General features: G+C 39.8%; 5 protein-coding genes, 3 long non-coding RNA genes and 1 pseudogene across 10 annotated transcripts; 2 read left to right on the forward strand and 7 right to left on the reverse strand.

Moving 5' to 3' along the window:
• Window positions 1-29,219: 29,219 nt before the first annotated feature.
• On the reverse strand, window positions 29,220-32,286 carry LOC120734921. Its single transcript, XR_005696135.1, has 3 exons — window positions 31,056-32,286; window positions 30,447-30,637; window positions 29,220-30,337 (listed from the first exon to the last, which is right to left on the reverse strand). It is a non-coding gene; the product is annotated as an uncharacterized LOC120734921 (long non-coding RNA).
• A 3,224-nt stretch (window positions 32,287-35,510) lies between these two features.
• On the reverse strand, window positions 35,511-36,565 carry LOC120734816 (annotated as a pseudogene).
• A 9,885-nt stretch (window positions 36,566-46,450) lies between these two features.
• On the reverse strand, window positions 46,451-48,692 carry LOC120734920 (mas-related G-protein coupled receptor member B5-like). The gene is made up of 3 exons (XM_040034045.1): window positions 48,483-48,692; window positions 47,873-48,069; window positions 46,451-47,763 (listed from the first exon to the last, which is right to left on the reverse strand). Exons 1-3 carry the CDS (start codon window positions 48,567-48,569, stop codon window positions 47,199-47,201), a joined length of 849 nt encoding a protein of 282 aa, XP_039889979.1. The 5' UTR covers window positions 48,570-48,692; the 3' UTR covers window positions 46,451-47,198.
• Window positions 48,693-57,463: 8,771 nt separating this feature from the next.
• On the forward strand, window positions 57,464-62,387 carry LOC120734764. The gene is made up of 4 exons (XR_005696107.1): window positions 57,464-57,989; window positions 58,813-59,010; window positions 60,231-60,421; window positions 60,541-62,387. It is a non-coding gene; the product is annotated as an uncharacterized LOC120734764 (long non-coding RNA).
• Window positions 62,388-67,395: 5,008 nt separating this feature from the next.
• LOC120734942 lies at window positions 67,396-71,988 on the reverse strand. Of its 2 annotated transcripts, none has more exons than XM_040034067.1 (4): window positions 71,756-71,988; window positions 70,888-71,043; window positions 68,152-68,339; window positions 67,396-68,018 (listed from the first exon to the last, which is right to left on the reverse strand). In XM_040034067.1, the coding sequence occupies exons 2-4, from the start codon at window positions 70,972-70,974 to the stop codon at window positions 67,538-67,540; spliced, it is 756 nt and encodes a 251-aa protein (XP_039890001.1). In that variant the 5' UTR covers window positions 70,975-71,043; window positions 71,756-71,988; the 3' UTR covers window positions 67,396-67,537. The 2 variants fall into 2 exon arrangements, with proteins under 2 accessions (XP_039890001.1, XP_039890002.1); XM_040034068.1 differs by having other exon boundaries at window positions 71,752-71,988.
• A 2,016-nt stretch (window positions 71,989-74,004) lies between these two features.
• Window positions 74,005-78,345, reverse strand: LOC120734776. Of its 2 annotated transcripts, none has more exons than XM_040033727.1 (3): window positions 78,178-78,345; window positions 75,136-75,311; window positions 74,005-75,000 (listed from the first exon to the last, which is right to left on the reverse strand). In XM_040033727.1, the coding sequence occupies exons 1-3, from the start codon at window positions 78,262-78,264 to the stop codon at window positions 74,493-74,495; spliced, it is 771 nt and encodes a 256-aa protein (XP_039889661.1). In that variant the 5' UTR covers window positions 78,265-78,345; the 3' UTR covers window positions 74,005-74,492. The 2 variants fall into 2 exon arrangements, with proteins under 2 accessions (XP_039889661.1, XP_039889663.1); XM_040033729.1 differs by having other exon boundaries at window positions 74,661-74,818.
• Window positions 78,346-82,114: 3,769 nt separating this feature from the next.
• Window positions 82,115-85,375, reverse strand: LOC120734904 (G-protein coupled receptor 35-like). Its single transcript, XM_040034011.1, has 3 exons — window positions 84,663-85,375; window positions 82,984-83,171; window positions 82,115-82,881 (listed from the first exon to the last, which is right to left on the reverse strand). The coding sequence occupies exons 1-3, from the start codon at window positions 84,747-84,749 to the stop codon at window positions 82,368-82,370; spliced, it is 789 nt and encodes a 262-aa protein (XP_039889945.1). The 5' UTR covers window positions 84,750-85,375; the 3' UTR covers window positions 82,115-82,367.
• A 21,245-nt stretch (window positions 85,376-106,620) lies between these two features.
• Window positions 106,621-111,701, reverse strand: LOC120734923 (piggyBac transposable element-derived protein 4-like). Its single transcript, XM_040034046.1, has 3 exons — window positions 110,723-111,701; window positions 108,951-110,257; window positions 106,621-108,827 (listed from the first exon to the last, which is right to left on the reverse strand). Exons 1-2 carry the CDS (start codon window positions 110,788-110,790, stop codon window positions 109,132-109,134), a joined length of 1,194 nt encoding a protein of 397 aa, XP_039889980.1. The 5' UTR covers window positions 110,791-111,701; the 3' UTR covers window positions 106,621-108,827; window positions 108,951-109,131.
• On the forward strand, window positions 107,396-112,778 carry LOC120734924. Its single transcript, XR_005696136.1, has 3 exons — window positions 107,396-107,510; window positions 111,823-111,997; window positions 112,180-112,778. It is a non-coding gene; the product is annotated as an uncharacterized LOC120734924 (long non-coding RNA).
• The last annotated feature ends 13,861 nt before the right edge of the window (window positions 112,779-126,639 follow it).

The raw sequence follows: 126,639 nt of genomic DNA on the forward strand, positions 1-126,639 counted from the left end.
AGTTCAACTGTAATACCTTAATTGTTGGTAAGTTTGCACAAAACAAGCTTGTTCTGCTTCTAAAGACTTTCTACATATGTACAATTCTCCAGGTCTTTATACATCTTATTGACAAGAATGATTACATTTTAACATTTTAACTATTAACATGACATAATGACATCAAATTAAAGATGAAGTCTTAATCTGACCTGTTTAATATGGACTATTATTAATATTAATATTGATTCCCATTCATTTCCCACGGCAGTCTGACCAGGAACACCACATAAGGTTGATAAAAACACTCAAAATTCAGTGAAAGGTGGTGCTCATCACTTTTATATGTGTGCATAGTGTGGAGGATGTCATAAGGTGTTGAAGCAATCAGATGTAAAACTCAATATTTATGACTCTTTTAAGTTGTAAATCTGTCAGATTTGTACGGGGTGCCATTTGTAAACTGAATCATGCTGAAATTAACGGCAACATTTTTCCATTTTTTAACTCAAAACCTTACAAAAACATGTTTTTTTGAGTCATTCTTTACAACATTTAGTAAAATATTTGTAACTTTTTATATTTAAAACACAATTTTAAATGTTAAATGTAAATGTTATATTTAAATGTAAATGTTAAATGTTAAATCTAAATGTTACAGGAAAATAAAAATGTAACATGCAAATGTATTTTTTATTGTACAGGTCAACAGAAATACCAAAATAAAAGGTTTACGAAACCCTCCGGTGCTGATGTGTGCCGATAGTGGTCAGATTGTGTCTGCTCTTCCCTGATGGTCACTTCCGCCGCCATGAGCTGCTTCACTTCTTGCCTGCCAGCTGTGCTGCAGGAATTGCGACGTGGAGACTGCAGCTGCTGAGGGTGCTCTACTGCTGAACATTTGATTAGCCGACAAAACGGCTCTTCTCATGTTTTTAGCTAAATGGATTTAACATTTAGATTTAAATATAATATTTAGATTTAACATTTAACGTTTAGTTTTAATATTTAACATTGTGTTTTAAATATAAAAAGTTATAAATATTTTACTAAATGTTGTAAAAAATGACTCAAAAAAACATGTTTTTGTAAGGTTTTAAGTTAAATGTGGAAAAATGTTGCCGTTAATTTCAGCATGATTCAGTTTACAAATGGTGCCCCACTGATTTGACCCGAACATGACAGGAAGGTTGAGGGTCATCATGTGAATGAAGAACGAACCACAGTTATTACTTATTTTTCCGTTTTCTATATTAGCCTCAAAATGTGTGTGTGTTTAAATTATACATTAATTTTAAACCCTGGACAGGGTCACCCGTCTACTGCAGTGTGTGGAAACTGAATTTATAAATCCAAAATGGAGACAAAGAAAAACTGTTCAACCATTTCCTGTATGAGGAGAAATGAGCAACAGCAACATCACAGGAAAACATTTGTGGCTGAAATATGAGTCACCGTGGTTACTGTGACACCTTTCAGCTTGTGGGTAAAAGCACACTTTTGTCAAGCAAAGACACACTTTACTGGGAAACAATGGTAAAGGTTTAAATGGAAGTATTTTACATAAGCATAATGAATTATGTTTAAAAACATGAATAAATTATATCCCAGACTGTTTTTTCTCCAGACCAGAAGATATTATTGTATTGTTGCAGTGCGATAATCAATCCTAATTTAATAACCCCAAAAATCACACCTGTCTTCACTTATCCTGGACTTTATTCTGATAGATGGTATTACGAGGTCAGAGGACAAAGATGTAGCAGACGGCTATGACAGCTGATGCTGCTGACATGAGTCTGCAGCGTCACTATCCTGAAGATGGGCAACAAGCAGTTGATCTCAGACACTTTGCATTGTTTCTTCTTATTCTGTTGTTTTTTGGCATTTATGCAAATGTGGACAGCTTGGTGAAGTAAAAAAGTAATAACCCATTGTGGATTACCCCCCCCCCCCCAAAAAAAAACAAAACAAAACAAAAACAAACCAACAACAAAAAAAACCCTCTATCTTACCTACACTCAGATGTCAATGTTGGGGATGTACATGATGGTAAAGATGTCTTCTTACCATGTGCAACCTGAAAGTCACCACAGTTAATATACTGATTCTTGTTTCAGCCACAGATGTTTCCCCGTGTGGTTACTGCTGCTTGTTTCTCAGCATGCAGGACCTGTTAGAGTAAACTACTTACATTTAAACCTTCACCATCACAGTCTACTGTGTGTGTGCTAAACAAATATGAACATTACACAAGAATTCAGGGGTCAGTAATTATTTTCATGGAGACTTCAACTATGGGTTTATGGAATATGTTAACTGACAAACTGACTTATTTTCACTTATATTACTGTGATGATCTATGTCAGTGAGGACATTCTAAGGAAATGTGACTATTTGAACTTAACTCTTGTCATCAACTTGTCCAGACACGTGTCACACTATTTTTCCTTGAGAGACACAATCATTAAATGCTCATGCAACATGTTGATTACATATCATATGTACATTACATTGCAGCTATAGTCTGTACTGACTATGAGAATTTGCATCTAATTTTTCACAGGGTAAATAAACCTAACATGAGAGATCTTTGTTCACACACTAAACCAACTTCCTGTCTGAAACACCTGCACTACAGGGACAAGTTCTGAAAAGGGTAAAGGAAATTATTCAAGGTCTGTGTGTAATTATCAAGTTTTTACACAGAACTGAATTGAATAAAATAAAATAAATAAAATAAAAATGGCAATTACGCAGGGTCATTGTTTCCTGTTGTGCTGGAAGACATGGCACTGCTAAGGACTGGCTGCAGGAATCCCTAAAATAAAAGTGCCACTTATCAGAGATATGAAGTGAAATTAATACATTAATAACTAGCATTGAGTAGAATTTTAAAATAGGCACTGGCTAACAGATCAACCAAAGTATTTACCATAGTCTGCACAAATCTGAAGGGACTTTTGCAGCTCAAAATGCAGATTTAGGTTTAAAGTTAGTTACGTTAAGGAGCTCGTGGAAAAAATGTGTCAATCAGATGTCCTCACTATGATGTAAAAACGTGTGTATGTGTGTGTGTGTGTAAATAGGGTGGAGCATGTAGTGTACCACAGACAAGTTCCTTGTTTTCACTCTGAAAAATCAATTCATTAATCAATCAGTAAGGCTAAAATACAGTTTTTTTTATTTTTATGGGTAAATGGACTGGTTCTTGTACAGCACTTTTCTACTCCTCTGAGCACTCAAAGCACTTTACACAACTTGTGCATTCACCCATGCACATTTTTCTAGGTGTTTTCTAAGTAACATTCACACACATACTCTGATGGATGCACCAGAGAGCAACTTGGTGGTTAGTATCTTGCCCAAGAATATTTGGCATGCAGACTAGAAGAAGCCAGGAATCGAACCACCAACCTTCCCATCAGTAGATGACCTGCTCTACCACCTGAGCTACAGCCACCCCCTCAGCAGACTCCGTTTTTCTCTGTTTCCACACAGATACAGACAGAGTTTGGTAAATTGGTGCTTTTCCTTGGCCCTACTGATCATCTGTTGGGTGTGTAAAATGTTACTTTATTACTTCTAATGTTCAATCCTATTGAACTCACTTTAAGTAACCTCAGAGGAACCTCAAGTCCAGAATCAGTATGTATGGGTTTAGCACTGTGTGGATTTCTCCTTAAAAATTTTTCATATCAATAGTATTAGTAATATGAAAATATACATGGATCACATGACCCAGAACCAGTCCTTAACTATGCTGCTATAGACCCAGTCTGCTGAGGAACATCCCAGCATGAGCACATTGCCTGGACTCTCCTTCTTTCCATGCTAGTACAGCATGTCATTAACCAGCTGCACCAATGGCTGTCCCTCATTCACTCTCATTCTGTGTGAAAGTGTGAAATAACTCAAACGTGTTTATATTTCAGACTCTTCCAAAGAGCCACCCATTGCTTTCATTACTGCTTTGCTCACTCTTGGCATTCTCTCCACGAGCTTCATGAGGTCATTACCTGAAATGGTTTCCAACAGTCTTGCAGAAGTTCCCAGAGATGCTGAGCTCTTGTTGGCTCTTTTGCCTTCACTCTGTGGTCCATTTCATCCCAAACCATCTCCATTGGGTTTAGGTCAGGTGACTGTGGAGGCCAGGCCACCTTGGTCTTCTTTAGCCCTTTCACAGCCTGGAGGTGTGTTTGGGGTCATTGTCCTGTTGAAAAGTAAATGATGGTCCAACTAAATGCAATCTGGTTGGGATGGCATGTCGCTGTAGGATGCTTTGGTGGTCATGCTGATTCAGTGTGCCTTCAGTTTTGAGTAAATCCCCAGCAGTGTCACCTGCAAAGCACCCCCACACCATCACACCTCCACTTTTATGCTTCACTGTGGGAACCATGCATGTAGAGAAAATCAAGACACGGCCACAAGAAGTGGAACCATAAGTGGATGCTGTGTCAAGCGCTACGAAGACAACACATGGTATCAGGAGTAAAAGTGAAAGAGTGGAAGTGATAGCCGTTCAAAATTCTGTTTGAGATGGAAAGTTTGAAGCCACCGGAAGGACTGAAACTGATGGGGAATGTGGCCAGCAACTGGCGGTGTTTTAAGCAGCAGTTTATATGTATATATGGCTGCCATGGGACTGGACTCTAAACATGATGCCAGGAAAATTGCATTGCTGCTCACGGTAGCTGTTCCTCAAGCCATTGAAGTCTTCAACACGTTTGAGTTTGAGGAAATTGGTGACAGGAATAAGTACGACAAAGTGGTTAAAAAGTTTGATGCACACTGTTCACCACAGAAGAACACAGTATATGAAAGTTTTTCTGATCTCGGATGCAGCAACCAGAAGAGACTTTTGATTGCTTTGTGACTGATTTGAAGCTAAAGTCACAGTCATGTGAGTTTGGAGAGCTGAAAGAGTCTATGGTTCGTGATCAAACGTGTATGGGATCCATAATAAAGGTACTAGAGAACGGCTGCTCAGAGATTCCCAACTAACTCTGGATGAAGCAGAAAGACTGTGTCATGCAAGTGAGTTAGCCCTGCAGCATGCAAAGACATTTAATGAGACAAGTGTCACTGCAGTACATGATAGTGCAAAAATAGCCGTGGTTAAAAGAAATTAAGGAAGAATATGTCACAAAAGTCCAGCAAAGAGGATACAGTGTACTCCTGTAAGCGATGTGGTGCCAGACATGAACCTAGACAGTGTCCTGCTTATGGCAAAAGATGTTTAAAATGCAATGGAAAAAATCATTTTGCCATACAATGTCTGTCTGAAACCAAACCCAAATCGGTGCATTTAGTGACTGACTTAAGTGAGACTTTCTTTGTGGGCATAGTGTCACTTGGGGATGTAAAAACTGAGCATAATGAAGCAGAAGACAGCGAGAGACGCTCAGATTATGAAGACATGTGGATTATTTCACTCCCAATACAAGAAACTTTGGTGACACTAAGGATTGATACATGTAAACCTAATCAGCATGACAGAGATCAATGCTATGAAACCAAAGCCCAAAATAATAAAGAAAAGTGTAGCTCTAAAAGACTACAATGGGAAGAATATTGAAAGCAGTGGTCAATGCAGACTTAAAGTGTCAATAAAACACAAAGATTATGATGTATTGTTTAATGTTGTTCCAGAGGGTCGTGAATCGCTGCTGGGTGGCGTGACATCCAAAAGATTAAATCTAGTAGAAAGAGTGTACCACATCAGCTGTGCAGAAGCAGCAAGTGGACAGCGAGGAGCAGGTGACTCCATTGTACAGCATTATGAGGATGTCTTCAAAGGTTTGATGTCTACCATGCACTTATAGCATCCAGCTGAAAGATGATGGAAAGCAAGAGATTGCAAGACAAATGGCAGGCGCCAAATACTTCTCAAAGCTAGATGCAGCACAGGGTTTTTGGCAAGTAAAGCTGGATGAGAAAAGTTCAAAATACTGTACTTTCAATACACCTTTTGGTAGGTACAGATTCCTCAGAATGCCATTTGGCATAATCTCAGCATCTGAGATTTTTCGTTAGAGGGATTACAAGGTGTTCGCTGTGATGTTGATGATGTGGTTATTTGGGGCTCCACCCTACAAGAACATAATGAAACACCGTTAAAGGTGCTGCAACGGGTGAGGGAGAATGGATTAAAGCTCAGTCGTGACAAGTGTCACTTTGGTGTGAAGGAAATAACATTTTTGGGAGACACATTCTCTGCTGGAGGTATTGAGCCAGATGAAAGAAAAATAAAAGCAATTGCAACCATGCCACGGCTGACAGATAAGAGAGGTGTGCTCAGAGTGATGGGAATGATCAACTTTGTTGGAAAATTCATACCTAACTTGTCAGTGAGAACATCAGCACTACGGGAGTTACTTCATGATTCCATGGAATTTAAATGGACAGCGAAGCATGAATAAGAACGGAATGATTTAAAGACCACACTGACAACGCGCCCAGTGCTTGCATATTATGATCCAACTAAGAGTCTGAAAATCTCAACAGATGCCTCAAAGGATGGGCTTGGAGCTGTTTTACTTCAAGCTGAAGAGGGGAGCTGGAAACCAGTTGCTTATGCTTCTAGATCCATGACTTAAGGCTGAAACCAAATAAGCTCAGATTGAGAAAGAATGTCTTGGGCTGGCATATGGACTTGATATTTTTCACTGTTATGTACAGTATTAAATTGTGTGACTCAAGATCTGGTCGAAGGGAAAAAAGATTGATATAGAAATCTACATTATCCCAATTGGGACCATAAACATTAGCAAGAATGACTGGCTTGTGTAATGATATAGCGGCCATTCTTATCCCTAAGAGTTTTAGACTCCCCATACTGCACATCTTTATGTATTAGAATAACCACTCCTCTGCTTTTACTATTGAAATCTGAGTGAAAATATTGTCTAGACTCTAAGAAGTCTAGACTGATCCTTATTCATCAGGATGGTTTCCTGTAAATAAGCAATGCGACTTTTCAATGTATTGAGATGAGAGACTATTTTGTTGCGTTTAACTGGATGGTTTAGTCCCCGGAGATTTAGCTAACCAAAGTGGTGCTGGTCAGTGGTCCGTTTACTGAGGGCATAGTAAGAATTTAGCAAAGAATGCGGAGAAAATGTAGCCCATAAAGGAAGAAAATGGGAAGAGGGGAGATGTGTTGGGGTGGGGGGGGTTATGAACCTAGAAAAGCAAGGCACCGATAACTATAACAGCAATAGCAGTAGCTGTTTTGGCCATTCATAGTTACTCCAAACTATGTGTTGTCAGTGCAGAGAAAAAAAGGGCGAGCGAACAGTCCTGGCCCTGGACATGTATATCAAGCACTCGTGAACTTCTTCAGAACAAACTTCATTGCACGTTTTGGGTCTTTAAAAGTCATTTAAAAGTAATAAAAGAAAACCTGAGATGAGCTGCTGTCCCTTCTCATTCATTATTTATGATTATGATTATCCACAAACTGGTTTTCAGTTTGTCACATTTATTTTACATGAAGAAGAAGAACATAAAGTTAATTTGCTATGGTAACTGGAGGACTCAAACGCAGGACTCTTTCGCTCAAAGAAAGAACAGGAGTTTATTCACAAACAACAAGTGAAATGTGTGACAGTGGAAAAGTGCTATAAACAAGGGTGCAGGGATCAGGTCTCCAGGGAATCCACAGGGAAAAGGAGGGTGAACACTCTCTTTTCTTCTGTCTCATTAGTGTCTCATGCCTCTCTCACACTGGACTTTCCGTAAGGAACAAAAGCAGGTCCAGGGTGTCTGTACACAGAAAAACAACGTGTTAGCACAAGAAGCAAAAACCAAGGAAATTAAATTAGTAGTGTCCTAGCCAGGATTTCACTGACACGACTAAAGCAACAATCCAGCAAAGAGCGGTCTCGCTTCTTCCCTTAAGCAGAAGCTGGTTAATGAGACGCAGGTGTTCACCATCTCTCAGGTGTGTTTGGCAAAGGCGGGAACCCACAATGAACTCCGCCCAGGTGACAGAGGGAGGGAAAAACAATACTAAAGCCCACTTGGAGCAGAATAATTCTCAGGCAGATCTGCTGGACCGAGATGAGTTACTGTTAGTTCTCACTCATTATCTATGATTCATTGTCCACAAACTGGTTTTCAGTTTGTCACATTTATTTTACATGAAGAAGAAAAACATCAACTTAATTCAACAGAGTTTTGTTTCATCCTCCTAATAAGTTGATGCACCATGATGTCATAATAATGTCAAACATGTTTCAATAAACCATCAAATGCATTATTGTGTTTGTTCATAATGTATTTTGAATATGTTACAATCATCTGGTACCATCTGGAGGTGCAGAGACAATGAACAGCACAGCTTGAGCTACAACTCATGCTTGAAATGCCTGATTAATGAGAGCATGAGAACACACACAGAGCTCCTCACTTCCTACAAACAGTAAAACGGCAACTTTAAGGGGAGTAAATTGATTTGAAATCAGCACCAACAAAAATATATCAAAATGTACCAAATTACATATGACTGGATATACAGTATTTATATTCAAGTCCTATTGTTTTCACACTAACTGTCTGATTTCTGTATTTTTTAATTAAAGTTGGGATAAACATTGAATAACATTCTCAATAAACTTCTTCAGATTTTAGATTGATAAACTTCATTCATTCAGTTATTTATTTATATATTTTGTTACCAGCTCTGTTTGCCTCTCTGACTGGTTTTCAGGCTTGTTATTGATTTGAATGGTGGATTTCTGCCTGCTTCTGGTTTCTTTGACATTTGCGACTGCGCCCCTGTGAACTGTTAACCTGCTTATTGTCAGCATGACTATTGATCACAGTCCTGAAAGATCATGTGTGAACAGCAGATGATGTGAAATGTTGAGCTGTACTTATTGAGCTGTGCTAATACTTTGAAATTCTTCAGCTCACAATCTCAACATGTTAACCAGACCAGGCTTCACATGATAGATTTTCTATCTGCCTCTCACCACATAAAGCTCCTCAGCTGCACAGGGAAGTTCTTCAGAGGGCAAAGAAAGTCATTTATGTATTTGCATCTCCTGAAGTGTTGGAAAAATGTTAGTGTCTTATGCAAAAACACTGAGTTATGATATTATTTGACAGATTTTTAGCAGCAGGACAGCAGTTTGTGTTGTCCAGCAGACAGAGGCCCACTCAACACTTCACAATTCTCTAAAATAAAAAGACAATTTTCCAGAGAAGTGAACTGTTCATTCATACACTGACTATTCTGTTTATAGTGTGCCCATGCGTGAGGGGTGGGGTATATAAAGTACCACAATTTCCCCGTTCAGATTCTGTCGAAACGTTAGACTGCTGATTTTACAAACTATCTCAACAGGAAGCCGTCCTGAGGTGAGTCACATTCACATTATCTTTAGGAGGAGAACAGTTTTAAGGAAACTGCATGTTCATGTGCACAAATCAGAATTATGAGACAGGAAGTTACACAAAGAAGGTTTATTAATTTATTAATTTATTAATTTATTTTCTAAATGTTTTTTAAATGTTTAATGCTTTTATATGAATGACATGGATGTTGTATAAATGAAAACCCAATGGAAATGTCTGCATTAACTTTAATTAACTGATAGACCCTGATGATGATGATAGATTCCAGTGTTGAATCTCATATATGTAACAGTGTATATGGACATACAGTTACCTTTTTATCAGGTAAACATCAGTAATTAAATTAATCCCTCTTTCCTCTTGTGCTGCTGTTCAAACTTTTGTTGACTTGAATGAAAGTTTTGAATTGAAAGTTAATACAATTTACATCAATGACAAATTGTAAATAAAGTACTGCAGTCCTTCGTTCTCCAACCATCATTTGAATGTTTTCAATTTTAAGGTAGTCAAAATACAAGATATTTGCTGAACTATTATATGCAGAAATTAGTGTTTATTTACATCATTTATTTACACCAAAAACAATTTGTGTATTGGCGATACGCAGTGAGAGGTTTTCGTAGCAGCAATGCTGATTGGTTTTAAGTACCAAATTCTACATTCAAAAATAATTTTATATTGTCTGGGAGATGGAAATGAACATGTGCATTTCAATAAAATCATCCTTTTTCTGCAAAAATGTATTTGAGTTCTACCAAGCTGGCTTTGAAATGCGCTGTGATGCATTTTTAGGTTACATTTCTGATGCCACAATATTGTTAAATAATTCAGTTCAGCAAACGTTTTACCTTCAGCCTTGTTTTCATCTTTAATTTCAAACTGATATGAGAGCAATGTTAACATGCTGCATATTCAACAACTGTTTTTCTTTACTGCAGAAAAGAGTGAACGAATTTATTTCAGCAGCTCCGTCACACAGAGAGAAACCAGAGATGGAGTTTTTCACTTTTGTGATTTTAAGTAACATCTTTGTCTTCCCGCTTTTGACCATAATTGTCATCTGTTGTGTGGTATGTACTTTTTGACTATCATTAATCACTTTTATATCAGTCTGACTGTGAATGATATGAACAGTCATCTGAACACATTTGTAGTGCTGCAGAGATGAAAACATTTAATCATTATTATTGACTATTTTGATGATTTTGATCACTATTTTGATTTTAGTTATGACATTCCTGTTGCTCTATAACTTACAATAAATAAAGAGGTGAACAAACACAGTATGTAGCCGTGTAGCAGGCAGGTTAAGACCCAAAATGCAGGACTAGTAAACTCAGAAACAGCTTAATAGCTGGTTTAATGCGAATCAAGGTGCAGAACAAGGAAAGTAGGCTGGACATAAACTAAGAACTCTTTCACTAGTAAATAACACAGAACTCACTGGATGCACAGCTCGAAGGAATGAGGGGGGATGAGACAAAGAGAGACTGAGACAGGAAACTAACACTGAGACAAACCTGATAAGGACACAAGGGAAAATAAAACATGGAGACATGACTGACCTGAGGAACCACAAAGGGGAACAAAGAGAGACCAAATACAGATGAGACTAAAGGACAGACAGAGAAACACAAGGGATGTTAGAATAATAAAGGGTCAAAACAACAACAAAATGAAACCAGGAAAACACTAAAATAAGATACCAGACCTGGAAAAATAAAGAAAAATAGAGTAAAAAGACTTGAAACTTAAAAACACTGAGTCAACGACCTGGGATAAACGATTTGGGGTTCATAGATAATTGGCAAACTTTCTGTGGGAAACCTGGTCTTGTTAAGGGGAGAAGGCATCCATCCCACTTTGGATGGAGCAGCTCTCGTTTCTAGAAAATTTATTAAACCCCTCAAAATATGACTATCCAGAGTTGGGACCAGGAAGCAGAGTTGCAGTCTTACACGCCTCTCTGCGGCTTCTCTCCTCCTGTTACCCCCCCAAAAACCCATCTCCATAGAGACTCTCTCAGCTCCCAAACAGACAAAAATCAAACTAAAAACCAGCAATAAACAACTTAAACATAAAAAATCACAAAGAAAGAACAATTAAAGCGCTTTGGGTGCCTTGAAAAGTGCTATATAAATCCAATCCATTATTATTATTATTATTATTATTATTATTATTATTATTATTATTATTATTATTATTATCTGAACCAAAGAGTAAAACAGTAAATGGGATTATTAAACATTAGGTCAATCTCCTCCAAGTCTCTGTTAGGTAAATGACCTAATAATTGATCAACAAATCGATTTACTCTGCTTTACAGAAACCTGATTGCAGCAGGATGATTATGTTAGTTTAAATGAATCAACGAATGTGTGTGCCCACTCTGGGCACTCCACCCTTTTCTGGCTGAGGACCATGGCCTCAGAATTGCAAGTCCTGATTCTCATTCCCACCACGTCACACTCGGCTGAAAACCATTCCAAGGCAAACTGGAGGCCATCATCTGATGAAGCCAACAGGACCACATCATCTGCAAAAAGCAGAGATTAGATCCTGAGACCACCGAAGTCAAAGCCTTGCGCCACTTGTCTACGCCTAGAAATTCTGTCCATAAAAATTACAAACAGAATCGGTGGCAAAGGGCAGCCCTGGCGGAGCCCATCACCCACCAGAAAGAAGTTCGACTTATTGTCGGCTATGCGGACCAAGCTCTTGCAATGGTCATAGAAGGACTGAATGGCCCGTAGCAATGGGCCAGACACCCCATACTCCCGGAGCAACCCCCACAGGAGGGACACAGTCGAATGCCTTCTCCAAGTCCACAATGCACATGTAGCCTGGTTGGGCAAACTCCCATGCACCCCCGAGTATCCTCAAGAGGATAAAGAGCTGGTCCAATGTTCCACGACCAGGACAAAAACTGCATCGTCCCGCCTGTATCCAAGGTTTGACTAACTTGACTCCTCTCCAGCACCCTGGCATAGACTTTCCCAGGGTGGCTGGGGAGTGTGATTCCCCTGTAGTTGGAACACACCCTCCGGTCCCCTTTCTTAAAAATGGGAACCTCCACCCCGGTCTGCCAGTCCAGGGGTACTGCCGCTGGTCTCCAGGCAACAACAACAACAAGATGTGCCAGTGGGATTGAGGAGATCCTCGAAGTATTCCTTCCACCGCCTGACAATTTTCTCAGTCAAAGTCAGCAGCACTCCACCCACACTATACACAGTTCAGGTAGAACACCGCTTTCCCCTCCTGAGTTGCCTGACAGTCTCTTCGAGGCAGTCCAAAAGTCTTTTTCCATGGCCTCTCCGAACTCCTCCCACACCCGAGTTTTTGCTTCCGCCACCGCCCGTGCTGCATTCCGCTTGGCCTGTTGGTACCTATCAGATCCGGGTGGCCGTTCCTCCCAATCACTCCCTTCCAGATCTCACTGTCGTTGCCCATGTGAGCATTGAAGTCTCCTAGTAGGACAACAGAGTCCCCAGGAGGGGCACCCTCCAGTCCCCCATCCAGGGACTCCAAGAAGGCTGGGTACTCTGAACTGCCACTCGGTGTATAAGTACAGATGACAGTCAGGACCCGTTCCCTGACCCGAAGGCAAAGAGAACAAACTCTCTCGTCCACTGGGAAACCTCAGCATACCAGCAACAAGCCGAGGCGATACCAAGATACCTACCCCAGCCCAATGCCTCTCACTAGGGGCAACTCCAGACTGAGACAGAGTCCAGCCCCTCTCAAGGAGACTGGTTCCAGAGCCCAGGCCATGCGTTGAGGTGAGCCCGACTATATCTAGCCGGTACCTCTCGACCTCACGCACTAGCTCAGGGTCCTTCCCCACCAGAGAGGTGACATTCCATGTCCCAATTGCCAGTCTTGGTAGCTGGGAATTGGTCCGCCAGGCCCTACTCACACTGTACCTGACCCCTACGGTGCCTCCTGCGGGTGGTGGGCCTGCAGGAAGATGGGCTCATATCCCCTTTTTGGGCTGTGCCCAGCCGGGCCCCATGGACTAAGGCCCAGCCACCAGACGCTTGCCCTCGGGCACCCTCCCTTGGCCTGGCTCCAGGGCAGGGCCCCGGTAACCCTATCCAGGGCAGGGTGACCTGTCCTCTTGATGGTCTTTTCATGAGGGTCATGGGAATAGCTCTTTGTCTGGTCCCTCACCCAGGACCAATTTGCTATGGGAGACCCTACCAGGGGGCAAAAGCCCCCAGACAACATAGCCCCTGGGATCCCTGGGACACACAAACCCCTCCACCACAATAACGTAGCGATTCATGGGGGGGGGGGGGCAACGAAAGACCAAGACAGACATTCATTTGAAAGCCTGATGCTTAGCCTTGTCGAATGTACAGCGTTCGATACTGTCGTCCATAATATCCTATTAGAGCGATTAGAACATGCTGCAGGTATTACAGGTACTGCAGTGCAGTGGTTTGTATCATATCTATTTAATAGACTCCAATTTGTTCATGTAAATGGAGAGTCCTCTTCACACACTGAGGTTAATTATGGAGTTCCACAGGGTTCAGTGCTAGGACCAATTCTGTTTACATTATACATGCTCCCCTTAGGCAGCATCATTAGAAGACATAGCATACATTTACACTGCTATGCAGATGACACCCAGCTCTATCTATCCATGAAGCCTGATAACACACACCAATTAGTTAAACTGCAGGAATGTCTTAAAGACATAAAGACCCGGATGGCCGCTAACTTTCTGCTTCTTAATTCAGATAAAACTGAGGTTATTGTACTCAGCTAGGTATGGGTACCGGTGTCCGGTGCGTTCTGACATAAACGGTAGTAACCAGACCGAAAAGCAGCACACATTTCGGTGCTTTATTTCGGTGCTTTTTTTTTCCTGAGCTGTGATACACTTCTAGCCAATCATTTTACGTTTCCCAGGATAGTAGGCGGGGCCAGGTACGTACGTTCAGTTAGAGCAGAGCTACAGATTAAAAATGTCCAAGGCGAAGCGGTCAAAAGTCTGGTTGTACTTCACAGCAAAATATGCAAACTCAGCAGCCTGCAACAAGTGCTTTAAGCTGATACTGTGATACTGTCAAAGGAGGTAACACCTCGAAACTGATGAAACAATAGCGGGTTTTTTTAAAAGCCGAGAAATGCGCCGTATTTGATAGCTTGCTGCGAGACCTCACACTGTGCACGTTGGGTGGGTTGCCAGTTATCGGACCCGGAGCAACATCCCCCAAAAACCCGAAGAATAGAGTCCTGGCCCCTAGCCCTGCCAGTGTAGCAGAAATGATGAGGATATTGATGGCAGCAGCCGTTCTTCTCTGCGTGAGTAGCTAAATGTTGTTCGTGTGTAATTTACGTTGAGTAGGCTAACCACGTTATTACATTAATGCATGTAAGGTGAACTAGCAAACATCATCATAGCTACATGCGGCTGTCCTCTTGTTTGATGGCAGATACTCCCTTCACCCTGGACTTCTTCTTCTTCCTCCTAGCGTTTTTCCCGCTCGGTTGCAGGGTCCGCTTTTCTGCAAAGTCGTCTCCACTTGGGTCGGTCAAGGGCGTCGGTCAGATCGGCTTCGATCTTCTTCACGTCGTCCTTGATTCGGTCCATCCATCTCCGCTTTGGTCTGCCTCTAGGTCGACGTCCTTGGGGGCTGAGCCGCAGTGCTGTTCTCACCACTGAGTTCTCATCGCTCCGTACCACATGTCCGTACCACCGCAAAAAGGTCCCTTCACCCTGGACAAAAAGGCTAAAATGACCAAAGAAAAAGTGGAAAACAGTTAAACATGAGAGGTTTTTGGACAAAGTTTGTGTTTTTTTTCCATTGTTTAAGCACTGCTTCCAGCCAAGAGTGATACCATATATGCCCCATAGCTGCAGAAAAGGCTAACATTGTTATCTTTTTACAAAAACAAAACAAAACAGCTGAACATGGGAGGTTTTTGGACAAAGTTTGTGTTCTCCATTCTTTAAGCACCGGTTTGAGCACCGGCACCGTTTCAAAAGTACCGATTTGGCACCGGTATCGGATAAAACCTAAACGATACCCATCCCTATACTCAGCCCTGAAAAGCTTAAAAATATGGAGTAATTTTTGACCAGGACATGTCCTTCAATGCACATATTAAACAACTATGTAAGACTGCTTTCTTCTATTTGTTCAACATCTCTAAAGTTACAAATATCCTGTCTCTTAGTGATGCTGAAAAACTAGTTCATGCATTTATTACTTCCAGGCTGGACGATTGTAATTCATTATTATCAGGATGTCCTAAAAACTCCCTGAAGCCTTCAGCTAATCCAAAATGCTGCAGCAAGAGTACTGACAGGGACTAGAAAGAGAGAGCAGATTTCTCCTGTATTGGCTTCCCTTCATTGGCTTCCTGTTAAATCCGGAATTGAACTCAAAATCCTGCTCCTCACATGCAAGGTCTTAAATAATCAGGCCCCATCTTATCTTAATGACCTTGTAGTACCATATCACCCTATTAGAGCACTTCGCTCTCGCTCTGCAGGCCTACTTGTTGTTTCTAGAGTATTTAAAAGTAGAATGGGAGGCAGAGCCTTCAGTTTTCAGGCCCCTCTTCTGTGGAACCAGCTTCAAGTTTGGATTCAGGAGACAGACACTATCTCTACTTTCAAGATTAGGCTTAAAACTTTCCTTTTTGCTAAAGCATATAGTTAGTGCTGGACCAGGTGACCCTGAATCCTCCCTTAGTTATGCTGCGATAGACATAGGCTGCCGGGGATTCCCATGATGCATTGGTCCATACCTGTTAATAACCTCTGGCTCTCTTCCACAGCATGTCTTTATCCTGTCTTCCTTCTCTCACCCCAACCACTCGCAGCAGATGGCCGCCCCTCCCTGAGCCTGAGCCTTTTCTGCTAAAAGGGAGTTTTTCCTTCCCACTGTCGCCAAAGTGCTTGCTCATAGGGGGTCATATGATTGTTGGGTTTTTCTCTGTATCTTTTATTGTACAATCTACTGTACAATATAAAGCGCGTTGAGGCGACTGCTGTTGTGATTTGGCGCTATATCAATAAAATTGAATTGAATTGAAAATAAACAGCAAGTCAAATGTACTTAATCACTAAAACCTCTGATATTACCATCCCTGTTTTTTTTTTTGTTCAAAACTTGTTTGGGATAATGTGAGATGCTTCTCTTGTATTTTCTGACTTTTATAAATATTTCTGCAGGTGCGAAGAGATCGGGCCCAGATCATTTATTACACAAACCTCCTCATCTCCAACGTAATCCAGTTCTGTGCAAGAGTCTATTTGATTCCCATACCAGGAAGATGGCATCATGACATCACCGTTCCTTTTTACTTCATCAGTGTGATGGCCAATGTTTACTTCCAAATGTGCCTTGCTGCTGAAAGGTAACAGTGTTTATTACTGTGTTTTTGTGTACTTGCATATATTTGGATACATATTCTGTGATATTTAGAGAAATCGTCTGTTTTCTGTTGCAGATATTCCCTCATCGGCTGCCCACTGCTGGCCTGCATCAGACAAATAAAGCGTTCTCTGCTGGTCTCTGCTCTGGTCTGGGCCTTTTGTATTATCACTGTAGTTCCTGCCACAGTCTTTGAGCAGTTTATAATCCCCCCTATTTTTGCTCTGCTCCCTGCTCCTCTGTTCATCGTCTGCTTAGCTGGAACCATCAAAGCCCTGCGTGCTGCCACCTCAGTGCCCACAGAGGAAAAACGGAGAACTGTAGGAACTCTTGTTCTGTTGCTGTTTAACTACTGTCTGATTGTGATTCAAATATGGATTGTTTGGTGTTCCCTTCCTCACACCTGTAGGACACCTCCCTTTTACTGCTGTTTCATAGAAACTGTGGTGTTTAGTTTGTTTCTGCTACATCCTTTTCTGGACTTGATTCTGTCTGTTTTCATGCAGAGAGGTTGCATTGACAAGCTGCTGGCATGTCTGTGCTGCTGCAGGATGGACAGCACTGCAGCAGCTGTCAGCACCACATCAGTGTGACTGATGGTAGCACAGAGAGGTGGGCTGATGTAGTCAGAGTTCATTGGAGAGAGGAAAATAGAGAAAATGGTTTGTGAGATTGCTGATAAATTAAAAAGAGAAAATTGTTCTAAGTGTCAGCTGACAGTAGATTTAGTTTCTGGTTTTTTAAAAAAAAAATTGTTTATAATATTAATTTCTTTATATCAATATTACTTCGCTTTTATATTCAGATAATATTGTCAGTGATATTCAGGTTTTATTTCTGGACATGTTTGTGTGCCCTCACAATATTTTCTTTTCTGCTAATCTGCTGAGGAAGGGTGAATAAAGTTTTAATTGTTATGCATAAATAGTAATATTGTACTGTGTAAAAGTCTACCAGTATGTGAATTTCATTTAGCTTTCTTGTGTTCTCACAGCAAGAGAAATTATTGCTTTGGTTTTGTTTTGTTATGATTATTTGATATAGTTTGTGTTGACTCGTTTGTCATTCTTACAAAAGTAATAAATCAATAAAAGGTTTATTGTAACTGTTCCAGTTTACATCATTAAGATCATGTGGAGTGAATTGTCATGTCATCAGTTAATGCCATAGTGTTTCATTTATAGAACGTATACTTTTATGGTGGTGTGTTCACATTTTTGCTTTTGTAACCCACATAAAAGCTTTAAGAAGTCATAGAAATGAGGAAAGATGGACGGCCAGCCCAACCAATCAGAAAACAAAGGTTCCAGTATGTTTTGATTAATGGGAATGCAGCCTGCTGCTGTATGTCCCACCTACCTGCTCTGTGTTCCTGCTACCTGTGTGTGTAGTTGTGTGCTGGCAGGAGAAAAAGAGTGATGTGCTGCTACATTTACTTCACGAGAGGCTGCTGCACATAAGTTTGCTGGTTATAAGCTATCTTCCAGAAGTAAGGTTACACTTGAAGCACAACTTATGTTTATTTTTGTTCATGTTGATACATCATATTACTCTCATTAAAGAGGGGGAAAAAAAGCCCCGTTACGTTATTTAGAGCCCCGCATGTTCCGACCGAGAGACACCATACCACTGTCTTCGGCCGTGATGCACTAAGATTGGTGAGCTCATGTTGTATGTCTCAGTTAGTTTTAGTCTGTTTTGCACTTTATAGTTGAAAAACTGAATTCACGTGAATTAATGATTAATAATTGTTGTATGTGCAATAACTTTACTTACTTTGATTAGTAGGTTTCATATTGTATTTGGAAAAGTGTTTTGAAAATTATTGAAGTTATGCATAGTTTGTATCAGAGAGATGTTTTAGTTTTATACATTTGAGTATTTCAATTACAAATTGATGTCAAATATGATGTCACAAAATCCTAAATTGTGGATTGTAGCTAGAACAGCATAATTAATATTTTACCATACTGATCATGAGGGCTGCTTTCTGCCTCTGCATGTTTTCTTGGAGATGAAACTGAGAAAGATCTAGAGTCAGACGCTCGACTTGAAGCTTGTAATACACTGTCCTCGGAGGAAACCTCTGTTTCCTGAGATTCAACAGTCTTACTCACCAGAGTCAACAACAGTGTTACTCCAGAGGGTGCAGGACATGTTTTCTGCATACCAAAAGTACAGTTTTCTTTAGCTTTATTTACAGCTTAGTATACGTCTCTAATTATCATCTGTGGCTAAGCCAATCAAATGAAGTTATTTTAAAATGATCTTGAACAATATGCCATCTTCTGAAATGGGACTAGATCATAACAGCAATGTGTGAAGGAATGCGGAGTGATCAGCGGACATCACCAAGATGGCGCGGGCTCTTGAGCTAAAACAAAGTGAGCAGCTGCTCGGTGGAGCAGAAATGTGCCCGAACTTCTCACAGGCAGTTTGCTCATCAACAAAGACTGTAGAGCAGATAGTTAAGTTCAAACATACACAAAAACTGCTTACAGTCTGGCTACTGATCACAATCACATTCACTTCTCTTCACAATAAAACAGGATACCTGTAAAAATGAACCATATATAATGCAAGTGCCCTTTCAGACTTATTAAACACATTGTGCTGCTTTTAAAAGGAATGCCTTTTGTTTTCTAAATACTTTAAGGATTATTGTTTTTTACATTTTAGCATGGATTTCAACACATTTTAATATTTCAGCACATTTTAATAAATAACAGTTTTAACTTGGTTACAAACAAATAAGTTGATTAGTCAAAATAAATGAACCAGTTAAAGAAAAACAGAACATGTAAAATCCCCCAAAACCCACATGTACTGAATAAATCAATAGGCACAGAATAAATTGTGTTTGATTATAAACAATCTGTATTCGTATGTGTCATGTTAATAACAAAAATGTTGATATTTGTTATGGTGTAAATCTCCTGCACCTGTCCTACACGAGCCCATAGAGCCCTAGACTGGAGGCTATGAGGTCAAAGACACTGAAACCATCTTATACATAATCATCTTTGGCTCCTACAACATTGCTGCTGCTCATCAGAATGTGGAGCAGACTCTGGTGTCATGGTTACGTGAACAATGGCAGTGGTACACTCTACTGTCCTGTTACAGAGTCCCTGTAGATATCTAAAAGTAGATGGTTATCTATCATCAGTCAGCATCAGTAGTTCGTGCTTCTATGAGGGAAAATCACGCGTCCTGTATGACAGGGAGGAGTCAGGAGCATCAGACAAAACTGCAAAATTTGATGACCCAGAAAAGGTGTGTGTGTATGTGTGTGTGTGTGTGTGTGTGTGTGTGTGTGTGTGTGTGTGTGTGTGTGTGTGTGTGTGTGTGTGTGTGTCAAGTGAAACGGTTTTGTTTTAGTATCATAAGCTCTGACAGAAACCACAAAGACGAAGTTATTTGCTACTTCAATGCAAATTTCTTTTTTACCAAGTTAAAAAAAAAAAAGCTACAGCAAACGCTGCAGATTATGATTCAGACTTGTTAACAGCTCCCTGATCAGATTTTCTTTCTAATAACGTTTGACCTCCATTGTAGGTGGGCAGCCAGCTAACAATAGAGAATTATTGGGTTGTCATTTCAGCCGAAGCACATTTTAAAAGAAGAATGCATAGCATTAGGACAGAGTTTTGTTGAACCTGAGCAAAAAAGACAACTTGAGATAAGCTGCTGTGACTTCTCACTCATTATCTATGACTCATTGTCCACAAACTGGTTTTCAGTTTGTCACATTTATTTTACATGAAGAAGAAGAACATCAAGTTAATTCAACAGAGTTTTGTTTCATCCTCCTAATAAGTTTATGCGCCATGATGTCATAATAATGTCAAACATGTTTCAATAAACCATCAAATGCATTATTGTGTTTGTTCATAACGTATTTTGAATATGTTACAATCACCTGGTACCATCTGGAGGTGCAGAGACAATGAACAGCACAGCTTGAGCTACAAATCATGTTTGAAATGCCTGATTAATGAGAGCATGAGAACACACACAGAGCTCCTCACTTCCTACAAACAGTAAAACGGCAACTTTAAGGGAGTAAAACGATTTGAAATCAACACCAACAAAAATATATCAAAATGTACCAAATTATATATGACTGGATATACAGTATTTATATTCAAGTCCTAGTTATTGTTTTCACACTAAGACCTACCATAGAACCAAGGCCGCCAGAGCTTACTTTATATTTTTACATGCCGTAGTGCCATTTTAGGGAGCATTTCAAGTTGCTATACTTCAACACAACCGTTATAGCCCACATTTTAATAATATGTATGCATTAAGTCCATAGTAACGACATAAATTGCAAAAAAGTGCAATAAACTACAAAAAATTGAAAATCGTTTTTTTTTTCTTTACATATATTTCTACTTGGAGAAATTTAAAAGGTTTATCCCTCAAAACTTTAGATACAAAAAAGTTACAAAAAATAGTTTACAATAACAGGAAATTTATTTTGAGCGTCTTCATAGTTTTATTTTTTAGATACACCAATTTTTATATACTGCAGGAAAAACGAAAAACAATCTTATGATGCAAATTTGCAAAGAAACAACCTTGTGGTGAGCCAGTAGAAGAGTTCAGCTGTTTGGAGAAACAGCCGTTCACTCTCACACACTGAGATCTGTCAGTTAAAAAGTCTAAAATCCAACCAACGAGATTAAAATCAAGTTTAAACTGGTTAAGAAGTTTATCAGCTAAAATATGTGGCTGGATAGTATTAAAAGCTGAAGAAAAATCAATAAATAAGAGCCGAGAATGAGCTTTGCTGTGCTAATACTTTGAAATTCTTCAGCTCACAATCTCAACATGTTAACCAGACCAGGCTTCACATGATAGATTTTCTATCTGCCTCTCACCACATAAAGCTCCTCAGCTGCACAGGGAAGTTCTTCAGAGGGCAAAGAAAGTCATTTATGCATTAGCATCTCCTGAAGTGTTGGAAAAATGTTAGTGTCTTATGCAAAAACACTGAGTTATGATATTATTTGACAGATTTTAGCAGCAGGACAGCAGTTTGTGTTGTCCAGCAGACAGAGGTCCACTCAACACTTCACAATTCTCTAAAATAAAAAGACAATTTTCCAGAGAAGTGTTGATTTTTAAAACTACAACTAAATAGAGCTCCACTGAAATCTACTGACTATTCTGTTTATAGTGTGTTTGTGTGCCCATGCGTGAGGGGTGGGGTATATAAAGTACCACAATTTCCCCGTTCAGATTCTGTCGAAACGTTAGACTGCTGATTTTACAAACTATCTCAACAGGAAGCCGTCCTGAGGTGAGTCACATTCACATTATCTTTAGGAGGAGAACAGTTTTAAGGAAACTGCATGCTCATGTGCACAAATCAGAATTATGAGACAGGAAGTTACACAAAGAAGTTTTACTGATTTCTTTGTTTTTTTTTTTTAAAAAAATTTTTTTTTTAATGTTCGAGGTGCTTTTATATGAATGACATGGATGTTGTATAAATGAAAACCCAATGGAAATGTCTGCATTAACTTTAATTAACTGATAGACCCTGATGATGATGATAGATTCCAGTGTTGAATCTAATATATGTAACAGTGTATATGGACATACAGTTAGCTTTTTATCAGGTAAACATCAGTAATTAAATTAATCCCTCTTTCACTAAAATCATATTATTGCTAAAATTACAGAAATGCTTTTCTGTTATCGTTTCAAAACTACCAAAGATCTGTGCGCATGTGTGTGTGTGTGTGTGTGTGTGTGTGTAGAGCATGACACCAACTTCTAACTCTTCCTTACCTCCCAAACATATTGAAATATACTCATATGTCATTCGAAAGTTGCATAAAATGTTTAGTCCAGTTTAAACTGTGTAGTGTGGTGAAGTTTGCAGGTACGGCTGGCACAGAGCAGACTGTGGTGATAATGGCCCACACAAGGCTGTGTTTAGATGCTGATCAGTTTTACTCACCACATTTTACATTTGATACAAATTTTAGATTATCTGGCAGATTAAAATCAGCCTTGATTTCTGGTTTAACATTTGCTAATATCTTGTTGAATTCAGCTGTCGAGCTGATCACGGCCTGTACACAAAGAAAAATCTTAAACTCATAAAATTATTATGTGACTTATTTCATAATAATTCTGTTCCCCACACTTCACTCTTACACCCAACCTTCTCTTGATGAATCCCATTTTTATCTGCTGGTTTTGAGTTCAGATAAAACTAAGTTGAAGTTTGTGAGTCAGAAGTTTTTTTTTTTTTTACTACTTTTGAGAAAAGAACGAAGATTTCAATAAAATCATCTTTTTCTGAAAAACCAAGCTGGCTTTGAAATGCGCTGTGATGCATTTTTAGGTTACATTTCTGATGCCAGATTATTGTTAAATAATTCAGTTCAGCAGAAGTTTCATCTTCAGCCTTGTTTTCATCTTTAATTTCAAACTGATATGAGAGCAATGTTAACATGCTGCATATTCAACAACTGTTTTTCTTTACTGCAGAAAAGAGTGAACGAATTTATTTCAACAGCTCCGTCACACAGAGAGAAACCAGAGATGGAGTTTTTCATTTTGGTGTTTCTGAGTACCCTCTTAGTCTGCCTGCCTTTGACCATAGTCTTCGCCTGTTGTCTGGTATGTAAATGTTGAATTTTATTAATCACTTTTATATCAGTCTGACTGTGAATGATATGAAGAATCATCCAAAAACATTTGTAGTGCTGCAGAGATGAAAACATTTCATCATTATTTTGACTTTGATTCATTTATATATGACATTTGTTTTGCTCTATAAGTCACAATAAATACAGACACAGACAAACAGAGTATGTAGCTGTGCAGCAGGCAGGTTGAGACCCGAAATGCAGGACGAGTAAACTCAGAAACAGCTTCATAGCTGGTTAACTGAGAATCAAGCAACAATGAAAGTAGGCTAAGAACTCACTTTCACTCACTGGATGCACAGCTTGAAGTAATGAGGGGGGATGAGACAAAGAAAGACTGAGACAGGAAACTAACATTGAGACGAACCTGATAAGGATAAAAGGGAAACAAACATGGAGACACGACGGACTGAGGAACCCACGAAGGGGAACAAAGAGAGACCAAATACAGATGAAACTAAAGGACAGACATGGAAACTCAAGGGACGTTAGAATAATAAAGGCCCTCAAGCAACAAAATGAAACCAGGAAAAGATTAAACTAAGATACCAGACCTGGAAAAATAAAGAAAAATAGACTAAAAAGCTAAAAGCACTGAGTCAGCGACGTGGGAACCATGAGATCAACAGCAAGTCAAATGTACTTAATCACTAAAACCTCTGATATTACCATCCCTGTTTTTTTTTGTTCAGAACTTGTTTTTTTTAGATAATATGAGATGCTTCTCTTGCATTTTGTGACTTTTATAAATATTTCTGCAGGTGCAAAGAGATCAGGCCCAGACCATCTATTACACAAACCTCCTCATCTCCAACGTAATCCAGTTCTGTGCAAAGATTGTTTGGATTGTAACAACAGGAAGATGGCATCATGACATCACCGTTGCTTTTTACTTCATCAGTGTGATGGCCAATGTTTACTTCCAAATGTGCCTTGCTGCTGAAAGGTAACAGTGTTTATTACTGTGTTTCCGTGTACTTGCATATATCTGGCTGCATATTCTGTGATATTTAGAGAAATCGTCTGTTTTCTGTTGCAGATATTCCCTCATCGGCTGCCCACTGTTGGCCTGCATCAGACAAATAAAGCGTTCTCTGCTGGTCTCTGCTCTGGTCTGGGCCTTTTGTATTATCACTGTAGTTCCTGCCACAGTCTTTGAGCAGTTTATAATCCCCCCTATTTTTGCTCTGCTCCCTGCTCCTCTGTTCATCGTCTGCTTAGCTGGAACCATCAAAGCCCTGCGTGCTGCCACCTCAGTGCCCACAGAGGAAAAACGGAGAACTGTAGGAACTCTTGTTCTGTTGCTGTTTAACTACTGTCTGATTGTGATTCAAATATGGATTGTTTGGTGGTTATTCCCTTGGGCCTGTGGGCCATCTCCCTTTCACTGCTGTTTCATAGAAATTGTGGTGTTTAGTTTGTTTCTGCTACATCCTTTTCTGGACTTGATTCTGTTTGTTTTCATGTAGAGAGGTTGCATTGACAAGCTGCTGGCATGTCTGTGCTGCTGCAGGATGGACAGCACTGCAGCAGCTGTCAGCACCACATCAGTGTGACTGATGGCAGCACAGAGAGGTGGACTGATGTAGTCAGAGTTCATTGGAAAGAGGAAAATAGAGAAAATGGTTTGTGAGATTGCTGATGAATTAAAAAGAGAAAATTGTTTTTAAATATTGTTATAAGTGTCAGCTGACAATAGATTTAGCTTCTGGTTTTTTAAATTGTTTATAATATTAATTTCTTTAAATCAATATTACTTCGCTTTTATATTCAGATAATATTGTCAGTGATATTCAGTTTTTATTTCTGGACATATTTGTGTGCCTTCACAATATTCTCTTTTCTGCTAATCTGCTGAGGAAAGATGAATAAAGTTTTAATTGTTATGCATAAATAGTAATATTGTACTGTGTAAAAGTCTACCAGTATGTGAATTATTGTTCACCTAGCTTTGTTTTGTGCACACGGAAAGATAATTATTTTTATTGTTTTTTTTTTGGATTGTATGATGGAGTTTGTATTGACTTATTTTTCATTTTTATAAAAATATTACATTCATAAACGGTAAAAAATGATTTCCTGCTCCAGTTTACATCATTGAGATCGTGTAGAGTGAATTGCCATTGTGTCTGATTTATAGAATGTGTCCTTTTGCATATAAAACATCTCACAGTATGGTTACTGACAACAACCACATTCACTTCTCTTCACAATAAAACACAATACTTACACAAAGGAATCATATATAATGCAAATTCATTTTTTTTCTAAATACTTTTTTTAAATTTACACTTTAACATTTATTTCATCATTTTAACATTTCACCACATTTTAATAAATGGCAGTTTTAACTTGGTTACAAACAAATAAGTAGATTAATTGAAACGAACCAGTAAAAGAAAAACAGGAAATATAAAATCCCCCAAAACCCACACGTACTGAATAAATCAACAGGCCAACACAGAATAAATTATCTTTGTTTATAAACAATCTGTATTCATATGCATCATGTTAATAACAATAATGCTGATATTTATAAATAAAAAAGCATAAGATCTATTAATGATGTAAATCTCCTGCACGTGTCGTAGACGAGCCCATAGAGGCCTAGATTGGAGGCTCTGAGGTCAAAGACTGTCTTCTTGCTCCAGTCACATCTTCCAGGTAGCATCACCGGCATTTATGAAGCAGACTCAAACAAAGAAATATTAGACACTGAAACCATTTATACATAATCACCTTTGGCTTCTACAACGTTGCTGCTGCTCATCAGAATGTGGAGCAGACTGTGGTGTCATGGTTAAGATATCTATGAACAATGGCAGTGGTACACTCTACTGTCATGGTCGCTGTAGATATCTAAAAGTAGATGGTTATCTATCATCAGTCAGCATCAGTAGTTCGTGCTTCTATGAACCAATGAGATTAGAGCTTTGTAAAACAGTGAGAAGCTGGCAGCATCAGACAAAACTGCAAAATATGATGACCCAGAAAATGTCTGTGTGCGTGTGTGTGTGTGCGTGAGTGTGTGCATGAGTGTGTGCATCAATTGAAACTGTTTTGTTTTAGTATCATCAGCTCTTGACAGAAACCACAAAGACAAAATGAAGTTGAAGCTGAACATAAAAGCAAACCTGAGATGAGCTGCTGTGACTTCTCACTGACGATCTATGATTCATGGTCCACAAACTGGTTTTCAGTTTGTCAGGTTGATTTTACATGAAGAAGAAGAACATAAAGAGGGATTTGCCTTCACTCTCCTTCATTCATGCCTTTTAGTTTTGTATACTACTACTGCATGTCGTTAACTTTTGTCTGCTTTCTGCTGTTGCTTGTGGTTAATTTTAAAATGTTCTCTCCTCATTTTCCCCTGACACTTAAAACTAGCTGCAGAAGACGGCTGTCCTTTGCAATAAGCTGCAATCATAAAAATACTTTGAAATTTCCAAGCTGAAAATCTCCACATGTTAAACAACCATCTGCCCCTCACCTCACCACATAGTGCTCCTTACCTGCATGGAGAAGTTTTCCTCTGCCGTGCAAATTAATAAATCTATTAGCATCTCCTGAAGTGTTGCAAAATTTACAGTGTGTCTTCAGAAGTCCCCAAAACTATAACAAAATAGACATTTTCATATCGGTATATTGTTGCTGGTCCTGTCCTCTAGCTTCAACACTGCTGACTAACACATCGTGCAGGATTAGCTGAGATACTGGGGGAGTGCTGCTTGTTCAGATTTGGAGATTTTCTCTTCATATCTGTCTGAATGATTTGCCCCATCTCCAAAACATCCAGACATCACTTTTAAAAGTGCAAATTAAATTCTTCTCAGTATTTAGACACCTCCCTGTCATATTCACCCCCAGACTGTTGAGGTGAGCGCTGCACTGCATGCTGTGGACAGTCATGGGAAATTGTGGCGCTCATGGCATGATGACAGGATTTAGCAGGTGGGAAAGGTCAAAACAGGCTATCTTGAATTGTTTTAGTGTTAGAATATTTTTAATAATATTACAATATTTTAATTTTAATATTTTGATTTTATGATATTACATGACTGGAAGTCATGAGTGGAGTTTTAGATCAACTGTTTCATATAATATTTTATATATTCTATGTAAGATTAAAATGCACACATACATTTTCAGGCTTTTATCAAAAACATATAGATTTTCATTTTGTTGACATTGAAGAATGTCCCTAGTTTTCAAATTGCAGTGAACATACAAAACTTCTTTCTCTGGAACCTCTGCACGCTCATAGTCACAGTTTTAGGTTCCCTGACACATTTAAATTTGACTGAGCATCAAAGCAAAATGACTGTAAATATAAGTGAAGCATCCATACTCATTTCCACCACCAACGTATCCCTATCACTCGCTGAGGCGAGTCTTACCGCCACCCTTATACCTCTAAATTCTGCACATCAATAAGTCATGTTCATTTGTTTCTAATGATCTCACATTTTTGAACTGTTTTACTCTCCAGTAGATTGATGTCCCCATCAGTCTTTCTCTCTTCCCCCCTCTCGCTCTCAACCAAACACCACAATGGAAAACAGGAAGTGGTTATATTAAGATCGTTTAATTCCCAAAGCAACATAACGGTTTGTGTTGGAACACAATGCAACAGAGGCTCTTAGATCTAGTGATATTGTGACAAAAATACAAAATACAAAAATAAAAGGTGTTTATTAGGAATTTTAATTAAAATCTGCCTACAAAAACACATAAAACAGTTACAGGTTGTCAACACAAACCAGGTGTTTTTCAAGACTGACCCTGTCACAGTAATGCATAGCCTTTTAACTTTTGCTAACAGGAAATGGAAATATCCACACATAAGTCCAGAAGACTGCTCACCACTAGGCGACTAGTCACGATTACGTCGACTATCAAAATTGTCAACGACAAACTTAATAGTCGACAGTCGTTTAAGGCTTTGTAAGATCCTGAAAGAAGCAGGATTAAGTAGTAGGATTTAAGAGTGTAATAACGGACTGAAACAGAAGATGGCAGCACTGCATGTACAAGGATGGCAGCTGCCGTTAAACCCCCGAAGAAGAAGAAGCAACTCTGGTATCATAGCTATGTCCAAACTCAGGGGCCACATCCTTCGGAGGCCGCATTTGAAGGCCGATTACGTTACAGCAACGCGACAAAGGCTGTCCAAATTCGGAGACTTCTGCAAATGCAGCCGACAAATGCGTCCTACTTTTCCCCAGATTGGAAGGATGGGTCAGGCGTATCCTTTGTGGCCCAACCTACCCCAGAATTCACAGCATGGCTCAGCCAATTCCAGTTTCCAACAATAGTGGCAGCTACTTAGTTTTAATATTACTCTTATTAATATTTTCTGCATCACAAAATAAACTTTTAACATATTTTCAGGAGAGAATGTAGTAAACTTGAAATATCTGCTCGGTTCAAGACATCACATATTTGTAAAAGTACTCCGACATTTTCGGAGACATCTGTTACCCACCAGCTCAAAAGCTAGCTGGGGGTTCAAAGCTCACTAGAGCCGGCGAGGACAGCGAACTCCTGGCATGTCATTTTCAGACCCACCGCGGTCTTTAGCTACTCAGGTTAAACATATATAAGTCACTTAGATAACTTAAAGATGTTATTGTTTGGCTTTTTTCAGCGTTTTATTTGTTCCTGAGTAAATCATTTTGGCTGAGATTAAAGTTATAGTTTTACCACAGCTGAATAAACGTAAAAAAAAAAAAAAGATTAAACAGAAGTGTGAGATGCTCAAGAATTTACTCCAGTGTCCTGTTATATTTTAGATAGCAAGGAGCAGACGGCTGAGTTTATTAAACTCCACGAGACAATCTGCAAATTTCATTAAAAGATTAACAAACTATGTTCTTGTCTTTATTTTTAGTTAGCACAGACCTTAAACACTTTAAGCTGTAAGCTAATCATAGTCATATAAGAGCAGATGCTGCTGGTGCAATAAGCTGTACGTTTTACGTCCAATGGATGCATGATCTGATTAGCCGACTAGTTGCAAAAATAATTGGTGACTAGTCGACTATCAAAATAATCGTTTGTGGCAACCCTACTCACCACTGCACAAAGCAAGGTCCATAAAGGTCCATAAAGACATGGAAGAGAAATATGGGTGTAAAAGAGCTAGACAGGCCTGCACACAGTCCTGACAACCTAAAAGAACCTTTGGGATGAACTTGAACAGAGACTGTGAGCCAGGCTTTCATGTACCATACTCTTTCTTAGTATCTGTGAAGAAATACAAATTACAGAGGGGCAGAATAGTAGTTCGCTTAATTTTCCCCTTTTGTCTCTCTCTCTATGCTACAATCAACCACCTGTCTGATTATGTGCAGCTACATCTGCTGCAGTGCTGTGTACAGCACTGTGCTGTTACAGTCACTGCAATATTGTAGCTGTAGCTTTTTATCTGCTGCTACTTCTCCAGCAGTGTAGCAGCACAGAGACAACAGCTGATTGTCGATGGGGTCTTTCCGCATCAGAAAAACCAAAATCACATCCATGAAAGGATTGAACAGAAATAAATTCATGTGGATTAGAAGGACAGGAAAATAAGAAAAATAAGCGAGAAAATAAAGTGAAATTGATAAAATATAAAGAATGATCACAGGAAGGAACATCAGACAATGATTAACGAACAACAGAACTAAGATTCCTACAATTCTCTGTTTTTCTTCAGTGGGCACTGAGGTGGCAGCAGGCAGAGTTTTGAGGGTCCAAACCAAAGTGAAGATGAACAGGAAAAAAGGGACGAGGTTAAAAAAAATTAACACAGGGACTAAAATCATATCGAAGAATGCAACAAGAAATCCAGAGATAATAGACAGGATCCAGACCAGAACAGAGAGCAGCACAGAACCTTTAGTTTGTCTGATGCAGTTCCACTGTGGACGGGTGATGACCAAACACCTGCAACACAAGACAGACATACGGGTCAGTACAGGAGGACATTTATCTTTAGAGGGACGCTTGAGAATTTGATTGAATGCAATACAGACAGAGAAAGACAGACAGGTACCTTTCAGTAGCAATGCACATCTTGAAGTCAAGATTAGCAAACACGGCACAGCAAAAAATGCCAAAAGAAATATGATGATAGAGAGCAGGGTTTAAGTGGAAAATCAAGAAGAAGATCAACGCACTGAACTGGATCAGATTGGAGATAAGGAGGTTTGTGTAGTAGGTGATGGAGACCTGCTCCCTTCGTACCTGCAGAAAATATTAATGCAGTAATAAATATGATATTCAGAACTAAACATTTAAATATTAACTGCAAATAATGTTGAGTGTCCAGAAAATATTTTTATTGTGATATAGAATAACGGACAACTGAAAAATGTGTAAAAGCTGCAAAATGGTCTGATGGAATTAAAAAGAGTGACAGACTGGTGACCAGTGCAGGTTTCACTCCACCTCTCACACTGTGACAAGGATAAGCTTCCACTTCAGAAGCAGAAAAAAAATGGACGGATGAATTCAGAACTAAACTTTATGAACTATTAACTCAGAAAATGAACATTTAAAGTGACAAAAGTGGAAAAATCTTATAAACTTGACTGTTTGTAAAAGTGAATTAGTTCAGCAGGAGTGAGACATAGAAAGTAATTAAAGTCTCTCATTTACGTACCACAAAAAACACCCAACAGCTGACTGCCATAGTTAAAGGAAGGCAGAAACAGACGCTTATCAGGAACATTATATCCACGCTATCCGTCTCCAGCTGACTTTCTGTATGATGGATCCGCTATAAAAGCTCTACCCACTCTCTTCTCTTTACCAAAGGATCTGCCTGAGTGCAACAGGAGGTGTTAAAATAGTGAGCAGATCAACATTGTTGTTATTTTGATATGAAATTATAGCTAAAGATATTAGAAAGAAAATTGTGCCAAAATAAAACAAAAGGGGAAAAAACAAAATACTCGTTGAATTAAACTGAATCTAATAAAGTTCTTTAAATTCTATTCAGTTTTCTTTACATAATGCCAAATCACAATAACAGTTGCCTCAAGGCTCTTTATATTGTAACATAAAGATCCTACAATAACAATAACAGAGAAAACAAAGAATCCCCAACAATCATCTGACCCTCGTCGAGCAAGCGCTTTGGCAACAGTGGGAAAGAAAAACACCCTTTGTTTTGTTATTGAACATTTAAACAAAATTTAACCAAATCTGGTATTAAAACATCTAAAAATGTGTCCAATATTGAGTCAAAGCCATCTGGACTAATGAATCAGTTTTCCCTTGATTTTGTTTTCTACAGATGAAAAAAGGCTAAACTTTTGAACCTAACTGAATTAACTTCATTAGCAAGCTGTACTTAATAAACTTGTACCCAACTACCTATAAGGAAGCTTGATCTGTCCACAAGCCAGTTAACCGGAGTACGAAATTAAGCAGAAATAAAGCATAATCAATAAATATGTTTTCATTTGGTTTTCATGTAAGCAGCTTTCATGCTGTTTACAGGGAAGCACAAAAGAATAAAGTAACCGCCTCCTGTAACTTCAAATTCTGACTTTTTCTCATTCACTACTCTAAGATAATACAAGTGAATACAAGTAAACGTCAGCCTTACTTTCTTCAGCACAGCTTCCAACTCAATAGTTAGTTCAGCATTCTGACTTTTAAGATATTTTTATCAGAGCGAATCAGAAAAAGGAAATTGTGGTGGGTTATAAACTCCACCCCACAGCCCCTGTGGCAGCACATTCACACGCTCTGATGAGAATAGTCAAACCATTTTTATTTTCGTGTTCAGCTTTGTTTAGGATTAAGTATTAATTCCACTTCATGTCTCTGATAAATTAAACTTAAGCTTGAGCGAGTACAGCAGGCTGAGCAGACCTCTGTCTTTCAGCACAACACAAAACAGTGACTTGATGACAATTAACTTTGCTCACTGGCTGACTACTAAATCTGTAAAATAATTGAAACACCCTCCTGACACCCTGTACATAAATATAAAGACATGATCTTCTTTCATTATAAAGAAAGGGAAAATGTTGAAATTAAGTCAGTGTCTCTGTTTAGAACATTTCATGATGTGATGTATATATTACTTTAGAAACCTGTTTGTTGTTTTTACTACAGATAATATCAGTAAGGAAACTGACTAAATATTGACTGATAGCTTATGGCAGAGGGGTGGGATTAAAGAAGTCTGTATTTCTTCCCACTCCTTTTCGATATGTAACTGAAACACAACAGAAGCAATATTGAAATGTAGCTTTATGTTGTATAGTGCTTTTTCTCTTCTTTTCTTTGCAAAATGTACCTGTATATTGTTTACATGATCGAAATAAATGAACAAACAAACAATAAGATAATAGCATTGCAAACACTGGCACATGTATAAAAATAAATACACTCCGTTTTTTTTTATATTAAACTCCAGTAACCAAATTTTGAAAACAGTAGTTGGCAACTCTTTCATGAAACATAATTCTAATAAATTTAATTTTCCTGTTCTCACCACATTAAATCCACACACATAAAATGAAAAGTAAGAGTAGCTTGAGGTTATTACATCTGCTGAAAATCACTAGTGTAGACCTCAGCTTGACTATTAAAAACATGTGGCCTCAGAAAAATATCATAAACTATTACAGAGTTATTGCCAAGAGGCTCACACTGTGGATTATTTTCTCTGATTCTTCAAATCTACACGAAGTGGAGAGCACCATGGCTCCATCTAGTGGTCAATTGTATATTTAAAAAGTCTGGAGCACTGAGAGATTTAAATAGTATTCTCAAAATTAAAACAATTATCATTATGAATTTTAAAATGTTTAAATATTTATTTTCATTGTGGACTTTAGTGAAATACAGCCACGGTGATGTGATTCATGAGTCCTCCTGGAAAAAGCACAACAGCATTACAAACAGCATTTCAAACCATAAAGTTCATAACATCATAAAGAAAAAACAAAGAAACAAAACTGTTTTTAATGGAAAACATAGTCACTGTTTTATATTAAATTATTTTAGAGAAAAAGATTTAATAAATAATATGCAACTAACACTGTAAAATGGGAGAGAAATTATCAAATAAAATTGTGAAATGAATTGAGTCCATAAAAGGACTGAGTCACTGCTTCGAGTGCTCCGATTACCACTGGGACCACTGTTACCTTCACCCTCCACATCTTCTCGAGCTCTTCTCTGAGCCCTTGGTACTTCTCCAGCTTCTTGTGTTCCTTCTTCTTCATGTTGCTGTCACTCAGTATCGCTATGTCTATCACTACAGCCTTCTTCTTCTGCTTGTTCACCACCACCATTGCTGGACTGGGACAAAAAATCAGCCTGGGCATTTTGACAGTGACCAGCCCACCAGGTATTATAGGAAAAGCCATAAAGCCTTTATAATAAACTTAAACCTACACCACCCTCCCTATTCTGGTATTCTAAACAGTACTTAGAAAAAAAATATAAAACAACCTAATTTATAATTACATATAGCTCACTAATAGGGTTGCCAACTCCCAGCAAAAAAAGAAAAGAAAAAAAACAGGGAACCACTCCCCCACCCTCTGCCTCAAGATGCTTAACTGACAAAACCGATTTTCATTTAGTGCACGTATAAAACAAATGCACAGAAATCTGTTATTTTTCTCCAGTAATTAAATATATTCAACATCTTTCTTCAACAGAATTGCAGACTGCACAGATGGTTCCTTCCCAAAGGAAAGAATACTATAACTTACTAGGGTATATACTAGACTTAAAATTACTGAATACAATAATGGATTTCTATACATTTTACATCAGATGAAAACTTTGATTGTAAGATTCAGATAATTATTTATTAAAAGTGAGACATTTTAAATAAGAATAAGAAAGAAAAGTATTTCTTTGTGCCCTCCTTTCCCTGTTAATGCCCTACCTGTCCCCCTGGCAACACTTTGCTAGACCCGCCCCTGCACAGTTACCAGCTGTCAGCTACCTAAAAAAGGATCCTGGTGTTATTTGTCTCTCATTATTGTTTTCTGCTTATGTTATATTCTTTATATTCTTAGTTCTAGTCCTCAGGTTTCTGTTATCTAGTCTTCCCTGTGTTCCATGTTTCATGTTAAGTTACTCTTGTCTCTGTGCTCGCTGTCTCTCTGTTTGTGTGATTCCTGTTTTCCTTTGATACTCTCGTGTCCTTTGTTAATGTTTTCTGCTTCACTCCTTTTGGTCTCGTTTTGTCTGATTAATTACAGCTGTGTTCCCCTCCTGTTGGCCATTTCCTCATTACACTAGTGTGTGTTCTCCTTTGCTCCCTGTCAGATCGTCTGTTCATCCTCCCTTGTGTATCTCCCCCTGTATTTCCAGGTTTCAGGTTTTTTAGTTCTACTTTTCCAGTTTCAGGTTTAGCTGTTTCCAGTTTAGGTATTGTTAGTTCCCTTCCTGCTTTTCCTTTTGTAGTGTTTGTGTAGCCAACAATAAAGGCTCGCCTTTTGTTAAACATTCACCTCCGCTTAATGTGTCTGCATTCTTTCTCCTCTCCGCACGGTTTGCTAGCTCAGACCGTGACACTGTTATTTAACCCCCCTTTAACCCATCATTATTTAACCCGAGGGTCAAGGGTTTAATTTTACCTACTTCTGATTTTACATGTCTTTTTAAAAAATAGTTTCCTTGCCTTCTTTGTCTGCCTTCCCGTGTTTATAGTTATATACAACTATTAACATTGTCTGTGAAGGTTCTCAGTCATCCAGGTCATCGTAGTCTAGGATCTTGGAAAGAAAAGCGTCTGGACTTCTTTAAGTTGCTTGAAGACGTTTCACCTCTCATCCAAGAAGCTTCTTCAGTTCTAAGGGTAAAATGGTGGAGAGTCCCAGATTTAAACCCTGTGGGAGTTTCCCCCCAAAGAGGGACATAAGGACCCCCTGATGATCCTCTTGTGGAGGTAAGCATCAACAACACAGAGCTCTCAGTTCTCACTCCTTCTTTATTCGTCTCCAACATCAACTGCGCATATCGCGCCACAAAACACAGGAACACACTTCCTATACACTGGGTGTGAGTGGAGCCCTCTAGTGGTCCACCACACATTTCCCCCCCGAACACCCAGCAGAAGTAGTCCAGGACCCGGGGCTTAAGCAAACGGCCGGAACGGCTGAACTGGGGGGGGTGGGGAACTGACAGAGGGCAACCCAGCCCGGGAGCGAGGCTGGCACTGGCGGTCAGAAAAAGCTGCAGACGACTCGGACTCTGTTGATTTCGGGTCGCTCCTGGGGGAAAAAACACAATCCATCAGCCCGGTGGCAGGTGGGCGGCCGCGGCAAGGGGCCTGGACCACCTGATCCTCTTGCGTAACATGTGCAGGCTTAAGTCTGTCAACAGAGACAACCTCCTGCCGACCGCCAAAGTCCAAAATGAAATGTTTGTTGCCTGGTTTAAGAACCCTGTATGGCCCGTCATATGGTGGACGCAGCGGAGTCCTATGGGCATCGTGCCTGACGAAAACGAAACGAGCAGAGTCCAACGAACTCGGAATAAAAGTGTCAGGCAGGCAGTGGTGCACAGGACCAGGAACAGGAAATGAGTCTCTTGGGGGGCGAAAAGGCAACAAAGAGGTATCGAAACATGGGGGAGGGCTCTCAGGTAAGAATTCCCCGGGGACCCGGAGAGGCTGGCCGAGGACCAGTTCAGCCGGGGAAACCCCGAGGTCTTCTTTAACTGCGCTACGCAATCCCAGCAAAACCCACAGAAGACGGTCGACCCAGTCGCCACTTGTTAAGGAAGCCCGGAGCGCGGCCTTAAGTGACCGGTGAAACCGTTCGCACATCCCATTAGCTTGTGGGTGGTATGCTGTGGTGCGGTGGACCTTGACCCCCAGGCCGTCAGCCATAGCAGACCAAAGCTCAGAAACAAACTGGGGGCCCCTGTCCGAGGTAATGTCAGCAGGGGGCCGAAACGTGAAACCCACGTTGACAAAAATGCCCTGGCCACCGTCACGGCTGTCGTGGACGCCAGGGGTACCGCCTCCGGCCACCTGGTCGTGCGGTCCACCACAGTCAAAAGGTGCGTGAAACCCTGTGACTGCGGCAAGGGACCAACCAGGTCCACATGAACGTGATCGAAACGCCTACCCGGGACACGGAAAGGTTCGAGGGGTGCCTGTGTGTGCCAGTCAGAGACCTTGGACATCGCAAACGTCAACAGCTGCGTCACTGTGTGGTATGGCTCCTGCACTGAGTCCTGCTGGAAAAAGTTACAATGGGTAGTGAGAGCAGAGGAGAGGATTGGGGGTACCTCTCTTCCCTCCCTGCAGGACATGTACTGCACCCCCCTCACCCTAAAAGCCCTCTGCAGTTCAGGTGACCCCACTCATCCGTCCAAAGGCTTCTTCAGTTTGCTGCCATCAGGAAGAAGACTGAAGAGCCTCCTGGCTAGAACCAACAGACAGAGAGACAGCTTCATCCATTCGGCTATCAGGATGCTGAATTCAGTCCCTCTCACGCATGAACTCCAGACCTGCACTCACCTCTTCCCTCTGAACCCCCCAAACATAAAAAAAAACTCTGAACCGCCACCACTGCCTTTTCACTGACTGCCCCACCCCCACTTGCACACGAACTTTCCCACAATAACTATGATTGTGTTGGACACTGCTGTTTATATAAGATTGTATAGCATTGTATTGTGTTGTACATATGACTCCTATTTTATTTTTATCTTTTTATTTTTATATTGTTTTAGTGTACACTGAGGGCCTCTGGAGCATTGCAATTTCAAATTCCTGTATAAGGCAGCTTTATGGTGTTTGACAATAAAGCTGACTTTGACTTTCACACAAAGCATGTTTAGTTTAAAAGCAGTACAAAAGAACAGCTGTATAATGCGGTGTCTTCTGTGTGAGCCAAAACAAAATGACATTTCAGCGAACAAAAACTCAGCACCTAACCTGAGGAAACATGTTGCGGTCACTTTGCTCTAAATTTAGTATTTGCTGTGGTTAGGTGGATGTCAGGCTTAAGTTCCAACAGCTGTGTTGCGCTCCATTCCTTGAGGGTCGGTGTACTGCAACTTTTTGATGTGTCCCTAGTCAACCACAAACTCATCTCTGACACCTCACCCCACACTTCACACCTCCACACACCATGGTCACTACTCCCCACCCCCAACCACAGCATTCAGTATAGGGCTTTGGAGTTGACGTCACGCCGCAATGCATTGTGGGAGCGCGGCACCATTTTAGCATGCCACGAATAAAAAACAAACACACTGTGTTGGAAGGAAGATTGCTATGAACCATACTTAAAAGCAGTTCAAAAGAAAAAGGTCGGTGTAGAGACAGATTGCGTCCGGATGCGAAGAGACGGTACTTGCAAAAAATAGCGTGCATTGGAAATGTGGACCCATATGAAATAACGGCAGTGGAGTAGAAACCCTGGAGACCAACTATTATTGACTTAGCCTGATATATTTTCCTACCTTGTCTGTGGACTCCACAAAAGACTCTGTGCTTTTTCTCAACATTTTGCTGCAACGTTTCAAAGAGCCGGAAAGTAAATAAACGTCAGACAGAAATGAGAAATCGTCTTGTGTTTCACTCATGCGCAGTACTGGAACATAAGCGTTTTCTGCCGTTTCAATGTGGATGCACAACTCTGTGAAAACGACTGAAAACGATAGTGTGGCCGTGGAGTGTTTTCAGGCGAAAACGACATTTTCTAATTTATCCGGGCTAGTATGGACGTAGCCTCAGCCATCCAGGTTAGGAGGGAACTGAAGAGGATTAAAGCCAGGAAGTTAGCGGGTCCAGATAGCATCAGCTCAAGGGTTGTAAGGCCCTGTGCAGACCAACTGTGTGGTGTTATGGAGCACATCTTCAACCTGAGCCTAAGGCTGGGGAGAGTCCCACAGCTCTGGAAAACCCCTTCCGTTATACCATTGCCAAAGACTCCACGTCTCAAGGAACTCCACAGCTACAGGGCGGTGGCCCTGACATCCCATATGATGAAGACCCTGGAGCGGCTGGTCCTGGGGCTCAGCTTCGGTCCCTGGTAAGCCCATCACTGGACCCACTTCAATTTGCCTAACAGCCTGGCATTGGAGTGGATGATGCTGTCATTCACCTCCTACATCGTTCCCTCTCTCACCTGGAGACCGCTGGGAGCACTGTAAAAATCCCGTTCTTTGATTTCTCCAGTGCCTTTAACATCATTCCTCCCACAGTCCTGAAGGTCAAGCTGGAGAACTCAGGAGTGGACCATCACCTCATTACATGAATACTGGACTACCTCACCGACCACCCAGAGTATGTGAGAACTCAGGGCTGTGTGTCGGACAGGGTCGTCTGCAGTATGGTGCCCCCGCAGGGAACAGTTCTGGCTCCGTTCCTCTTCACCATCTACACTGCGGACTTCTCCCACAACTCCACCCAGTGCTTCCTGCAGAAGTTCTCTGATGACTCTGCAATAGTCTGCCTCATCACTGATGGGGATGACAGGAAGTACAGAGAACTGACACAAGGCTTTGTGGACTGGTGCCAGCAGAACTACCTCCAGATCAACACTAGTCAAAACCTCCACGCAAGGAGCATGGTGGAGAGGTAGACAGCTACAGGTCTTGGAGTTGTTGAACAATAAACTAGACTGGACTCAAATCAAATGCACTAAGAAAGGCAGAGCAGGCGTACTTGCGGAGACTCCAGTCCTTTGAGGAAGGGGCCACTCCGAATACCTTCTTACTCTGTGGTGGCCTAGCTATCTTTGATGTGTGATTGGAACACCCACGTAGCCTCGGCCTACTTTTTTTAGAATATTGTAATGATATGTATGTGTGCTTATATCGTTTAATACACATAAAATTGAACGGTTTTATATCGAGTCTCTGTACGGTATAGAACCTAGTGCTTCTGGTGATAGTAATCCATCATTCGAATCCCAGGTGGCGTGTCGGTTTGTATAATATTGGCAGTCCCTCTCCGCACCTCAGCCACATAATGTGGGCAATCTCTCGCACTCAACATGTCAGTCTCAAAGTCAGTTCATCAAGCCTGATTGACTTTGACCTGTACTGCCAGAGGCTAACTCTTATCAGCACAATCCAGGTATATAAAATCACAAAACTAGCTTATACAGTGTTAGAAAAATGAATGACAAAAAAAGATGTGGTTAGTGCAGTCCGAATCATCTTTTTCTCGATTAGTAATAGCTGTTTATAATTTTCTTTCTACAAGTGACTCTGTCGTACGTCAGCCAATGAACTACACAGTGCAGAATATAAGAGGAAAGCTAGATTGTTTTGAGGAGGCTATTGGCTCTGGTTAGCCTGGACCAAACAACAGGAGAGCTGAAAAGGTGCAGGAAGCGAAAGACTGATTGGAATGGAAGGACAGCTACAGGCAAAGGCAGTTCGGAATAGTTGTGAGTCTGTAGGGCTTTAGAAAATTTGTATAATGAAACTCTCTGCTTGGGGTGTAGGTGGCTTGTGAATCTTCTTTAAAGATATGCCGATGGTCCAACATTGGCTGCAGACTCCCCACCCAGCTGCTGCTTCACTCGAACTCACCACTCACACCTAACAATGGTCCTACTCGCACCCCCAACCACAGCCAGTAAGGCTTTGTACGTCACGCCGCAATGATGTGGAGCGCGGCACCGCATCGAATCAAAAAAACACACGAGTACTATGACAGACTAATGCATTCAAAAAAAAGCCGGAGACCTCCGATGCAAAGAGACGTAGCCAAAAAAGCGTTTTGTGCCCGATGTAACGCAGTGGAGTAGAACCGGAACCACTATATTGACTTTCCTACCTTGTCTGTGGACTCCACAAAAGACTCTGTGCTTTTTCTCAACATTTTGCTGCAACGTGTCAAAGAGCCGGAAAGTAAATAAACGTCAGACAGAAATGAGAAATCGTCTTGTGTTTCACTCATGCGCAGTACTGGAACATAAGCGTTTTCTGCCGTTTCAATGTGGACGCACAACTCTGTGAAAACGACTGAAAACGATAGTGTGGCCGTGGAGTGTTTTCAGGCGAAAACGACGTTTTCTAATTTATCCGGGCTAGTATGGACGTAGCCTCAGCCATCCAGGTTAGGAGGGAACTGAAGAGGATTAAAGTCAGGAAGTTAGCGGGTCCAGATAGCATCAGCTCAAGGGTTGTACTTGCTGCGGAGACTCCAGTCTTTTAGAGTGAAGGGGCCACTCCTGAATACCTTCTATGACTCTGTGGTGGCCTCAGCTATCTTTTATGGTGTGGTCTGGACACAGGAAGTCTGGTGTAGTCTGCTGGGGCGGCTGATCCGGAGGGCCAGCTCTGTTCTAGGATGCCCTCTGAACCCAGTAGAGGTAATGAGTGACAGGAGAATGGTAGCTAAGCTGTCATCCCTGTTGGACAGCATCTCCCACCCCATGCAAGAGACTCTGAAAGCACTGAGTAGCTCCTTCAGTGGCTGCGGCACCCACGGTGTGGGACGGAGAGATTTTGCAGGTCTTTTCTCCCCACTGCTGTCAAACATGGTCGCTACAGATGACCACACACATTTAATACAATGGTGGTAACGTTCGCCCTGTCTATCTGATGTGCAATATAACAGGAATGTAGAATGGGAGGGAGAACATCAGTTTTCAGGCCCCTCTTCTGTGGAACCAGCTACCAGTTAAAGATTAGGCTGAAAACTTTCCTTTTTGCTAAAGCATACAGTTAGGGCTGGATCAGCTGACCCTGAATCCTCCCTTAGTTATGCTGCAATGGGTGTAGGCTGCTGGGAGATTCCCATGTTGCGCTGAGTGTTTCTTCTTCAGTCACCTTTCTCACTCACTGTGTGTTAATAGTATTTCTGATTCTAATTCTGATATTACCAAATGCAATTTTCCTGATACAACAAAGTATTTTATTCTATTTTGTATAGTATGCTATTCTATTCTTTCTTATTCTATTCTATTGTTTGTTCTTAACTTTTAATGCTCTTAGCTTGGTTCTGGTAGATGGTGACTCTCAAGCACAACAATGTAGAAACACACAACATGTAAACGACACAATACACACACACACACACACACACACACACACACACACACACACACACAGTTAGTATACTGGTCGATCTGTTAACCAGTGCCTGTTTTAAAGTAACTCTAGCTTTAATGTATTAATTCCACTTCATAGCTCTAATAAATGGCACTTTTGTTTCAGGGATTCCTGCAGCCACTCCTGAGACCCCCCCCCCCCCCCCCCCCGTCTTCCAGGACAACAGAAATTAATGACTTGATTATGATTATTTATTTTGTGGGTACAAACAACTGGTTGTTTCTGTAAAATTACTAAAACAGCCTGGAAAATTGCCATAGGCTTAGACATGAATTTCTACATTTAACTAACACTTTATTCAGTACTTAAGAATGACTTCATAGAATCATAGAATACAAACATAGAATTATTTTCTTTACCCTTTGCAGAACTTGTAGTGCAGGTGTTTGAGTGTGGGGAGACAGACAGGAAGTTGGTTCAGTGTGTGAATAAAGATGTCACATATGTATATTTATCATTTAACCAGTGAAAGATTAGATGTAATAGGCCGGGGGGGACATTTTTCTTGTAAAACAAAGGGGGGCCTAACAAAAAAGGTTTGGGAACCAGTGCACTACATGCTATTGGAGCCAAGTCAGAAATATGTGGCAGGCAGTTACAAAAAATAAACTTTTTAGGCTATAGATTTAATTCACTGCACGTATAGTATGTAATCAGCATGTTGCATGAGCATTTGATGATCATCTCTCTCAAAGACAAAGAGTGTGACAAATGTCTGGAGTGAAAATAGCTCAAGTGCATGGTTGAATGCTCCATGAAAATAATTACTGACTTGAATTCTTGTGTAATGTTCACATTTGTTTAGCACACACACAGTAGACAGCGATGGTAAAGTTTTAATGTAATAATAATAATAATAATAATAAGTATTATTATTATTATTATTATTATTATTATTAGTATTAATATTATTAATATTATTATTATTATTATTATTATAAGCCACAAGACAGGTATTTGTGGAGATGGGTTGCAGTAGGGGTAAAAGAAACCTGGAGTCTTTTGGTCTTCCTCAAAGGTACTTTAAAACGATGGCCAGAGGGCAACGAGTCAAAGTCACAGTCAGGTGGATTGTTAAAACAATTAACAATAAACTGAGCCCTCCTCAGCACACGTTTGTTATAAAGTACGTCTTGCCAACGCCCTGAGATTCTGCAGGAAGTTTTTACCAAAAGTTGTTCTTCATAGTGATGTTACCGAGCAAAGCGATACAGAAAGACAAAACAGATTAAATAAAATTGTAAACCAAGAACAACATCTCAGGTGAGAAATTAAAAGACCTCATTTTCCTTAAAAAGAAAAGTCTTTGCTGAACTTTTTTGGAGTGTTATCACCATGAGGTTCAAAACAGTTTATAGTCAAGTATCACCCCTAAATACTTATAACTCCGCAATCCCAATATCAGCAGCTTTAATGAGAGTAAGTGATGAGCTATAAAAAGACTTCCTAAAAGCAATAATCAGGTCTTTTGTTTTTGACACATTCAGTGAAAGGAAGGACTCATGGCTCCAAGCCACAAAACCTTCTACAACCTGCCCGTGGCCTGACTCGTCCCCCACAAGCAGACTAACCATCACTGTGTCATCAGCAAACTTCAGGATGTGTCTGTTAGAAAAATTACTGCAACACTCATTCGTATACAGAATGAAAAGAAGGGGTGAGAGACAGCAACCCTGGGGAGATCCAGTACAAGAGGAGAGCACATCAGAAAGAACACTACTCACCTTCACGCATTGTGACCTGTTAGTCAAAAAAGTTTATCACGCAGCCGATCAGACTAGGATGAAGCTTAAAATGATTATAAAACCTATTAGCAAGTAAGGAGGGCTGAACTGTGTTGAATGTGAATGAAAAGTCCGCAAATAACAATCTTACATGTGTGTTGTGGCCCTCAAGATGCTTATACAAGAAATGCAAGTGTGTGACAACAGCACACCTCCACACCTTTTCCTGCTCTATAGGCGAACTGGAAGGGGTCAAGGTGATGTTCAACAGTGGGAACATCTACCTCATTAAAAGCAATTTTCCTTTTAATAATCAAATCCTTGATGTCTTTAGAGAGCCACGGTTTGTTACTGGGAAAAGTTTTAAATTCTCTAGATGGAATCACAGTCTTTACAAAAAGAGATGTAACTACACACCACATCCGTAAGTTCATCCAAGTCAGAAGAGCTCTCTTGAAACAAGGACCAGTCGGTGCAATCAAAACACCCCTGAAGGGCAACAGAAATGTCTTTTGTCCAGACATTAGCTCGCTTCACACAGGCATTCTCCCTCCTAATCAAAGTTCTATAAGCAGGGAGGAGGTAAACAATGTTGTGATCCGAATGCAGGTCCACAGAGTTTACGAGGATTAGAAAGATAGGAATGAGAGTTATATGCCCCCCTTAATTGGTAGGACATACCCCATTTTATGGACCATAAGGCGCACAGGATTATAAGGCACATAAGGCAAAATAAAACAGTCAGATAAGTCAAACTTTACTCATTCTTCTTTCAATTCAATTCAATTCAATTTTATTTATATAGCGCCAAATCACAACAAAAGTCGCCTCAAGGCGCTTCATAGATACAGAGAAAAACCCAGCAATCATATGACCCCCTATGAGCAAGCACTTTGGCGACAGTGGGAAGGAAAAACTCCCTTTTAACAGGAAGAAACCTCCGGCAGAACCAGGCTCAGGGAGGGGCGGGGCCATCTGCTGCGACCGGTTGGGGTGAGAGAAGGAAGACAGGATAAAGACATGCTGTGGAAGAGAGACAGAGGTTAATAACAGATATGATTCAATGCAGAGAGGTCTATTAATACATAGTGAGTGAGAAAGGTGACTGGAAAGGAAAAACTCAATGCATCATGGGAATCCCCCGGCAGCCTACGTCTATTGCAGCATAACTAAGGGAGGATTCAGGGTCACCTGGTCCAGCCCTAACTATATGCTTTAGCAAAAAGGAAAGTTTTAAGCCTAATCTTAAAGGTAGAGATAGTGTCTGTCTCCCGAATCCAAACTGGAAGCTGGTTCCACAGAAGAGGGGCCTGAAAACTGAAGGCTCTGCCTCCCATTCTACTTTTAAATACTCTAGGAACAACAAGTAGGCCTGCAGAGCGAGAGCGAAGCGCTCTAATAGGGTGATATGGTACTACAAGGTCATTAAGATAAGATGGGGCCTGATTATTTAAGACCTTGTATGTGAGGAGCAGGATTTTGAATTCAATTCTGGATTTAACAGGAAGCCAATGAAGGGAAGCCAAAACAGGAGAAATATGCTCTCTCTTTCTTGCTTCCTCCACTTCCGTACCATTGATTCATTAATGCTGAATGCTCTCGCAGCTGCTCTCTTCCCATGTTGTTGGAGTATATTAATGACTAACTTTGTATTGTGGATGGATTATCTCAGTTGTTCTCCTGACTGAAGTTTGGTCCGTTTACAGCATCCTGCCATGCGATTGTATTTGTCCCTAACCATCGGGAACCCTCACTTAACTTTTATCGAGTGCAAAAAAGTTAGAGTTCATCCTCCAGCTTTACTGCTAGCCACCATGTAGCACATCATTATATACCAGCTATTCCAACTTCAGTAACCCTACAAACGTCACTGCTGTTTAGTTTTCTGTCTTCATTTATGTTGGAAGTGACAGCAGAGCTGTACGTTTGAATTTCTCAGAAATCTCTCAGTCAGAACATGCTATATCATGTTTAGGTGGAAGCTAGCGAGCTAACTTCCTGCTAACTTCTAACTCTGGTGAATTGAATAAATTCTGTTTTCATGGATGCCTGGATGTTAAACTTAATTGTTACACCTGGTAAAACAGCAACGCTGATCATTTTATTAAAGATGAAAGAATTTAGACAGTTTTAACCTCTCAGTGATGCTGCAGTGTCCGTTGACTTTGGGACCTGAATGGACAGAGTTTAGGACCCAGATTACCTTTCAAGGCTCCTGAATACGGCAGCCGTAATGCTCTTCGTAGCTTACAAAGTCGTACTAACTCTTTTGATAGACCACATAAAATCGGTTAGAGGTCAGTAAGCACAAGCAGAATTCATACATAAGCAACACCGGAGGCGCACTGTCAAATTTTGAGAAAATTAAAGGATGTGCCCTTTAGTGAGGAAAATACGGTATTGAAAGAAATTGTTCAGTGATTTCTTAAGATTACAATTGTTAAATTCGCCTAAAATTAAAAATAGGAGCATCTGGAGAGAGAGAGTGCAGGTTGTGTATCACTTCAAAAATGGCGTCAGGCAGCAGCTTTGACGTCAGATTTGGGATGAATGTAAACAACAGTGACAAAGATTTGAGGGAATTCTCTCAGTAAGTAAAATGGCCTGACTTATGATTGGAAAATGTTGATTGCAGCAGGGAATTTTCATCAGCATAAACTTAAGACAATAAGTTTTTCTTATTGTTGTTGTTTTGCCTGTTACTGTGCTACAACACCAGTGTTACACATCTTTTAGTGAGTGTCTGATGAGGGAAAGAGCTGAAGGTGCAGTAGGCCTTTCCAGGGTGTACACAGACTTTCACCCTGTGGCAGCTGGGACAGGGTCCAGCCCCTCAAAAACCCTGAACTGGATAAGCGAAGAGAATGGTTGGGTGGAAGTTTCTGCACAAAACCTTTATTTTCGCATGACTGGAAGTCACAAGTGTTTTTTCAGATCAACCGTTTCATATAATATTTTATATATTCTATGTAAGATTAAAATGCACACATACATTTTCAAGCTTTTATCAAAAACATATAGATTTTCATTTTGTTCACATTAAAGAATGTCCCTACTTTTCTGGAATTCCGGTTTTACTGAACAAAAAAAAACTTCCTCTGCACGCTCATAGTCACAGTTTTAGGTTCCCCGACACATTTAAATTTGACTGAGCTTGAATTGACAAAAATACTCCAATCTTAAGATAAAATGTGTTTATTGGGAATTTTAATTTTAAACTTTTTACAAAAACACACAAAACACTTTGTCAACACAGGTTGTCAACACAAACCAGGTGTTTTTTTAAGACTAACCCTGTCACAGTCAAGCATAGACTTTTCAGTATAGCTCACAGGAAATGGAAATATCCACGCATAAGTTCAGAAGACATAAGTGCAATTTTCAAATGGCATTTACAAAACAAATTAAACAGAAAATAATGAAACATTTAATTAGAACTCAATATATTACTTGCAAATTAAAAACGTAAAATAATCTGAAGCAGCAAACACTATAAACAATGTTCCAACATGACTGCTCACCACTGCACAAAGCAAGGTCCATAAAGACATGGAAGAGAAAGATTGGTGTGGAAGAACTAGACTGGCCTGCACACAGTCCTGACAACCTGATAGAACCTTTGGGATGAACTAGAACAGAGACTGTGAGCCAGGCTTTCATGTACCATACTCTTTCTTAGTATGTGTGAAGAAATACAAATTACAGAGGAGCAGAATAGTACGCTCATTAATTAGGTCTTCAGAGTTTTTTTCTCTCTCGTGATTCATAGCATCTGATCAATAAACAAAACATGCTTCTTGCTTCCCCAGTTTAACTGAATTCAGCTGGTTAATAACCGATGAAGCTTTTAATAAGAATAGTGCTTCTAAATTTCTCAAGATAAATCTCAGATGTCCCCTTCACTACATTTATTAAGGTTGATGTTTGCTTAATTTACCTAAATCTGTCACAGAATCGTCCCCTTTTGTCTCTCTCTCTATGCTACAATCAACCACCTGTCTGATTATGTGCAGCTACATCTGCTGCAGTGCTGTGTACAGCACTGTGCTGTTACAGTCACTGCAGCATTGTAGCTGTAGCTTTTTATCTGCTGCTACTTCTCCAGCAGTGTAGCAGCACAGAGACAACAGCTGATTGTCGATGGGGTCTTTCCACATGAGAAAAACCAAAATCACATCCATGAAAGGATTGAACAGAAATAAATTTACGAGGATTAGAAAGATAGGAATATAAATGAGAAAATAAAGTGAAATTGGTACAATATAAAAGATGATCAGGGGAAGGAACATCAGACAATGATTAACTAACAACAGAACTAAGATTCCTACAATTCTCTGTTTTTCTTCAGTGGGCACTGAGGTGGCAGCAGGCAGAGTTTTGAGGGTCCAAACCAAAGTGAAGACGAACAGGAAAAAAGGAACGAGGGCAAAAAAAATTATCTCAGGGAGTAAAATCATATCGAAGAATGCAACAAGAAATCCAGAGATAATAGACAGGATCCAGACCAGAACAGAGAGCAGCACAGAACCTTTAGTTTGTCTGATGCAGTTCCACTGTGGACGGGTGATGACCAAACACCTGCAACACAAGACAGACATACGGGTCAATACAGGAGGACATTTATCTTTAGAGGGACGCTTGAGAATATGATTGAATGCAACACAGACAGAGAAAGACAGACAGGTACCTTTCAGTAGCAATGCACATCTTGAAGTCAAGATTAGCAAACGCAGCACAGCAAAAAATGCCAAGAGAAATATAATGATAGAGAGCTAGTTCAGGGTTTTCTTTGACGATCAAAATGATGATCATCATGCTGAACTGGAATAGATTGGAGATTAAGAGGTTTGTGTAGTAGGTGATGGGGACCTGCTCCCTTCGTACCTGCAGAAAATATTAATGCAGTAATAAACATGACATTCAGAACTAAACATTTAAATGTTTACAGAAAATGTAAATGTAGAGAGCTAGTTTTTTAATAACAACTGTATTAAGTGTCCAGAAAATATTTTTAGTGTGATTTAGACTAATAAGAAACTCAAAAATGTGTAAAAGCTGCAAAATGGTCTGATGGAATTAAAAAGAGTGACAGATTGGTGACCAGTGCAGGTTTCACTCCACCTCTCACACTGTGACAAGGATGAATTCAGAACCAAACTTAATGAACTATTAACTCAGAATATGAACATTTAAAGTGACAAAAGTGGAAAAATCTTATAAACTTGACTGTTTGTAAAAGTGAATTAGTTCAGCAGGAGTGAGACATAGAAAGTAATGAAAGTTTCTCATTTACGTACCACAAAAAACACCCAACAGCTGACTGCCATGGTTAAAGGAAGGCAGAAACAGACGCTTATCAGGAACATTATATCCAAGCTATCCATCTCCAGCTGACTTTCTGTATGATGGATCCGCTATAAAAGCTCTACCCACTCTCTTCTCTGTGCCAAAGGATCTGCCTGAGTGCAACAGGAGGTGTTAAATTAGTGAGCAGATCAACATTGTTGTTATTTTGATATGAAATTATAGCTAAAGATATTAGAGAAAAGTATGCTGAAATAAAACAAAAGGGGAAAAAACAAAATACTGGTTGAATTAAATTGAATGTGTCCTATATTGAGTCAAAACCATCTGGACTAATAAATCAATTTCCCACAGATTTTGTTTTCTACAGATGAAAAAAAGCTAAACTTTTGAACCTAACTGAATTAGCAAGCTGTACTTATTAAACTGGTACCTGACTACAGAAATTATATACCTATAAGGAAGCCCTTAGTAGTTTGATCTGTCCACAAGCCTATCAGTTAAGTACGAAATTAAGCAGAAATAAAGCATAATCAATAAATATATTTTCATTTGGTTTTCATTTAAGCAGCTTTCATGCTTTTTACAGGGAAGCACAAAAGAATAAAGTAACCGCCTCCTGTATCTTCAATATATATACAAGTAAACATCAGCCTTACTTTTTTCAGCGCAGCTTCCAACTCAATAGTTAGTTCAGCATTCTGACATTTAAGATATTTTTATCAGAGCGAATCAGAAAAAGGAAATTGTGGTGGGTTATAAACTCCACCCCACAGCCCCTGTGGCAGCACATTCACACGCTTTGATGAGAATAGTCAAACCATTTTTATTCAATGTTATTTTCGTGTTCAGCTTTGTTTAGGATTAAGTATTAAATCCACTTCATGTCTCTGATAAATTAAACTTAAGCTTGAGCGAGTACAGCAGCCTGAGCAGACCTCTGTCTTTCAGCACAACACAAAACAGTGACTTGACTATGACGATTAACTTTGCTCACTGGCTGACTACTAAATCTGTAAAATAATTGAAACACTCTCCTGACACCCTGTACATAAATATTGACACTTAAAATCATAGTTTAGCTAATAGTGTACCATGATCTCAGTCGTTTCCTTTGCCTGTTGCAGAACGTCTCTGCAGTGGAGTTGCTTCTTTGTGGAGACGTGAGAGGCTGGAAGGTGATATACCAAGAGATGGCGCTTTCTTCAAAAAAAAAAAAAAAAAAAACATTGACTAGGATAGTTAGCTATAGATGATTATTGTAGGTTCTTTATCTTATCATATAAACCACATCAAGGCCACTGCTTTGATTTCATTTATATAAATACAACTGAATAGAATTTCACATTCTTTTCTTAGCTTGTGTTGTAAACCTCTTCATCCATTAAATATAAAAACTTAGAGTTACGTTTTGAAAATGTCAAATAAATGCATAAAAGTTTACAGTCAGTTTGACCATTCAGATATTTTACACTACAAATTACCAAAACTCCAGTAAACCATTCTTCATTCATCCATTTCAATCTAATCTAATAAATAGTAACAATTTCAAAGAAAATTATTCTATCCTGCTTTCTCCTGTAACACAAACCAGATGTGAAGGTTATTTCTGAGACTTGTAAACTTGTAAACAAACTAGCCTATCGTTTGTTGTACTGTTGTACTAGCTATGACTGTGCAATGACAATAAAGAGTTCTCTTATCTTACAACTGCAGTGAGAGAAAGTCATTAAAGCTGTTGGCCTGAAGCTGTAGGATAACTGAGATTTGCATAACTGATCTAGTTTCCTGATAAATACAGAAGAACTGCACATGTGATGTTACTAGGTTCTCTGGAAAAACAGGAATGGAAAATAATTTGCAACTTCTGTTTGGTTCAGATCTATTTTCTCCCAAATCAAAATTGGCACATCATCACATTCAGATCATAATTTGATTTGCAAAAACTGCTGGAATGGAGGGATTAGCTTCTCTACATGGATGACATTAAGCTCTATGTCAGGAATGACTGAAACACTGATTTACTGATCCACACCACCAGGCTCTACAGCACCGACATTAATCCGGCACAGCATGTACCACTGTCAGATACAAAAAACTGGACTGAAAGACAGCATAGAGGCGCTCATCATGGCAGCACAGGAACAAGCTCTAGTGCTGTGTTGAAGGTAAATTGTGAGTAAATATAATTCTAGTTAAAGATGGGAAATTTAAAGAGTCAAGAGACTTTTGTTACCAGTCATGTCTTTTAAAAAGCAGTTAAAAACCTGTTTAAACTCGCTTTTGGTTGATTTTGTTTTGTTTTAGATTTTAATGTTTGTTTTCTGCCTCTGTAAAGCACTTTGTGATTTTATCTTGAAAGGTGCTATATAAATAAAATTTTACTTTTTTACTTCTACCACACTACTGACTGCAGCTTTCAACACTAACCAGAACAATATGGGTTGTTTCTATGAGATTTGACTGTGAGGGGAAAGCTGTTCCACAGTTTGGGGGCACAGAAAATGCTTGATCTCCTCTGCATTTAAATTAAGAGTGAGACACAGTCAGAAACATCTGATCAATTGACCTGGAAGCTGAATAAAGAGGTCAGAGATGTAGAAAGCAGAAAGGAGCTAAACCGTGAAGGGCTTTGTAGGCAAACAGGAGGGTCTTGAAATCTATTCTGAACCTCACTGGCAACCAGCGTAGAGATGCTGAAACAGGTGAGATGTGAGCAGCAGCATTTTGGACAAGCTGAAGACGGGAAACAGAGGACTGACTGAGACCAACGTAAAATGAACTGCTGTATGCTGTCGTCTGCTTACCCTCCAAATATTATTAGAGGGGTTTTTTGAATATAAAAAGGGTCAGGTGTCCTGACAGGTGTCACTCCTCTCTTAGTTAAGCTGCTGGGAGCTTCCCATGATGCACTGAGGGCAGGATACTTGTAGTAACCGGTCCACATTTTAATGCTTTTCACCATATTTTATTTACACACACGGTTGCTTTTCTTACAATATTGTCATGGCTGCAGCTATACTGCTGGCAGCCAAACATATCAACATCAACAACCTCCCAGGATCCAGTACAGACTCTTTATGCCAACGAGGCGTGATTGCGAATGCCGCTCAGGTGCATCCGCCTCCCCTGTAGTGGCACCGCAGACCACGCCACACCACATACCTCCATCGCCCGACTGATGGCCGGAACCTACGCTTAGAAAGAAGTTTTCTTCCCACACAGAGTGTACAGTGGACGCTAATGTTTTTGTCACTTTTTACATTCTAAAGTAATGTAAGTAAGTCCAGGCTTTAAACGCTGAAACCAAGCACACCATTGTTTTTCTTGTGGAGAGGTCTGCAGGGATGTGGACACCAAGGAATTTGAAGGACCCCACTCGCTCTACACATTCTCCGTTGATGTGCAGGGGGGCATGGGCAGTTCTGTTCCGCCTGAAGTCCAGGATGAGTTCCTTGGTCTTGGTGATGTTAAGTGCCAGGTTGTTTGATGCACACCATTCTCCCAGTTTCAGGACCTCATCTCTGTAAGCTGCCTCATTTCCCCCTGCAATCAACCCCACCACTGTTGTGTCATCAGCAAATTTGACAAGTTCTCTGGGTGGGCGGGGCTGCAGTCAAATATGTAGAGGGAGTAGAGTAGTGGGCTTAGTACACGGCCCTGGGGTGAGCCGGTGCTGAGAGTGCAATCTATTGAAAAAGAAGTTAGTCGATAGTGAGTTACACCTTTGGCAGCCTAATTGGTCAATGTCATGTCAATCACAAATTTAACAATCCAATCAGAGAACAGATGGGTTTGGCTGTCAGAGCTTTACCAAGCGTCAGGTCCTGGAAGGGTAAATGCCCTTTCACATAACAGCGTTTTCCTTCATCGCCATCGCGCGCGCGCGTGTGTGTGTGTGTGATTATATCGTATGGTATTTTATCGTCATGTGTTCAGGATCTCTGTTACAATGTTACTGTTTTGGTTGTGCTGCATGAAAGACGTTGAGTGTGTATTAGGGAAGGTTAGTTACCGGAGAGTAAATTATTCAGGAGAACTCTCCCCTTACATTAACTGCCCTGTTACTGTACCACCTTAATAAACCATGGTGAAGCAAAATGTCTTGTGCTTAAGACTCTACATGAAACTTAAAATATATATGTTCAGTGCACATAGAAATATAGTGTATATAGTTACATAGTTATACATATCATACAAAAATCCACCACAGCATCATGGTGTGTGTCGCTGTAGAAAGGTAATGATTTCTCTGTCCAGTATCTGTGTAATTTGTCTAATTCAGTATTCAAACGTTTGTAAAAAATATATTTTTAGTTTTGAGTCTGATGCTATTCCAAGCAGTGGCAGTCCTAGCCTGTTTGGCGCCCTGGGCGAACACTCCCTCTTGCGCCCCCCCCCCACACACACACACACACAAAACATATTAAGGACTGTACATTAACATAAAACTGTTTTACACACACACACACATGAAGAGAGACAGAGTATGCATAGTATGCAAACGGCTACCAAACAGCCATCATAATTTGTCATTCAATGAGCACAGGACAAATCAACAATTAACAATGACTAATTAATATTAAAATCTGTAACATAATGTATTGTTTGGAGTTTAGTCTGTTACTGTTAATATTTTTACCATTTCCTCTTGGAGCAACTGTAACGCACATTATTTCCTTAGGGATTAATAAAGTATTCTGATTCTGATTGTTTCAGGATGACCTGCCATGATCCAATCACACATCTGCTTATCGGCATCTTTTGCTCGTTTCTCCTCCTCTTCTTTTCTTTTTTTTTCTAAACTGAGGACCTGATGGCTTTGAACTTTTCTTGTCCATCTTCCATTGGTTTTAATTTTGCACTCCAGTATGAACACAAATCCCCCAACTCGAGGATCACCACAACTTAACCTAATAGACCTACACCTACAACATTATAATTGAAATGTGCTCTATTTGGAAGAAGCAGGTCTCCCTCCCCTTTCGACGGCTTGTGTGAGACTTTAAATCATCAAACTGTAAATTTTAAATTGTTATTGATCCTTTACCCCTCGTCCTAAAGTGCATATTTATTTTCTTACTCTTCTTATATTTATTGTTTGTTTACTTGCACTGCTGTAACTGGAGCCTCGTCGTCTCGCCTCTCTATATACTGGACTGTATGTAGCGGAGATGACAATAAAGTTTACTTTGACTTCAGCAGCGAGCAGGCGCACCGAGGGCTCTCGCGCTCACTTTTCGTTTACAGAATTTCGAAAAAACATCGGTGCAAATTACAAGTCTGTATCATAATGTCTGGTGTTTCCGTGTTTGTTGGTTTGTTTTTATTTTGTTTTATTTTGCGAGCTGATTATTAGATGCTGCTCCAGCCAGCCAGAGAATCCCCCGCCGCCCCGCCCTCTCCTCTCTGCGCCGCAAGCAGCAGGCGCACCTCGCAAACGGAGGGCGCCCTTACTCCCAGCAAATGGGCGATAGAAAACCGATCGGTGCCTGTACCGTTCCCAGTATGCGCTGGCTGACATCGGGGCAGCATGAGTACGAGCATTTTCTTTTTTGCCGAGACCCGTGATGCCGCCCCCCACCACGATGCCGCCCCGGGCAACCACCCGTGTCGGCCGTATCTAAAACCGCTACTGATTCCAAGGCTGTGTTTCTTGCATTGCAGGTACTTGATGATTTCCTGCCCAGCTAACACCTCTGTGGTGATCTGTGTCGTAGTGTGGTTTCTTTTGTATTAATTGTCCTCACTTTTTTCTCCTCCAATCTACTATACCATATCACATCACCTTTATTTATTAAACCTTTATTTATTAAAACCTTTATTTATGAATGATCCTCATTGTGATAGAGGGTATCAAAATCTTTGAAATAGTCTATAAATAATCAGCATGGAAACAACTGCAGTGAAAGAAAGTCATTGAAGTTGTTGGCCTGAAGCTTTAGGATAGTTTACATTTGCATAACTGATGTTATTTCCTGATAAATACAAAAGAACTGCACCACATCTCTGGGTTCTCTGGAAAAACAGGAATGCAAAATAATTTGCAAACCTGATAACTTCTGTTTGGTTCAGATGTATTTTGTTGATCTTTTTCTATTTCTCACGAATCAAAATTGGCACATCATCACATTCAGATCATAATTTGGATTGCAAAAGCTGCTGGAAAGGAGGGATTAGCTTCTCTTCTTAGATAACACCAAGCTCTATCTCAGGAGTGAATGAGACATTGGTGGACTGATCCACACCACCAGGCTCTACAGCAACAACATTAATCCTGCACAGTATGTACCACTGCCAGATACAAAAAACTGGACTAAAGGAAAGACAGCACAGAGGCGCCAATCATGGCAGCACAGGAACAAGCTCTAATCACAACATCGATAGAAGCCAGGGTCTTGTGTTGACCAAAGTTCTGTGCAAAGGTTAAATTGAGAAGAAGAAAAAAACCCCAAAGCAAAACAATTAAAAAACAAGGTAATAGATAAGAAATAAATGGGTACATTTATTAGGTGCTAAACACACGCACTCATGGCCGACAAATGGCACAGGAGATACAATGAGCTCTCAGAAAGACTCAAATGTCAGTGAGTAAATATAAGTGTAGTTAAAGATAGGAAATTTCATGAGTAAAGAGACTGTTGTTACCACACTGCTGACAGCAGCTTTCAACACTAACCATAACAATATGGGTTGTTTCTAGCAGATTTGACTGTGAGGGGAAAGCTGTCCCACAGTTTGAGGGCACACAAAACGCTCACCCTCTGAGTTTAAATCAAGAATGAGACACAGTCAGAAGCATCACACCAGAGGGACCTGAAAGCTGAATAAAGAGGTCAGAGATGTAGAAAAGGGCTTTGTGGGCAAACAGGATGGTCTTGAAATCGATTCCGAACCTCACCGACAACCAATGTAGAGAAGCTGAAACAGGTGAGATGTGTGATGTGAGCAGCAGCATTTTGAACAAGCTGAAAATGGAAAAGAGAGGATTGATTGAGACTAATGTAAAGTTAATTGCAGTACTCTGAGAGGAAATGAGAGCATGAATGACAATTTAGCAATCTCTCACACAAAGGAAACGTAATATTTCATACAGAGCACAGATGGAAGAAGCTGTCTTGTGAAGGAGAAAGGAGTGAAAGGAGAAATTTTACTGATATTTTCCTTAAAGAAAGCAGGTATAGAGAGAACAATATAGCAACTAAGATGGAACCCTGAGGTACCCGTAGCAAAGTGTTGTTGTTGTAGAAGAATAGTTTGCAGTGCTGGCAGAGAAGGATCAGATTTACAGGTATGAGGTAAACCAGTGAAGTGCTGGGGGACAGGGATATTTTCACCAGTGGTATCAAATGCAGCACTGAGGTTGAGGAGGATGAGGATGGCACAGTCTACTGACAGGACTACTTCATTGTATACTTTTAGGAGGGCACACTCTGTGCTTTGTTGGTATGGGTTAGGGTATGTTGGTATGTTTATATATGAAAGTTGAAGGAGAATTACTTTTTCCAAGACTTCTGAGAGAAATGAGAGTTTAGAGATTTCTCTGCATATAAAAACAGTCAGGTATCCCGCAATCCTCTCCTAGTTAAGCTGCTGGGGCTTCCCATGATGCACTGAGGGCAAGATACTATATTGTTCTTTCTTTGTCAGTGTTTATGCTTTAATCTTTTTATCTTTTGCTAGTTTTGTTTAGTTTTCTGATGGTTTGGGAGCAGACACAACCTTTATGGGATTTGGGTTTTGGGGGATGACAAAAGGACAGAAAGGGCAACGAATTCGATTCCAACTCAGCTTCCTGGTCTCAACTATGTGAAAACAGTTCTGTGCTAATAGTCAACACAGAAGTAAGTGTAACAATCTTTGAGTGGAAGTTTGCATGGTGCTGTATTGCAACTTTGTGTTGATGTGTTGAGTGATTTGGTCTGTAACAATTTTAAAAGAAAAGTTTGTCATTTCCAGCTGTTTATCAGCTGTTTGATCAGATCAGCAACTAAAATTCTTTACTTAATTCATTTGTCTCATGTTGTGAATACACATGCAGTGAACGTCATACAAAAGACATGAATTAAACACAAGCTGCGGGCTTAGTTTACATTTTTCCAGGAAAAAGATGTGAGCTCAGATAGGAAAACATTTCCATGCTGTTATAAAAATAGCATTCTTTAAAAGCCTCCAAGCAGTTATGTCTTCAACCTTTCATTCTTCACAAAACCTTTATAGTAGGACAAATAATGTGTCTACTCCATAATGTAACAGACATGAAAAATCTGTACACAGCGCTTTGAGTACTCCGGGAGAGTAGAAAAGCGCTGTATAAGAATCAGTCCATTTACCATTTACAGGAAACTTTGATCATTGCCCAGAAAAAAAGAGGGAAAGGCCACATATTTAAATTTGTATTCCTTGTTGTTTGCAAAATTCACCTTATAAATTTCAAAGGATGTGATGTGGTAAACTAATTTGATCTGTTATAGAAGAATTTTTCTTCCACAGTGCGTCTTTTCTCTCTCTTCTTCCCCTCACCCTCAACTAGTTTATGGTAACATTAGCATTATTCAAAATGACATAACACTATTTACTTATAAAGTAACGTTCCAGTCCCAGGTATGGGTGAGTTTGCAATCCAAATGGCTGCAGGAATCTGGTTTTGAATCTACCCAGGACCATTTCCTGAATGTCATTCTCCTTTTTATTATTCTCTCTACTCTTTATCTATCAGAGAATAGGCTCCAAAATTTAAAAAAAATAATTTTTACAGCTTCTGTGTAAGCAGACAGTGACAGCACAACTGTGAGGAAAGGAAGTCATTCAAATTTTGAAATCTTACAATCCTACAGAGCAATGAGGTCTATGAACCAGCTGCTCCTGGAAATTTCAGGTCCAGGTTTATCAGGAGATGCCATCAAGCCTTTTTAATGCTGGCTTATTTACTTCTTTTATTCGATTTTTTTAGTGTATATTTATTGTTATTCAGTCACTGTTTTATATAGTATATATGCTGTAGAACTTGTAATTGAGGTTGATTAAAGTGTAGCTACACAAATGAACTTTGACTGGCCCATATGGTCACAGGGCCATATGGGCCATTGCTAGGGACGATTTTTAGGGAAGATAGATGGATTAAAAACAAAATGCAAAGTTGTTTCTTATGTTTAGTGTCGCTTAAACATGCAAAGACCGGGCCAACATACATCAGAACAGTTGTTGTGAACATTTTTCCTCTTGATCTGACAGAGATGATAGCTGATGGCAGCAGAGGAAGGAACTGTTTTAAAATGAGGCGAAATGATTGGCTCACAGACATTTTGTCAGATGTTTAGCCAATAAGTAGCATGGGCACACCTGGACCTGGTGTGGCTAGAAGGGCCGGCGTTGATAACTATCAGCCAGTGGCACGTTGTCATCACTTTTCATATTTATTGCAGACTGTTTTTAATGCAGAGGACAAAGCAGCAAACACTGGTGTAGAGACCTGAGGAGTGATCTTGAAACAATCAAAGGTAACTATGCTTATAAACTTCAGGCTTTGTATTTGCAAAACTGTAGTTGCATTATTTTTATTTGTGTCTATAGAAATATTCATGAGGTATAAATCATGTGTATTGTGTCATGAGGGTGCTGTGAGCGGTGTGGTAGGCAGGAGTAGGACCCAAACGCAGGGCTCAAAATACAAAGGGGGGAATTATAGAAGGTAGCTTCATTGCAACATGGGGGACGACGTAACAATGGGCAGAGGGAAAAAGAGGACTAAATACACTGAGGGGTGAGAAGGGAAGTGGAAACACATGGGAAACACAGCTGGGAGAGTTTAAACATAATCAGGTGGGTGGAAGAAAAACTGAACACAATAACATAAGATGTGAAACTGTCAAAGTAAAATAGGAAAACAGAGACACACATTAAGACATGGACTGACAGAAAAAGAGGAAATAGAGGGAGCCGAGACATGCCTGGGAACATCTGAATAAAAACAGTGACAGAACTATAAGTCTTAAAAAGTCTAGTTTCACCAATCCAAAGGCTGAACATTTGGACTCATGCGAACGAGCTTTCAGTCCAATACTACATTTAGTCTGTTGCTGTGACAGTTCACTGTGGCTCTTGGGGTTAAAAGCTCAGGCCTTTCAGCCTTGTCAGAATGTAATATTTTGCCAAATAGTTGTTTCTGTTTGATGTACCATTGAGAAAGCAACATATTGAGAAGCACAGTTAAGCTGGAAAAACAACAGTGAAACACCAGTGAGAGAAGTTAGTGATAAATTTTGCTTTAGTTTGCAACATGCAGCTGAACACTGTTATTAACCGTTAATTTCTCTCTTAAAGGTTCTTTAAAGAAAAATTGATATGACTTCATTGACTGAAAATTCAACTACCAGCAGCAGCTGGAACAATGATGGCAACTACACAGATTTTAAGGACTTCTGCTGGTATTATGAGGACAGCATTAGCATCTTGACATGGATAATTGTTTGTGTCAGCCTTCCTTTGACCTCACTGGCAATCTTTTTTCTTTGCATAAAGGTGTGTATATTATCAATAAGATTGTTTTACTACGATCTGGGTTTTGTATGATTCATTTTGACTTTGGGACTAAAGTAAATAAGCCACAGTAAATAAAAGGTGAAAAGGTAAAAAATCATATGATTTAATTAAGAAGGGTGACTTTGCAACATCATAACTGTTCAAATGAAAGAATACATTACATCAAAAGCCATTATTTTTGTTACTTTTGAAGGTAAGGGGAGCAGTGTACCTGTTATTGTCTGTTTTTGTTAGCACTGCATAGTTACAAATTTGAATTCATCCTATTAAATACAGACTGCAACACTATTGACAGCTCACTGAACAGCTCTGGAATAACGGAAACTGCTTCAGTTATTTTGCTGCTGGTTTTTGTTTTTGGACGCCCAAAGACTTTACAGCAGTTTGTAAGTCACACTGCAGATTTGGGTCCATTTGCTTTAGTAAACTACCCTAGACTGTACTCTGACAACAGCCCAACTACTACTGCAGCTTTTATATACTGCAGCGCCCTGGGGCGCCTCTGTCAGTGCGCCCCAGGGCAGCTGTGGCTACAATGTAGCTGCCATCACCAGTGTGTGAATGGGTGGATGACTGAACGTGTAAAGCACTTTACGAATACAGGTCATTTTACCATTTATAGATCTCAAGATGATTTTTTTGTCAGTACTCACAATGAAAGTTTCAGTTTTAACAATCATTTATTTAATTTATTAGTGGCAATCACTAGCAAAGCAACATAGACAAATCCATTCAATTCAACATAAAATATAAAATATAGTTTTGTATCATTGTATCAGTGTTATAAAGTCTGGTAATGAGTCACAACATTAAATGTGTGTGCAGCTGAGTAGAAAGGTGCTATATAAGTATATATAAGTACTGGTTCTTTTAGCATTGAATACACAGAACACATTTAAACTACTTTTCCCCTTGTATTTTACCATTGTAGTATATGTCAAAACATCAACCCATTTTCACCTCATAATTCTTAATGTAATACTCCATCCCAAGCTCAAAGTCTGGCAAAAAAAAAAGACAAAAATGGACTTTAATTTAAAAAAATAACATGCAATGTATTTATTTATGTAAATAAGACCAAGTATTAATCTGCAAGTCTTTAGTGTGTAGTATGTTATATGAAATGTTTTTATGTGGAAACCATAATGCCTAAATTGTGTTGACTGAACATGTTTATAGTTTACTTTGTTTTCCTTTAGGTGCGAAATGGTCACATCGGTCAAATCTATCTCATCAACCTTTACATTTCTGACCTCGTTCAGCTCTTCTGTATGGTCGTTCACATGGCAGGTGTCAAGGACGACCTCACACCGATAATATTCTCTTTCTATGTCTACCCTTCTGGTCTGATGGCAAGTGTTAGCTTCATGGTGTGTGTCTCCATGGAAAGGTAAACATCTGTGCTGTGTGTTTGTAGCTAGGTTCTCTGAGCATTTATTGCTTTTCATTAGTATATCTTTTTAATACCTCTCCATGTCAACTCCTCTGTGTGTCTTTCTTGTATAATAGGTATTTGGTTGTTGCCCATCCAGTGTGGTACCAACAGAGACGAACCATCAAGGTCACTGTGGTGGGCTGTGTCTTAGTCTGGATCATTTCTGTTTTTGTTGGCCTCTTAAATAACGACTATTTGGGTGCCTTCCTCATCATTCCCCTTCCTCTTCTCATTTTCTTCCTTATTAAAACTATTAAAGCCGTGTCTGCAACCAGTGTCCCCTCTGATGAAAAACAAAGAATTGTGGCAGTTTTGGTGCTGGTGGTGCTTATTTACATATTGGTGTTTGTGCCCAGAACCATTTTGGAAATACTGTACCTGACAAATACAAATTGAGCAGACTTTTTACTTTGTGTATGACACTACCTGCAGTTTAGTTCAGCTGAATCCCCTTATAGACTTGATTATGTACTTTTTCATTAACAAATGGGTGTTAAACAAGCTTTTTGGGCTGTCTGTGTTGTTGCAAATTGGACAACAATGATCTCAGAACTTCAGTGACAACTACATAAAATCAGAAGGAAATTGTGCAACTTCCGAGTTGCCTCACTGTAGATAAGTGAAGCTTTTTTTTGTTGGATTGTTGGCTTAATGGGAAATGGCTGTTCAGGCAATGTTTCTGTTGTTTATTAGCATGGATTAAAATATACATTATATGTATCAATTAATACAATCAACATTTCATTCCTAATTCCTTATTTGATCTATTTTAGTTTTACTGAGACAATATTTGTTTGCTCTTTTGTGCCGTTGGCTGTAAAACTATCTGCTCTTTCAGCAGTGATCCAACAACAAATTACTTTCCCCCCCAAATGTTAAGAAAACCCGACAGAATAATCAACATGTACTCTTAGAATTGCTTTAAATCCCTTTGATTTCTGTATTCTTAAAGTGCAGTGTGGTCTAGAAAAGCATGTATAAAAAACAGATTTTCAAAAAATACAGTTTGTACTTGATAATATAAAATATGACAACATAAATAAATTAAAAAGTCTTTATTGTTGTTCATGTAACCATAAAAAACAGAATGAAATCAATTAACTCAAATCCCATTGTGCAGTGTCATGTCCCATTTAAAGAAATCAGGTTAATTGATCTAACACACTGGTGTATGTGTAATATCATCTTGCATCTAAACATCGGAGAGCGCTGATTTACTACCACTGCTTGTAACTTTTCCATTTTCTTTTCCATTTTTGTGATAATAAGAGATTCAGAAGATCTCATTTTCAGTCCTCTACTACAATTTATAAATACAGATATAAATATTTATTCTTCATTAACGAGCTCATATATAACATTTGCATGGTATCATTTAAATAAGTTATTAACAATGTATTTACTGTATTTTTCAGACTATAAGGCACACTTAAAGTCCTTTAATTTTCTCAAAAATCAACAGTACACCTTATGTATGAATTCTGGTTGTGCTTACTGACCTCAAACCGATTTTTTGTGCTACATCGTGCGCAAAAATCTGTTCTACATGTTTTAGAACGACTTTGGTAAACTATGAAGCGGCACCACTTGATGGTCAGAGCATTAAGGCTACCGTAGTCATGAGCCTCATGGAGTAATAAGTACTGTGCTTCAACATAATATTACCGTATTGTGTGTGTACAAGGACCCCAAAATGGCACCTGTTAAGAGACATTCTTACGAAGCAGATTTCAAACTCAAGGCTATCAATTAAGCAGTAGAACATAGTAAAAGAGCAGCTGCAAAGATGAAGAATTTGATGGATTTGTGGAATAGGAATGAACTGAAAAAGTGAGTGTATTGTTCTGTATTTTCTGTGTTACAACTGAAGAATGTTACCCTCTTCAACAATGTAGAATAAAGTTTGACTTATCTGACTGTTTTTGTTTTTTTTTCACTTAATGGGCCTTATAATCCAGTGCGCCTTATAATAATAATAATAATAATGATGGATTGGATTTATATAGTGCTTTACAATTCCATTATTCATTCACTCTCACATTCACACACTTATGGTCCAAAAAATACGGTAGATGCACTTTTATATATTCTCATGTTCTTCTTTTGAGAGAAGACAATATGCTTAATTATACGTTTTCAAAATTTATTATCAAACGGTTAAAATTTTTGTTTCGTTTTTTTCATGGTGCCATGGACCTCTGGTTCTCCACAGCTCAGAGAGACAAAGGGTGCTGCATCCAGGAAGGAATTTTATTGTGTGTCATAAACACTGAACGTTCATGTCATTGGTCAAAAAGTTGAGGCAAGACCACGGTTCAGATATCCGGATCACATTTCAACTTTCGCACCTTTTGGACATCTCCCTGTAATAGGAGATGACTCTTCCCATTTCACCATGGGAACCATCTTTAGGTTGGTGTCAGGCCTGTACGTAGAGAGACTGAAACAGGAGGGAGAGACAGCGCTAGAAATGCTTTACAAGAGTGTGGGGAGGCTTTTTATGGCTTAGAATATTTAAAGTAATAAAACATACAAATGGTTTCTACTTTGTGGATTTTCACCATCGCGTTATGTTCCGGGACCCCTGTAATAGCTAAAAACGTGCAAATTGAGGAAAATTATATATGGTCTGATATAATGTAAGTGGAAAATTTTAATGATAAATGCTCAGTATGTGGTTATAACAATCATGAAATTTAAAAAGAGTATTGGTCCTGTGACACTGGAGAACTGTACAGGGTGTACCCCACCCCTCACCCCATGGCAGCTGGGATACTGCAGCCATCGTCTTACAATGAATTGCAAATTGATTTGCATGATGAATGCAAATCAATTTGGATGAATGGTTGAATGGATGAATGGTTTAAAAATAAAAATCTGTTTATTTGGCTGGAAAACAAATACACCACCAGCACCACACGATTTAACCCTGTCATGCATGAATTATGGCAATCTCAATCGGGATTTATTTGATTATTGAATGTGTAAAGCGCTTTGATTATTGGAAGTGCTACTAGTTTCTCATGCATACACAATATCATAATAAATTGAAAATTAAAAAAATATATACAAAAAATAATACATAATAATATTTACCTTTTACTATATCACACCTGGCTCCAGTGTTTGATGTTCCTTTCACTGTATCCAGTTTTTAGTGATCTTAATCTGCAGTTGTTCATGATAATCAACACCTGCTCTTCTGGACACACCAGATGCAGGTGTGTCTCATGCTGTTGATTGGTTTAAATTACACGATCTCTTAGTCAGTTAAACCAATCAGATTTCGACACAATCCATTCCATCTGGGAGCCAATCATTTTCCTGCTGTCAGATGTTAACATTTATTCATCTTTAACATCTTTAACAGAACATGCAGAATACCCACAGTAAATGGTCTGTATTTGTATAGGGCTTTACTTGGTCCCTAAGGACCCCAAAGTGCTTTACACATTCAGTCATCCACCCATTCACACACTGGTGATGGCAGCTACATTGTAGCCACAGCCACCCTGGGGCGCACTGACAGAGTCGAGGCTGCCGGACACTGGCGCCACCGGGCCCTCTGACCACCACCAGTAGGCAACGGGTGAAGTGTCTTGCCCAAGGACACAACGACTGAGACTGTCCGAGCCGGCGCTCGAACCGGCAACCTTCCGATTACAAGGCGAACTCCCAACTCTTGAGCCACAATCGCCCGAAGTCAGTAGGTACTGACTTCAATGCCTAAATAGTTCTAAAGCTTTCTTTGGGACACCAACGAGTCTCTGTGACTGTGGGACAGAGGCCTAAACATATGATTTCGAACATCTGTAAAAATAAAAACAAGACTCAGTATTGCTGAAAGCTATTAACTAATACATTTATTGCAGACAGTAACAGTGTATATTTAGTAGGGATGGGTATTGATAAGATTTTCACGATTCCGATTCCATTTTCGATTCTGTTTAACGATTCGATTCTTTATCGATTCTTTTTTAAAAAGGAGAACACTAAGGTCGATTAGCTTAGAACTTTGTTTTATATCTTCTCTTTGAACAAGATAGAAATTTAGGAGTAACTTGGCCTTACAAACCCAACAGTGAGATCTTAAGAGATCCACAGCCTACGGCTCTTTAATGGGGTGTCACAGGGTCCCCAGGAAAAAAAATGTAAATGTAAAATAATAAAATAAATATTCTTCTGTAGCAATAACAAAGTATAACATAAATTATTCTGTAGCAATTACACAAGAATATCCAGTAATGTCCCTGCCTACAATTAAACACATACACTTATCGAAAATCGGGGGCATCTGCTGTGGCAAATGGGTGCAAGCCTTTTACCACAAACTTAGTCTCTGCTCTGTGACATTCGTCTATCCTGGCCTGAAAGGAGACGCTACCGGTAGACTGCAGCGAGAACTGCCAGCATCTGAGCCAGACTCTGTCTGTCTCATCGTGGTCGCCTAAACGCACAGTAATGGCAGGTTTTGTAATAAGGCAGATCGCGCTAACATAATATGCACTGTTAGTTGATTATTTACCTGCCGCATTAACGGGAGAGGACGTGCAAACGTTACCGCTGCTGCTGGGTTGAGATTCACGAGTCCGGAATTAAAAACACGACATTCATTTAAGGTCATCGCGTGTTTTGTGAGCAAATGCTTTTGCATATTCGTAGTGTTTCCTCCCTTAAATGAAATATCTACTTTGCAAGTATTGCAAGTTGCCCTGTTGTCATCCGTTCTCGTAAAGTATAACCAAACTTTTGAGCGTTCGAGCCGCCATGTTTCCTGCCAGGTAAATGACGCTCCGCAACGTGGTGACATCATTCGGGGCGACTGGAATCGATAATGGAATCGTTTGCAAAAGTGGCAAACAATTCCAAGGAATTGAAACAGTGGGAACCGGTTTTCAACAAGAACCGGTTTTCGATACCCATCCCTAATATTTAGGTAAATAAGTTGAAACATTTACTAATTACATTAGTAACATTAAAATCCACTTTATGTCCTTAACACACCCTCTTTTGCAAATAGTTCATCCATCATGCCAACATTTGCAGTTCCATGTCACTATCTAGTGACCCAAAAAAGCAGTCTGTGTAGGCTCATAGTCATGACATAGTTGGAAGAAGATTTACTGACACAAGTGGTAAAGTTTAAGTAAAAGCATGGCAAATCTTCACTACGTATGACTCTGGATACTGTAGCTCCTCTGAAAAGAAAGTCTCTATAAAGCCATTTATGCGTTTATGCATTTATTAGGCTGGACTACTGTAATTCATTATTATCAGCATGTTTTAAAAACTCCCTGAAAAGCCTTCACTTAAGGCAAAATGCTGCATGAGTACTGACAGGGACTAGAAAGAGAGAGCAGATTTTTCATATACTGTTTTCCTTTCATTGGCTCCCTATTAAATCCAGAATGAAATTCAAAACCCTGCTCCTCCATTAAAGCACTTCGGTCTCAGACTGCAGGCTTACTTGTGGTTGGAGTATTTAAAAGTAGAATGGCAGGCAGAGCCTTCAGTTTTCAGTGCAGCCCTATGTGGATCCAGCTTCCAGATTGGATTTAGAAGAAAAATATAACATCATAAATGTATACAAAGCTATTGCCAAGAGCACTCACACTGGTCTATTTTCTATGATTCTTCAAATCTAAAAAAAAAGTGGAGGTAAACTAACATTAAAGCATCCTCTATTGGGAGCACCATGGCGCCATCTAGTGGTCAAATATATTTTAAAAACGTCTGAGCTGAAAGTCCGAGAGCATTAAATAGTATCCTCAAATTTAAACCATTATCGTTATGAATTTTGAAATGCTTAAATATTTATTTCTCATTGTGGAGTTTAGTGAAATACCACCGTGATCTGATTCATGAGTCCTCCTGGAAAAAACACAGCAGCATTACTAACAGCAATTCAGACCATAGATGGTACATGACATCATAAAGCAAAACACAAAATAACAAAAGAATTTATGGAAAAAATAGTGCTTTATATTATTTTCTTTATTTAACCAGGAAGAAATTAGTCTAGACATTAGGAACGGCTGAGGAAAAAGCAGAGACAAAAGCTTCTGTAGATGGATGTAAGTTTGCCTTATAATTTTAAACTGCAGTGAACATTGTAATGCAAAAGATTTCTCTATATAGTAAATAAAATGCAACTAACACTATAGAACTAAAAATTATAAAATAAAATTCTGAAATGAATACATTCACATGGAGATGCAGATTTATTGTCCCAGTACTGCTTAAAGCTACAACAGCCGTTTGCTTTTTCCTCACACTGATGGCCCGCTGCAACATACTGCAGCAGCACAAACCAGCCAGCGGCTTGTCAGTGAGCATTTTCTGCATGTGAAAAAAAAATCAAGTCCATAAAATATGGAGCCCCGCAGGGGACATGGGAGAAAAAAAAAATAAGACGGACTTTTGCGAGATCTCGCAAAAGTCCGTCTTAATTTTTTTTTTCTCCCATGTCCCCTGCGGGGCTCCGTAATAAAAGGACTGAATAGAAACAAGATAAAAACAACGTCTCTGACAGTGTCATGTGGGTGAAATTCAAACGTTAACTCAGACTCAGACCAGCACAGAACTCCTGGTTTGCCTCATAAAGTCCATCAGTGGTCAAGTGTTGCAGATGGCAACACAAGACCAGTGTTGGTCAAGGTACTTGAAAAAAGTAATCAGTAACTAACTACTGATTACTTCCCCCCAAAAGTAATCCTGTTACTTTACTGATTACTTATTTTCAAAAGTAATTAGTTACTTAGTTACTTTTTAAAAACATGATTTACAACCTGAATAGGTAATAAAGCAATAGATTTTTCAGACCAATTCTAGTTTCTCTGCATAATCCATCATATAAAATGTAATCAAATGAAAAAGTCTCTTTTTAAAACTAGTTTTATTATTTTTAATCTTTTAACTTTACGCATCAAGCAAAAATTAAATTATATGCAACATTCTCTGACTGGAAGACATTTGTTTAACATTTAAACCTATTTTCTGCATATTTGAGCATATAAAATAAAATAGTTTTTGCTGCTTGAATCTGTAGTACAACAGCCGTTTGCTTTTTCCTCACAATGATGAGCTGCTGCTACACCTACTGCAGCAGCACAAACCAGCCAGCCGCTTGTCAGTGGGCATTTTCTGCATGAGAAAAAACAAAATCAGGTCCATAAAAGGACTGAGTAGAAACAAGATAAAAACAACATCTCTGACAGTGTCATGTGGGTGAAATTCAAAAGTTAACTCAGTAATTGCAGGTAGGATCATCAGAAAGTAACTAAGCTGCAACAGAACCAAAGTTCCTACAATTCTTCGCTTTTCCTCGGTGCTCACTGTGGAGGCAGCACGCAGGGCTTTGAGGGTCGCAGCAAAACAGATGATGAACAGAAAGGCAGGGACTAGGATCAAAATAAGGACTCGTAGAAAATAACGCAAGACTATGGCCACAGGTACACTGACAACACAAAGGGCCCAGACCAGAATGCAGACCAGCACAGAACTCCTGGTTTGCCTCATAAAGTCCATCAATGGGCGGGTGATGAAAAAACACCTGCAACACAAGACAGACAGATAACTTAATTTTCACAGTAGAGAATATATTATTTCTAAAAATATGGATGATTTACAGTACAATATAGTACTCAAGCACATGCAAGTGCACACACTGAAAGTTAGACAGGTACCTTTCCAGAGCAATGCACAACTTGAAGTAAAGACTGGCCTGGACACCGAAATAGTAAATAACAAAAGACATCATGTAGGTTTCATGATCATCTGGTTTTGCCACGATAATGATGATAGTGCACATCTGGATTAGATTGGAGATCAGGAGGTTTGTGTAATAGATGACAGGGACCTGATCCCGTCGCACCTGCAGGACATACAAGTATTAGTCAGAATATGAAGTAATAAACAAGATGTGTTCAACTCCATCATAGAGCAGTCTATGAGGTCAGATTAAACAGACAATGTTTTGTCATGTGCGGTATTACAATGTTGCACTTGTTATCTGATGGGATGTGTATTATATGTTAGAGAGTACCTCACTTCCAAATATTTTCACTGTGAAGTATATTAACGTTTACTCCTTTAGTGAAACATTCTGATTAAGCTATGAGACCCAGGTGTTGTGCATACTGGATGATAGAAAGGCTAGCCTTGAAATTGTGCAGGCACTTTGTCAGCATTATTTAGCTTTTACATTTTAACTCACACAACGGTTTGATGTGAACAGAGAAGTTACAGGAACACTGATTAATGTACAAACTAACAGATGTAATATTTTCATGCCATCTCTATTCATTTTAATCTGTTAACTACCCACAGGTCACCAGTGCGCCACTTAGCAGCAGGGTTTTAACTACATGCTAAACAACCATAGTTTTAGAAAGTAAAACACATCATTCAGATTCACTCTCTTACAATAATCCCCCACACTGTGCTGCAACCGTCTCCTCTTATTTTTCCCTGTTGTTTTATTCGTAACTATTCATAACTATTTTTTATCATGATTTTTTTTTTTTTTTTTGCCTTACCATCGTTACCCCATAAAGTTTTTTTTTAGCAGATTTCTATTAAAAAAGCGGTCGTTGCCATCAGTGGGGGTTAAAATTTGACAGATGTGGAAACATAGTGTAAGTTGTGGTACAGCAGGCAGTGTGTGGGCAGTGGTTGTACACTCAGTGTTGTGGATCAGCAGTTACTCCTTTGTAGTAAGTCTGGAGCAGTTTTCCAAAATGGTTTGAGTTTCCAATTCCAAGAGATAGACCCAACCAAGCAATGCAGGCAGCTTCAGTTGCCTACGTCCAGATGTTAACTGCACCAACTTCAGATGAAACACTGCCACTTAGTGGCCAGTGCTCATGGTCACAGACAGCCCTCTGCAGACTGCACCCAATGAAGTCCAAATGAGGGAGCAGTGACTCATTAAGTCCTCCAGCTCCTTTCAGACTTCAATCCAACAAAGCAAAAATGAGTAGAGAAAAAAATATCATTCAAATTCTTAAATCCACATTGGGTGAGTAATGATTAATCCTCTTACTGAGATTATTCAATGTGAACTCTAAAATCCCTTCAGATGTTACATACACTCCTACACAGGAAGCTTTATTTATATAGCACCAAATCTCAAGACTCTCAATTTGCCTCAGTGACCCAAAAATAATGAAGGAACAACCCTGAAACATCTCCCCATCACTCCCACCCACCCCCATCTCTCTCATAATCATGCTTTGTGACACACACACACACACACACACACACACACACACACACACACACACACACACACAGAAATTACACTTCCTTGCCATTGCAAAATGTTCCCATAAATTCACATTTTTAAAGTGTCATATATCACTCTTATAGTGTCCCTGCTATTACTCAGCACTTAACCAGTCACCATGAATATCACAGTCTTGCCTGCACCAACATAGTAATTCACTGCAAACCTGCACATTAACCTGGACTTACTGTTCAGTATAAACTCTAACAAACATTAAATTACGATCATTACACTTAACCACACCCTAGGGGTCAATTTTCTCTTTTTTATAATGATTCATTTTTCACTTCTTTGTCACTTGACCCCAAATGAGTGACCGCGACCTACTTTTTAAGGTCACAGCTGCATGTAAGTGTGAAAACTTTTCTGGGTATACTGTAACGTGTAAACTATAACAGATGCAGCTGATTATATTATGTCAGGACTCATAAAGGAATAACCCTTAGAAGCCTAAGCACAGCCCCATCCAGTGTGACAGGTACACATTCAGGATAATCGGTGTTCGCGTTTCCCAATAAACCACAGAAGTAATTTTAAAGATCTCGATAGGATTCAATGGTGTGCGGGACCCATCCAGTCTATACGTCCGATACTGCCCATGTTAGTGTCGCAGTGAAATGTTTAATTCTCCCTAACCAGTAGCGCAGTCGGGGTAAAAAGAAGGTTTATATTCCTCTGATCAGGTCTTACAGCTGAACAACAGTGCACAACATATTACACCATTTTAATTTTTATTTAACAAAAACTAATAGTGCTATAGTGCTAGTTCAATGTTTAAGTACTGAATAAGCATCTATACCGGCATCTGTGCACGTGACCGCAAGAAGGAAAAGGACGTTCAGTGCACAGGTGGACAGTATAGAGACATTTTGGTCTCCTGGCATCAGCTAAAAGGATCAGGCTTTGGACCATGAAAAAAATAGCTTGCTGAACAATATTTTGTATTAAACTGTCTATCACAGTTTTGTAAATTACACATTAAGATTGCTGGAATCAGTTCAAAATTATTTCCATCCATTTTTTCTCGTAACGGAAACATATTTCTTATTTTAATTATATTTGTTTTGAAAACTCTTCTTTTTGTTCCTATACTGACAGACATAAAATGCACAATATTTAGTGATTATCTACATACCACACAACACAAACAGCAGATGACCAGTATGGTCAAAGGAAGGCAGACACCAATATTGATCCACATCATCACATGGATGGGCCCCATCTCTATCTGCCATTCAGGGATGGAGCTCTGGTAAAAGATGCACCGTTCACCTTTTCTTCAAAGAAAGACCTGTCGGTGGCAAAGGGAGATTTCATGTAGTTACAGTGATGAAAAAATTCTATAAAAAGTACACGTAGAAAACTGGTAACAAATAATATAGACGGCTGTGTTATTATATTGTATTCATCAGGTTCATAAACATATTTACTGCTACTTTGAAGCAAATATGTGACAATAAATCAGTGTTCTGTCATCAGGTCTCTGACAAGTAATATGATCTTAAACAAGTGCAGTTAGTGCATTACCAGTACAGATATTTACATTCACAACATTCATAGATAAGCACACTGCAAACACAAAAGAACATGTGACTAATTGCAAGTGTTGCCTTCACTTGCCTCGAGACCGCCCACACATGAAATATAATGCAGATAATGCTGGTGAAAACTGAAGGAGGAAGTTGTGGTAGTCAACTTTAAAAATACCAACCCCCATTCACTGGAATTCACAGTCAGCATGTATTAAACTAGTGAAAACTAAATATTTGATTTTCTCTGATCAAGTTTTTATCAAGTAATCTGAGTATAATCAAGTACAGTCAATAACAGTTACCAGTACACACATTTCTCTTCTCTGCATTCATACAAAAGCACCCTGCAAGCACAAAAGAAAAGAGCATAGTAGTCTATCTCATAATACTTTATTACTAAATGCCAGTTTTCTTGTGACTATGCTGTTCTTCAGAAGCAGTGTGATAAGTGTAAACATTGCCCTTACTTGCCTCAGGAATGTTCCAACGGTCTCAGTCATCAAACTCTGAAACATGATATCTGTCCCCGTCTGTCTTGAACAGAGACGTCGTCCTTGCCAACTTCAAACACTCCATAATCCACTCAGAGTCAAATACAAACAAGAGTAGTGATTTTTAGAGTAGAGCCAGTTTTATATTTCCATGCTTCTAGTTGCCTTCACATTGTCTTGAACGGGGAAGTTGCAAATCGTGAAACCCCGCCCACCACCCGCATGCAGTCACACTTGCAGGGTAATTTTTAAGATTTACAGTGAAAAGACAGTTTTTTATTTTTAGTTTGCACCCCAATTCACTTGAGTTTAAAAACTAATAATTTCAATTTGCCCTTCTAGTAAATGAACCCCTGCAGTCACTCTTAACAGGATCTCTCTCTCTATGCATGTAAGAAAACAGAGTTATTAATGCAGCAATGGCTTTTGTTTGGGGAGTTTTTTAGAACACACAAATGCCTGACTCACAACTAAATCCTTAAACTGCATTGCAAATATTACATCAGCAAATACCAAGAATAACCTAATACTAAATAATAGAAAACTAATAGATTACCACACAAAGAACTAAAAAAAAAAAGACCTTCCATGATGGTTCCTCGTCTCCCTCCTCTTTCTTGGGTTTCTGCTGCCTGAGGTATTCACTGAGCACGCTGTCAGTTGGGGCCATCTTTCTGATGTGTTCATGGATGTTCATTGTCTCATCCTGGACTGTGGTGCTGACACTCACCAGTCCCCGGCCTCCTTCCTTCCACTTAGCGTCCAGCCTCAGGGTGCTGGACTTGGGGTGAAACCCTCCATGCATGGTAAGGAGCTTTCTAGTCTTTATGTCAGTGGCTTCTATCTCGTCCTTTGGCCAGCCTATTACCCCAGCAGGGTACCTGATCACAGGCAGGGCGTAGGTGTTGATGGCCCGGATCTTGTTCTTACCGTTCAGCTGACTCCTCAGGACTTGCCTGACCCTCTGCAGGTACTTGGTGGTTGCAGCTTTCCTAGCAGCCTCTTCATGGTTCCCATTTGCCTGTGGGATCCCCAGGTACTTGTAACTGCGCTCTGTGTCTGTAATGTTGCCTTCTGGTAGTTCAGTCCCCTCAGTTCTGACTACCTTCCCTCTCTTTGTTACATTTCTCCAGTCCGAACGACATTACAATATCATTGCTGTATATCCTGATCGATCCCTGGGCTCTCTGTCCTGGTCGTTGTGTCCCTGGGCAAGACACTTTACCCTACTTGCCTACTGGTGTTGGCCAGAGGGGCCGATGGCGCGATATGGCAGCCTCGCTTCTGTCAGTCTGCCCCAGGGCAGCTGTGGCTACAACTGTAGCTTGCCTCCACCAGTGTATGAATGTGAGAGTGAATGAATAGAGGTATTGTAAAGCGCTTTGGGTGCCTTGAAAAGCGCTATATAAATCCAATCCATTATTATTATTATTATTATTATCCTGGTGGTGTAGATCAGTGAATCAATGTCTCGTTCACTCTTGGCATACAGCTTGATGTCATTAATATACAGGAGGTGGCTGACAACTGCTCCATTTCATAGTCGGTATCCGTAGCCAGTCTTGTCAATGATCTCACTGAGGGGGTTCAGGCCTATGCAGAACAGCAGTGGGGACAGAGCATCTCCTTGGTAGATCCCACACTTGATGGTAACTTGTGCTATGGGCTTGAGGTTGGTGCTGCATTAGCGTCATCTAGCAGACGTTCTGAGGGTACTTCACGTAGTCTATATAGTCCATATATATATAGAGGTTCATTTTAACTTATTATAACTCAAACTACAGTATTTTCTTGAAACTAACCAAGTATATTTGGGGCCAAATAGATGCCAAAGAAAAACTACAAAACTGGATTCCATTTGTTTGTTTGTTTGTTTTAAACTTAAAGATATTTTTACATGTATAATAACTACAATTGCAGAAATATTAATAATAATAAAAAGAAGAAGAAGAAAGACATCAGGTGCAGAAATCGGCCAAATCAAATCTTGGAGCCTCTCCAGCTAAACCAAAATATGTTCTTCTAAGTACGTTATTTTTATTGATGAAACATTTGTACTGAAACTTAATTTTATTTAAGTAATAGAGACACATTCTGACCCATGGCGCCATCTAGAGGACAAAAAAAACATTTTTACAGTCTTATATGGAATATTTGGCACTGAGAGATTTAAACTCTCAATGATCTCCAGTGCAAAACCACGATAAATGTGAATGTACAAATGTTTAAAAATGTAAATCCTCTACAAGAGTCAAATGGTGCCACTTTGTTCTAACCTGGAGAATGATTCTCAACATCCTGGAAAGAGCAGCACAACAGCATTAACAACAGAACAAAATCCAACCAAAAATCAGTTTAATTCATAAAATGTAAACAGACAAATACATAACATCTTAAGAGAAAACAAGAATAAACGTTAATGGATACATTTCCATTACTTTTTGTAAGATATTACAGAACTATAGGTACCATTGTTTAATCTCTGTTAAGTCAGAAACATCTGGAAAAAATATGAAGAGAAATGATTCTGGAAGAAATTTTGCCTTTTAATTTCAAGCCACAAAGAATATTGCACTGTAGAGACTCAAGTTCTCACTGGGAAACTGGGAAAAGAACCGATCAGCCAGTTTCTCTGCATTTCTGACACTATTTGGCTGCAATTTTTCACTCTCCCTTTGTCTCTGACTATTCACTCACCACGTCAGTCTGTCCTATAATCATTCACACTGACCACCTCCTGCTTCATCTGCTGCAGTGTTGTCTCTATTACAGCAGCACAGAAGTGCCAGCAGTCTGTCAATGGGTCCTTTCCACATGAAAACAAACAGAATCAAGTCCACAAATGGACTGAGCAAAAAGGAGATTACAAACATAACATGGATCTGTGTGGGGTAAATCAAGCTTGAGTTTATTAAATTATGAATGATGATTGTGGGAAGCATGAAAAAGTAGTTAAGCAGCAAAACAACCAACATTCCAATGATTCTTCGTTTTTCCTCAGTGGGCACTGAAGGGGCAGCAGGCAGAGCTTTGATGGTCCCGGCTAAAGAGAAGATGAAGAGAGGAGTGGGGAGGAGGGCATAAATAATGAACCGTACAAATTCTTGCAACACTACACCCAGAGGGACACTGACAATACAAAAGACCCAGACCAGAACACAGACCAGCACAGAAGCCTTAGTTTGTCTGAGCCAGTCTAACCACGGACAGGCGATGAAACAATACCTGCAACGCAAAACAGACAGAGACGCTCATGATCACAGTACGGAATAATAGATCACTGATTATTAAGATGCTTCACTGTACAATATAATGTTTAAACACATGCAAGTACACACACACTAAAAGACAGATAGGTACCTTTCCAGAGCAATGCAACACTTGAAGTAAAGGCTGGCCATCACACCACAGTAGAGAATGATCTCAAAAACCTGGTTATGAGGTTTTTTCATGAATGCCATTGTTATGCAGAGCTGGAGTAGATTGGAGACGAGGAGGTTTGTGTAATAGATGAAAGGGGCCTGACACCGTTGCACCTGCAGGAAATATTCAACGAATTCACATTAATGCAGTAGCATGTCTACTTTCAAAATGAATCTACTTATATACCAGGTTTTCTGGAGACTAGTGTGGACAGCGAAGTCTGTTCTCAGTAATTAGATATATCAGTGACATAAGAGACAGGAAACAGGAACAGTGGGTGTAACACTGAGTCAGCCTGCTTTCTTGTCTTACTAAAGAAAACCTTCCTTCCTCTACGATGAGCGACAAATTAAAAAAATAAATAAAGTGAACCTGTACCTCTACAGCCAATGAGTGGCTATGCTAGCTGTGTTGTGCTGTAGAGGGATACAATGCTGTTATGCGAGTGATCAAACAGTTTTATTAACATGAAAGCTTCACAGAGTATATTCTGCACTGAGGACTGCCTCGCTTCCTCTGCAGTATTGCTAAAATTAAAAACATCTGCCTCAATGACAGTGTTGGGCAAGTTACTTTGAAAAAGTAATTAATTATAGTTACTAGTTACTTCTTCAAAAAGTAGAGTTAGTAACTGAGTTACAATATTCTAAAAGTAATTAATTACTTGAAAAGTAACTATTGCGTTACTTTAAAAAAAGTTTATGTTTTCATTTTGACACACTGTATTAACACAATTGATCTAAAATCAGACAAAAAACATAAAATCAGAGTAGAAAAAGTTATTTTTTTTACTGTAACAACCACAAACATGTTTAATGATCATATTTCATAACTTTAAATACAAATAAAAATGGTCAATTTTAAAATCATATGCACAAGTTTTGCAAACAACAAATTTATTTGCATCCATTTACCTTTTACCTTGATTTTTTAAATAACCATTTCAAACTATTTACAGAACAATCAGCTGTTTGCATTCAATAAGATGCCACAAATTATTTGTGCCACTCCAAAAACATTATTTCTGTCCACTATAAAGGAGAACATCACAGCCTGATACCTGCAGGTCTGACAGCAGCAGGTGTATCACTGCTGTTTCTACCTGGAGACAGCAGTCGCCTCATTGTTCTGACACACAACACAAAACTATCCACAACACCACACACTAACTACACAAGACAACACATTAACTACACACTCCAAACACGCTAAACGTCACAAATCTCTCACATCTCAAAACTCTCTCTCTCTCTTTTTCTGCTGTCTTTCTCTCTCTCTCTCTCTCCTAAAACTTCCCCTATTTTGTTCTTTGCTCATAAGCAGAGAGTACTCGCTGCGCTGTCCTTAGACAGGAAACGTGACGAAACTATTGAGGAAAAAAACGCAACGTATATATTGTTTATGACTCTGGTTTTACTGGCCTATCAACACAATTTAAAAACTGGTATATATCACCTTGTTGCTTTGTCTTTAAGTGGTCAGGTTACAGTTAGGCTACAGCTAGATCAGGTGACCCTGCACTATACTTTATTTTAGTTGCTAGGTTCCACCTTCAAAGGGACTTCCCATAATGCACTGAGCATTGTCATTTCACATCTTTTCACTCCTGGTAGTGATGGGATTTCCGGCTCTTTTTAGAGAACCGGCTCTTTCGGCTCCGAACCGGCTCTTCAGGTTGTTTTGTTGCTTTTATTAATTTATTATTAACAACAATATAAAATTATGCACAAAAGGAATTACTAATGTAAAAAAAAAAAGTGGTTTTATTTCTATATGTTTATATATAAATATATGCGGTGGCCCCTAGAGACAAAACACGTACAAACTCCAAAACACATTTCTAGCATGAACTGAACTTCCAAAACAGAGCTACCTAGATCACTTAAATTACACAATTGAAAGCATGAAAGCATATGTGTATTGTTTGTGTATTTATACACAATCATTCATATATACCTGTTACTACCACACACCAAATCCGGTCGTTGGTACTTGCTGGCTTGTGTAGCCACTAGGTAACAAAAGCTCAACACTGCCCCCTAGCATTCTGGAGCACTTCTGTTGTCTTTTGTACGTGTTTTGAGTTTTTATGTGCTTTGTGTCTGGGGGCCACTGTAAATATACTTTTATTTATTCACTCCACATAAAATGTAATAAATAAATCATATAACACAAAAACCAACTAGTCACATTTCAACTTTTAACTATTTAAATTTTCAGCTTTTTCCTTTTACAAATTTAAAGTGAAACAACACAAATAAATTAAAATATGAAAACAAAAAAAAAGATGCATATTCTCTGTCATATGGGCCTGCATGAATAAACTTTCTGAATCCTTCATCATCTGCAACAGAAAATAGTTGTGGATGATTACTATACCTTTCTAATGTGACCTTGTTGTCCCTGGCTCTTTCTCTGTCTCTTCCTCCCGCTCTGTTCCTGTGCTACTGAGTGTAACTACCGCCCCTCCCCCCTCTGCCCAGCGTAAAGCACAAGGCTCGCGTGCTGGGTGAAGCGGAAAAAAAGTGCGAGAGAGAGGGTGAGAGAAAGAAAGAAAAAAAAAAACACGGCAAAGAGCCGGCTCTAAGAGCCATTTCGTTCGCGACCGACCCATCACTAACTCCTCGTGTTATTTATGTCACTGCGGCATGTCAGTACCTTTTTTCCTCACAGTTTATATCTTGTCTTTATCTCTCTACGCTCTCGTTACCTCTCGCTGCTTTCCCTCACCCTCTAACTGCAAGTATTAATAAACAAGATACTTTTACAGTTAGAGGAAGTAAGACTATAACTGGAATAACTTTTTAAGTCAGACCTTTAAATTTATGTGAAACTAACAATCTAATTTTAACAATCACTTTTTTACTCTTCCCCTGTTCCGTTAGTTGAACAGCAGCTCTATTTTTTAAATAATTTAATAAATATTCAGATCTCAGGCTGATGGATACACAAGCACATAAATGTAAATTTTTTACATACCATGCAACATACACAACAGATGATCAGGATAGTCAAAGGAAGGCAGACATAGGTGTTGATCCACGTCATTATCAGGGTGGACTCCATCTCTGACGGACTCTTTTGTGGTCGAGTTGCTGGAAAATGTTTGACCAAATTTTCTTGAGAAGACAAAAAAAGCTAGTGGCAGAAAAAGATTATCATTTCACCATTATGCTCACATGAAATTATAGGTTAGAAAGGTTTAGGAGAAAAGTCGGTTGAACTAACAATAAAATAGTTTTTATTTTAACTTTGAGACCTGGATGAGTTCACATTTTTTCTTCTGAATTCAGTTTTTGTACTCAGTCCTACATATCCTTTCGACCAGGACATACCCTGGTTAAAAAAACCCACTTCAATATTCCTCACAGTGTTACGGGAAGCCACAGTAATGACACCCAGAGTAAGCATCTGGTTAGATATCATATTTCTATGATTTTTAGGACTGCTGTCTTCCAATATCTCAAAAATTACAAAGATCGTGTCTCAGAGTGACGCTGAAAAACTGGTTCATGCATTTATTACTTCTAAGCTGGACTACTGTAATTTATTATTAGCAGGAAAAGCCTTCAGCTGAACCAAAGTGCCACATCAAGAGTACTGACAGGGTTACAAAGAGAGAGCATATTTCTCGCACACTGACTTCTCCGCACTGGAGCATTTTGATAAAGCATATATTTAGGTCTGGATCAGGTGACCCTGAATCCTCCCTTTGTTATACTGCTGTGGCCTCAGTCTGGTTGGGGCTGGTAATGAACTTTGATCTAAAACCTGGAGGACGTTGGCCCTCGAGGCCCGGAGTTGGACACCCCTGAGTTGGTCCGTTGACATTTCTAAGGCTTTGGGACTCTGGTGAACCATTATAAGAGATATTTTTTTCACAAATGGAGAAAACTTAGTGGTGAACCTTCCAATGAATGACTGACTTACCGTTACTGCAAGAGTGGATCAAGGACTCATCCAGGAGGTCACAAAAGGATCCAGAACAGCATCTACAGAACTGCAGGCCTCACTCGTGTCAGTTACAGTCAGTGTCCATGATTTAACAATAAGAGAGAGACTGCAGTCAGAAAATCTGCAATATGACAAGTTTGTCTTCAAAGGGGAAGTTGCAGTGACAATCGCATCGTACACCCAGTTCACACTCGCAGCACATAGTCATTATTGTTTTTTTAACAGGTTTTAACAGGGTGTCGCTCACTTCATGCAGCCTCTAACTTCACCGTATCAGTGAGAAATCTATTAACTCTGTCTGTATGGCGCAGTTCTTTGCCACATGAAGTCCTGAACCCTGGAGAGGTCAGCTGCCTTTCACCTCTGGGACTCATTAGCTGTAAGTGCAGATGTCGCTGAGATAAGTTGTCTTTGGTCTCCAGTACGCTTGCCGATGGCTCGGTCCTCCTGGATCCATCCGCCTCTCGCTCCTGGTGAGCATTATTGCAGCGTCCCACCCTCATTATCAAGAATCTGTGAAGTTCAGTGACAAAGAAACATACACTCTCACACACTCTCTCACTCACACACTCAAGCACACATACACACCGCAGGAAGATTGTTTATCCATGTGAGCATTTTAACATTTTTGAAACTGTATGAATATGTTTCTCTGTGTTATTTAGCTCTGTGTTTTTCCTGTCCCTTATTATTGGCTTGTCTCAGTTCCTTTGTGGCCTCACCCTCATTCTCAGTGGTTTAAGCCCAGCCCTAGCCGGGCCTGTTGCGATTGTGCCTCAGTGGTTGTGTTCTGCTCTGTCTTTCCAGCTTTAGCAGCTTTTCTTTTTTTATATTAGTTAGAACCAGAAACTAACAAACAAAAATCTTAATTAAAACATTGTATTTTATTTTTTACTTATACATACATTTACAGATTAAACTGCCAGCTTTGTATTAATGTTGATCATTTGTTTCCCTTTTCTTGTATTAATCTCTATCCGGTTTTTAAGTGATGACCTGATAAATCCTGCTTCCCCGCCCAAACTACCCTGCGTTTAATAAGGCTTTTGTGTTTTTAACATGTTAATCTCAAAAAGCCCCTAAAAACAGTCAGTGATCACTGTGGGCTTCTCTCAGTTTTTATTACCGCTATTCATTTTCAAGCTCAGTTTTTAAAAGCTTATAACTACAGCCCAGCCCATGCACCAGTATATTAATGTCTAACCTCGTATTGTGGATGGATTATATCAGTTGTTCTCCTGACTGAAGTTTGGTCCGTTTACAGCATCCTGCCATGCGATTGTATTTGTCCCTAACCATCGGGAACCCTCACGTTAACTTTTGTCGGGGGGAAAAAAGTTAGCGTTCATCCTCCAGCTTCACTGTTTATATTATGCTAGCTGTGTCGCTAGCGATCACCTAGCGCATCATTATATAGCAGCTAGCCAAACTTCAGTAACCCTACAAATGTCACTGCTGTTTAGTTTTCTGTCTTTATGCATGTTGGATGTGAGCAGAGCTGTACGTTTTAATTTGTTTCAAAAATCCCTCAGTCAGGACATGTCATATTATATTTAGATGGAAGTTAACTTCCTGCTAACTTCTAACTCACTTAAATGTCATAAATTCCATTTTCATGGATTCCTGGATGTTAAACTTAATTGTTACACCTGGTAGAGCAGCCACACTGATCATTTTATTACAGATAGAAGAATTTAGACAGTTTGTAACTCTCAGTGATCCTACAGTGATCGTTTGACTTATGGACCTGCTAGTGATGTGTCGGTCGCAAACGAAACGGCTCTTAGAGCCAGATCATTGACGTGAATGACAGGTGTCAGCTCCTTGTCAGGATCGTGTTTCTTTTTTTCTTTCTCTCACTCTCTCTCTCACTTTTTTTCGCTTCATGCACAAGAACAGAGCAGGAGGGAGGGCAACAACAAGAGACAACATTGTCACATTAGAAAGGCCTAGTAATGAAAATAAGTGACACCAAGAAAAGAAACAAAATGATGTCCACTCATCAGGGCAATGGGAAGAAAAAACACAGTCAGTTGAGTGTGATATTAATGAAGACGCCAATGTGTCTACTGCAACTGTTGCTGCTGCTGCATCTACAACATCATGCAGTAGACCACCACAACCACATAAACCAACCCAAAGCTGTATTAGACAGTTTTTGCAGAAGCCTGTGACCCCAGCAAGAACTCAATTTATAAAGACCTGGCAAAAATGATTGCACTTGATTTCCAACTATTTTTAGTTGTGGATGATAAAGGAATCAGAAAGTTTATTCATGCACTGAATCCTATGTATGCAATTCCAAGCAGGACAAAATCTCCTTGTTTTGCGTATTAATTTATATTTTATTGTGTTGTGGTTTGTGTTGTTTCACTTTAAATTTGTTTAAAAGGAGAAAGCTTAATTTTTTTTAAATAGTTAAAAATAGAATTGTAGGTAGTTGGTTTTTGTATTTTATAATTTATTTTTTTAATTTTATGTGGAGTGAATAAATAAAAGCATATTTAGGAGCCGGTTCTCTAAAAAGAGCCAGAATTGCCATCACCTGCAGCAGAGTTTGGGCCCACACGGCTAATGACATTACACTTTCCTTTACCTCTGGATAAAAACCTCTTAATGCTAAAACAATCTGAAGTTGTCTCAGAATTGATGTTTTTCATGTCTTCCTTTAGTGTTAGTACAGACAATTTGTCATGGTCCGTGTGAGCAGCTGTGTGTGCGTCCTGTGGGGATGATTGTCTGCCCTCCTCTCACCTGGGCAGCTCACCTGGCGTTAATTCATGGCAATCAACGGACAGTATTTATGGCCAGCTTCACCGTCATCTCATGACAGAATTAGAAGATGATTGTATATTTTTAACATCAACAAGAGTTTCACTAAAGAAAAAAAAAAAACACTCAAAAAGAACAAAAAGGCACACTGGAGCAACAACATACCTTAATTTTATTAATGTCTAAAAAATAAAAACTTGCATAAAAATAATGCACAAAAAGCTTTGAATTGATGGCTTATTTACATTTTCCTGCTTACTCTCTAGTTTGTATTATAAAACTGTCTATGAAAGAGGAAATGCCATAATTATAAACAGGACATATAAATACATACAAACATGAGAAATATGTGAGAAACTAAATTCTCTTTCTTTTCTGCAATTCTGCTTCTCCTTTTTTTCTCCACTTGTCTCTGCTGAAGTAAACCCACATCTCTGCACCCATCAGCCACTCTGATGATCTGATGCTACGTCAGCTGCAGGGCTGTCCATACTGCAGCAGCACAGACATGCCAGCAGCTTGTCGATGGGCCCTTTCCGCATGAAAAAAAACAGAGTCAAGTCTACAAAAGGACTGAGCAGAGACAAAGTCAAAACGATATCTGGGATATCAGTATCAAAGTGATAATGAAGTGAGACGATTAAAATATAAAAAATGGTGGTGGGAAGTACAATCAGAAAGTAGTTAAGCAACAGCAGAACTAAAGTTCCTGCAATTCTTCTTTTTTCCTCAGTGGGTACTGCGGTGGCAGCAGGCAGCGCTTGTAGGATCCCAATTAGACAGTAGATGAACGGAAGACCCGGCAGGAGGGTGAAACAAATTAAACGGAAATATTGTTGTAAGACTGTGGCAGGAGGAATACTGACAATACAAAGAGCCCAGACCAGAACACAGAGCAGCACAGAACCCTGAGTTTGCCTGATGCAGTCCAACAGTGGGCAGGCGATGAACAAATACCTGCAATACAAGACAAGCAGCTGTACAGATGATCACAATACACAATATTTATGACCATAAAGATGCTGCACATTGAAATCCAATGCCCAGACAGATATATACCTTTCCAGGGCAATGCACACCTTGAAGTAAAGATTAGCCATCACAGCACAGTAGAAAACAAGAGAAGAAGTGTTGGAGATTTTCCTGTCATCAGGCTTTGACACCATCATCATCATAGTGCAAATCTGGATAACTGTGGCAATGAGGAGGTTTGTGTAATAGATAATAGGAGTTTTATTCCTTTGCACCTATAGGAAAAGTGAATGAAAGTTACATTGATGTGGTAATAAACATAACAGTCTGTCTTAAACCGAGTCTCTAAAAAGACATAATGGCACTTAAGTAAAATGTTTCAGGGATGTGGTGATGAAGTCTTGTTTCTGTCTTTGTTGGTACTTTATTCAGGATAAGATCAAGTTTAGGGTGTCACTGACAACATGAAAAACACAGTTAAAAAAAATCTAAGAAAACAAAAGTTAAAAAATAAATAAATAATAATGCCTCTTAAATAAAAAGTGTGTAAAGTAATTTTGCATTTCATACACTTTAGTACAGTTACGTGCAGGGAAACTGGCTGAAGACCTGAGAATATAGCTTTACTGTTCTGAGAGTACAAAGTTAGAAATATGTAACATGGATTTTATTTTGAGCTGATGATAAATTTGCTGTTTCCACTATTAGCCCCGTATCTCCTTACTTACACTGAGAGATTGGAAGATGGCAAACAGAGATAAAAACATGATGCACGTATAAAAGAAAAGGCCACATTTTATACCACAGGATACAAGAGAAGCTCTCGCTGCTATCCTTCTGTCACACATCTTATCTTCACCTGCTCCACCCTGCCTACGCTCTGTTTTTCAGCTCTCTTTTGCACCGTCTGCTGTTTGTTGACCCCAGTTATTTAAACTCATCTATCTCTGACCCTTACACCTTTGTTGTCACACCCGTCTTCAACCCCCCCTCCTCTAATTGTGTATGGTTCAGGTGGTTGGGAAGCTCATCTGTAACTGGAAGGTTGCTGGTTCAATCCCCTAGCTCTCTCTGTCCCTGTCGTTGTGTCCTTGGGCAAAACATTTTACCCTACCGCCTACTGGTGTTGGCCAGAGGGGCCGATGGCGCGATATGGCAGCCTCGCTTCTGTCAGTCTGCCCCAGGGCAGCTGTGGCTACAACTGTGGTTTGCCTGCATCAGTGTGTGAATGAATAGTGGAATTGAAAAGCGCTTTGGGTGCCTGGAAAACTGCTATATAAATGCAATCCATTATTATTATTAATTCACACACATTTTTTCCGTCTCGCGTCTGTTGACCTTTTTCGTCTCTCCAGGATCTCTTCCACCTGCTCACCTGCCAACAGCACAGCCCATGGAAACTTCTGCCTGACCTCATCTGTCAGCCTGTCCATCACCATTGTAATTAAAAAAGGAGTTAAGAGGCGATCCCCAATGTAATCCTCCCCCCACCTCACCACCACCGGCCACACTGTCCTCATACCTGTCCTGCACCAGTGCTTTCAAAGCCAGTTTGTGCTTTGTCATTCTGTCATATGCTTTCTCTGGATCCACAAAGACACAGTTCTACTCTTTCTGCACACTGAAGTCATCACTCATCACAATTTTGATGATTAATATTTCAATTCCATGTCTTGATTTTGGGGCATTTTGAGGCTGTGTTGGTCTTTTGCAGTAAACCTTTAAATAGTTTCCTCAACGACAAATATAAAACGATTGCTACATACCAAACAACACACACAAAAGATGACCAGTATGGTCAAAGAAAGGCAGACACATGAGCTGCTCCACAGCACCACACGGGCAGGCTCCATCTCGGTCTGATTTTCTGTAGCGGTGTTGTTGGTGTCCACGCTTTTGTTTCTTAAACCAATCAAAATGAGAGAATTTCAGTTTAGCAGAGATAAAGAGCAGCAGTTACACCATTACTTTAACTTGTATATTTATGTTAGTTCACGAATGATTGGTGTGGAAAGCACATCACATCAGTCGTATACACCTCAACTGCCCTGGAAGCGACCTCCCTCTCTCTTTCTTTCACTTTCTCTCTCTCTCACAAACACACACACACAGTCCATTTTGTAATACAGCCTCATAAGGGAGTTTCCTCATAGCTTTTCTAATCTTCAAGTAGAAAAATTAAGTGAAAAGCTAATATCGTCTTTACTTACCTCAGGACTGCTCCCAGCTTAACTTGTCAGTAAACTCTGTAATATGTTTTTCAAAGATCTTGAAAGGGGAAGTTCATTGCCTTATTTACACCCCATTTCATCACATTATGCAATTCACAGTCACGCATTTGCATGAAAATCAACCAGCTAGCATTCCTCTCTCTCTGACAAGGTTTTACTTTATGAAAGCATCTAACTGGTTTAATACGAACAACTAAACGTGTAACATCAATCAATCGATCAATCAATAAAAACAGTGCAGAAGCATTTTCTCTATCAACAACAGCAAGACACAATAAGACATTTCAGTGTCTGTGCAAGCTGAAAGATAAAGGGCAGCCTTCATGGGGTTCACTTTAGATTTAACACAAGATAAATGTGATCACTTTCGTAACAACTATGTGCGTCTCTTCAGCATGACAGAGTCAACATGTCTGTATTCTATATACAGGGTCTTCTGGTCATAAAAGGTTTTTGTTTCTTTCTTTAATTTTTCACTCATCTGTGTTGCTCCTGCAGAAAAAGGAAAACACTGACACCTGCTGTTCACTGTTTGTAACTGCTTCTGGTAATATTCCAGTCTATTCTGCCTCTGACCTTCTAAACACTGGAGATCGAATTTTACTTACTTATTGTAGTTGAAATAAAAGTATTAACTCTCTCCCAGTGATGACAGTTTAGCACTGTCACTTCACAGCAAGAAGATGCTGGGTAACCCATATCAGCCTGGTTCAAATCTCCCTTTGTTCTCCCTGTTTCTGTTGGACATTCATGTGAGATTTATTTGATATTCTAAATTAGCCATAGCTGAAAATTCATGTTTAACTTGTGGTGTATATATATTAATCTACACCTGCAATATGTGCAATATGTCAAATTTCTTATTGCATTAATATGGTTTCAATCATTAATATTTCCTGCAGGGTCAAAGATATCAGGTTCCTGTCATCTATCACACAAACCTCATCATCTCCGTTCTGATCCATCACAGCATGACATTCTTTTGGAGGATAATAATGCATGATGTCATTGCATGCTTCTTTTACTATTTTGCTGTGACGGCCAGTCTTTACTTCAAATCCTGCATTGCTCTGGAAAGGTACCTCTCTGTGTTTCAGTGAGTTCACTTTCATGTCTCTGAACATTATCTTTTACTCTGAAGCATCATTTGTTTCTCTTTTGTGTTGCAGGTATTGTTTCATCGCCTGCCCACTGTTGGACTGCTTCAGACAAACTGAGGGTTCTGTGCTGGTCTGTGTTCTGGTCTGGTTCTTTTGTAGTGTTAGTGTTGCTCTTGCTGTATTTTCATATGAATTTGTACGTTTAATTATTTATGCTGCCCTCCCTGCCCCCCTTTTCATCTTCTGTCTCGCTGGGACACTTAAAGCTCTGCCTGCTGCCACCTCAGTGCCCACTGAAGAAAAACGAAGAACTGTAGGAACCTTGGTTCTGTTGCTGCTTAATTACTTTGTCATAAACCTTCCTGCAGTCACTCTGTTAACTTTGAACTTTGAGACACGCTTCCCTGTGAAAAATTTTGATTTTATCATTATGATTTTGTTTCTTTTTAGTTCATTGTTGGACTTCATTCTGTGTATTTTCATGCGTAAAGGGCCCATTGACAGGCTGCTGGCACGTCTATGCTGCTGCATTATGGAGAGAAACAGCACAGGAGATGTGACTGATGTTAGCACAGACAGGTCAGATCATGTAGTCAGAGATGAGGGGAAAGAGGAAACAGGGTCACATGACAGGAGAGATGGTGAGGAATTAGAAAGTGTGAGATAAGTAAACACCATCCTTTCCAAATATTTTTTAGCTGTCCCCTCAGACTGTCAATCACCTAAAATCCTGTTCTTTGCACCAACTGGGAGTAACAGGAAATATTGTTTTCTTGAGTAGTTGAATGTTGTAAACGAAAATGTACAAATTATTTTGTAATTTCTTCTAAATAGCATGAAGGTGGTGCAGTGATTATGTCACCTCACAGCAGGAAGTATGGGGACTTTTATTACATTCTTTCCCTGTCCTGTCCGACAGTGTAGCAGTCAGAATTGTCTGAAGGAGAAAAAGAACCAAACTGTCATGAACCGGGCCGCACGGCCATGACAAAAAACCCAGACATGGATAGGAATGTCTTCCAAGAGATATTTTTTAAATAAATAAAACAGAAAAGAAAACGCACTGTCAAAAAACACAAACTGTGGTGTGTGTAGTCAGTACCATCAGTAGTGTAAGCGAGTGGATGGGCGGAGCATGTGCATGTAATTCTGTTAAAAGCAAAGTTCAAAGCCCCCCCCAAAAAAAAACAAAACTCTGCCCTAAAGGCTTTTTATATAGAGTCCTGGCACACTGGCCCAGGTGTTGCCAGTGACACTGATCCTAACTCCACCTCCGCCTCTCCAACGCCTGCAAACGAGACACACTTTGCTATAGTGGTTCACTTGATAGTCAAATTAAAACTGTATTAGGAATTTTTATTTTAGGTTATTATAACCAAAAGAGACAAGGGCCTGGGACAGAAAAGAAAAAAGAAAGAAAGTAATGATTGGGAGAAAGTTAACAGCAGGAGAGAGAGAGAAAGAGAGGAGAAGAAGAGGAACAGAGGGAGAAAAACAGTGATGACTAAAAGAAGAAGAAAAAAGCAGAAAGACCACAGCATGATCTCCATGAACGGTTCTCCTCTTTGACTTCCTCCTGCAGACCAAAACATGCAGTTCGATGTATTTGTGATGCTAAACTGCCTGTAGGTGTGAAGACTGTCCAGGATGTCATATGACAGCTGGGATCAACTCCAGTCACCACCAAGAAAAGATTGATGGAGTTTCATCTGAAGACATCTTAAACTCAAATATTAATCATCTAAAGAGCTTTTGAAACATTTTTATTTTGTATCATTGCAGTCATTAATTTATATAAATATCATATTTAGTTTTTATTTTATCCTTTACATTTTTTTTGAAAGGACACTTTAAGTGTTGCACGAATTGAATTTTCAGTTACAGTAGAATTTGAATTTCCTCTGATCTATTCAGTTATGACAGTGTGTAATGTATTATTAATAATATCGTTGTTAAATGTTGACGTGGTTGTGTTTAGGTTGTGTGTGTTTTTTAAGTTCAAAAAAGTCTTTGGTGTTTTGCAAGCTGGTTAAATTTCTTTGAAGCCGCATTGGTGAAACTAAAAAAATATCTTGAAAAGAAAACAATTTGTTTTTTAACTTTTTGCAATTACAAGAATTTAATCTAAAGACCAACAGGCCATCATTTCCCTGGTTTCATAAAGATGTCAGACAGCATAAAAATCAATAAGAAGACGACTAATCTGTTGGTGTTATCAGTGACTGCAGGAAAACCTACATTGATGCATTTATGACTGTATCCTAAGACTTTAAACTATCAACCCGTTACAGAACCATATAGTAGTGTCTTGTGTCTGTTTAGGATCCTAGTCAGTGTTTTATGTAATTAATAAAACTTCTAACTTCTAAATTTAACTTGAAGCCAATGAAGGGAAACAAGAAAACTCGTGTGAGCAGAGGGTAGTTTTTGTTAGTGGTTTAGCTGCTTAATAAGAGAACATTTATACTCCTGTGCTAAATCTACATCAGTATACCTTAACTGCAAATCCCTCTGAAATGCTGTGATGAATCCTTTGGTCTTAACCAGACATGCACCTGTTTGTTTACCCTTCAAAACTATTAGCATAGAATAGAATAGAATAGAATAGAATAGAATAAACCTTTATTATCCCACGGATAAGAAATTTCAGTGTTACACAGCTCTTATAGCAAGGGGAATATAAAATATAAAAGGAAGACACAAGGTGGTCCTATATACATTCGCAACTGGAGCTCATATATACAGAAATATGCATAGAAAAAATGGTATGGAAATATGTATAAGATATTCAGAGCTATGTATAAAATGTTATTGTAATTGGCCTTTTGAGTAATGGATTCCTCCTATACTTTAATGCCAGAGTTTTTCCTTTTTCCTTTTAGACAGTAACAGTCATTGCATATGAGGAATAAAAAGCATAGTCTCAGTTAGGGCTGCGCCATATTATACGGTTCACGGTAATACCGGTATAATGTTAGGCAATGATAAGAAAACGAAATATCGCGATAGAATATGGGTAAATGCGCAGTGCCTTTGTTTACATCCACACATCGCGGAAGAAGCATGGTGGCGACGGAGAATGAGAAGGGCTAAAGCGGATCGTTGAATAACACAGATGAACCAGAATTGGTTTGTAAAAATGGTTCAGTGGTGTGGAACTGGTTTGGCTTTTGTCCATCAGATAAACACCAAATCACATTTTTTGGTAGAGCATGCAAGCGAGCTGTTGTTATTATCGTGTTTTTTTGAAAATAAGGCACACTTAAAATCAATTCTTTGATTTTCTGAAACATTGGCAGTGCCCCTTATAATCCGGTGTGCTTTATGTATGAATTCTGGTTGTGTTTACTGACCTCGAACCAATTTAATATTGTGTGTGTATAACCTCTTTTTAAGTTTTGTGGATATTATACATGGTTATGCTGAGGATATGTTGGCCAATTTCCACTGGAAATGCCTTTTGGTTAAACTGTCAGCGAGAAATTTGCATTTGCACTGTAAAATTTTTATACAGTTTTAATGCACATGAAAAAACAGCTGCTTGATTAAGTGAAACTACATTGATGAGGGATTTTTTTTGCACTACTAAAGTTGTGGAGTTGTAAAGTATTTTGTCTCGCGTCAGTTATATTGTCTGTTATATCGTTACCACAAATTTTCAAATATATATCGTGATAAATATTTTTGGTCATATTGCCCTGCCCTAGTCTCAGTATATTGACTCACAGATATCAGCAAAATGTCAGTGGGAGAATGCTGAAACTACTGCGATTCATCAGAACTGAGTAGTTTGAGGTTCTTTGTTTTTCTTTTTTTCCCCTCTGAATCTGAATCAGAATACTTTATTGATCCCTAAGGAAATTATGTGGGTTACAGCAAAATGTTTCACTGACATTGCTGTGTTTGTTGGGGAGAAAACTTACAAACATACAGTACAGCACTTCAGAGTCATACTGCTAGCGATTGAAGGTGGCTGAACACATTCTCTATTCCAGTCTTTCTCAAACGGTGGCACGCGTACCACTACTGGTATTTGGGCTCTCTCTGGTGATACGCAGGAAATCTCCAGTCAACTAATATACCATTGGGGAGGTATGCAAAGACGATACAAGAGTTCCCGAGGCTTTTCTGGGAGCCGGAGTAAAACAAGAAAACATGCCCCCGAGCTTGAATCCTCTATGAAGAGCAGCCTTTCCTCATTGCCATTGGTCGCGGCCACTACAGAGCGCTGGCGGGCTCGTTTCCCTGGGGCTTAAAACTGCAAAGCTGATGGTAAGAACACTGTCCTTTTCTGTGGTGCCGCGATCCCAGCCACTATGAGTCTGAGGCTCGGTGGGGGCGCGGGAGATACTGTCAGTGAGTCGCGAACTATGGCCCGGATCTCAAAGCTCCTGGTAGCCAGGAGAATGCGATCCATTTCTTCTGCAAGAGGGTGGTAATCCTTTGCAGCCAGCAGCAGGGAGTTGACGAGGCCAACCTTGCACCAGCAACTGTCGGAGGAAGACATGAGCGAAGCGGAATCCGCCACCATCTGTTCCTAGCAAGGACAGCGTGCTCTCCATGAGCTCGAGAGCGGTACCATCACCCAGGCCCAAAAGAGAGAGGAGTTTCACGAGACACTCTACTGCTGTAGCACTGTTCTATTGAGAGCAGTGTATTTCCCTTGGCTGGGGGGAAGGAGGGTCATCACATGGCTGGTGGACAGCGGATCCAGCAAGTTACTGTAGGGTTACTGTCTGAAGTTGGGCTAGCTGGTATATTTAATGATGTTCTGTGTGGTGGCTAGCTACACAGCTATAGTTAGCATAATATAAACACAGTGAAGCTGGAGGATGAACGCTAACTTTTTCTCCACTCGATAAAGGTTTATGTGGAAAAAAAACAATTGCAAGTACAAGTGTTGAATTTTGAGGAGAAATTTATTTTGAGCGAAGAAAAGTTAAATTTGAGCGAACAAAATTAATTGCTGCGTGTAAAAGATTTATTTCAGTGTTTGCTATTATCCATATACACACACACAGTCCGGTCTTTAAGTCTGACGTCATTAGCCATGTGTGGGCCCAAACTCCGCTGCAGATCCCTAAGTCAAATGATTACTGCAGCATTACTGAGAATTGAAAAACTGTATAAATTATTTCATCTGTAATAAAATGATCACTGTGGCTGCTCTACCAGGTGTAACAATTAAGTTTGACATCCAGGCATCCATGAAAACAGAATTTATTATATTTAATGGAGTTAGAAGTTAGCAGGAAGTTAGCAGGGAGCTAGCTTCCATCTAAATATAATATACCATGGTCTGACTTAGGGATTTCTGAAAAAAATTAAAATGTACAGCTCTGCTATCTGCTACCTCCTATCACTTCCAACATAAATGAAGATAGGAAAGTAAATAGCAGTGACGTTCATAGGGTTACTGAAGTTGGCAGACAATGATCACTGACTGTTTTTAGGGGCTTGTTCAGATTAAATAGAACAAGATATACAGCATTAAAACATGTTAAAAACATAATTTTTGCACACAGCAATGAATTTCCTTCATTCAAATAAATTATACAGCTGATACAGCTCTGGGGAAGAAACTATGTTTCAGTCTGTTTGTGTGTTCACATAGTTCTGAAGTACCTGTCTGATGGAAATAGTTTGAGCAGATGACTCAGTTTGTCTGGTCGTCTATACACAGCAAGTGTTGTAGAGAAGACCCAGAGATGCTCACTGTGCATCACTGGTGTTTTGTGCTGTTTCCACTACATGTTGGAGTGCCTTTTTGTCACCTTTGGTGCAGCTGACATGTTGATTGTGAGCATGCTTTCTATTGTGCATCTGTTGATGAGCAGTTTGAGGGGAGTTAGGCTGTCTTTAGCCTCCTTAGGAAGTAAAGGTGTTGTTGTGCCTTAACAGCAGGTCTGTAGGTATTGTCATCTCTTTGAGTGGCTGAGCCAGAGCCCTGAATTAAACTTGATTGAATATCTCTGGAGAGATCTGAACATTGCTGTGCCCTCACACTAGGTTCGACATGACGGAGCTTTCAATTAAATTTTCAGTTCAGTTTTATTTATATTGCACCAAATCACAACAGCAGTAGGCTCAAGGTGTTTAATATTGTAAAGCAAAGACTCTAGCAAGCACTTGGTGACAATGGGATGGAAAACCCTGTTATAAAATTCCTATATAACAGAAAAAACAAAATAGTAGCAGAACAGGCTCAGGAACGGGCAGTGGCTGTCTACATCTGCAGTCCTATCCCTCGTCATGTACATGTCTTTGTATTCTTTCTCTTATCCCCCAGTCTGTCACGTATCCATGTCTGCTATGTCCCAGTGTCCCTCTGTTCCTTGTTTCGTCATCCTCTGATGGCTGTGTTCTTCCTCAAGAGTGTTTCCCGTGTTCAGGATTATTTACTCTCGACCAGGATTCCTGGCATTTTGAGAGGGGCCAGCAATAAATCTGTTTTTTTTTTTATTCAACCTTTGTGCTTTTGGAGTCCTGAGTTTGGTTCCCAAACTTGCTCCTCACTAAGGAATTAAGAACACACTAGGTAACGAGAGGATGGCAGTAGGTGGGAACTGTTGGTGGAACAAGCTGGAGACAGCCACAGTTACATAACTGAGGGAAATGAAAGAGCAAAACACAAAGATGAGACTTGGACAGAGTGGACATGAAGGGAACAAAGGGAACCATGACACAGAACTCTGGAATGTAAGCTTCAGTCCACCTTTTTATAAGAACAGGGACCAGAAACCATTTTTGTACACATAATGTTCAGAATTAAGAGTCATTTATTCCCTCCAAACTGGGAAATTGTTTTGTTACAGACCCTGTTCTTTAATTCAAACTTTTTAAGTTTGATTCTAGTAGTAGCCTTACTATAGTAGCAATATTCCTGTTATGGTCCAGAATCTGTGGACTTGGTGTTTATGCTTGAGTGTATTAATATTCTGTTGGGTTGTTTGTGATTATCCCTAGTGTTTTGTGTCCTCTGTGCTCTTCTGTTCCACGTTTCAAGTTCCTATGTTCTGTCTCCCCAGTCTGTGTTAAGTTTGCGTGTTTAGAGGTTTGGTGTTTTTTAAGGTTTGTTTCTCTTGTCAATGTTTCTAGTTTTGCTTCCCCTTTTCGTCCCATTAATCCCAGCCTTGTCTCCCTCCTGTCTCCCATTCCCTGATTGCCCTGTGTGTATTTAAGCCCTGTGTTTTTTCGTGTGCATTGCTGGTTCGTCTGTGTTCTTTCCCTGCATCATCGTCCCTGCGCCTCCATTTAAGGTTTCAGTTTTGTTTGGTTAATTTTTCACAGTTTAAGTTATCCTTTCATTTTGTTTTGTTTCATGCCCATTATGTTCCTGTTTGTTTCACCTACCATATCAATAAAGCTCGCCCACATCAGAAGCTGCCTGCATCTTGGGTCCTACTTTCAATCTCCACTCGTCTGCCACTGTAGACATGACAATTTCAAAGATTAAATGATACTGGAAAGGTAGTTACTATCATACCATGACCCTCTGAACTCATCATTTATGAAAACCTGATTAAAATAAATGTTCAAATGTTTCAATATTTATATCCCAATTTAGAGTGAAATGAAATACAACCACTGTGTTGGGATGCATGGAAAAGCTCCATTACTGTTATTGTTGTTATTATTATGTGACTTATACAGCACTTAAAAAAACCTTGATATCCATGTACATCACAGCAGCAAATAGACAAACATAACTAATTTTTGTACCTTTAATAAATATGTTCGTAAGAATAAAAAGCATACATGAAGGTCATGTAAAAATGTATTGGACAAGGATCATGTTATAATGTGCCACATTGTCAGTACAGAAAACTAAGCCACATTTCTTTACAGGATTTTAGAACTCTTTATCTTCTCTTACCATGTGACCATGAATTTAGATAAAGTAGTAAAAGATGTATTCAAATTATTGTTTGTAGCTGACACAAATATTTACTTGCTGTTCAGGGGGGGATCTAAAGGAGCTACTGGATTTGGTCAAGTCACAAATGTGCAAAATGAAAAAAAAATGAGACAGAAACAAACGATCATAAAAGTAAAACTAAAATTATGTAGAGATTGTAAAAGATTCTTGAATCAAATTCAGAAATTGTAAAAGAAATTGTGCAGATATGTATAGATGCTGTGGAGATTTAAAGATTTAATGAAATAAATGTTTTGAAGATGATGAAATAAGCCAAAAATATCATATAAAACATATACATGACATTTCCATCAACTGTTTACACACTCTGTGTTTGCATTCCTCTGTGTGTTTATGTGCACATAGTCCATCTTTATTTTTACATTTCTCTGCATCTGTCCCATCACAAGTTCCCCTCTTCATTCTCACTTTGTTTTTGCCAACACAAGCCCACCTGTTTCTGCTAAAATCAGTTAAACTGGTGATCTGCTGCTAACATCTGCTGCAGTGTTGTTCATACTGCAGCAGCACAGACATGACAGCAAACTGTCAACAGGTCCTTTCTGCATGAAACAAAATAGCATCAAGTCCACAAAAGGACTGAGCAGGATCATGGCCAAACTTACATTTCTGACAAAAGATAATAGAATTACTGCAGGCAAGACCAACACAAAGTAATTCAGGTGCAACAGAAACAAAGTTCCTATAATTCTTTGTTTTTCCTCAGCAGGAACTGAGGTGGCAGCAGGCAGAGCTTTGAGGGTCCCAGCTAAACAAAGAATGAACAGAGGGGCAGGGTAGAAGGTAAAAACATAGATGCGTTCATGTTGGTGTAGTGATATTGCAAGAGAGATAGTGATAACACACACGGTCCAGACCAGAACAGAGACCAAAATAGAACCTTTAGTTTGTCTTATGAAGTTCAACATTGGACAGGTGACGAAAAAATACCTGCAACACAAAACAGACAGTATTCTGATTGATGCGGTAGACAATAGTTTGACTGTAAGGATGCTTCAAGTCACAATAAAATGTAGTATACTTGCATTGAAAGATATATGAAAGATAAATACCTTTCCAGAACAATGCAGGTTTTGAAGTTGAGACTAGTTGAAACACCGAAGACGACAAACACTGCAGAGACACCGGTGGGCTGATGATGGTCTTCCAGTTTAGCCAGCCAAAGAACTGGAGCACAGAGCTGGATTAGATTGGAAAACAGGATGTATATGTAATAGGGGGCAGGGCCTGGATCCCTTCGTCTCTGCAGAAAATATGAGATTTACAATATTAAGCCATTTTTTATATAACTATATATTTTGCCTTACTGTATTCAGTGTCTAGTGTCTCTGCAAAGGAAAGTGGACCAAGAGTCCTTTTTACCTTGATAAATAAAAATTATTGTTCCAAAGGCTTTTTTATATTTCCCCCTTCCTACTCATTAATAAGGACATATAACTAAACACTATATAAAGTTTAAGGATTTAAAGGTTACTATCCAGGGCTGTGTGCAGCAGGCAGGAATGGAGGACCCAAAATGCAGACTCCAGGAGGCAAACTGTAAACTAAAAAAACAGCTTTCTTGCTGAACACCTGAAAAACCAACACTATCTAAACTGGGAATACAAATAAAGTAAAATAGACAGGCAGGCTAGCAGACAGAACACAAGGTGGAACTAAATAATAGAAACCTTAAATCAAAGAATATCGATAACCAAATCATAACCACTGGCTCGACAGACCTTTAAAACTAAATCGAGAATGTGCTGGGTAGGTTCTTTTATTTTCAACAAAGCCAACTGAGTCTAATACAGTGGTCCCCAACCCCCGGGCCTCAGACCGGTACCGGGCCACGAGAGTTGAGGCTCAGGTGTGAAATGTATAGTTTTCAGGGTTTTTATCGGTTTTCAGCGTTATTTTGTTATCGTTTTTATCGTTAACTCGGTTTTCCTGGGTCTTTTCACGTGTGTTATGAATAAATCTTTTTTTCGGTACCGGTACTAGTTTTATTATGTTGTATTTATCCGCGACACTTTAAAGGCCGGTCCATGTAAATATTGTCGGGCATAAACCGGTCCGTGGCGCAAAAAAGGTTGGGGACCGCTGTAATAATAGATTAAATGCCGTGTTGAGGCTGTCATTTTTAGCATCTACATCAGTGGTGGGCAGCTCCAAGCCTCAATAGCCAGTGTCCTGCATCAAGATGTGTTCTTGATCCAACACAGCTGATTTAAATAGATAAATTACCTCCTCAAGATGTCCTGACGTTCTCCAGAGGCCTGGTAATGAACTAATCATTTGATTCAGGTGTGTTGACCCAAGGTGAGATCTAAAACGTGGAGGATACCGGCCCTTGAGGCTTGCAGTTGCCCAGCCCTGATCTACATAAATGTTAAAATCACCCACAATAAAATAATTATTGTGGGTCATTGACTGCAACTCTGGATAGAATCAGAGCTAATGAGGCTGCACCGTCTACAGCAGGGGTGTCGAACTCCAGGCCTTGAGGGCTGGTGTCCTGCAGGTTTTAGATATCACCGTGGGTCAACACACCTGAATCAATTGATTAGTTCATTACCAGGCTTCTGGAGAATTTCAAGACATGTTGAGGTCATTTAGCCATTTAAATCAGCTGTGTTGGATCAAGGACACATCTAAAACCTGCAGGACACCGGCCCTCGAGGCCTGGAGTTCGACACCTGTGGTCTACAGGGACCTAGCTAAATTTGGGCTGTGAAGCCAGGTCTCCAGTAATCCGGGCCTCCAGATCTGCAAACACTAGTATCATTGTCACTAAAGGAATAGAATAGAATAGAATAGAATTCAACTTTATTGTCATTGCACATGCACAGGGCAACGAAATGCAGTTTGCATCCATCCAGAAGTGCTTTAGTGATATAGATATATTACAATATATATATATATCTCTCTCTCTATATATATATATATATATATATATATATATATATATCTCTCTCTCTCTCTCTCTCTCTCTCTCTCTCTCTCTCTCTCTCTCTCTCTCTCTCTCTCTCTCTATATATTAAAGGAGGCCGAGGAGTAACCAAATATCTTACACAATGAGCAGGAAAGTGAGGGAAGGGCAGCTGAAGAGCACATGCTGCTAGTGAGTTGGCTACAAGCTAAGCTAAGCTAAAGACACAGTGAGTGAATACTGTGAATATAATTCATGAGTGAATCAACAGAGCATGCTTGGCTAAAGCACATAAAGACTGGACTATGAAATGAGACATTATCAAAGTTTTTAATTAAACAGACAAGATACACAAAAACACAACTGTGTGTTGCAACAGGAACAGGAAGTCAGTGCCACCCCCAAGGAGAAAGTCAGTGATGCAGATGCATCAGCTTTCTTTTCCCACAGACAACCTTGTCTGATTTTATTGTCATTCTAGGTCTGCTAGACTTTGTGGTATTTGTAATGATTTCTAGTAATGATGGGTTACAGCCAAGGTAGGCAACATTAATTTATGTTTAAACTCATGATTCTGATTACATTCACTCACTATAGTGTCTAGGGGTTTGGGAATCCTTATGTGTGCAATAGCTCTTTATATCTTGCTAAATGCGGTTGGCTAAATCCAAAAAGCACAGTGAATACTTAACTAGCAGGACAGGTTAGTTGATTTGTTAAATCTTCAAATACTGATAGAGATACATACATACATACATACATACATACATACATACATACCGCACAGCACATACAATAGATGATCAGTATGGTCAAAGGAAGGCAGACACAGACGTCAATCCACATTATCACTTCAACAGGCTCCATCTGTGTTCACTCTTCAGTGATGGAGATGCTATAAATAAATTGTCCATTATTTATCTTATAAAATAAATAAGACTAAAAAAGGGACAGAGTTAGTACTGCTCTTGAGCAGAGGTGAAATTAGAGATACAAATGTCTTGATGCATGCGCAATCATCCAGGTAATGGAATCGCAAAAAGATGATTCTGTTCATCTGGACGTAACGTTCTTAGTGGGAGAAGCATTTCATCACTCATCCAAGTGACTTCTCCATGAATAGATACAAATGTTTGGAGAATGGTTTATTAAACCAAAAGTTAGTCATTAGAGTTGAATGTTAGCCATCTGTACTTGCGTGTAACAGAGGATAAAATAAACCTTAATTGTATCTTCTTAGATCAAACATTGCATCAAAACCATTTCTAGTGAGATGAAAATATCAGTTACTGATATTCCTCTGGAAGAGGCCGACTGTATGACAGACATGACAACACGAACTTGACAACATCAGACACACAGACATGAAACACATGAAGGGTAAGGGAGACTTCACAGGGGTTGAAAACACAAGGGTAAACTAATAAGTAAATGAACTTAGATAAGCTAACGAACTTAAACAACCATAACATCAAAATAAATGAAAACTCAAAACGCAGGGTGAAAAGACCCAGGATCGTGACAGTTCCTTAATTTCAGTAGGATATCTGATGACACAGACGTGTCCTGATTATGAAACACTTTCCTTATTAATGTTTTCCTCTTCAAATAGAAAAAATATGCATATGAAAGGAAAAAATCACATTTACTTGCCTCAGGACTGCTTATAGTTGAACCACTGTATACAATCTGCCGAGTCTGTTTTGAACAAGGAAGCTGGGGCAACATACTTTACACTCCACCCTCCACTTAAATACATTCGCTTTCAGACTGGAGCGACGTTTATCTTTAAAGAATAGACAGTTTTTTATTTTCAGGGTCTAGTGCCCTTTATTCATGTTTAAAACTATTTCCAAGAGCCCTGGATCCAGCCTTGAGCTGGCCTCTGTGGCCTAACTATGATAATGTTTTTATAATATAAATATAATGATACAAAAACTAATTTTCAAAAAATGTTTCCTAATACTTTTTATAAAATACACATCATATTGTATTTAATAAGACATGCAACCATCAACTGAGACAATAAATTCATTAGGAATGTGTTTACTGAGGCTAAACTGGGTCAAACTAGGTCATAAAGGAATTTATTCATGATCAGACTACTCTTTGAAACCAGGAAAGTCGTCCCCTGTTGACCCTTACATGGAATACAAGTTAATTTACTTTCATATTAGTTAGATAAACTCCTATCTTTTATATACAGTCAATAATCACAGTCTTCAGTGCTGCAATCGGCCAGTTTGTTCTGAGCTAAGTGCTCTCAAAGCAAAATGGAATTTTTTAAAAAAGGAAACTTTTATTTAGGTGAAGTAGAAGAATTCTATGAAACTTCAGAAACAGGGAGCAAACAGCAGAATTTAAAAGTAGAAAGCCTTCCAGACACACAAGGCACCATAAACAAAACTGACAGAAGACAAATGACGAGTATGACTATTGCCGAGTTTCAGATACCTCAAAGTCTGAACACCAAACTTGGGAGTAATGTAATTCCTGAGTTTAAAGTTCTTTACATCCCAGTAGTTAAGTTGAAAAAAAGTAAGAGACAAGGTAGAGCTATTCAGGTATCACTAGAAATACAACATAGTACTTTTCTTTTTGCGCTTAAAAATGCAGCTGCAACACATCCATGAATGGAGCCTGCTGGTACTCTGTGTGGCTTATTTAACAAATCACAAATACACAACAGGGCAGCATAGATTTAAAAAGAAAAATTACAGTTTTACTGTTATTTATATTGGATTGTTATTAGTTAGTATAAAATCCAAATAGAAGGGGCCTTCCAGATTCAAATTCAGATTGGGAACTCAGAAATTTGGACTTTTGACTCATGCAGGAACACACCATGAAGATGCAGAGAAAAGTCATTAGGGTAGAGGAGAGACATGCGGGCAATAAGACACAGCTGAGACAAATTATCTTCTTTGACAACTAGACAGGTGGAAGTGAGACTTAAGGCAGGGCACAAAAGACACATTAGTATCAATATAAGACATGAAGCAATAGAATAGTAAAGGTCCTAACATGGAAATGAAGATTTTGCAAGAAAATTACAAGAATATACTAAAATATGCAACAAAAACATGAAGATTTAAATCTAACTGTAATCACTAACCGAAAGGGGAGGCAAGTCGCCCCCCTCGTCCCCAGATTCTGCATTTTCAGAACATTGCTTGAAGCAGGAACTATCTGGATCACACAGGAAACACAGAGGCACTAAACAGGACTCTGTTTTCAATAACAAATATGATGGCATTAAAGTCTATAGAAAGGTATTGACCTTTCAGGTATAATTCTTTATTTAACTCCACAAAAAAGGCAAACCATAGTATAATTGACTCATGCATCATTCATATTCACATTTTCAAAATGAAAATAAATGTAAATAACGAGTTTTGAACTAGCAAAGCTGCTACAAGTGTAGTTAAACTTTCAGTTTAGATCACTACATCCTCCTACTTTTTCTCAGAAAAGGCTTACTCACTGGGGCTTTCGACTACTTCAACCACTAAAGACTAAATTTACTCGTGGTTTATTACTCACCACAAGTATTTCTATTTCTAACACACACAGCTGAGTGGAAATTTACTTCTCTCTAAAGGGTTGAGGGATAAAAGAAAAAACATCTCAATTGCTAAATATTCAAAAGCATAGACACCACTGCACAGAGGAACAGAAGAATAGATAAATATAGCCTGCTGATGCTTAGTAATAGTCAGAGTTTAGTTGGGAATATATCATGGCTTTGGTGTAAAACAAACAAACAAAAAAATACATTAATTCATCCAGCCTTGTCCTGCAGCCTTGTATGCTTTGAGTTTTCAGTACGGGAAAGTACCACAAATGTGCAAACATGTCTGCATGGGCTAGCAACTAACCCTGGAATGAACATAAATTCTCCATGTTCCCCAACAGTCCAGGACACAGCATCTTCTTCCTGTATTTATTTTTGTTGCTCCTGCTGCAGACGCATCTGACCAATAAGTAGACTGAACCATCTCACATGGTTTGTTGTTAGCTTTTTGGTTAGCTTGGTGTCACTTAGAATTTTATCTTTGTGAAAACAAATCAAACCACTGAAAAAAGCTACAAGTTTACGGGTGTCAACTGACTTGGACCAGAGTAAAAAAAATTTGTCTGTAAAAAGGCCAATAAATCATGTCATTGTTACTACATCAATATGTTGTATACAATTGATAATAGGGGTTGGGTCTATCCAGTAGACATAAGATTTTACAAAAGGAAAGGTAAAATTTAAATCTTAAACTTTATAACAAAATTCATTTATAATTCTAATGTTTAACTATGCAAAAAATTACCACACACATAATTTGATTCTTGTATATTTTATATTCATGTTTCATGACACGTACAATAAGATTAAGTGCAATACTCTTTTAATGACAAAGTTGTATTTTTACTCAGTTGTATATAGCATTTGTATTCTATTTTTATCCTATTGTGTATATTATTTTATTCTATTGTATATAGTCCATCCATCTTCATCCGCTTTATCCGGGGCCGGGTCGCAGGGGCAGCAGCCTAAGCAGAGAAACCCAGAACCTCCCTCTCCCCAGCCACCTCCTCCAGCTTATCCGGGAAGGCCAAGGGATATAATCTCTCCAGCGTGTCCTGGGTCTGCCCCGGGGCCTCCTCCCGGTGGGACACCTCGCCCAGGAGGCATCCTTGTCAGAACCACCTCAACTGGCTCCTTTCCATGTGGAGGAGCAGCGGCTCTACTCTGAGCCCCTCCCGGGTGGCTAAACTTCTCACCCTATCTCTAAGGGAGAGGCCAGCCACCCTTCGGAGGTTGCTCATTTCCGCCGCTTGTATCCGCGATCTTGTTCTTTCGGTCACTACCCACAGCTCGTGGCCATAGGTGAGGGTAGGGACATAGATCCACCGGTAAATTGAGAGCTTGTGTATATAGTATCCATCCATTCGCTTCCGCTTATCCTTTTCAGAGTCGCGGGGGGCGCTGGAGCCTATCCCAGCTGTCATAGGGTGAGAGGCAGGGTACACCCTGGACAGGTCGCCAGTCTGTCACAGGGCCAACACACATTCACTCACACATTCACACCTATGGGCAATTTGGATTAACCAATTAACCTATCCCCACAAACTGCATGTCTTTGGACTGTGGGAGGAAGCCGGAGTACCCGGAGAGAACCCACGCCAACGCGGGGAGAACATGCAAACTCCACACAGAAAGACCCCATCCTGATGGTGGAATTGAACTCAGGACCTTCTTGCTGTGCGGCAACAGTGCTAACCACCGTGCCTGTATATAGTGTTTTATTTTATTCTATTCTATTTTGTACAGTTGTGCACAGTGTCTTATTCTTACTGTATTCCAGTGTTCTCTAATTTTTGCTATAGAACTTTGCACTGTCCACTTTCTGCTGTAACAAAACAAATTTCCCACGTGTGGGACTAATAAAGGCTATCTTATCATCATTTCTTTCTTGGCTCTTGATGGAGGCAGTCGCACTTTCTCCTTCTCCCTTATCTTTCCTGCTTGGCTTCTCATGTCTTTTGTATAGTCTCGCTTATTCTCTAACCCTAAGAGAGTCTCCCAGACTTGTTCTCTAAAAACCTAAAGAAGAATTTTGGGTTTGATCAACTGGTCCCGTGATGGAATTGACACCTTCCTGGGCTTGGGAGAGCCCAGTCCTTGAGTGGCACCTTTAACAGACTGAACAAGACTAAAAGAGTTCACTATGTCCAGAAAGTTCTTGTCCAGGGGCTTCCCTGGGCAGCAGACGTTTATATTAAAATCACCATGAATAAGGATCTGGTCAATTCAATTCAAATTCTTTGTCCAAAAAGGTGAAATTAGTTTAGCAGCAGACATAAAAGTAAACAAAACCATAATATAAAAATAATAATGACAATAATAGTAATAGAAAGTCACAGGATGGATATTTGCCATTAAGGAGATGGGATGCAGTGGGGATAAAAGAAACCTGGAGTCTTTTGGTCTTCCTCAAAGGTTCTCTAAAACGGCGGCCAGAAGGCAACAACTCAAATTCACTGTGAGGTGGATGGTTCAAACAATTAAAAATAGAATGAGCCTTCCCAGGCCCATTTTTGTTGTAAATGGCCAAAAGTCCATCTTGCCAGCGTCCTGAAATTGTGCTACCAACCAATTCTTATTCTTCACCTCTAGGTTACCGACCCAGGCAGCTATACAAAAAGCCATCACAGATTCAATAAAACTTCTATAAAACAAGGACAACATCTCAAATGAGACATTAAAAGATCTAATTTTCCTTAAAAAGAACAGTTTTTGTTTAACTTTTTTAGTAGTGGCATCAGCATGAGATTTAAAACACAGTTTATGGTCAAGTACCACACCTAGATATTTGTAACTCTCCACAATCCCAATATCAGCATCTTTATTGATAGTAGGTGATGAGCAAGAGGACTTCCTAAAATCAATAACCATGTCTTTAGTTTTTGACACATTTAGTGAAAGGAAGGACTCATCACACCAATCCACAAAATCATCTACAAACAGCCCATGCCTGACTCGTCCTCCACATAAAGACTGACGATCAGTGTGTCATCAGCAAACTTCAGGATGTGTCTGTTAGAAAAATTACTGCATAACCGATAAACAATCGCACACAACAGAGAAGGCGAGTGGCCCAGTTTGCACAGAGTTCAAAACTGCTGTGGTGTATCGATGGGGATAGCTGCTTAAAGTCAAGATGTGCCTTAAAAATAACAGCTAGCCCTCCACCGTGGCCAGAAACTCTCGGAACACTAAAAAAAGGCACAGCCAGTAATTCAGAAAAGACACTTAGCTCACCGGATGGAATCCAAGTTTCACTCAAACAAAGAAAATCCAACACATGGGAAGAGAAAAATTCCTTCTACATGAAGGTCTTATTTTCACCGATCTGGCATTAATTAAACCCAACCTGAGAGGAACTGGGTCAGGAACTTCCAAGGCAGTGACAACTAGATCCACCGGTCGGAGGTTTGTTCGCTCCACTCCACGCCAACACAGACGTTAAAGAGGAGGGGATTCTCTTCTCAAGAGATCCCACAACAGGAACCAACCAGGAGTCCACCGGGTCCAAAGCACCCAGTGGCACCAAGAGTTGCAGACAGGATCAATGAATGGAGTGAAGCTCATGGGGAAAACAAGAAATCCGGATTCTCAGCTTGACGAGGCGACCTCCACGGTTACCCCGCCTCCTGCGTCGCTGTTAATCCAGTGGCAATAGTAAGGAACGCCAGTGCTGTGGTGTTACTTCCAAATAGGGAGGCAGAGAACCTTGGTTGTCATTTTCAGAGCTAAAAGTTGGGTGAATAAACCTATTTCTAATAATGTCTGGCGATCATAAGACAATGTTGGGCTGACATGTTGCACAAAATCAACTAAAAACAATAAAATAAAACAAATAAAAGAGAGTGATAGACGGCGTGTCAAATATACAGGCGCCATTTTGGATTATTAAGAAGTCATAAGCTTCCTGAGCTGGAAGAGTGACGTCTGCTCAAGAATACCTGTAAGAAAGAGATGAAGTTGAATTATTTACCTTTAAATTTGTACATAGTATTGTACAGCCTGAAACTACTGAAAATCACTAAACCACTCTACATTTTGAGTGTGACTGCATGAGTGTGTGTATGTCGGTCTAAAACATACAATGAAAAACAGAATGCAGATATTACTGACTTGACTGTGAATGCTTGTAAGTCGGGGGTTGGGGTGCAGAGCGAGTTACCACAACTTCCTTTCAAGACGAGCTCTAAAAACATCCTCCTGCGGATTTCAGTGACTAGTTCAGTGGATCAGCACTGAGCCCAGTAAGGTAAATGCATACAATTATTAATATAAAGTCTTAACAGTATGTCCTTAAACTTGTAAATGTGTATATGGTCATCAGCAAACTGAACTTGTTTCTACTCAGCTTACTTGACAGAGAAATGATGATAGATCAGTCATTTGCTTTTATCTTTACTACAAAGCAATAAAAATGTTATGCGTTTGATTCTTGTGAGTAATACTTAATAATACAGCTAGGGCTGCACAATTAATCGTTAGAAAAATCGCAATCTTAATTCATCCTTATGTGCGATCTCATTTCCAAAGGACAACGATTTAAAAAAAAACAAAAAAAAACAAAAAAAAAAACACGATGATTGTACCGCATCTTCATCCAGGACATAATCTGCATGAAAACAAGTGCTCGCTCTTCCTGCTCAACAAATGACAAGGGCGGAGCCTTATACCACATGATACAGAAGCCAGCTGGCAGGGAAAAAACAACGGAGAGTACGTGAGAGATGACGAAGCTGTAAAAGCCAAGAAAGTGACAGGAGAAAATCCGTCCTTGTCAACCACCCAAACATCAATAACGGGAACCTTATACAGCGCCTCCCCATACCTGTCGAACTCCCGCAGGCACAAAGAAATTACGGAGGCTATTACTTATCAATGGCTCCCATCAACACTGTGCAAAACAAGGGATTTAGGAAAATGATCAACACCCTAGACAAACGCTACACAGTGCCGTCCCGCAACTATTTTTCCAGGTTCCACTACCTGCTCGCAATGTCGAGCAACGGTGGAGACAGAATTACAAGCAGTACAACATTTTGCGGCAACGACAAAATGTGAGACATTTATTGTTTTTGTTTATTTATTGTTTATGTTCAGTCTCAACTGTTACGAAGTTGATGTGCAGTTAATAAGTGCAAGAAATATTTATATTGGAAAAGAAAATCGTGATCTCAATTCTAAGCCAAAGAATCGTGATTCTCATTTTATGCAAAATCGTGCAGCCCTAAATACAGCTGTCTAAATTTTCTGTTAGGGACACTTTTATAGGGACACTTAGCTAATATAATCTTCTATTAATGAAGGCCAAAAAGGAATAAAAACTATAGAGAGGGTTTTCTGATATTCTGCTCCCTTAAGTCAAACTTTTAGACGTTGTGAAATAAAATAATAGATTACCCACAAACTGAATATCGACAAGATTTACTGCAGTAGCTGAAAAATCCGCTGGAAAAGGCACAAATGAAATGATAGAATCAGAAGCAGAATACTTTATTAATCCCAAAGGAAATTATAGGTTAGCTATGGAAGAAATATAGTATCATCAAAATTCAACTATTTTTAGACATTGAATTTATAACACTGAATTTTTATCCTCCAAATTTCCCTGCAAAAATATTCACCTGCAAAAGTAATGGACTTAAATGACACAAGTCAGAGCAATCAGCACTAGATCGAGTCGAGCGGCTCTCAGCCAATTAAATTACACTGTTTGATCACATGACACTGTTAGCCAGCAGTGTGTCTCCTAAAAGAGAGCTGTTTAAAGGTGAGTGATTAAGATTTTCTCCTAAATAGAGATCATTACATAACGCCTGGTCCTACTTAAAATCCCATTCATTTTTATTTTATCATCTACTCGAACTGAAGAAAACGTTTGACTAACTCAAAGACAATTTCCACGCCTCCCCTGCCTGACCTGTCTGCAGAGGCAGTTTTGAATTTAGGAGCGGCAAGATGGCAGCGGCAAACCCTGGCGGTTCTCCGGTAAGTATATTGTTTTTTTTTTTTTTATCATCTATCTTCAAGTTTGTCTGTTGAAACGTTAATTTTATTTAAATCTGTTGCTCACGTATAAAGTACACAGAAGGGGTCTTTGCGCAACTGGTCTGAGGCGTGTCTCACTAAGCGCTACATGCTAGCATCCTGCTAACCAAGCTAACCTTTACATGCTGTGCTTTAGAAAATAGGATACTCGGTACAAAACCATACTCCGCAGATATTGATAGATAGACGAACACTGCAAATATAATGTTGGAAACGAGAACGGCATTTAGTGAAGGGGTAAAATACACCATGAATACAGCCATAGAATGAATGGCTGCCATGGTTGCAGAACGGCCTGATTTAATGACAAGACTGGGGAAGAGTGAGGTGAAGTGAACTAAAGCCACACAACACGGTCAGACAAGGCGGGAATAGGGCAGTGATCTGTCCGTCAGTATGAAGTTGGTGTGTGTTTTGGTGAACAAAAACTCGAGACCGCTAGCAGGAAGATGGGAGACTCGTGTTTCACTGGAATAGTGGTGAATTAAAACATCCTTTGTTGGGGAAATTTAGGTGTAAATACATCCATACAGGCGAGATTATATCCACACTTTCAGAAAAGGATATGGTCTATATCTTTACAAATACTATCTAAACTTAAACAGATAGCATAAGTTAAACGGGATATTCCCTCTGCTTCTTCTGCTTCTCGTATACACCCTCAAGTTATGTTGAGCAAGACATTATTTGGTTTCACAATGTGCAGCAGTATTTTTGGGGTATATTTTATGGCCTGAAGATGAAGATGATGACTGTCCTCTTCAAACTAAATGCAGAATCACAGGCTACATGAGGCATTTTATTCTAAATGGTAGGTTTGCCATTTTGCAGGAGGGGAATGCCAATATGAGCTGATCAGAGCCAATATTATTGCAATGTTAAAAATATATTTTGTTTGGATTTCTTCAAGGTTGTTAAACCTCATATTTATTTCAAAGCTCAATGCTTAACCCCTTAGCAGTCCTACAAATTTTGCCTAAAATTTGTGAAAAAGGCATATCCAAAATAAATTGCATGCTGCTCTTGAACCATTTGGAGTATATGCATGGTTTTGGTCTCTTTTGAAAGGAGACAATCTGTAGTTTGTTCCTGAGGTGTCAGAATCACTTTATGTCATACTGCTATTGAGTAATAGAACTTTGAACACACTAAAAAAGAGAGAAAAAAAAATCCGCCCAAGTTTTTTTTTGTAAGGAATGCATGCAGATGCCTACCTTGTGAGGTATTAGCTGGAAAACACAACAGGATCAAAGCATGAAGCCTTACCAAGCCACAATTCAAATTTGATAACAATATCTTAGAAAATGAGTGTTCTATGCAAGTTTATTTAGGTCTATGTATAGGCGCTACCCAAAAAAGGCCACTTGGAGACTCCAAATGGCCCTTTGTAACAATCAACACATAAAAGGCTGTAATTCTTGAATGCTTTTATGTACAGTCCTAATTTTGGTCTCTAATTAAAGGTTACACTCAGAGCTATTCTTACATCCAGATTTATTGTCAATACTTTACAAAATTACAGGAGCATAAACATTATACAGTGTTTTTTTTTCCAATTTCGAAACAAATGTAAAGGGAAAAAAAAGTTATTATGGCATTAAAACTCACTATATATACACATTATGTATATGCATCTGTGGGTGTATAAATATATATATAGTTTTTCACACAAATGTATTTTTACAATTATATTTTTTAGAGATCATTGGCATCATGCCAGTCTTTATAACAATCTCGACTTGGCAAAAAGCACAAAGGCACATCACAGGAGGAGCACTTTACTGGTGTCTTTGCCTGGCAGTGTCTGCACCTCAGACGACCTGTGGTGCTGTGTCCACTGATATGCACAGGCTTGTGATGTGCTCTGTTTGGAGAGGGTGATGGTGCGGGCGATGGAGCAAGGCTGCCAGCTGCCGCTGCCAGCTCCTCAATAAGTGTCTCCCGAAAAGCCTTTTGGTGCATGGGTACCTCTCCTTTACCCTTTGTGATGCTCTTGTGAAGCAGGAAGGCATTCACAACAGCAATGTCCAGAAAATGATAAAAAAATGTCTTATACCACCTCTGAGTCTTGTGGATGACTTTATAGTAGTTTATCAAGGCATCGGAGTGGTCCACCCCACCCATGCACCTGCATTGACAGAAAAAACAAGAACAAACAGAATTGAATAACAAGAACAAACAAAATTGGATTTCCAAAAAACAAAATAAATAACATAATAGTTATATAGATTGTTGAATATAAAATACATACCGATTATACTCCTTCACTGCTGGTGGAACAGAGATGTCTTTCAGCACCCAGTGTCCATCTGCATCTCTAACTCTCCTTTGAACAGTGTCCCCAGCATGGGCTGTGTGGAGGGTTGAGCACAGGAACACATCCCTTGTGTCTCGCCACTGAACGAAGAGAAGGGAGTCCTTTCGGATCCATCTTATGCTGCCACGGGGAGATTTAGAGTCCAGGCAATTTTTTTTGGTTTTGGAAATCCAATTCTATTTGTTCGTATTGTTCCACATGCCCAGATCCTCTTCTGAAGGAGGTCACAGAAAAGGGAGGGACTACTATAAAAATTATCTACAAAAAGTTTGTATCCTGTGCCAAGCAACCGTGTATCGATAAGCTCCATCACGGATTCATAACTTAGTCCCTTGCCACTGTTTCCCTGCAGCTTCCCTTCATACACGAAAAAGTCCCATGTATATCCGTTGCTCGAATCTGCCAAAACAAAAAGTTTGTATCCCCAGCGAACAGGCTTATTTTTCATGTATTGCTTTATTCCAATACGTGCTTTGGAGGCAACCATTCGCTCGTCAATGGAAATTTCTTGGCCAGGGTTATAGTTTATTTTACAGACCTCCCTCATCTCCGTGTATAATGGTTTTATTTTGCAGAGACGGTCAAAATCTGCCGTACCTCTTCTCTGCTCATTAGCAGCATTGTCCTCCAAACTGCTTAGGTGAAGGGAGCGGCAGATCCTTTGAAACTTCTTACCACACATTATTTTTTTAGGGAATGGAAGGCTGTACAGTTTACTACCTCGCCAGTAATCAGTGATTGCAGGGAGTTTGACCAGACCCATATAAATCACCATGGCCATAAAAGCATACATGTCCTGTAAAGTCAAGTCAATCCATGGGTTAGAGGGCTTGTGGCATGTTGATCCAAAGTCATTTGTGTTTTTAATTATTGTCAGCAACATGGAGTTTGTGAAATAAAGTTGAAAAAGCTGTAAAACTGTGTATGAAGCTGTAGGTATGATCTGAGGTCCTGGTGATTTGATGGGCCTGAAGGTGGGCTGTGGTGGTATTATGTCTGGAGCATCTGTATCATTCCATCCCTCTTCAGATGTACTGTCTGGCATCTCAGCTTGACTGCTGCCAGTTCTCCCTCTTCCTCTTCCTCTTCCTCTCCCCCTCCCTCTTGGCCTTCTGCTTCCAGAAACTCTTTGGAAAGTGGAAGGATGTGGCTCCTCTTCTGACGAAATGCTGTCATCGTGTTCCTCTGTACTTGTCTTTTTACTGGCTGGCTCCCATAGTTCATCTGATTCTGATGATTGTCTGTGATATACAAAAAAACAACAACGATATAAGTTAGCAGGAACACCTCAAAACACACACACAATATATATATCGTTAGCTTCATAGCATAAGTGCCTAAGTCATTTTTTTGTGATGACATAGGCAGACGGACAGGATGATGCAGCAGTGGTAGGGGAGTAAAGTTAGGCAAAAATCTCAATTTGACCAAAAAATGACTTAGGCACTTATGCTATGAAGCTAACGATATATATATATATATATATATATATATACATATATATACACACATTATATAAAGACACACGACGTGAGTTAGTAAGAACACAATCAAAACACAAAGATGCACACACACAAACAAACAATATAAACACAGCAGGAGTTAGTAAAAACGCATCAAACACACAGAGGAGCAGGCGCGCACACACACACACAAAGGCACACATACAAACAGTAATATCATTGTATGATATAATAAACACTTACATGTCGAGAGTAGCGTCTCCTCCATCCAAAAAAATATCCTCTGCTACCGAGTCAACAAAGGAAAACATCACTGTCTTCTTCGGAAATATCTTCCTCCGACTGATCACTGTCACGCCGAGTGCATTGTTCGAGGACTTCTTCCAGTGAGAAGTAAGTTTTCCTCTTTGCCATTTTGTACTTACAAAGCTCCTTTGGTCGCAAGTTCTCTCAAAATGCTGTATGAACACAGACGCTGTCGTCGCTATGAAAGTTTACGCAAAAGCGCACGAGTGCTGTCGTCGCTATGAAAGTTTACGCAAAAGCGCACGAGTGACAAAAACCTTTTGCGCATGCAAATAAAAGGGGAAAAACAAGTGTCCTCCCCCTTAAGCTGCATATCAATCTTCTTTAAAGATCATTGGCTATCTGATACGCCAATCATTTTGACACTCTGCCACAATTGGAAGAAGTTACTGCCCATCAAAGGGGGGCTGGCCAGACCGCTGACAACTAGCTGTGTTTGGCTATCGCTGCTTGTTCACACCTGTGTGAAGCACCCATTGGTTCAAATGAGGTGTCAATCGAAAGTGCAGAGGTCAGCGGCCATTTTGAAATCAAAATACCCGGAATATTTACATGTCAAGATCTGCTAATGCTTCAGGAAGCACCGAAAATAGGATTATTCGCCGGCTACTTTGAAACAATACTATTACATTCAGTGGATGTTTATCAACATATAAATGTCTCAGAGACTAAATATTGGACTGATTTGGATTGCCTGGACTCTTGGCAGTCTAACTACACCGTTTTTGTTGGAATATTATGAACCAGTGGACTAACAGGGGCTTTATATGTGAGTACAGACCTTATTGTTATTGTTTTTTTTTCGATGTTGGCAGCCTGACATAAACACTAATTGTACCTGCTATGTTGATTCTATCTTGAAATGCTTTACATCGTTCGAATCACGAGAATCTCAGCTTTCCAAATATATATAACATGTTTATCTTCTTTTTGATAAGTTTTTGTACGTAACCAATTAGTCCCTAAACCACCAATGTCCCGTGGGCGGTACGTCCGACTGCTAACAGGTTAACTATACACTTCCTTTTTCTTCACAGCAACACCAAGTGAGCTGACAAATCTCCTGAAATTCTGGACTGGATGGGAGATTGTGCCAAAAAGTCTCACAGTGGAGCTAGTAGATGGCAGACTCTGGAATGGCAGATTGATCATCAGTATGCCAGTCCAGGAGCAAAGTGGCAGAAAGACTTGGAACCTCTTCAGTCCAGTCTGGTAAGGCACATTTCTGTGCAGTCATGTTAAATCTTTGTAAGTCAAAGTCGTTGATGGTTTTAGAATTGCTGAAGCATGAGAGTAATTCCAGCCTTATTTGGTATTTTTCCCTTTCATTCGTTTCTTTATTATTTTCTATAATATTTTGAAGCAAATTCACATGATGTGCTCTTTTCATTTAGCTCAAATATGTTTTGGACCAAAACCTACCTCCAGGAGAACTCCTAGGGAAGGATGACAATATCTGCCTGACTCGGGAAGACTTCTGGAGCCTGGGTTTGGAACACTCCATGGAATCTACTGTAAGTATATCTTGTTACTTTAGCTAATGTACCGCAAAGAAAATATCATGTAATGCAAGATTGTTGTGTTTCAGAAGTCACGTGAACCTCTGATCTTGTCCAAAATCACGGACTTTGACAACATCATTCGTTGTTCTCTCCATGTGGCATGCAGTCTGACGCCAGAAGACCCAAACATGCAATTGTTTTGGTCCAGAGCGGGGTTACAGCACTTGGTTGTTTACCGCCATGTCCATGCATGAGTGTGCAAACATGCAGACGGAGTTGGACCAACACGAGTTGTACGTCGATCCACTTTTGACCCAAATTGCCACACCGCCCTTTGTCACCTTTTGGCAGTTCTACGTGGACAGTCCCCACACCTACTACAAGTCCACGTTTCGCCACCCTATCAGTGGGTTGATAGTCAATGGTGGGCTCAGCCACCCCAACTATGTGAAAGCTCTTGATACCCGTGCGGAGGACTACTATGTACACATGCAGGACCTGAAACAGCTTTCTTGCTGACACCGGAAAACCACACTATCTAAATCTGGAATAACAAATAAAGTAAAGAGACAGGCGAGGCTAGCAGCAGAACACAAGGTGGAACTAAATAAAGAAACATTAAATCAAATAATAGTGATAACCAAATCATAACCACTGGCTCGACAACTGTAAAAAACTAAATCGAGAATGGGCTGGGTAGGTTCTTTTATATTTTCAACAAAGACCAACTGAGTCTAATACGGGGTCCCCCAACCCCGGGGGCCCAGAACACCGGTACCGGGCCACGAGAGTTGGGCCAGGTGTGAAATGTAGAAGTTTTTCAGAGGTTTTTATCGGTTTTTCAAAACGTATTTTGTTTCGTTTTTATCCGTTAACCCCATCCGGTTTTTCCCCCTGGTCTGTTTCACGTGTGTTATGAATAAATCTTTTTTTCGGTACCGGTACGAGTTTTATTTATTTGTATTTTAGTCCGCGACACTTTAAAGGCCGGTCCATGTAAATATTGTCGGGCATAAACCGGTCGCGTGGCGCAAAAAAGGTTGGGGACCGCTGTATAATAGATTAAATGCCGTGTTGAGGCTGTCATTTTTGAGCATCTACATCAGTGGTGGCACTCCAAGCCTCAATAGCCGTGTCCTGCATCAAGGTGGTTTCTTGATCCAACACAGCTATTTAAATAGAAAATGTACCTCCTCAAAGGTCCTGGACGTTCTCCAAGAGGCCTGGTAATGAAAATACATTGATTCAGGTGTTTGACCCAGGTGAGATCTAAAACGTGGAGAGATACCGGCCCTTGAGGCTTGCAGGTTGCCCAGCCCTGGCTCATAAATGTTAAAATCACCCCACAATAAAAATATTATTGTGGGTCATTGACTGCAACTCTGGATAGATCAAGAGCTAATGAGGCTGCACCGTCTACAGCAGGGGTGTCCGAACTCCCAGGCCTTGAGCTGGTTGGTCCTGCATGTTAGATATCACCGTGGGTCAACACACCTGAATCAATTGATTAGTTCAGTTACCAGGCTTCTGGAGATGCAAGACATTCACAGAGGTCATTTAGCCATTTAAATCAGCTGGTGTTGGGATCAAGGACACATCTAAAACCTGCAGGACCCGGCCCGCGAGGCCGGAGTTCGACACCTGTGGTCTAAGGGGGACCTAGCTAAATTTGGGCTGTGAGCCAGTCTCCAGTAATCCGGGCCTCCAGATCTGCAAACACTAGTATCAGTTGTCACAAAGGATAGAATAGAAGAGAATAGAATTCAACTTTATTGTCATGGCCATGCACAGGAAGGCAACGAAATGCAGTTTGCACCTCCAGAAGTGCGTTAGTGATATAGATATATTACAATAATATATATCTCTGCTCGTCCCTCTCTCTTTCTCCTCTCTCTCTCTCTCATATATATCAGATTATTAGCTACTACTTACTTCAATAGATAGATATATATATATGGCTCGTGGTGGCACCCAAATCTACCAATCGCGCAGCGACCCTAGTGCTTCCTCGCTCTTATGTAGAAGAGGCAGCAGATCGAACGAGGCAGGAAAGGCACGGACACTGTGCTAGTGTTTGGCGTACAATGCTAGCTGAAGCTACAAAGACACAGTGATGAATATGGATGAATTAATGCATGGAGATCACGAGAGCATGCTTGGCTAAAGCACATAAAGACAGGGACTAGGAAAGAGAACATTATCAAAGTTTTTAATTTAAACAGACAAGATACACAAAAACAACTGGGTGTGGTTGCAAACAGGAACAGGAAGTCAGTGCCAAACCCCAAGGGGACGAAAGTCGTGAAGTGCATATGCAATCAGCTTTCTTTTCACAGACAACCCTGTCTGGATTTGGTATAGTCAGTCTGAGGTCCTAGAACTTGGTGGTAGTGTAAGATTTCCGAGTAATGATGGGTTACAGCAAGGTAGGGTGCAACATTATTTATGTTTAAACTCATGATTCGAGTTACTATCAGAACGATGTGTCTAGGTGTGTGGGAATCCTTATGGGACAATAGCTCTGTATATCTTGGAAATGCGGTTGGCTAAATCCAAAAACACAAAGTGAAAGTCTTAACTAGCAGGACAGGTTAGTTGATTGTTTAAACTTCAATAATCTGATTAGAGAGATAACATCATACATAATACATGACATACAGATACATGACAGTACCGCACAGCACATACAATAGATTGATCAGGTATGGTCCAAACAGGAAGGCAGCACAGACGGCAAGTGTCCACATATGCACTTCAACAGGACCTCCACACTGTTGCACGTCGTCGTGATGGAGCATGCTATAATAAAAAGTGTCCATAATTTATCTAGAAAATAATAAGACTAAAAAAAGGGAGCAGAGTTAGTACTGACGCTTGAGCAGAGGTGAAATAGAGATACAAATGGTCTGATGCATGCGCAATCAGCCAGTAAGGAATCGCAAAAGAATGATTCGTTCATCTGGACCGTAAACGTCTTAGATGGAGAAGCATTTAGTCATCAGCATCCAAGTGACTTCTCCATGATAGATACAATTGTTGGAGAATGGGTTATTAAAAACCAAAAGTTATGTTCTGTAGCATAGAGTGGAATGTTAGCACATCGTACTTGCGTGAGTAACGAGAAGAAAATAAACCTTAGTGTATCTACTTCTTAGATCCAAACATTGCATCAAAACGGACATCTTCTAGTAGATGAAAAATCAGTTACTGATGTTCCGCTTGGAAGAGGCCGACTGTATACAGACAGACAACACAACATTGACGACACAGACACACAGAACATAAACAATGAAGGTAAGGGAGACCGTTCACAGGGGTTTAACACAAGGGTAAACTAATAAGTAATGAACTTGAGATAAGCTAACGACTTAAAACACCATACATCAAAATAAATGAAAACTCAAACGCAGGGTTGAAAAGACGAGGATCGGAACCGTTCCTTGAATTGCAGTAGATATCTGATGACACAGACGTGTCCTGATTATGAACAACACTTTCCGTAGTATGTTATTGGCCTCTTCAAATAGAAAAATAGCAGATGAAGGAAAAAACAACATTTATTGCTCAGGAGGGATTAAGGAACCACGTGTAGTACAGCTGCCGAGTCTGTTTTGAACAAGGAAAGCTGGGCACATCTTGACACTCCACACTCCATTAAATACATTCCGCTTTGGTCAGACGGAGCGACTTTATACTTAAAGAAGAGACAGTTTTTTTTATTTCAGGGTCTAGTCCCTTTAGTCTGTTTAAAAACTATTTCCAAGAGCACCTGGATCCAGCCTGAGTGCCTCCTGTGGCCTAACATGGATAATGTGTTTTAAAAGAAATATAAGGATACAAAGAGGACTAAGTGTCAAAAAGAGGTTCCTAATACTGTTGTATAAAATACACATCATAATTGGTTATTTATTAAGACATGCAACCATCACACTAGAGACAATAAATGCATGGAATGTGTTTGACGAGGCTAAACTTGGGGCAACTAGGTCAGAAGGAATTTATTCCAGATCAGACAATGCTTGAAATCAGGAAATCGGCCCGGTGACCCTACTGGAATACAAGTAATTTACGTCCATATAGATTAGATATAAACTCCTAGCTTTTTATAACAGTCAAGAATCACAGTCTTCAGTGCGCAATCGGGCCAGTTTGTTTCTGAGCTAAGTGCCTCGCAAAGCAAAAGGAATTTTTGAAAAAGGAAACTTATTTTAGTTGAAAGTAGAAGAATTCTATGAAACTTGCAGAAACGGGAGCAAACAGGCAGAATTTAAAAGTAGAAGCCTTCCAGACACACAAGGCAAACCAAACAAAACTGAACAGACAGAAACAAATGAGAGTATGACTATTTGCCGAGTTTTCAGATACCTCAATACTGAACACAAAGCTTGGAGTAAATGGATTCCGATATTAAAGTTCCTTTAACATCCCAAGTAGTTAAGTTGAAAAAAAGTAAAGAGACAAGGGAGAGCTTATCGTGTATCACACGAAAATACAACATAGACTTTTCTGTTTGGCGCTTAAAATGCAGCTGCAACACAATCCATGGGAATGAGCCTGCTGGTTACTCTGTTGGCCTTATTTAACAAATCAACAGAATACACACAACCGGGCAGCATAGAGTAATAAAGAAAATAAACGTTTACGGTTGATTTGATTGGATTGTTTATTAGAGTATAAATCAAAAGAGAAGAGGCCTTCAGGCAGATAAATTCAGTTGAGGGAACATCAAAATTTGACTTTTTGCCTATGCAGGAACACACCATGAAGATGCGGGAGAAAAGTCATTAGGGTAGAGGAGAGACAGGCGGGCAATAAGACACAGCGTGAGACAATTTATCTCTTTGACAACTAGACAAGGTGGAGTGAGACTTAAGGGCGGGCACAAAGACACATTAGTACAAAATAGACATGAAGCAATAGAGATGTAAAGGTCTAACAGTGAAATGAAGATGTTTTGCAAGAAAGTTACAAGAATATAGACTAAAATATGACAAACAAAACTGAAGATAGTTGAAATCTAACGTATCATCAACGAACCCGAAAAAAGGGGGCAAGTCGCGCCTCCCCTCGTCCCCAGACATTCTGCATTTTCAGAACGTTGCTTGAAGCAGGACCTATCTGGATACACACAGAAACACAGAAGCACTAACAGGACTCTGGTTTAATAACAAATATGAATGGCGATAAAGGTCTATAGAAAGGTAATTGACCTGTCAGGTATAATTCTTTATTTACTCCCAAAAAAGCAAACACCATAGTAATAATTGACTCATGCATCATTGCATATGCACATTTCGAAAATGAAAATAAATGTAAATAACGAGTTGACTACAAAGCTGCTACAAGTGTATTAAACTTCAGTTTAGATCGACTCATCCTCCTCCTTTTTCTCAGAAGAAGGCTACTCAATGGGGCTGTCCGACTAACTCAAATCCACTAAAGCCTAATGATTACTCGTTGTTTATATATCACCACAAGTAATTTGCGATTTTCTAACACAACACACTGAGTGAAATTTACTTCTCCTAAGGGTTGAGGGTAAAAGAAAAACACTCAATATGCTAATAGTCAAAAGCATAGACACCACTGCACAGAGGAACAGAAGAATAAGATAATATAGCCTGCTGATGGATAGTAATAGTCAGAGTTTAGTTGGGAATATCATGGGCTGTGGGTAAAAAACAAACAAAAAATAGACATTAATTCACCAGTCCTTGTCCCTGTCAGCCTTGTATGAGGCTGTGAGTTTTCAGTACGGGAAAGTACCACAAATGGGCAAACATGCGAGCATGGGCTGAGCAACTAACCCTGATGAACATAAATTCTCCATGTTTCCCAAAGTCCAGGACACAGCATCTTCTTCCTGTATTTAGTTTTGTTGCTCGCTGCGGCAGACGCATCTGACCAATAAGTAACTGAACCATCTCAACATGGTTTGTTGTTAGCTTTTTGGGGTTAGCTTTGGTGTCACTTAGTAATTTTAATCTTTGTGAAAAACCAGAATCAAACCCAAGAAAAAGCTTAACAAGTTTACGGGTGTCCAACTGACTTGGACCAGAGTAAAAAAAATTGTCCTGTAAAAAGGCCAATAATCATGGTCATTGTTGAACTAATCAATATGTTGTATACAAGGGATAATAGAGGGTGTGGGTCTTCCAGAGACATAAGATTTTCACAAAGGAAGGTAAAATTGTAAATACGTAGAACTTATAACAAATCATTTATATCTAAATTTTAACTATGCAAAAAATACGCAACGCACATATATTGATTCTTGTATATTTTTTATCAGGTTATCAGGAACAAGTACAAGTAAGATTAAGTGCAATCTCCTTTTAATGACAAAGTTGTATTTTTTACTCAGTTGGTATATAGCAGAATGATACGTGCATTTTTATCCTATGTGTGTATATTATTTTATTCTATGTGTATATCAGTCCATCGTCAAACCCGCTTATATCCGGGGCCCAGGGTCCAGGGCAGCAGTGCCCTAAGCAGAGAAACCCAGAACCTCCCTCTCCCCAGCCACCTCCTCCCGCTTATTACGGGAGGCCAAGGGATATAATCTACTCCAGCGGTCTGGGTCTGCACCCGGGGCCTCCCCCGGTGGGGACACCTCGCCCAGGAGCGGCATCAAACTTGTCAGAACGCACCTCAACGGCTCCTTTCCATGTGGGAGGGAGCAAGCGGCGTGCTAACTCGGACCCTCCCCGGGTTGGAAACTTCTCACCCTGATCTCTCTAAGGGAAAGGCAACCACCCCTCGGAGGTTGCTCATTTGCCGCGCTTGTATCCGCGATCTTGTCTTCTCGGTCACTACCCCAGCAGCCGTGCCATAGGTGAGGGTAGGGACAAGAGATCACCGGTAAATTGAGAGCTTGTTATATAGTATCCATCAATCCTTCCGCTTCAACCTTTTTCAGAGTACGGCGGGGGGCTCTGGAAGCCTAATCCCAGCGTGCATAGGGTGGAGCAGGGTACACCCCCCGGGACAGGGTCGCAGCTGTCACAGGGCCACACCCTTCACGCACACAGTCACCCTAGTGGGCCAATTTGGATAAACCAATTAACACTAGCCCACACAAACTGCATGTCAGTTTGGACTGTGGGAGGAAGAGCCGAAGTACCCGGAGAGAACCCACGCCAACGGGCGGGGAAGAACATGCAACTTCGCACACAGAAAGACCCCAGCCTGAGTGGTGGAATTGAACTCAGGCCTTCTTGCTGGGGCGCAAAGTGCTACCACCGTGCCTTGATATAGTGTTTTAAGTTTTAATTCTATCTATTTTGTACAGTTGTGCACGTGCTTATTCTACTGTGATTCCAGTGTTCCTAATTTTTGCTAAGGAACTTTGCACTGTCCACGTTCTGCGGTAACAGAAACAAATTTTCCCACAGTGTGGGACGATAAGGCTATCTATCACATGTTCTTTCTTGGCGTATTGATGGAGGCAGTCCGCACTTTCTTCTCGTTCTGCCACTTATGTTCCGTGCTTGCTTGCTCATCTCTTTTGTATAGTCCTGCGCTATTCTCTAACCCTAAGAGAGTCTCCCAGACTTGTGTCTCTAAGAACAACTAAAGAAGAATTTTGGGTTTTTGATCAAACTGTCCCGTCTAGTGGGATTGAACCCTTCCTGGGCTTGGGAGAGCCCCAGTCCGCTTTGAGTGGCACGTCTTGAACAGACTGAACAACTAAAGAAGATTCACGTAGGCAGAAAGTCTTGTCCAGGGCTTCCCTGGGCAAGCAGACGTTTGAATTAAAATCACCATGAAGAAGGCTGGTCAAGTCAATTCAAATTCTTGTCCAAAAAGGGAATATGGTTAGGCAGCAGACTAAAAATAACAAAACCAATAATATAAAAATATAATGACAATAATATATAGAAAGTCAGACAGATGGATGTTTGCCATTAAGGAGAGTGGGATGCAGTGGGGAGAAAAGAAACCTGGGAGTCTTGTGGTCTTCTCAAATGGTTATCTAAAAACGGCGGCCGAGAAGGCACAAAACTGAATTCACTGTGGGTGGATGGTTCAAACAATTAAAAATAGAATGAGCCTCCCAGGCCGTTTTGTTGTAAATGGGCCAAAGTTCCTCTTGCCACGTCCCTGAAAATGGGGCTACCACCAATGCGTTATTGTCACGCTCTAGGTGACCCTCGACCCAGGCGACTATAAACAAAAAAGCCATGCAAATTCAATAAACGTTCTAGAAACAAGGACAAAACATCTCAAGGATATGACATTAAAAGATCTAATTTGCCTTAAAAAGAAAAGTTTTTGTGTTAACACGTTTTTTAGTGGGCATCAGCATGAGATGTAAAAACAAGGTTATGGTCAAGAACCACCCTGAGATATTGGTAACTCGCCACAATCCCAATAATCAGCATCTTATTGAATGTAGGTGATGGGCAAGAGGACTTCCAAAATCAATAACCATGTCTTTAGTTTTGACCATTTAGTGAAGGAAAAGGACTCATCACACCAATCCAGCAAAAGCATCTACAAACGCCCATGCCTGACTGCGTCCTCCACATAAAAGACTGACGACAGTGTGGCATGACAGCGAAACTGTCGAGGATGTGTCTGTTTAGAAAATTACTGCAAACCTGATAAACAATCGGCAGCAGCAAACAGAGAAGTGCCGAAGTGGCCACCAGTATGCACACGATTCAAAAACTGCGGGGGGTATCGATGGGGAGTAGGCTGGCTTAAAAGTCACATGACTGTGCCCTAAAAATAACAGCTAGCCCTCCACCGGTGGCCAGAAACCTCGGAAAGCAAACATGAAAAAGAAGGCACAGCCAGTGAAACAAGATCAAAGAAGACACCGTTAGAGCTCGCCGGTAATGGATCCGAGAGTTATGCAAGCGCAAAAATGAAAATATCAAAACCACATGGGAAGAGAAGATTCCAGATATCAAAGCTCAAATGAAATATGTCTATCTAACGGATAGACAGGTCTAGTTCTACGCTATCGATTAGACTTATCCGCATTGACGTAGGACTGGGTCAGTAATTCCATACGGCAGTGACAACAGAGTCCACCGGTCGGAGGTTTGTTCGCGTCCACTCCCCGCAACCAGACGTTAACGAGGAGGGGATTGCTCTTCTAAGAGCTCACCACAACAGGAAACAACAGGAGTCACCGGTCCAAAGCAACCCAGTGGCACCAAGAGTTACAGACAGGGATCAATGAAGCGAGTGAAGCTCAGGGGAAAACAAGAAGAATCCGGAATTCTCACTTGACGAGGCGGACTCCACGGGGTTGCCCCAGCCTCCGCGTCCTGTTAATCCAGTGGCATGTAAGGAAGCCAGTGCTGTGGGTGTTAATGTCCAAATGGGAGGCAAGAGACCTTGGTTGTCATTTCATAGCTAAAAGTTGGTGTTGAAAAACCTAGTTCAATAGAGTCTGGCGAATCATAAGAAATTTGGGCTGACAGGTTGCACAAAATCAACTAAAAACAATAAAATAAACAAAGAAGAGTGATTAGGACGGCGGTCAAATATACGGCGCCATTTTGGATATTAGAGATCATAAGCTTCCAGCTGGACGAGTGCGTCTGCTCACGAATACCTGTAAGAAAGAATGAAGTATTGAAAAATTATTTACCTTATAGAATTTGTACCTAGTATTTGTACAGCCAGAACTACTGACAAAGCACTAAAACCACTCTACAGTTTGAGTGTGACTGCAGAGTGTGTGTAGTGTTGCGGTCTGAAAACATACATGGAAAACGAATGCAGAGATTACGACTTTTGACTAGTGAAGCTGTAAGTCGGGGTTGGGGGGGGTGTGGCCCAGAGCGAGTTACACAACTGCCTTTAAGACGAGCTCTAAAAACATCCGCCTGGCGGATTTCAGGATACTATTCGTGGATCAGCACTGAGGCGCCAGTAGGTAAATGCATACAATTATAATATAAATCTTAAACAGTATTTCCTTAAACTTGTAAATGTGGTATGATGGTCATCAGCAAACTGAACTTGTTCTCTACTCAGCTTACTTGACAGAGAAATGATGATAGAGTAACAGTCATTTGCTTTTTATGCTTTAACTACAAAGCATAAAATGTTATGCGTTGATTCTTGTGATAATACGAATAAACAGCTAGGGCTGCACGAATATCGTGTAGAAAATACGCAACTTTAGTTCAGCCATTATGGTGCGATCTCAATTTCCAAGGACCAACGATTAAAGAGAAAAAAACAAAAAAAACAAAAAAAAAAACACTGATTGTACCGCAGTCGTACCAGCGCAGGACATATCTGCATGAAAACAATTGCTCCGCTCGTCCTGCATCAACAAATGACAAACGGCGTGAGCGCTTATAACCACATGAATCAGAAGCCAGCTGGCAGGGAAAAACAACGGGAGTAGCGTGAGAGATAGACGGAAGCGGTAAAAGCCAAGAAAGTGACAGGAGAAACTCCGTCCTTGGAAACCACCCAAAAATCAATAACGGGAAGCGCTTATACGCGCCTCCCATACTGTCGAACGCCCGCAGGCACAAAGAAATACGGGGGCATCTTATCAATGGACTCCCATCAACACTGTGGCAAAACAAGGGTATTTGGAAAATGATCAACACACCTAGACAAACGCTACACCAGTGCACGTCCCCGCAACTAATTTTTCCCAGGTTGCCACTACATGCTCGCATGTCGAGGCAACGGTGGAGCAGAATTACAGCAGTACAACATTTTGCGGGCAACAGACAAAATGTGAGACATGTTAATTGTGTTTTTGTTTATTTATTGTTTAGGTTCAGTCTCAACTGTTACGAAGTTGAATGGGAGTTAATAAGGCAAGAAATATTTATAATGGAAAAGAAAATTCGTGAGTCCTCAATGAAGCCAAAGATCGTGATTGCTCATTTTATGCAAAATCGTGAGCGCCCGAAATACAGAGTCTAATTTGCTGATTAGGGACACTTAATGGGACACTGTCAGCTAATATAATCTTCGTTAAGAAGGACCAAAAAGGAAGAAAACTTAGAGAGGGTTTTTCTGATATTCTGGCTACCTTAAGTCAATATTTAGACGTGTTGTAGAAATAAAATAATAGATTACCCACAAACTGAATAGCGACAAGATTTACCTCTGCAGTAGGCTGAAAAATACCGCTGAAAAGGCAAAAATGAAAATGAAGAAGTGCAGAGCAGATACTTTATTAATGCCCAGGAAAGTTAGTAGGTTAGGCTGGAAGAAATATAGTATCATCAAAAATCAGACTATTTTTTAAGCATTGAATTTATAGACACTGAATGTTTTATCCGCCGAAATTTCCCTGCAAAAATATCACCTAGCAAAAGTAATGGACTTAAATACACAAGTCGAGCACATGCACTAGAATCGAGTCGAGCGGCGTCTCAGCCATAATAATTACAACTGTTTGATCACATGACACTGTTTAGCCAGCATTGTGTCCCTAAAGAGCAGCTGTTAAGGTGAGTGATGTAAGAGTGTTTACCTAACGATAGAGAGTCATTACATACGCCTGGTCCTACTTAAAATCCCATTGCATTTGTATTTTATCATCTACTCAACTGAAGAAACGTTGTTGACTACGCAAGACAATTTCCACGCCGACCCTGCACGACCTTCTGCAGAGGCGTTTGAATTTAAGAGGCCGGCAGAGATGGCAGCGCAACCCGGCGGTTCTCCGGAAGTATAGCTGTTGTTTTTTTTTTTTTAGTATCATCTAGCTTCAGGTTGGTCTGTTGAAACGTTGAAGTTTATTAAATCTGTTGCTCCGGTATAAGGACACAAGAAGGGGTCTTTTGCGCAACTGGTCCTGAGGCGTGTCTCACGAAGCGCTACATGCTAGCATCCTGCTACCAAGCTAACCTGTTACATGCAGGTGCTTTAGAAAAAGGATACCGGTACAAAACCAACTCCCGCAGATAGTATAGATGACGAACACGCAAATATAATGTTGGAAACGGAGAACGGCATTTAGTGAAGGGGTAAAATACACCATGAATACAGCCCATAGGAAGGGTGAATGGCTGCCAGGGTTGGCAGAACGGCCTGAATTGAATGACAAGACTGGGGGAAAGTGAGGTGAAGTGAACTAAAGCCCACAACACGGTCGACAAGGGCGGGAATAGGGCAGGGATCTGTCCTCGTTATGAAGTTGGTGTGGTTGTTGGTGAAACAAAAACTCGAGAACCGCTAGCAGGGAAGATGGGAGACTCGTGTGCAATTTCACCTGGGAATATGGTGAATTAAAACAGTCCTTGTTGGGGAAATTTAGGTGTAAACAGTCATAGCAGGCGAGAATTATTCCACACTTATTTCAGAAAAGGATAGGGTCTGATACTTTACAAGATAACATCGTAACTAGAACAGATAGCATAGTTAAACGGGATATTCACTCTGCTTCTTCTGTTCTCGTATACACCCTCAAGTTATGTTTAGCAGGGACATTATTTTGGGATTTCACAATGTGGCAGCAGTATTTTTGGGGTATATTTTATGGCCTGGAAGATGAAGATGATGACTGTCCTCTTCAAACTAATGCAATCAGCGGCTACATGAGGCATGTTATTCTAAATGGTAGTGTTTGGCCATGTTTGGCAGGAGGGGAAGCCAAGATGAGCTGATCAGGAGCCAAGTATTATGCAATGTTAAAAAGTATTTTGTTTGGATTTCTTCAAGGGGGTTAAACCTATCATAGATTTATCAAGCTCAATGCTTAACCCCTTAGCAGTCTAGACAAATTTTGCCTAAAATTTGTGAAAAAAAAGGCCGAATCCAAAATAAATTGGCAGCGCTCTTGACCATTTGGAGGATATATGGCATGTTTTGGTCTCTTTGGAAGGGAGACAGTCGTATGTAGTTTAGTTCGGAGGGTGATTCAGAATCACTGTATGTCATACTGGCTATTGAGTAAATAGAAATTTGAAACAACAGCTAAAAAAAGGAGAAAAAAACCGCCAAAAACGTGTAAGTTTTGGTTTTGTAAGAATGCAGGCAGATGGCCCGTACCTTGTGAGGTATTAGCTGGAAAACACAACGGATCAAAGCATGAAGCCTTACCAAGCCACAATTCAAATTTGATAATACAGATCTTAGAAATGAGTGTTTCTATGCAAGTGTTATTTAGGTCATGATGTAGGCGCTGACGCCAAAACAGGCCACGTTGGAGCCTCAAATGGCCCGTTTGTAACATAAACACATAAAAAGGCTGTAGAATTCTTGAATGTTTATGTACAGTCCTAAGTTTATGGTCTCTAAAGTAAAGGTTACCTCAGAGCTATCTACATCCAGATTTTATTGGTCAAGTACTTTAACAAAATTACAGGGGATAAACATTATACGTTGTTTTTTTTTGGTTCCGATTTCGAAAAATGTAAAGGGAAAAAAATTAGTAGTGGCATTAAACGACCACTATATATACACTTATGTAAAGGCATCTGTGGGTGTATAATATCTATACGTTTTTTCAACACAATGTATTTCAATTATATTTTTTAGGATCATTGGCATCATGCAGTCTTATACACAATCTCCGACTTGGCAAAAGCAAAGGCCCATCACAAGAGGAGCACTTTACTGTGTGTCTTTTGCTGGCAGTGTACTGCACCTCATACACCTGTGGGTGCGTGTGTCCACTGATAATGCACAGGCCTTGTGATGTGCTCTGTTTTGGAGACGGGTTGAGGGTCGGCGATGGAGCAGGCTGCCGCGCAGCTGCCCAGCTCCTCAGATAAGTGTCATCCCCGAAAAGGCCTGTTGTGCATGGGTACCTCTCCGTTACCCGTTTGTGATGCTCTTTGAAAGCAGGAAGGCAGTTCACAACAGCAATGTCCCGGAAAATGATAAAAAAATGATGTCTTATACCACCTCTGAGTCTGTGGATGACTTTATAGTAGTTTACAAGGCATCGGGTGGTCACCCCACCCTGCACCGGCATTGAAAGAAAAAACAGAACAAACAGAATTGGAATAACAAGAACAAACAAAATTGGGATTGCACAAAAAAACAAAAATAATAACTAATGTATTATATAGATTGTTGATCATAGAAATACAATACCGATTATACCCGTCACTGCTGGTGGACGAGATGTCTTTCAGCACCACAGTGTCCATCTGCATCTCCACATCCCGCTTTGAACAGTGTCCCCAGCATGGCTGGTGGAGGGTGGAGGCACAGGAAACCCATGCCCATTGTGTCATCGCACTGGGGGAAAACGAAACGAGAAAGGGAAAAAAAACGATGTAGCCTTTACGGATCCATGCTGTAAATGCTGCCACGGGGAAGTTTAGAGTCCCAGGCAATTTTTTGTTTTTGGTAAATCCATTCTATGTTGGTTCGAGATGTTACACACATGTCCCAGATCCCTAT

The sequence above is a fragment of the Simochromis diagramma genome, unplaced genomic scaffold (genome assembly GCF_900408965.1).
Source record: "Simochromis diagramma unplaced genomic scaffold, fSimDia1.1 OVJJ01000176.1, whole genome shotgun sequence".
Taxonomy (NCBI): domain Eukaryota; kingdom Metazoa; phylum Chordata; class Actinopteri; order Cichliformes; family Cichlidae; genus Simochromis; species Simochromis diagramma.

Excerpts from the sequence above, each read along its gene's own strand:
- LOC120734920 (XM_040034045.1), bottom strand. The coding sequence starts at position 48,569 with ATGGATAGCTTGGATATAATGTTCCTGATAAGCGTCTGTTTCTGCCTT. Across the intron at positions 48,070-48,482 it reads GCTGTTGGGTGTTTTTTGTG|GTACGAAGGGAGCAGGTCCC; the intron begins GTACGTAAATGA and ends TATTTTCTGCAG. Across the intron at positions 47,764-47,872 it reads ATGTGCATTGCTACTGAAAG|GTGTTTGGTCATCACCCGTC; the intron begins GTACCTGTCTGT and ends CTTGTGTTGCAG.
- LOC120734942 (XM_040034067.1), bottom strand. The coding sequence starts at position 70,974 with ATGGGGCCCATCCATGTGATGATGTGGATCAATATTGGTGTCTGCCTT. Across the intron at positions 68,340-70,887 it reads TCTGCTGTTTGTGTTGTGTG|GTGCGACGGGATCAGGTCCC; the intron begins GTATGTAGATAA and ends TATGTCCTGCAG. Across the intron at positions 68,019-68,151 it reads TTGTGCATTGCTCTGGAAAG|GTGTTTTTTCATCACCCGCC; the intron begins GTACCTGTCTAA and ends CTTGTGTTGCAG.
- LOC120734776 (XM_040033727.1), bottom strand. The coding sequence starts at position 78,264 with ATGGAGTCCACCCTGATAATGACGTGGATCAACACCTATGTCTGCCTT. Across the intron at positions 75,312-78,177 it reads TCTGTTGTGTATGTTGCATG|GTGCAACGGTGTCAGGCCCC; the intron begins GTATGTAAAAAA and ends TATTTCCTGCAG. Across the intron at positions 75,001-75,135 it reads TGTTGCATTGCTCTGGAAAG|GTATTGTTTCATCGCCTGTC; the intron begins GTACCTATCTGT and ends TTTGCGTTGCAG.
- LOC120734904 (XM_040034011.1), bottom strand. The coding sequence starts at position 84,749 with ATGGAGCCTGCCCGTGTGGTGCTGTGGAGCAGCTCATGTGTCTGCCTT. Across the intron at positions 83,172-84,662 it reads TCTTTTGTGTGTGTTGTTTG|GTGCAAAGGAATAAAACTCC; the intron begins GTATGTAGCAAT and ends CTTTTCCTATAG. Across the intron at positions 82,882-82,983 it reads GTGTGCATTGCCCTGGAAAG|GTATTTGTTCATCGCCTGCC; the intron begins GTATATATCTGT and ends CTTGTATTGCAG.
- LOC120734923 (XM_040034046.1), bottom strand. The coding sequence starts at position 110,790 with ATGTTTTCCTTTGTTGACTCGGTAGCAGAGGATATTTTTTTGGATGGA. Across the intron at positions 110,258-110,722 it reads GGAGACGCTACTCTCGACAT|ACAATCATCAGAATCAGATG; the intron begins GTAAGTGTTTAT and ends TGTATATCACAG.